The 144,179-nt window shown below is 32.7% G+C and overlaps 2 protein-coding genes and 1 long non-coding RNA gene across 4 annotated transcripts; 2 read left to right on the top strand and 1 right to left on the bottom strand.

Annotated features, from left to right (window-relative positions):
* Window positions 1-1,728: 1,728 nt before the first annotated feature.
* LOC128997866 (uncharacterized) lies at window positions 1,729-7,586 on the bottom strand. Its single transcript, XR_008491160.1, has 3 exons — window positions 7,422-7,586; window positions 4,600-4,702; window positions 1,729-1,835 (listed from the first exon to the last, which is right to left on the bottom strand). It is a non-coding gene; the product is annotated as an uncharacterized LOC128997866 (long non-coding RNA).
* Window positions 7,587-10,099: 2,513 nt separating this feature from the next.
* On the top strand, window positions 10,100-43,273 carry LOC128999173 (glycerol-3-phosphate dehydrogenase [NAD(+)], cytoplasmic). 2 transcript variants are annotated; one of them, XM_054425569.1, is made up of 9 exons: window positions 10,100-10,297; window positions 13,061-13,238; window positions 23,019-23,159; window positions 24,867-25,008; window positions 28,264-28,376; window positions 28,755-28,985; window positions 32,205-32,311; window positions 34,762-34,854; window positions 43,088-43,273. In XM_054425569.1, exons 1-9 carry the CDS (start codon window positions 10,254-10,256, stop codon window positions 43,101-43,103), a joined length of 1,065 nt encoding a protein of 354 aa, XP_054281544.1. In that variant the 5' UTR covers window positions 10,100-10,253; the 3' UTR covers window positions 43,104-43,273. The 2 variants fall into 2 exon arrangements, with proteins under 2 accessions (XP_054281544.1, XP_054281543.1); XM_054425568.1 differs by lacking the exon at window positions 43,088-43,273 and adding an exon at window positions 39,587-41,149.
* Window positions 43,274-47,796: 4,523 nt separating this feature from the next.
* On the top strand, window positions 47,797-56,919 carry LOC128998572 (uncharacterized). The gene is made up of 4 exons (XM_054424766.1): window positions 47,797-47,922; window positions 51,424-51,645; window positions 53,117-53,266; window positions 55,756-56,919. Exons 1-4 carry the CDS (start codon window positions 47,808-47,810, stop codon window positions 56,832-56,834), a joined length of 1,566 nt encoding a protein of 521 aa, XP_054280741.1. The 5' UTR covers window positions 47,797-47,807; the 3' UTR covers window positions 56,835-56,919.
* Window positions 56,920-144,179: the final 87,260 nt, after the last annotated feature.

Consider the following 144,179-nt stretch of genomic DNA (forward strand, 5'->3'; position numbering starts at 1 on the left):
CAATTCTTTAAGGAACAAGAAATTTGTTGTCAAAATATATTTTTTAAATGTGTGGGAAATATATTTTACCCAGCTCGGTTGAATTAAATTACCAAAATATATTTTTAAAACTAAAAAACAGGCTATTTATAAAATATTTCTATAATATTCTTTATAAAGGGTGTTAAAAAGTGTTTTTAAAAATATTTTACAGTTACAATTCTATAAAAATATTTTTAAAAGCTATTTTTTATGGTAAATAAAATATTTAAAAAATATCTTTTACATAAAAACTAAATTATTTTGTCTTAATATATTAAAAATAATTTGGAAATATATTCAACCGAAAAATAGAATATATTTACAAAATATATTTTTAAGACCATTAAAAAATCGTTTTAAAATATTTTAAATTTATTATGTTAAAATATTATTCAAAAAAAAAAATATATTTTAAAAATAATATTAAAATATATAAAATATTTTTAAGATGGATATATATTTTAAAAATATTTATAAAATATCCTTGTGCTGTCTGGGTAGGCCTACCTATAAGTACTTACTTAAGTAAGTACCTTTTTAAGATTTACTTGAAAACAACTGGGTAGTTCAAGTTATTGGATTGAATAAATTAACTCTAGAGCTGATCAACATAGTGAACAAGCAGTTTCACTCAGAAATTTTAAACTGTAAACAATATTATTTTAAATAAGTGTTTAAATGTATTCAGTGATTTGTTGGTAGACCAACTGGATTTATTATTTATCAATTCTGGACCTCCATCCCAGATAGCAAAAAATACTTGATTAAAGCTTGAAACAAGTTTGATTTGTCAAATCTGCAAACTTGAATCAAGTTTGCTCGGATGGGTCCGTAAACTTGATTCAAGTTAATATCATGCGTCGAAGTTCCCGCTCTTCCAGTTTGAATAAAACTTGAAACATCTAATTTGAATAAAACTTGAAATTTCTAATTTAAAGAAAAATTGAAACATCTAATTTGAATAACACTTGAACTATCTAATCTAAATATAAATTGAAAAAATACTTGATTCAAGCTTGAAATAAGTTTAGTTTGTCAAATCTGCAAACTTGAAGGATCGGATTTGTAAACTTGATTCAAGTTCAAATCATGCGTCAAAGTTCCCGCTCTTCCAGTTTGAATAAAACTTGAAAGATCCAATTTTAATAAAACTTGAAATATCTAATTTGAATAAAAATTGAAACATCCTATTTGAATATTAATTGAAGAATACAAGAAATAATTCTTTTTTAGCCACTTACAAGCTCTTTTTTTATTTCTGAAAATTTAATTCATATGCTTTTACCAGGATTCACACATTCTTACATGTAATAAAAATTTCATATTTTTTAGGTTGAGATGCATAGCACAATATAATCTTCCAATATTTCAGATAATTTTTCACAATCACAACATAATCTAATAACTTCAATGCCTCTAGTTGTTACATGCTAAGACACTTCTCTAAATAAAAAAGCGAGATACCATCTAAAAACTTGTTTTTATAAAAGAGCAAGAAAACATGAGTTGTTATAGTTTTCAACCCTACAATTTTACATATTATTACTATTCAATATGTAGAATTCAGAATTCTTTGAAATTAAAAATAAAACACAAGAGATAATTTGTCTAAATAGATTTATATTGAAGATTTACATAACACATTCACATTTGAAAATGCCTTGTATCTTTAACTTTCAACAAACAGTTCCTTAAAAAAATCCTCATTTTACGATTACTTAAATAATACAGAGTAAGTTATCTATTCAACAAGATCTTCATCCCCATTGAGTGGAACTTCTTCCCCACTGTCCACAGTGGCAGGTTTTTTCCCTCTGAAAAGTCAAAACAAATAGAATCAATATTAAATTTAAGGATAATCAACCAAAATGATTAATTTTGTATCTGGTATAAAAAAATAGGCAAGTAAGCAACATTTTAAACTAACGCAGTTTAACTCACAACCAGTGTAGGCCTGTTTAGTGAAAATTAATTTATTCCTACAATGATATACAAATACAATATATGATCTTCCCAATAATATTAGTATTAATTATTAATATGTATAAAACACAATTACATTTTGATTGTCAAAAAATACTAAACAAAAGCCCAGGATTGTTTTCACATTACTTCAGGCAAAACCTAGGCGTTGCGGCATTATCACTTCGATAAAATAATTAAGTGAATCTGCGGGATTTTGTATTTTACGGTTTAAGTATAAAACTAGTTGAGGGAAGCTCACTTTCCCTCACTTTGTAACTTCTTTGTAAGAGCATCAGAATGTAATGGCTTGACCAATTGATATGAAATTTGGCCAACAGCTAAAGAATACTGAGCACAATGTTTAGGTAAAAAATATTTGCAAATTTCCTTCTGGATTTTATTTTACGCGTCACGCAATTTCGCTTGTTATTTTAATATAAGTTGAAAGAAAAATTATATTGGGTCTATGACATATGGGTTTATCTCTTTTCATTTAATTAAGATAAACATATGGTTATTGTTTGTAACTGTTTTGTTTACTTTCATCCTAGGTTAAAGTTGGAATGTAACAGTTTATCAATGTAAGTAACAGTTTTGCTATATTTGTTTTGAGCATGCCTCAAAGGCGACGTCGTAATATTGGTCGACGCACCAATAACGCAAATATTGTAAGAGAGTGGCGTCGTGAACAAGAAGAACCAGATGAAGCAGTGGCGGAAGAAGCTGATAATGATAGGCAGTTAGCTAATCAATTCCAACATGAATTAGATGCATTAAAATTTTAAATTTGCACTAACTGTCATCGCCAACAACTAACAGCTTCAAGCAATTTTTTGGTGTTCAAACCAATCACCGATTTGTTCGCGTTGTCGTTCAAATGCAACTAAATTCACGGCGTTAAATAATATGGATGTGTCAAGTGTCCCGAACGAATGAACTGACCTGACGATTGTAGAACAAATGTTGATTGCACGAGTACATCCCGCTATGCGCATTTACAAAGTACAAGCAAATGGTCAGGCTTTTATCAATTCTTATCTAAATAAATTAACTATCAGATAAATTTGTCATTCTTTAGAACCTAAATAATATCGGGCAAACAAACGGTGAATCTGTTGAAAGGGAACATATTGTAGGTTGTTAGCTGCTTTAGCCATTAATCTTCAAATAATGCTTCACTCATTTATGCGTCTAAAGTGTAACGGCAGACCACCCTAGTGATAGTTCTTTGGTTGGTTATCCTAAATATAGCCAAGATATTTGTTACAAATCTTGCTCATACTTTACAAATATATATAAGCTTTAATTTACTGTATAAATTAATCCAGGTAAGCCCAGCATTGCTATGAAACATGAAAACCCCTCTACAAGAATAAAAATACTAGCATTTTTCTTTTGGCGAATTTCCCTATAGGAAAAAATCTATTACCGTAGGTGGCATGGTAAGACCTAGGCCCGGAACCGATTAACTTTTTTTCATTTTGATGTCCCCAGAGCCCAATAACACCATTTGTTCACATTTTTATATATGTATATATAGATTATATGTCCGTGAACACGATAACTTGTGTAGGCTAAGTTAATTTTTGTCAGATTTTGATGAAATTTGGTTTGAAGGTGTAAGGCGGGATAAACTTGAATAAGTTTGCGAACCAGCATGATCGGGTTTTTCTAATTTTTGACCCTTTAATCACAAAATTTCCCAATTTCTCTCCAAACCTTTTTAAAGAGCTTAAAAAAACAAATGATTTAGTATATCAAAGTGTTTTTGTACAATTATTGGTTACGGAGAAAAAAAAATATAGGGCCTATATATTTTAAAATTCACATGTTATTCTCATGGAGAATATTGTAAAATGTCGTAGTTTGCTTGTTTTTGACCAAACTTGGTAAATTTATTTATTTGATACTAAGTAATTAATATTTTACTAAAAAACACACTTTTTTACCCTCCTTGTAGCAGCAAGCCTATGTACTCATTAAAGCTAATGTTAATTAAATACATTTAATTGAAAATCAATTCAGGCAAATGGAAATTCACTTAGTCGGCAGGTTTGCTGCGGCGGGGGTATTTTTTAGCTTATACAGTACTTGAGTAATCAATCATAATGATAAACAATAAAAAAAATTTTTATGAAAAACCATTATGCAGTAGACTCCTTTTTACCCGAACACCTAGTAACCAGACTGCACTCAGCAGATATAATTCTTAAACCAGACACTTTTTATCAGTACGGTTTACCCACCCTGGATCGGCAGGAAGTGAGCGGTGCTGAAACAACTTGTCTTGTAGGATAGATTTAAGACCATTCATCACATGTCTAAAGATTAAAATATTTAAAAGGTATAAAGTCTTGGCATCTTGTCTTTTGTTTACAGTAATTATCCCAAAGTGTCTATAGTTTGGCTATTTTTACAGAATTAACATTATTGGCTTAAATATATTTTGCATTAGACTTTAATCATGTAACAAGTATGAGGGCACGTCAGTTTCAACTTCAAGTGTCTCCTTCCCTGTATAATTGAGTCCACTGTACAGTATTATTAGGCTACCAATGGAATTCTATTAATGATGAGTTGAATAGTTAGTTAGTGACAATTTTTTATCCTTACCTTCTTTCACATCTGGTTTTGGCTTGTTGAAGCCACTTAGCAACAACGCTTGTAACTTTGGCTTCCGTGACTTCACTTATGCCCAACATTTTCTGTGCAGCAGCTAAAAAAAAAAAAAATACTTAAAATGAACTTAATACAGAATAGTAGCCTACATTTAACCCCTAAGACCTAAAGTTTGTCTTCCCATTTCAAACATGGGGTTAAGTTTAATTTCTGAAGTTCAAGATTTTACTTTCATATTAGGTATCCTTAATATTTTAATAAACCAATTGTTTAACAAGTTCGCTACTGATCGGTACATGCGCCGGTAGGGCGATCAAAATAGACCGATCCTAATATTCAACGTCACTGGACTAAAGGTAGTAAATTATTCAGTAGCGATTAGTAATAGCGATTATCAGTAGCGATTATCAGCAAGTTTGGTTAGTAAGGTTAGGTTATGACAGTTTAATTTTTATATTACACAAATTATAAATTTTTTATTTTTTTACTCTCATTTTGTCCGTATTAAAATTCCGCAGGTGAAATAAAAATTGTGCCACCCCTACAGTGCCTATCTTAACCGCTTCTGGTTAAAAATAATCCAGCTGTAGGCCGATGTGTATAACTTTATTTAGAAGATCTTTATTACATAACCTGTGAAACTTAAGCATAGACCTAAGTTATTTTAGTTATAAAATATTTATATTATTTATGGTAAAACACCCAGGTACAGTTCTGCAATAAACCTACAAAAGGCCTATTTTATATCATCAGATGCAACTTTTAACTTAGGTAACCTTAAAATATTAACTTAAGTTAAGTTAGGATTATGTTATTTTCCCATAAAATACTTAAGTAAAGTTATAACTTTAAATGTTTGACTCAGATTAAAATGTTTCATTCGATGTAAATTATTAAGTTTGACTTAGGTCAGAGTTTCTCAAGGTGTGGTCCGCAAGCATTTTTTGTAGGGTCCACGAAAGACATTTTAATCAAATTTATTTTTATATGTATTGTATACTAGCAGAGTACCCGTCCTATGTACGGGGTTGGCGTGTAAGTATAAAATGCTTATTGCAGTTACTTAATACCAGTAGTTACTTAATGCGTGATTGAATTTCAAACAAACAAACAAACACACAAACTTTCACATTTATAATATTAGTAAGATTATATTATACTAGCCTATTTTGCTATAGGCTAAAGGATTAAGATTAAGAAATATGCAAAAAAACTTAAACCTAAATAAATAACCTAGCCTACTTATTTATTTAGGTTTAGGTTCCTTTGCATTTTTCTTAATTTTGATTTTAATCAGTACACGTAGCTTAAACTAGCCTACAGTTTTCTATTTATATCCTAAATAATGACATCTAGTGACACGTATCCGTTCCAAACCCTATCACTCACTCCTATCCTATCCTATCACTATGTATTTTCTATCGATCGTCTATTGATACTTCCCCTAGGGTCAAGTAGGGCCTCGTCTTCTAACTCCTCCCTGAGGAGATAGTATAAAAAGTTACAACACGCACTCATGACCTCACCATTGTGAGTGCTGATGAAAAATCGTACGACGACCGTAAATCAATCGCTCTAAGCAAAACGGTCGCCGTAACAGCGATAGTAACTGAGCGATAATCGCTGTGCGACTATCGCTACAGTCGCTCCAAGCAAAATAGGCCTTAAGTTAAGTGAACTAAATCAAAGTAAGTTAACCTAACTTAATGCCAATTTTAGTTTAATGGAGAAGAAATTTTGTAGCCTACCTATATCAGAAACTATTCGCCTGAAAGCTGACCAGACTCTTACTGCGATTAAACGTAGGTTACTGCATTTTATCTGACAGTGTCACTAACAAAGTAGCTGCTTAAATACTTTATCGAGTAGGCTACTGAAGTAATTTAGCTTTAAGTCCCTAGCCCTAAGTTATAAGTTACCTACACATTAAAATATCAGGGTATAAAATATGGCATTAAGTTAAGTCTAAAGCCGGGTTTTCCTAGACGCGGAAGAGGAGCGCGGAGAGCGGAAAATCGATTAACATGGCATTCCGCTCTGCTTCCTAGGAAAACAGTACCGGTAACATTAAACTATTTAAGACAAGAAGAGTTCACTCTCCACGCTACTCTCTCCCCGCCTAGAAAAACCCAGCTTTATAGAATAGTCTACAACGTAACTTAGGCCCATTATGGCTAATCTCGGCTATAACGTACCATAGTCTATACTATGAACAGTGAAGACAATGCCTAGGCCTAAGTTAGACCATACCAGTACCACAATACCTAAGTATCTTACATGGAGAACTTGATATCCAAGCTGGTAAAAAAAATGTGTTTTTATGCATACAAACAACTCAAAGTTAGGCCGATAAGTTGACAACATTTATTTTTTAGGCTAGGCTACTCATTGCACGTAGGCTTACCAACTCAAAAGTGGCTGGCTTTAAACGTACTACTATAACCCAGAATGCCAACCGCACGTTAAAAAGCATTAAGCGGTTTGAGAGAGCTTTGCCTGTCAATCCGTAGGCAGCGCCACAAGTGTTGCCATGCAATAGCATAGCAACGCTGGTGGCGCTACCTACGGATTGACAGGCAAAGCTCTCTCAAACCGCTTAATGCTTTTTACCATGCGGTTGGAATTCTGGGTTATAGTACAGTAGTACGTTTTCTGTGCTTTAGGCTATAACTTACTTGGCTCTTTCAAAATTTTCACTGATTTTGAGCTAGTTTACTTAATTTTTTCCCAGGCTATTCTTGTAATTAACTTAAGACGATTTGATTTTGTTAGTCACAATCCTTGAGTTTACTTAGTTTGTGCTAATAAGAACTTACCTTGATGGATAAGAAGAAATAGGCCTAGATGAAACTTAATAAAAAATCAGCTTTAACAATATAATATAATAACTTGAACAACTCAGCACCACAATATCGATATTCTCAACTCGATGAGAGAGATTGAGAATGAATCACTCACAAATACACAATAAACAAAACAAAGCAATATGGCCGATGGCGTCTTCAAGTGTCGGTCCCACCGTTAGCGTCGTTCCCACTCGGAATTATGGGTAACTTACACTCGATTCCAATTCGAATCCAACGTGATACTTAAAAGCTGTAATTTCAAACCAACGTAAGCGTAATGGAAGTGCATTGTGGGTAATATTACACTCGACTCGGATTCGAATCTCATGTGATAATTCAAAGCTGTTAATACAAGCAAATGCAAGCGTAATAGTAGTGTGATGTGTATACTCGAATCCAGTTTGAATCTAATGTGACATTTCAAAGCTGTTAATTCAATCCACTGTAAGCGTAATTCAAGTGTGTTACACGAAGTTGACATTTGACTCGAGTTTGAATCTAAAGTGACAAATCAAAGCTGTCATTTCAAGTAAAAGCAAGCGTAATTCAAGGCTTGAATCAAGCTTACGTGCTATCTGGGATATTTATTTATTTATATTTCCTAAAAGCTATTTTCATTTACAGGAAAGGTACAGTACGGTACGATGCAAATGCAATGCAAAGCTGCTATAACTTATTCGATAACAACAAACTAAAACTATCGAGCACCAACTAACCACATCGAAAGACTAGCTTAGCTATCGATCGTATGAACAATGACGTCATCATACCTGCTCTGCTCTGTATGATATTTCGCTCACCCTAGAGGTACGCCGTGCGGCCTTGGGCTGCCTCAACTTAGGGTGGCGAGGACTATAATGGCAATAGCAGTCTAAAACCTTAATTCTTAGTGCCGGGGGTCGCCGGAATTTTATCCCCCTGGGCAAAACGGACGTCACTATGACGTAGTAACCTGAGGCCAAAGGTTTGTTCGCGGCCAGAATGTTACCCCCGCGGATTTGGAAGTCTAATGAAAATAGCCAGATCGTAATTAATTAGATTAGCGAAAAAACCCAGAATTTTACCCCCTGTCCATATAACTAGCGCTTAGACAACTAAAGATGTACGTGCCAGAATATTTATCCCCGGATTTTTACTCCCGGAATTTTACCCCCGGATTTTTACCCCCGGAATTTTACCTCCGATTTTTACCCCCGGATTTTTACCCCCCGGAATTTTATCCCCCGGAATTGAACCCCCTGGAAGATTTTAGAAATTGAATGATTGATTTTCTTATTTCTGTTTTTAATTAATTGTAAACATTTTCATTATTTAGTAGCCTACCTATCTTCTTTATTTATTTATTTTGTAAAGAAATGTTCGAAACAATTATCAGTCAGTTGATTGTTTATACGTCATATTAACCAACTGTTGGCTTTAAAGATCGAATCCTAATAGGGGCCTACTAGAATCTCAAAATTAAAATTAAAAACCTGTTCGATTAGATAATGTTTCCAATAAATTAATATAATGCTACTTAATAATAAAATTAAAAAATTAAACGAAAACGGAATGAAGATAATTAATCATTCTCACTAATTTATATATCTGGCCAGGGGGTAAAATTCCGGGGGTAAAAATCCGGGGGGTAAAATTCCGGGGGTAAAAATCCGGACCGTACACTCTCTTGAGAATATTACGAATATATTGAGAATGTTACGAAATATTATAAATTGTTTTTCATAAATACTAACTTATCTACCTCTTTTCAAGCTATGATTTATGGTGAAAATAGTCAAGTTTCCCGGTTTTGGAGATATTGGTTTAGTCTTAGGTTTAGCCCTATGGCATTTGATTAAGAAAGACCATCGGTTTATGATCTAGTTAAAATGGGTTGCTCATAAAATAAATAAATAAACTTATATTGCAACCATAATGTTGACATATTTTTGTTTACTATCAACAAAACAACAGGATGACGTCATTTTGATCTTGCCTCTAATTTGACAAGTCCCACCAACCGATCACCTGGCCAACCTAACAACACAAAACTCTGAAACAAAATTAGCAAAAACAGTGGTACGTTTTTAAAACACAGAGTGGTTACTCCAGTTATTATTATCACAGTGTCATAATACCAAGGGTTTATAAGAGTAGACAACTGTTTTCTTTGTAAAATTTGTTTGCCGAGAAGAAAAATAAATAAATAAACGCAATCCATAAACAACGCTATCCATTAGTATTTTATTTTAATTATTTGGTGACTAACTAAAGGTATATAATTTATAACTCTTGCATAAAATAATAGTCAGTATCGGTAACTTTTATTGGTGAATTTTTACTGTTTCGTTCTCCAAACCTTTTTTTATGTTGAAGAGTTTTGCCGTTTATTATTTGGCACTGAGGTGTTTGCGTATAGTTTATTTATAGGAATTAATTAACCAGACGTAATTTAGATGTTTAGCGATGACTGATTTACCAAAATTTGGCTTTTAACGGATTTATAGTAGAAATTATGGATCTTAACAGAGTGCATTTTTACACGTACTCATTGATATATTATAGGGTATTTTCTACATTTACTCTACTTAACTATCTATTTGCTTTTGTTGTTTTTGTAGTTGGCTAAACTGTAGAGTCGTCTGCCCAATGTCATAATAAAACCGCGTTCTGTTACTCTTTCTGTTTCTCTTTAAAGATTAACTAGCCTTGGCATATTAGCATTTTCAATTGATACGTTTAGACAGTTTTCGGATTGTTTTTCGTGTTGTATTTGCTCAACTTCATCTTTGCACTGTTTTTGTAACTGCATATCCATAAAATATGTCTGAGAAAAAGAAGGTTTGTATTGTGGGATCTGGCAACTGGTAAGTCCTATGCCTAGTCTAGGTTATAGTTGTATTCTACAACTTAAGTGAATTATTACTTTAAGCGAAGTAATAATCTGATGTTGGGTTCATTCATATTATTTATGGAAATTTCATACATTGTAGGAAAAATAAGAATATTGCCTGATTTCAACTTTAACATCTAGGCTAAATAACTTAAGTTAGGTTAACTTAATTTAATCTCAGTTCTTAGTGTTAAGAGGCCTAGGATGGTAAATTGTTATGGGGTTAAATTGTTGACACTAATTAGACCTAACTGACAATATTTGTTTTGGTTCATAATCTATCATTTAGTGTTTTTACTTTTTGAGCCTCAGAGGTTTTTCATTGGTTTATTTACATGTGTAATTTTAATTTTCCCCCTAATCTCATGGACACATAATCTAGGCCTACTATCTAAATTATTTTTAAACGAAAAAGGCACATCAGATAACGTACAAGATATTTAACTTTAGAAAATTTATTTGAAATGCAACTCAAAAATAAAGCATCCACGCTCAACTTCCGTCTCTGTCGTCCTTTTACTAATGTCTGCTTCAGAGAGGAAACTCCTCATGAGGTACGCAAAGACCTTAATTAGCCTGGATACAAACCTTTAATCTATAATGCTCTTTCTTGGCTGGGAGACTGGTTAACAAAGAGCCCAAGCATAGAAGTGTTTATAAACCCGTTTACTCTCAGGGTAAAACTTGCATAACTTAGATTTTGTAAGTCGTATATAGGTCACTTTATTGTTGGCATATAAGTTATCTGCCTTTGGGGTCTCAAAAGGTTAATCGTAAGCTATTGATATTATTTATTTAAATGATGGTTTTACGTGAGCTCTACCTAAGCCAACATTTGGGTTATAATGGAAACCAAACGAAATCAGTTAGGCCTAAATGAAACCAATTCTCAAACCGGATTACCTACTTAAAAGTAAGATAAAAATAAATTAATTCATCTAGCCTACCTAAGTGGGATGAAAAGTATCAAATTAATCAAGGGGGCCCTGACTAGCTACTGGATTAATATGGTTTTTTGAATTACGTTTAAATTTACAAAGGTTTCAATTTTTATAACGAGTAGGCTACGGTAAGTTAAATAGCCAGTAAACCCAAAATAATAGGCCTACTCACTCACCCACTGCAGACTTAAGCTATTAACACTATTTGTGCTGTCGACATGTTTGAACATAAAAGTTGCATTTATTTCAATGTTAAGCAATTGCGGGAATTCCCGTCATCAGCACCCAACGTGTTAACCTTTCCCAGAAGACCTATAAGTAACTTAGTAACTTATGTAGACCTAGGTCTAATACAGACAGCAAAATTATTTTATTTAAATAAACTTATAATAAATAAACTAATACCCCCGCCACAGCAAACCTGTATACAAAGCACATTTCCATTTGCCTGATTGGATTTAGGGTACACTAAAATGTCTCCTTAAAAATATCACATTTATTCCTTATTTAAATATAATTAGTTTAATGAGTACATAGGATTGCTGAAACAGAGAGGGTAAAAGTGTTTTTCATAAAATGTTAATAGTTTAGTAAAAAAAAATGCATGATCCAAATTTGACCAAAATACGTTCTCATAAACAAGCAAACTACAACAGTTAAAATTTATTCTCTTGCCCTATTAAAGGACCTATTAATTAAAATTGCCCTCTAAGGACATCAAAACGAAAAAGAAAATCTGTCCCGGGTCCAGGTCTTACCATGAGTACATATATATATATTTATATATATATGTTCGTTAGCTCGATAACTCGAGCAAAAATCATCTGATTTTGATGAAATTTGGTACAAACGTGTAAACCTAAGTTTATTCAAACGAGTTTGCGAACCAGCATGATCGGGATTTTTACGTCAAGTTACGAGATAGACGTACTAGATATTCGTACCTTGAACAGAGAAGTTCCAAAAAACTATTATGTTATCTTATATCTCATAATTGATTTCATTTGCTATAGATGTGTATTCACACTGCAACCTACCCCTATGTACAAATTAAATTAGTTATTAATTATTATCAATTACGAGATAGACGTACTAGATATTCGTACCTTGAACAGAGAAGTTCCAAAAAACTATTATGTTATCTTATATCTCATAATTGATTTCATTTGCTATAGATGTGTATTCACACTTCAACCTACCCCTATGTACAAATTAAATTAGTTATTAATTATTATCAATTATATTAGTTTCTGAAGCTAAATAAAATTAGATTTAATGTAGCGTTAAGTATGATAACAAAATTAATCATCCTTAATATAGAATACCAGTATTTAAAAATTTTAACAGAAAAATTAATCTTTGAACAAAAGCTCCTCCTGTTTGTAAGATATTCTTACAGAGTAGTGAGGTCTCCCTATAATTGGAAAAATTATAGCCTAGTGTTTTTTCCAATTACACTGTGACATGCTAACTTAAACATAGAATGGTTAGCCTATAAAACCTACCAAGAACCGTGTTAATTTTTTGTGTTTTATGACTTTTTATTCAGATTTTAAGCTTAAACAAAAAAAATATGTTCTGAATAATCTTGAATAAAAAAAAATATTTTCCGCAGTGATCGTGGTTTTAGTAATGTAGGCATATTCACTAAGTTATGTAAATAAATTCATACTAAGTTAAATTATGAGAACAGAGAGATTGATTTGCAACATAAAATTTTTTTCTCTGGAGAGACTATTTCCTTTTCTCCTTTTTTGCTAGGCTTAACTGAATGACAATTGAAACATTGTTTACAGGGGCTCTGCTATTGCTAAAATAGTCGGTGCCAATGCAGCAAGATTGGACTCATTCAGTGATGAAGTGACAATGTATGTTTATGAAGAAATGATTGACGGGAAAAAACTTACAGAAATAATAAACACCACTCATGAAAATGTCAAATATCTCCCCGGCCATAAGCTGCCACCAAATGTGGTAAGTGTCTACATGACTTATCATCATGTTTCCTTCTTTGACGTTTGATGGCTGACCAATTTGACCTAATTACTCTTGCACCTATTTCAGAATACTAAAAAGACTCAAAGATTCCTAATTACCAAATATTTGTAATTTATACACTTGGTTACGTATTCGAGAGTGAAATTTATTTTGACAAGGTAGCCTATAGGCCTACTTATTCACACCGTTACCTAAAATTTTGTAAAAGTTCAAATTCCAGGATTTGTAGTCGGATACTCATCATCCTCACATTTATTTAACTAAATACAAGCTTTAAAGATAAACTTTTTCTATAAACAGACTAAGCATAGCTAAATTTCAATTTGCTCAAAACCCTGTATTTTGAAATATTGGTTTGCTTGGGTTTCATACATCAATGTGAGATTTTAAGATGCACCGTTGATTCAACACTAGGTAGGTTACTGTCATTCATTTTGTTTGATGTCAGTTGAGTGGTGCTGTACAAGGCTATCAGGAACTGTTGGCACTGAACCTTTGTTGGATGACCCTGAGCTGATAACTTATCTGAAAGCTACTCACTTCCCCTGACTAAATGACCAAGTTTGTAGCTTCAAACACAGGCTATAGCCTTTTTCTATTTTATAAAGACTCATATTTATAGTAACTCTGATATTTAATTTCTGAAACGATTCTTGACACTTTGTGTCACCCAATTTTAGACATCTTATATTTGTTGATTGTGTTAATTTATTAGTAGACCAAAATTACTTTCCAGTTATGGTTGTATAAGTTAAAAAGTGGTGTTTTAGCGTGCTTATGACTTGTTTCAAAAGAGAACCATTTTAACAGTAGTACAAGCAACAATTAGGTAATTAATGTATAGGCCTACGATAGAAATCCCAAGAACAAAACAACCTGCGCAGAAACGAAAAGATCACGTGGTTTGCGCCGGTAGGTACCCTTCAAACCTGCGCAGCTCGAGATGGCCCAGGGTTCTTTTGTTTCTGGGATGTCTATAGTTTACCTGTTGCTCGAATTCGAGCAATTGTGAAGGTACAACATGCGTTATTTTAACACCAATAACAGTCATAATTTCCGATTACTTTAAAAAAGTCGACTCAAAGATTGTGGAAATACTCACGATGTACATAACAGTTAGATATAATCAACATTTCTTGTAAATATCTTATCATTTTTCAAAAGCTGATCTTGTTTTTTAGTGTTTTCTACAAATGTTTCCTACTTATAGCCGCATTAGGTTGTCCGAATAACGATTTTAAATTACAAAATGTCATTGTTTCTATTTTCTTCTAACTTACTTAGTGGTGTTCTATGACTTTCCTATATTTCTATAGTTTGCAAATTGGCTCTTTCAATGATTGCTCAAGAAATGCAGCCAAGTGTTAATTCAGTTTTCTTTTTAGTAAGTATATCAAATTGTCCAGGCTTTCTCACTTTTTTCCATTGTAATATTTACGCCAACCCAAATTCAAATAGTAAACATTTCATTTCAACCAAGTCAGTAAATGTTTGTAGCACATGTTTCCTTAAAATTGCAACTAAAATATTAACAGCAATTAAATTATGCAGCTGATTATAATTTAAACAAATATGCTCTTCATAATGATAACATGGGAACTTTAAAAGCCACTGGGGCAGAGCCCAAGGGACTTTAAAAACAATGCAAGGTCAGTTTGCAAGTCTACACACCTAGACTAACGTTTTGGGTATATAATATTTGGGGTTGGATCTTAAAACAAAAAAGCCTTATTGTACACAAAGTTTCATGTAGTTTATTAATAATATATAGATCCTAGGTAATTTGCTTGTTGTGGTTAAAATAAAACTGGCAAAGTTATTGTTCGACTAAAATTCAACATCTCAGTTGACTTACCGTAATAAAATGAAGAATTACTTTACAAAGGATAAACAAATTGTATGTCAGTTTTGTTGTTTGGCTCAGTCCATAAGCAACAAAAAATAGAATGGAAACAATCACTCTTATGTTAAGGGCCTATTCTAAATCACGATTTCCTGTAAAAATCTTAAAATCTAAGAAGGTTTAGAGCAGCGTGCAAATTTTAGAGATGAGAAGCAATTTTTTTCATATTTTTATGTATTTGAGAATGTGTTACTGAAATTTCGAATCAAGACACACGTTAATGGGCCTGAACTAAAAAGGTAATTAATTTAAAAATTGTTATTACCATAATTTAGTACTAATCCATTCCCAAACTGTAGTTCCGTAAACCTCTTTTTACAGTACCTTTTGTCTACTATTAGAATCCGATACACCACCAATCAATGTTCCCAAAAAAGGCGAAATTGAGTAAATAAAGAAAATAAAAAGTCACTTTTTTTTGTTAATCAATGTTTTGGTTTTGTCATTAATGTCATGGTTTCAAAGTTTGTTGCGCTAACTTTTACTGATTCACTTAATTCTATTGTTGGTAGTAAAAATATTGTCCCATGTCAAGAAGAGTATTCTGTCTGATTGACTATTAGTCAAGCTGACATATTTCTATAAAATGTCAAACAGACAACAAAATAACAAAGCACAATTACTGGCACCAATTGTATTAAAAAGTATGGTCATTCTACAGCTAGCGATAATTTACAATAATTAATCATTGTTTTAATGAATTTGGTTTTAAATAGTATTTAAAAAAGGTATGAAATAGTCAGATAATCTAATAGACTTGGCCTACATATGAAATAATTTGCAGTCAGACATACATATTATTGAAATGTTTCTCTATTACACTTAAGGTCTCGATAATAAAATCTAATTTGTTAAATATTTTCATTTTTCTGCTTAAAATTCTGCCTTTTCTTGTTTTTTTTTACAGGAGTTTAGTGGTGTTTTTTTTGTAACCTATCAGTAAATATAACTAAATGCACTGGTAGGTTTAATGTAACCACTTTCTTATTTAATATTTTGTATTTTTATCTTTGCTTCTTTTCCACACATATTCTTGACAAAATTGATAATATTTTGATGCAATTACTAGCTACTGAAACGTTATAAATATTCATAATAAATAAACATATAAAGTGTTAAACAATGTTTTACTGAGATGTGATAACCCCACCCCAAACCCACTCTTCCTTGAGTTCAATTCTGGAAATGTGTTAAATTTTCCATAACTTTTGTCATCATGTATTGGATTTAGTTGTGACTTTTGAGTGGAAATACCTTATACACTAGCTTCAGGGTAAATTGTTTTAATTTAATGTTGCAGTATAGAAGTCAAATCAAAATGTACCGGTATAGACTACTACACCGCAAACCAAGTTTTTTTCTAAGCTGTAAGAAATTAGGATTATGAAAACTAGTATTTAACATTATACTTAAGTCTAAATCCTCCCGCTGGATTTTGAGATAAATACAAACCCACAAACAAACATTCAAACAAACATAGCTCATATTAGGGTATAGGTTACATAGGTAGGTACATCAATAATTCTCTTAAAAATAATTTAAAACTCTTATGCACTATTTGGCCATTGGACACATTTTACATTAACAAGATTGTGTAAATACTCAGTTGAGTATGCAGGATTAATTGAGGTGATTATATATTGGCTTTAATTGTGCCATAAAAAGATGTTTTGGCTTTGTTAGTTCTTATCTGAAGTGTCTACTTATCTTGAAAGCTGAAGCTGTTCAGTTGGTTCCTGTAATATACTTGATAAATGTGTTGTCCTCAACTCGATGAGTATAATGATGACATTGAATCTTACCTTTATATTCAAAATATTATCTGAAACGTGTTTTATCAAGTGGCCTTTAAAAAAAAAAAACATTTCTATCCTATTTTGATATCTGCATAGGGTTGAATGTTTACAGCCGTTGCATTTGATGTAAACATAATTAGTTAACATCTTAAATAGATTGACTTCTGTTGTCACTTCACTAGGGATTTTGGAGCAAATTAACAAATGAAAATTTGCATTACTCATATGCACAACTTCTCCACAGTTCAAAACCAAAACATTTTCAAGCATCACCTCGTTTGCCTATTGCAAGCTATTAAATCAGGGCAAATAACTAATATATATCAACAAATATATACTTCTATAGATATATAGGTGGTAGGAATTGTTGTTTATAAAATGTTGTAGGGTAGATTGGTTAAAGTACAATCTAGTTTCTAGTGGGGGAGTTGTTTACAATTCCAATATGAAATGTGTAATCTTTTTTGTCTGTAGACTCTGCCTAAAGGCTTTCATCAGTAACCAATTACTGTGTTTGTTTACTGGAAATTTCCACTGATATGCTACAGAACATTCCACTTGGTTTATTTCTATAAGATTCTCAAATCTCTGTTATCTATTAGTAGACTTTAAATATTTGTGTAGATAACTAAAACAACAACTTTAGGGTATGGTCCATTTCGGTTTTTAGACTATCAATAACAACATACAACAATGAGTTTCATCTCATGTACTCATCATTAGAGATGTTTTGTTAGCCTGTTGCTAAATTGGACATTTTTAAGAAACTCTAGGTTGATTTTATAGGTGTCCAACAACCTTTGATCAAATTTGACTTCATCCTAACTAAGAAAAAAATAAATGTTAAATCCTTTTACATAGTTTTTTTTCAATTGGTGGTACCTACTATACTCTCTGTTAAAAAAAACGACAATAAAATGTAGACTTATTTACTACACTTGTATAATAAAGTTGAATGATTAGGAAACATCCAAGCATGATATTTGACACCCAAGCTGCCAAGTAAATGAATGAATGAATGAATTATTTATTCCATTATTCCATTAAATTTGTTACATAGTATAAATGTTTAAAACTTTAACTATAACTATTAATTTTTACAAACATAAAGTAATCAAGAAAACAGAAAAAATTAACAACTTGTGAACTTAATGTTGAATGATATAGACAAGAACTAACAAAACGAACATAATCACTTAATAGTTTTGTAGCTAGTCATCATTTGTAATTGTTGGTCTGTGGAATCAGCAGACTTAGACAAACTCTGACTCTGCGTCTGCTGGGTTGCCATAGTCTTTTAAATCACCTAAATTTGTTAATATAGGAATTTAAACAGAGATGGAATCAAACATGGAAAAAATTATTGTTTGTATTTTACTTGAGGATGAATGATAATGCAATTGACATTAAATGAGTGATAGATGTATAACGATCATTTCTGTGGGAGCAATTTTAACCATTCAGTTTAAACCCATGAACTATTAAAGGCAGATAATTACTCCCCTTGAATGGCAATTGTCTCTAATTGGTAGTTAAAGTGAAGTAAGGTTTATTTGAAATTATTGCCAATTAAAAGTAGTTGTGCTGTAAACAAAAAATCTGGGACATCTGTAAATATTATTAAGACATTTTCAGTATTTTTTAGTCAACCTTGCTATAGCCCCTTGGCTGTTATGCAATAAACAAAAAAAGATTATTTGTGTTATCTTCATGCTAGTATTTAGTGACTTGTTGTGAAATAATTAATGTTTGCTGATTGGTTTAATTTGATAACAGACACTTTTGACAAAACACAATTAATTCTATTCCACTGAGTAGCAGAAATGATTAACGGTTTAATTGCTTCCCACATGGTAGGCTAAAATAATTTTGTATTTTCCATTGAAAATTCTGAATGAGTTGAGAAATTGTGTGCCAATAGTTTTAGAAAATGCTGAAATGCAGAAGTTTTTTACACCAGTATAAGACTTTTTATCTCTAGGCTATCTCTGACACCTAATAATGTTCATAATTTACACTTTGAAGTTTGTTATAACCTGGTAAATATAATAAATATTAATAGTAGACAATGATAAGTGACCAAAGAGGTTTACGTAGGGTAAGTTGGTACATGAAATTGTGTCACAATAGTTTTCTTATAAATATGCTAAATAAGTGTACTTTTATATAGCCTAAATCAATTTCCGTCAAATTGATTTGCTCTAGACAATAGACCCAGCTAATGCATGTCAATGCAAACTAAAATAAAAGAAACCTAGAACACAAAATGGAGATAATGTTTTTTGTCTTCAAGCGATTTTCACATACAACAAAATTCTTGAATGGAGTTTAGTTGGTTGAATTAAAAAACTTTTTAATGTTTTAAAATACATATTTAGATTTTCTCTAATTTTAACATTTCTGAAAGGTGGTGTAAACATTTGTTTCTAAATAGGTAGGGCTTTCTTAAAAAAATTCCAAATTGTGGTGCTCTAGCAATCTGTATGATCTTTTATTATATTTATGTACATTGTTACATATGGCATTTTTATCAGTGATCAAAACCAATTTAATTGATTTAATTGATCTTAAATTCGACATTACTCTCAATGCCCTTTTCTGCTGAAGCAAAACTATGTCCATGTTTTTTTGTGTTGGATCCATAGAAATAAATGCCATAGGTAATAGGTGAATGAATTAATGCATAATACTGTATATCACTTTTGACGTTTCATTATTACATGACCGAGCCTTTTTTTCAACTTGCAAATGCTTCTGGATGTTATTAGAATAAGGATATCAATATGATTAGCCCGTGCTAAATTACGTAATATGATTAAACCTAGAAAATATTTTATTTTCTAATTTGTTCAATACTTGATTATCAACAAATATTGTAGGCTTTAATTCGTTCCTAGTTTGTTTTGTTGAAAAAAAAAACAAAATTGGACTTGTCTGAATTTAGAGGGAGATTTCTGCTAGCCTATCTAAAAAAATTCTTTTATGAAAAGTCTTTGATAAGCCGTTATTCTTCAATTTAAATTTTTTAATGTATACCTTATGAAGTGTAATCAATACTATTTATAGCTTAATTCAAAAGTTACATATAGCTTTTGAATAGTTTAAAATTAAAAATACAATGCCTTATAACATTCATTACCTTAATGTCTAGTATTCTTGAGGAAGGTAGACAATTCTTTGATGAAATAAATGACCATTTTTATTAAGAAATATATTAATTTGTTGTTCACATTATTTCAGGAATAAGCACGGTCGGTGACAAATATAAGGTTATTTTCATGTATAAAAATATACATTGATGACAAAATTTTGGGACCAAAACTAGTCAGCAGTCAGTGTAATTAGTGCATGAGAAATAATGTAAAGTAAGGCGATAAAATGATTCCAATAAGAATGGCAGTAGAATGGTTCTGACTAAATGATTGAGTAGATGATTCGTTTTGAGTGTTTAAAAGCTAAAAATAAATGCTTGTAGCAGAGACGTAACATGAGGCACAGGTACAGCTTGGTAAGTAGCCAAGTAGACCTTGGCCTTGGTAAACCCACCATCCTCTTGTGCTTTAACTTACTCTGTGATAAATGTATCATCCTTACCCTCAGGAAAGAGACAAATGAATGATGATAAAATAATCAAGCTATTTGTTAAGATTTTCCCTTCTACAAATTTTTCTTTAATACATTTAGGACGTCAAGAGGGACATATGTAATGACTTACTTAGTTAATATAACAATATTTTAGCAACCATTGAAATCATAATAAGTGTGTCTAATGCTTTGTCGTTTTGACCACTCAGCAGCCTTTATTGGAAATTAAAGAGAATCTGCGATAACCAACAATCTTTTGTTTGGTTTGAGTTAAAAGCATTAACAAAATAATTTTAGTAGGTCTAAAATAGATTTAGTATGCGGCCATGTAACATGAAAACACTATGGCCTAATGAGGATCCAAAATACCCTTAAACCCAAGTGACCCAAAATAAGATTTATAAAAGGATTCATAAAAAACATCTTTAAATACAGCGATACCAATTAAATTTTAAAATAACTCAGTTACTCCATAAAACATTCTTGTCTAAGTTATAAGTTACATTGTTTTACTGTCACAATTTTTATCTTATCATACATTTAAGGTTAAAATAAAAAGCCACATTAAAAACTTTTGATCAGAACAGAGTCTCAGTCATAAACATACACTTAAGTTAAACATTTTGATTCAGATTTAAAAACAAAATTTTCTTTGAAACCTTGAACTACTTGAACATAAACACACATAGCTATCTCATAGATTCTTTGGCAATGGCTGGACATTGATTGGCGTGGTGTCTTGGACTAGAGTGAATTAGGTGTTGAATTTTGGCATTAGGCAGAGACAGATATAGCTGCAAGGTCACCAACTACTCAGTTATGAAAGGTTTGAATTGATGAGACAGATGTTTGGACTTCTACATAATGTTTTGGAGATAGCACAATTTATAGTTTGTGTTAAGTGAGACAACTTACTAAATTAACCATTGATGAAAGTAATGATTGGGTAAGGAAAAAACCTTTCCTGTTTGCCTTTTTTTAAACCACGGTTATTGATATGAACTCTTCTGATCATATTGGAAAAGTATTATGAAAATTCAATAACTAAATATTTATACTTTGTAGTTTATTTTCTTAGTCACATTTGTTAAGCTGATTATCAGTGTCTTTGCACATTAGCCAAGCAGCAGCGGAATAAGCCATCAATGAGAGGAGCTGTTTTATGTTGAAAGAACATTCAACTGTTTATATACTGGGTAGTCCACAAAGAAGTGTAAATGTTTCATGTTATTTTACTTGCCCAATTCCACCTTGAGGATTTTATAATTTTACACAATCTATAATAGTTATTTGTGTAACTAGTGTGCGATGTGGCACTTTGTTGCACATGAGAGTAATTTTTAAACACTCGAGCCGCAGGAGAGTGTGGAAAGTTTCTCGAGTGCAGCACTCGTGTTACACATTACAGTAGAACCTCGATAACAAGACTCTCATGGAAATTATTAAATAATACTCGTTATAAAGGTTGACTTCTTATCAAGGTTTGCAATAAAATGTGATTAGGTGTAAAATAAATTCTAGGGGATTTGAAAATGACACTTGTGATAATGGGTGATTTGTTATGGAGGGATACATGACATGTTTTTAGGTTTGGTTAAATCCAAGGGTTGAATAAAATGGGAAACGCTGGACCAACTGATCGTAGTCGTAATATGGTATTACGTACCTAATAAAAGCACACTGTTTCGTGTTGTATGGTTGGAATACTGGAGTGCGGTAAAAAAAAATGAGTGTGGTAAAAATAAAATGAGTGTGACAAAAGTAAGTAATTGCAGCAATAGCTACTTTGCATGTTAAAATCAGTGCAAGGAAGCCCGCTTTGTCTGGTAACTGTCGGAAAAACATGTTGAATGGCTTCTGGGGACCTAAAACGATAAGTATAGTTATCCTGCATGGAGGCCTTACCGTGAACACTATGGTACTAGATTCTTTCCCTTTACGGAAAGTCTCAAAAAGGAAAAGCAAGGACAGTGTAAATGAGGATTAGTTTCATAAATGGAGAGAAAGGAAGGTATTTAACTGGTTTTTCATGGATAACCAATACAAAATGGGATTGTAGCTTCTATTTGTTAGGTTTTATTTCTCTTATTTACAACTCCCTGTATTTAGCCTATGTATTCAACCTAAGAAATTGTTATGTAATAAGTTCTAGCTAGAAATTATATAAATAACAAAAAAATATTTCATAAAGATATGTTTATAAAATCGCTCATCATCCATAATATATATGAGTAAAACATGCTGTTTATCTTTGTTTGCAATTTCTATTTTAATATTTTTGGGTCTCAAATTACCTATATTTATGGCACATTAGTCAATGCTTGTACTTTGTCCCTTGATTGATTTTTTACTTATTTTAATTAGGCCCTATGGCTCTAGCACAGTAAGTATTTTAGGAGATATTGTCTTATAATTTTATCGTATTTCCTTGATGACTATATAGATTTATCTTAATGGTCTGTTATTGTACAGGTTGCAGTTCCTGACGTTGTAGATGCAGCTAAGGATGCAGACATTCTTATTTTCGTTGTGCCTCACCAGTTCATCAGAACACTGTGTTCCAACCTACTTGGCAAAATCAAATCCACTGCTGTCGGCCTTTCATTGATCAAGGTAAAGCCAAAACTTTGAGGCATGGGTTAGAACTTAGAAGTCACCATACTATCCGGGACTAGGCTCTAAATTCTCAATTTTATACTAAAGGCTGTTAGCCAATATCATCCTCTTCATCTGGATCATCTGGGTTTCCTTATCTTCCACCAACATCCTGCGTACTCGTTCATCAAAATCTGGATCATCCACTGTCGTTGATGTACTACAAGATTTACTTGTAGTAGGTCGGTTCATTTTAAGTAAAAATATACAGTACACAGAACCTTAACCAAACAAATAAGAACCTCAAACAAATAACTATTTGCAAAGAATATTGTGTTTGTATGCTGATAAGACAACTCGAAAAATGTAACTATATCACCACAAAAGATGAATAAACTTTCAATACAGTCTACGTTATAGATCATACTTTAACCAACAGCAGGGTAACGGTATAGAACACACCTGGTAAATCTGACCGACCAGGGAAACAAAAAACGTCCACCCTAGACACTCCTCTGGGTAAAACTTATCAATATTCTCCTGGTGGGTCAAGGAGGGATAGGGAGGAATGTATTGTGAGTGGTTAGTGCAAAAACTTATCAGTGTTGTCAATATCAAAGCATAAAAATTCCAGATTGACCGATGTGTACTTGTAAGTGTTAAGTTCAAAATGTAAGATCTCCCTAGAAACCTAACTCCTGACTAGTAAAGAAGATTTGTATGACTCAAAATCTTATCAGCAAAGAAAACTTACTAAGGTTTACTGGCACTTAAACATTTCTGTAAAAGTTGGAATATAAAAAAAAACAGCATTATTAGAGTTTCCAAACTATTCGGTCACTTTGGAAACTATTAAAAATCTCTAGTCAAAACTAGCGATGGTAATAAAAAAGAAATTTAATTAAGAACCATTTTGCTTTTTGGGATATTTCACTTGAATGGTAAATTCCGGGTGGCAAGATTTTGGAGTTGTACGTCTAAGGTTTTCTGTAAAGTTAGCTATGATTGCAAGGGGATAAGATTCCGACTCTCATACCTGATTAATACTATCCATGAGTAACCCTTATCAATGGATCTAGAATCCCGACTGCAAACATACTTCAGATCTCTTAGGTTACTATGGCACAGTGATAAGTTATAATACTCATTAGTGCCTGACGGTAAAATTTCAGGGAGGTAGAATTTCGCTACCCCACTATGGAACCCTCCCTGACTGATTTAAGTAAGCGTGTCCTTGTAATATCTAACCATTACCAATCCTCTTTTACATTTCTGCTGGCATTCCACTGTGCAAGCCTAGAGATGTCTTTAAAGTGTAACAGTGGAGAGATGTGTCCCTTAGCATTCTTGAAATTTGTCTATGTTAATACCTCATAATGTAGAAAAAAATAAATTGATTTTAAAATCACTTAAGAGTTATTTTATAGCATACTATAGAACTACGGTCACTCATTTATGTTCCATTGATATCCACCCACCAAATAACAGTCCAACAAATTCATTATTACCATTTAAAAGCACAATTTGAATGTGGCCTTTACAAAATGTGCATGCATTTTGTAAAGGCCATGTGCATGGTTTTTGTTGAAGTACTGCTGTAAACAATATGAGTAATCTAATTTGTAGTAATTGTAATACCTAACTAAAAAAACTGGTTTTTGGTACAATTGTTTAGCAAAAGATTCAATAGACCAAGTGTTGCAATTGACTTTACCTTTGGTCTAGGGATTTGACAAAGCTGAAGGAGGTGGTATTGACCTTATCTCTCACATCATCACTCGACATCTCAAGATCCAGATGACTGTGCTGATGGGAGCAAACCTTGCTGGTGAAGTTGCTGAAGAGAAATTCTGTGAAACTACAATCGGTAAATTCCTTTTTGTTTAATCTTGAATTACCTCTAGATGTTAAATGTGTTTCTGTATACATTCTTTGTAATGTCTATACAGTTCAATTTTGTTTTTACCAAAATACAAGATAAATTGATAATTGGGTTTGACAAAATGATTAAGCATGTAGAAGCAGTCTAGGTCAATTGGAGGGCTAAGATACTTCTGAGAAAGGATATTAACACGTTGGGTGCTGATGACGGGAATTCCCGCAATTGCTTAACATTGAAATAAATGCAACTTTTATGTTCAAACATGTCGACAGCACGAATAGTGTTAAGGAGGAGATATTACTGTAATGTCTAAAACATTGCTGGTGTGAGACCAGCCACTTGCACTGGCACTGGCTCAAAATCAATTAACTATAACACAGCTCATTGCACAATATTATTTGAATATGTGCATAAGTAATGAGAAGTTAGTGGATTGACGATAATGTTTTAAATGCAATGCCTGAGAATGAGCTATTCCACTTTACCATATAGAATTTTATGAAACTGTCCAGTAGGCTGCAAACTGTTTGATTCTATCGGCAATCTATTGCTCTCTAAATTGAACAAATATTTTGAAATTTACACAATAGCATGTTTGCTGAAAAGATCCTTATCTGACTTTGTAAAACAAATTTGGAACCAGCCAAGAACTATCATTTACAATTTGTTTGCCAGGTACAAATATTTTTACCATGTTGGTTCTGGTTCAATGCAAAGTTTAAGAATACAACTTTGAACTTTGTACGGTACATAAATTCTTAGTTTGTAAACTTAAACTTTGAACTTAAACTTTGTTTGCTGTAGTATCAGCAACCACCATATTCAAAACATGGCCCATAGGCCTACACTGTTTATAGATAAGGTTATTGTTGTATTATATTGATGAGCTTGCAGGCCATAGTAAGGTACTTTCTTGTGTTAGCTCTAACAAATGAGCACAAAAATTACAACCTCAAATATAGTTATATCCTCTAGAATCGTCACCTTTGCTCAATAATGGCAAAAAGGTTCTCAAATATATGAGTTCATGAATTACATAACAAACACTTATCACTAACTGATCCGATTATTTGTGCTATTCACCATCAATCTAATTATTATGCCATTTAGAAGGTCCTTTAAAATCTGTTTTGGATTAAAATAAAAATGACATTCAACCCTCCATCCAGTATATCAGAGAGCTCTGCCTGCACTTTAAACAATTTAGTTGAAAAAAATTAAAAGTGTCCATTCAACAATCTGGTCTAAAATGTACTCTATGTAGTTCTTTTGAGGAACTGCATTACATTTGTTTTTTGGCAGATATGTTACAGTAGAACCCTGGTTAACCGAATTCGGGTTAACCGAAACAGTTCCATAAAATAATACAGGACTAAAATATAAGTAATACGTAATGTAAAAAGCTTTAGCATGTGACGGGTTGACAAAAAAAATAGTTATCTGAAACGTTTCTCCCCCCTTTATTTCTGTTAACCGTGGTTCTATTGTATTGAAGCGGGGGTTTATTTTTGTCAAGGTGCTGAGGTAGCTTCCATGGAGCGCTCAATGGGTCTAGCGTGAAGTGGTTTTCAGTGCCGAATGTGTCATTACTGAACATGTTTATGTAGTCTTTTATTAACTAAGTTGTACAATTTTAAATCACAATCTTAAGTTTTAGTGCGCTGTCAATTGTCTCAGAAATATTATTTTATGCTTACAAACAAATATAAATGATTCCTTTTACACAATGACTTATGATGATTGAGCATTGTATGTGTTATATGCGTTCTGTTCTGAGTGATCACTGCTTTTAACAATTCTGCATATATCTGGGAATATAATAGCATGAGATGGGGAGGAGAACAGGTGACTGTTCCGTATGAACAAGCTAATCAAATTATTTTCAGTGCCGCCACCTGACCACAGTCCACTCAGCACGAGGCGTGCTCGCAATATTGCACGGCTCATTATCAAATATTTGTTTGATTTTTTAAATGAATAATGTATATGCGAAACTGTGTATATCAAGGCCGCTTTGGATGTGAACTGCCTGTAAAACATAACCCATTATTAAGATAATTATTTATTTATATTTGCTATGTTATTGATTGTATTCGTAAATTAAAATTGACATATTTTAAACAATTTGAATCCCAACAAATGATTTTCTCTTTGTGATTGCTGTACACCAACATATTAATAGTAATAGTTAAAACCAGAAATTTTTAATCTTGAAACAGAAAGTAATAAATGAATCCCAAATCTCTAAACCTAAACGTGAATCTTTTTAAGTTATCTGATTATGGTCACATACAAATACAGGTACCTAGAGATAAAATGTTTATTCTATAATCAAAAATGAAAGAAACTTGAATCCTGACCCTGAAGTAATAACATGAATATGAGATCAATAAGCTATAACCGTAGGTCTCATGGTAAGACCTAGACCCGGGACCGATTTACTTTTTCATTTTGAGGTCACCAGAGGCCAAAAACACCCTCCGTTCAAATTCATATAGATATGTGTGTATGTGTCCGTTAGCGCGATAACTCAAGCAAAAATGATCCGATTTTGATTAAATTTGGGACAAATGTGTAAACCTACGTTTATTCGAACGAGTTCCCGAACCACTATAATGGGACTATGGAAACGGGGGTTTTTGGGGGGTTTTATGGGGTATAAATTGGTTTTTCCCATTTTTGACTCTAAAACCATAAAATTTCACAATTTCTTTCCAGACCATTTTGTAGAGCTTAAAAAAATAAATAATTTGGTATTGAAGCGTTGTTGTATGCCTAACAGTTACAGAGGTACCTAATTTAAAAAAAAAAACTTTAAATTTAAAATTCCCATGTTATTTTTATGGACTTATGGAGAATTAATAAACTGTTGTAGTTCGCTTGTTTATGGACATATTTGAATCAAATTTGGCAATTTTGTTTATTCCATACTAAGCTATCAACATTTAAATCAAAAACTCACCTCAATACCTTCCCTGTAGCAACAAACCTAGGTAATTATTAAAAATAATGTTATTTAATAAGGAAATAAATCTGACATTTTTCAGGGAATATTTTAGTAGAAATGCAGCCAGGTAAATGGAAATTAGTTAAGTCTGCAGGTTTGCTGTGGCGGGGGTATTTTTCTTTTCCATCAATATTAGTTTATGTTACAACTGTTTGAGGATTATTAGTTTGTTTCAATTTAAGCTTTGTAACACCTCAGGCATTTCAGTCTTCAAACGTACTCTTTTTAAACAGGGTGTAAGGACAAACAGCTTGGTTCTGTTTTACGTGATCTCTTCCAGACAGAAAACTTCCGTGTCGTGGTTGTCGATGATGTGGATACTGTTGAAGTTTGTGGTGCTCTAAAGGTAAATTATAAATATTCATTCTGAAATTTGTTTATCACATTAAGACTAAGTAACTATTATTTGTCTCATCGATTTTAGTAACAAGTTTTAAAATCTAAAACTAATATCCTAGAATGAAATTTACTATGTTCTACTGGTTCACGAAGAAGTGTCGCTGCATATAATACCAAAATACAATATTCCAGTGAATGTCTGTATTTGGCAGTTGAAGCACTGAACCAAGAAAGTTGGACCAAGTTGAAGTTGGTTAGCCTTTTTTTAACGATAGGATTGAAATATTCAATCATAGTCATAACCAGCAGCTTATTTTTTAAAATTTTGTTTTGGTTTGGATCCATGTGTTTCTCCTCATGTGATCGTATGATATTCTTTGTTTAGAACATTGTGGCCTGTGGTGCTGGATTTGTAGATGGCCTAGGTCTAGGGGACAACACCAAGGCTGCAGTTATCAGGCTTGGTCTCATGGAAATGATCAAGTTTGTGGATGTATTCTACCCTGGCTCCAAACTCTCTACTTTTTTCGAGAGTTGTGGTGTTGCTGATCTCATCACCACTTGCTACGGAGGCCGCAATCGTAAAATCTCAGAGGCCTTTGTCAAAACTGGAAAGGTAAGAACAATCATAAAAATTAACTATAGCTTTAGTTGGTGGAGATACGTTGTTAAATAGAAGATCTGGTTTGCAAAAGAAAATTATTCATTTAGTTATTGTAATGATTTTTAAGTATTAAAACATTAAAAACACTATCTATTTAATACCAGGTGTTTAGAAAATAGAGGTGTAAAACTAAACAGGTATATTTTCCTGTTGGCCTTGACTTTCTTTTTTTGTTTTGGGGGGAGGTTAAAATGCTTTTACGCACAATGAAATGCTCAATGTCCTCTCAGTAGTGCCGGACTCCTGCGGGCTCGATGTTCCCAGACTACCGGCTAACAAAACCCCTCATCTCCTAGGACACCACATTACTTTAGGCTAGGCCTTTTTAGCTACGTACTAGGACTTTCCTTCTTAGTTTCTCCCTACGGTTTAGGCCGGTCGTGATCATTCTTCTCGGCCTAAAGTATGGCCTCGGCAAACTGCTTGACACAGTTTCAGGTGCCCTCTCCCTGGAGCATAGCTACAACAATATTATCTAGAGTGATGTCGACACCGATCTCAGAAATCAAAGAGCCTCGGCGGATATGTCACCTGCCACAGAATAAGAAGGTGTGCTCGGTAGTGTCTGCATTGCCGGGACAGTATAAACAGTCCGAGCTGGCGGCCCTCTCTTTTCTGTGCTAAAAGGCCTAGAAGTACCCGTGACCTGGCAAAAACTGGGTAATGAAATCAGAAATACCCGACCTCACCATGCTCCCGTTCCACCCATGGTCTAATGCTGGGAATGAACCTGGTGGTCCAACATCCCCAAGCTCAGCCTCTCATTCGCGCTGCCAGCGGTCGCACTCTTCTCTGGCAGCAGTCTCTCTGCCAACTTCAGGTCTCATGCGGTAGATCGCCTGTCGCTCCCTCCCGAGATGAAGCCAGCTGGACGACAATCACCATTACTGCAGGCTCAGAGACGGTGCGGTAGGCAGAAGCTCATTGACACTGAATACAAGAAAGCCGGTCATGGAAGACGTGGCTTTCCAGAACATGGGCCCAGACCTCAGCACGGTACAAAAGCACTGTTTGGACAGCAGACATTAGTAGGTGGCGTCTACAGGAGTGGGCACCGCCGATATTTGGCATAAGCCTATTAGGGGCAGCGACTCCCTTGGTGGCTTTGTCAATTCAATTCAATAATTCAAAGACAATTTATTTATTAATTCATAAAATATACAATTGTATACCTGAATGGCTTAAGACTTAATCATACGTTATAATATAATAACAAGATAGTAAACTGATACCACACACACACACACACACACACATATATATATAATAATGTTATCGAGACGAGATTTTTTATTTCTCATACAATTTCGAGAAGGGATTTCCCTTCTCATACACAACGGGAAATGCACGTTCGACATTATTACCTGATTTTGTAACATTTTTAGATGACTGTTTGAATACAAAAATAATAATAATAAGAAGAATATTTAAAATCTTTTATAAACACATCAACATAAAAAAAATTATATTTATTACGCCTAACTTATTAAAAATGCTTACGATTAGGAAACATGGTGATATCAGTTAGGATAGAGTAACTTATCCTAAAATAAATTAAATTATAAAATAAAAGCAATACTAATTTCTATAAAATAGTTACTTGTTTTGGCTTTGTTTACAGTAGTCAAACATGCCTCACGCTGCTTACACTTAACAAAACTTCTCAAATGATAAATTAATTAAAGCAATATTAGCATGTAAAGAATTAATTTAATAAGAACGTCTTCGAAAAGGAAACGCAACTACAACCCGCTCCTGTATTGCGGGTATCGCATTGACTTTCTGCAGGCGTTTTTAATATATATATATTTTTTTTAATTCTTGTCTCGAAAAAAATCTCGATCAAAAAGAAATCTTGTCTCGTATAACAAGATTTAAAATTTTCCAGAATTTTGAGACTTGACCATCAATATATATATTGTTCTTGAGGATTTCTTGAGACAATTATTAAAAATAAAACATGAAACAGTGCGAATTTTTGTTTGATACAAACGTTTACAAGCAGAGAATTAATGAAATGTAAAAATGAACAAAACAAATAAATAAATATGAACAGTCAACAAACAGTTGAATTTTGAGAACATATGATTGAGTACAGATCAAAGAAAAATAAAATCAGCCTCAAAGAAAATTAAAATTCAGCAGAGTTCAATCACTTTTTTATTATCTTCAATTTAAACCAGAGGGGAACTTTGTTTTATATACAAAATGAGTTTTAAATTAGTCCCCCCCCTAATTTTTTCTACATTTCTTAAGATATCAACTCCGGACCACGTCAGAGTATATATATATATATATATATATATATAAATCTATATTTATTTAAATGAATTTTAAATCCAAAAAAATCCTCAAAACTATATAGTGCTTTGGTCTCAATAAATATTTTTAATTTCTTTTAAACACATTTAAAACTGTTTTGATATTTTATTATTTCAGGAAGGTAGTTATAATATTTTATTCCAGTAATCATTGGATTTTTGTTTGAAATTGCTTTTTTAGAATTATTAATTTGAACATTTTTAAGATTTCTTGTATATTTGTATATTATGTGTGAATGTTTCGTTGTCTTGGCAAAGTCTCTTAAATATTTGTTTTGTCAACGGTTCGCTTTATCTGCTCATTGAAAGACATCTTGCTGTCAATTATAACCCTAAGGTATTTGGCATACGGCTTGGTCTCCAGTTGGACATGGCTCACTTGCATGGGAAGGACAGTAGGTATTCCCTTCTTGGTTAAGACCATGATCTTGGTCTTTCCAACCGCCAGCAACAAGCCATAGTCCTGCATCCACATCACTACACCAAGTTTTAGCTCTGCTTTTCAACATTTCTGCTTGCAATCAGAGCAGTGATTTCGTCAACGTAGCCAACGAGGCGGGTCTCATCGGGCATTTCAAGTCTTAGCAAACTGTCGTAGGACACGTTCCAGAGATTTGGCAAGCTGGAAAAAGAAAACGGGAAATTTATTGGCAATAGAATACCTCGTGCCACGCTACGACCATGTACAAATTAATTGGCAATAGAATACCTCATGTAACTTACCAAAAACAAAAACACAGCTGGGACTAAAATGTTTTTAATCTTATCTTACGTAGTAATACAGCCTCTTAAATTATGTCTTTGATAAAGCTGTACATACTGTTCTATGTAATGAACCTTTTTATTTCAGTCAATTAAAGAGTTGGAAGATGAAATGCTGAATGGACAGAAACTACAAGGACCATACACTGCCGATGAAGTCAATTACATGCTGAGAAACAAGGGAATGGAGGACAAGTATGTTTATCCTTATATGCATTTTTGTGTTAAATTATTTCTTGACTTCTTATTGTATAAATTATCTTGTCTTTGTCTTAGATCATGATAGTATTGAAAAGAGAATGAAATTGTAAAAAAAGTTAAAATTTCAATTTGGACGTTGAGTTCAGCTGGGAAATTGCCATGCCTGAACTGTAGGTTAGATCATGACTTTGTCAGATAAGTTAAGTTTTACAGATAATGTCCCATTGTCTGAATCGTTAAAATGAGTAGTTCATATAAAATAAACAGTATCAGCAATGTGACACATACTTTCTTCTGTTAGCTTGTCAACAACCCGTATCACGGCACATGGATAAGCAGTGAGAGTAACATTTTTATAGTTTACTGGGAACATCACAAAAGTTGCAATAACTGTTAAACCGTAATTTATTTACAGCAATAGGGTATGTATTTATTTGAGTAGGGATGGACGAGATTGGATTTTAGTTCGAGACGAGACAGGATTTTTTATTTCTCATGAAATTTTGAGACGAGATCGAGACTGGATTTCCCTTCTCATTCATAACGGGAAATGCAGGTTCGACATTTTAACCTGATTTTGTAACATTGTCAAATACCTTCTGATTTATGGCAGATGACGAGTTAAATACAAAAATAATAATAAAGAATGTTTAAATTCTTATCTTTTATAAAAAAGCATCAATAAAAACATCGTATAAAAAATACAAATATTAATTAGTCATTCCTTATTAAAAATAACTCTTACGCAAGGAAACATGGTGATAACAGTAAGGATATAGTTCAACTTTGAAAAATACCAAATTTATCAGTCAAAAACATCAGTCTTACTAGTTAAGTATCAAGTAAAAATTTGTCTAGTGTTATTTTTTGAATGATTTTGAAGTGACTTGATTTGGCTATGTTTAGGCCTACTGTAGTAAAATATGTCTCACACTGCTTACTCTTAACAAAACTTCTCATCATTTGTGATGACGATACAAAAATTTATAAAACAATTAAAGCAATATTTACATGTAAAGAATTAATTAAAGAACACCTTTGCAAAGAAAAGGCAACAGCAACACGCTCCTGTATTGTGGTTATTGCAATGACTTTCTCCAGGAGTTTTTAAGTTTTTTTTTTATCTCGTCTGGAAAAAATCTTGATCAAAATAACATCTTGTCTTGTAGAACAAGATTTAAAATTTTCCGAAAATTTCTCAAAAATTCGAGACCTGTCCATCCCTAGTTTAGAGTTAAAGGACTATAACATACACACAATTTGAATACAAATTGGTCAAGTCTGTTTTTTTAAATCTGATTTGTTAGTGATTTTTGTGTGGTTTTTATAGAGAGAAAGAGGTTCAGAGTCAAGAGGAGTACTACTACATACTTAATTTCAACCAAAATCGTTCGTGCCCATTTTGAGAAAACTTGATATTTTTGCGATTTTATGAAAAAGTTAGGTACCATAAAAAATCTAAATAAATTCTGGAGATACCACGGATTGGTACTTTTCCTACATACCAAATTTCATCAAAAGCGGACCACAGGTGTTGTTTGTAGCTCTGTACACCTCCACACATATACAGACACCACTTCAAAAGGCACTTTTTATGGGGTTCAGGGGGACTCAAAACAGATATATCCACCCAAAACTCAAACTCAAAAGTTTTGACGAAAACAATACGTTCTCCATATACTATTGTGTAGAGAGAGAAAGTAAAAATTACTGTATTAATAAGATATTAAGACTTAGGTGCTTGTTCCAAACATGATTTTGTGTTGATAATGTTGATATGGATAACAATGGTGAAATGGATAGTTGAAGTGCATAATGATTTCTTAAATACGTTAAATTGGATATTATAACGGGTATATTATAACGGGGTTTGTATGAGTATTTGTGCTCAGAGACAAATTATTGCAGTTTAGAGCCACTAAAATATATTGCTGTTTGTGAAATTGATGTTTTATTATTTAATTTGGATTTTGATTTTTGAACATTTAAAAAAAATGTTGTAGCTTTGTTTGTTTTTACAAATGTATTAACAACAGACATTAAAACGATTTATAGAAAAGTAAATAACAATTCTTTTTTTGAAGTAAACTTTTGGTAATGGTGAGTTTATGATTAAGTTATTTCCCATAATATAATGGTTATTTTCTTAAGCCTGCCATTTGTAGGCCTATTGTTTTTTTTTTTTTTTTTTTTTTTTTTTTTTTTTTTTTTTTTGGTAATGGTTTTTATTTTATGATTTTCTAGCTTCATGGGTTTGTGTACTAACCTTGATACATTTTGAGGACTTTCTAACCTGAAGACGAGATCAGATTCCAGATCCGTAAACATTGTGAAATATTCTTTTTTTACTAAATGAGTAAATGTAATGAAAATTGTCAGCAATAGTCCCTTAAACAACACTTACTTAGTAAATGTTTCAATGTTTTGATGGTTTTTGTTTACAGATTCCCGTTGTTTACTGCCGTCCACAAAATTTGTGTCGGTGAACTAAAACCACAAGCTTTCATCGACTGCATCCGTAACCATCCTGAGCACATGTAAGTGGAAGTCAAACGTAAACTACATTTGAACAAACGTAAAAACATGGTCCAACTTGCACTACAGAGAGCAATGTTACAATAAACTTGGCTGGTACATGAACAAATATTATTTTATTCATTTACTAATTGCAATATTAATAAAATTTAAAATTGGATTTTAACCCCTTTAACCTCAGTTTTCAATATATCAGTAGTTCAACATGACATTGGGCCTGACATGGCCTGCAACCTAATAAGACACTACGCACAGGTGAAGACAGCTAGGTTTGATTGATAATTAAGATGTCTATAGGCTTCCTGACCGAGAGACAGCTCTGTAAATTCATTAAGGCTCAAATTTTGTCTTAGTCTGGTTTGAAGGTTTCATTGATAACATACAATAAATTCATATATCTGGGGTAGCTTGGTTGGAGAATCCCACATAAAATAAACAATGGTGCTGGTGTAGGTTCACTGGGACTGGATGGATGAATGCTATGTGAGTTACTCTCTGATCATGCACTTAGCGACTTGTTAACTTCCTTTACTGTGTATATGTCCAATAGAAGCTTATTTTTAAGAAATTGAACTTTTTTATTCATGAGATGGGAAAAAGTTATAAAAACAGGCATGGTTAAAAGGGTTAAAAGTGTCTGTTATTTCAAAATATTTTTTCTTTTGGCTATTTTGAAATGTGTTGTTTCAAATGTAATCTTACTGTTTAGATTAAAGGGTCCCAAATTTTGATCAAATCAGTCCAAATCATCAAGCTCTATTTCAAGAGGCTTTGTAACATTACTCTCTGCATGATCGAAAAAAGTGCATAATCAAAATGAATTTATAAAGCTACACCTTACCTGAGATTATTAGAGGTGTGATCTTTTCGAATTTAAACAATATTTCATTCAGTTATGCAGTGTCAATAAGAGTTTTGAAATCAGGCTCTATGATAACGATTTAAATTGTGCATTAATTTAATTGTTTGCTATACCAAAACGTATTTTAGAGCTATCTTAGTTCAAAAATTTTATTTCATTAATGTTTACTACACATTATGCAAAGCAATTATTTTAGATAAATTATTTCAGTATAAAAGTAGTTTAATGCGATGTAATATTTATTTACAATTTTAGTCATTAGATGTTTGTTAGGAAAACCATTTTTTAAATTGTTATTTCTATTGCGGTCCAACATTTTATACTGATTTGTGTGCAGTTTCACCAATCTTGTCAAAATGACATTTATACCGAATCTATTATTTTATTAAAATATATAATATTTATACCATCAAATTTTAATCTTGTTTTGTTGTTATAGTAAAGATTTATTATTGTTATTTTAAATGAGCATGTAGTAGCTTATTAGTTTTATGCATTTGTCAATACTTTATTGGCTGTAAATATTGTTACTAAGAATTTGTTATGCAAATATTATATGACTGTTGTTGATGGTGAAAGTTAGATTTTTTCTTCTACATCTTTATTCCAAACATCCTAAAATCCTGCTAAAAAGTAAAATTCTATAATATAATCTTATTTGTGAGTGATTGTGCCTTGTGAGTTTACTTCATAAACCTTTCTTAACACAGTTTAAAATGGTTTCATTCGTAGATTTTTTGTTGCTAGATTTGTAGAACATCTTTTTTCCTTCATAAATTTGTATTCATATATCAAGTGTTTGTTGTTTTAACACATTAACTTTTCTAATAATATGCCACAGTATACATTTTATATACCAACTTTTGATGTTTTGGTCAACATGTAGGCCTATTATTATTACTTTTATTTGTTATTTTGCCTCTGCATTCTGTCTGCTATGAAATAGCTTAACCCTGGAATCTGCTTTTGCTTTAAGTACATTACAATTGTATTCACTCTTTCCTGCTGTTATACTATTATAAAACAATACATGGCTGGGTAGCTGAGTGGTTATAGTGCTCGCCTACTAATCAAAAGGTCGCCAGTTCGATCCTGAGAAAAGTCAGTAGCTTTTTGATGGTTCGAAACAGGACCCAGCTGTTCCTGATCATTGGGCTTTAAATAAATGATCCTGGCTAATGAAACAACTGATCTTAGTCAGTAACAAAGCTACACAGATCATCTCACACCATTCTACACTCATCCTTCACTCATATTTGGGTTAAAATACGCACCTAAGTGGCGTCCCCATCTTAATGATTGATGATTGATGATAATGATCTTTTTCTTTATTCTTCAAAAATGGTATAGTTTCAATCTTCTCTCTTTCTAAATGTCTTGTCCTGTTTAATAATGAGAAATGTCTTTAATTGAAAATGGTGTGATTTGTTGCTTGATTTTTCTGATTTTTGTTTGTAAAGAAGAGTTTTGTGCTAACAAGCTGTCCAACAAAAATATTAAAACGATGGGGTATTTGAATTAAATTAATTTAAATCACTGATTTACGAGTACAATAATAAAATATCAAATTTGCAATCCTAATAATTAATCTGGCTAATAAAAAGGCTCTGGTGGTGGTAAATAAATACAAATCCTCGGAACAAATATCTGTGGTAAAATCCTACGTCATCTTACAACTAAGGCATTTACTTTGAGTTCTGATGTAAAATTTAGCCAGTGACATTTTTAAGCTAGACAAAAATGTAAACAATATTGTTTGGTGCAAACTCTTGATCTCAATCTAGCTCTTAACTACATCTGTTATTTGAAACATTTGATTGGTACATCTGTTATTTGAAACGTTTGATTGGTTCTGGTTCTGGGAGGACAAAGTTCAACAGTTAAAGTAGGCATTTCTGGACATTCAGACAAACTGTGTTGCTGGCAAGAAAATAGATTTGTATGTCCTTTCATGGTGCACTAAGTTTACTTTTACTTGAAATGCCCTAAGAGTAAACCTGCACTTTACCCATAGTTGGCATAGTTTTAAAATGGTTGCAATTTTGTATTGGGTTAAAATGGAGACGTAAAATTTGGTTTGGGGACACAACAAATAATATTGACGTCGTCTACAGAAATACGTGTAAGTAATGTCTTAACCAAAATTATCCGTACCTTAAAATTTGTCCAGATAGATTTGCCTACAATGAGATAGTCCAGGATTCTAAAGTGTTCGTAATTTAATTATCGTTTTGAGTTTATTGGCTCAGACTCAGATTATAATTACAACAATACTAATAACTATATTAGCTTACTTTCAACAAGTGATCATCACAGCCACTCGAAATATGTGTTGAAATCGATTTTAGAATTAAAATACCACGCGAATAAGAATATAATGGAATGATTGTTACGAGGCTTATAAAACGTGAATAGTTTGTTGTACTTGATTAACACCAAAGTAAAATGTGTCCTAATATTAGCTCGGTCAATCACCAGAGTCGTTTGTAATTAATTGCCGTTCAAACTTTGAATTAGTATGGTTGTCGATTAACGCAATGTAGTGTCTACAACATTAATGAAATAATTAAAACGTTTATAATACTTGGTTGGTGTTGGTAGCCACCATAGCCTCGCGTAAGACAGAATCTACACTTTCTCGTGCGTGCAGAATCGTGCCTTGAACATGCGTGATCGGCGAAATATAACTTAAAATACATCAAACAAACGTAACATTTTATTAACCGGTAGTGAAATTGAGTGTTGTGTGTTGCTCTTCTCTTACCGGTGTTCAGATAGTTTTGTGATTTTCAATATAGGCTATTGCCAGATATTGTTTCGTTGTGGATCATGTAGCGTGTGTTCGGTGGCCGAAGAAAGACTGACTGCCTGGGGCACTTCTTGAGCGATTCTCTCCTACCGCCTCTGGCCTCAAGGTTGAAAACTTTTCGTGAAACAAATCAACGTATTCAGGATGACCGTGAAATATTACCTCACATTAATATATGACCCTTTACAGCTTTCACTAAAATATCCTATTATTGGGCTAAGTACAATGTTTGCTATGTCCTGCTATATATAGATAGTTCCTCGGTTTCCTGATATTGCCCATTCAAAAATCTTACTTTTATTTATGTGTTAAAGTGTGTGTAGGTGTAAATTCAAAATTAATTTGGCCCACAATCATCTAGCCTATGTCACTACCCAAATTAGAAATGGACCTCATTGTATACAATAAAATATTATTATCAAAATTACAATGCATTTTCATATTAAAAGTGTTCTAAAAACGAGAAAAAATTACTATTTTTATTTTGAGAAAAAACTGCAAACAAGTTTTTGAATTTGATTGGAACTTGGCGTTGTAGCATTCAGAGGTGCTTGTTGAGTTTTGTTTTGTCCCTGATTTTGTAGTTTAGCTTACAGTCTCAGGCTGTAAGTTTCTCTCCAAAAACTGCCTCACAGTGCCACTTATAGGCTTATTGGTTTAGACTTGAAAACAAAGGCAGTGATTTGTTAGCTAAATACTTAATTTTTCATTGAAATTATTACATTGGAAGTAGTCGACTATGAACTTTAGATATAAAAAATAAGTGGTAAACTCGAATGTACTACCGCTTCTCAAAAGCTAGAAATGGGCATTAATGATAATAACCGACAAATAAACACATAATTCAGCCAAATGAAACCCAACTCAAGAAATTGTTAGGTAAAAAAATAAGAATCATTCCTATGAGCATGAACATTTTGGTGATCAAAAAACACTTAAAACGCTCATGTTCCTTGAGCATGGTCTAAATGCAAGGTTTCTAATTAGCGGTGGCGGTTGTCTGATTCTTGCACTATTGGAAATAAACTGATGAATTTTCATTTCTCTACATGCGTTCTTTCAGGGACTTTGATGAAGAAACAGAAGCTGCCATGTTGAAAACAAAATTGTAACAAGCCATAGTACCTAACCCATACATGTTGTGCCATCCATTTTATATATCATATTAGAAGTATGACTGAATATGTAAATTTTGTTGGTGAATATAAGTTTTATTAATCTATATTAATCATTGTTAAAACTTTTTGATAAAAGTAGACTATATTACGTAAGATTATAAAAGCCCTATAATTTTATTTGAAAGTTGTGAGTGATTATTTTATTTGTATCACATCATATCTTATTTATTTTTAATATGAACTATTTTATAGATACTAATATTACCATTACTGTTACCGAATATTATTTTAAAACGTAAATGTCTAAAAAAAGTAGTTAAACACTTATTAGCTTACCATTAGTCTCAGAATCAGTCGTGGTTCTCTGTCATAAACTAAACATGCAAATACAAAGAACAAAATGCATCATGAAATTATCATCATAATATCTTAAAAAGTGAGAGTTTTACCCTTTGCACTAACTTTTTTACATTTGACTCTCTTGCATAGTGAAACTATACTGTTGCTTGGTGTCAGTTCATTTGCTGTTATAGTTTCATGGTGTTAAAAAAAGTTTCAAACTCAGAAAGTAAGTCTTGTCAATTTTAAATGTTTTACAGTCGCATACTTTAAATATATCTCATTTGAAACTTGCTAACAACCTCTTTTTGAATAACTGTTATTTGTTTTTAACTAAAATAATTTTATTTACTAACTCCATTTAACATTCATTTTCATATTAATTTTTTTTTTCTATCCATTAATAAACAACTCTGCATATGAATAATAATATTTAAATAAAATGTTTCCATTAACAGAAAATGATGGACGGAAATAAGATCAACATGAATAAATTTGATTATTCAATCTACTGAATTTTAGGGGTGCCAATTATTAAAAGATTTATCTTTGTTGTTGTTGTTGTTGTTGTTGTTGCCTGAGCTCTTGTAGGTAAGGTGTTTGTGTCACCATATGCATTCCTCCACCTTGTGTGGCATCTTCAGTAATCTCCTTATCACTAGCACTATAGAATATATTTACAAAAAATATTTATACACTTACGTTCACTAGTATCGCGGTCGGGTTTATTGGACAACACAACATCTTACCTACAAGACCTCAGGCAACAACAACAAAGATAAATCTAATATGATTCAAGTTCTTGAAACTCGGACGACAAAAAATATATAATTATCAAAAGGTTACATTCAATAAATTTTTGACCAGACTTGGTTTGGATCAATTTCATATTTTCTCCAGCGACCAATAATGTCCTCCTTTATTATGAAAGTAAAGCAATTCTTAATATTCATTTAGTATCCAATTAAGACAATTGACATAAATTAAGTGTCTTTAGTTTAACCGATTTATTTTAATTACAATCGCAGAATACATTTCTGTAATAAGATCAATAAGAACTGAATAACTCTTCAAATTGCAACCAGTGACAACATCCAAATCTTTTAGACTGTTTTTGTAATATTGCAACATTAAATAGTAGAAATTCCAATAAAAAAACTATTTTGTGACCAAGTGTGCTTTTATTTTAAGGTTAGTTGACACCCTTAGGTTTAATTGGGAAGTTGACATAAAAAAATTAAACAAATTCTATCCCATAAGGATTGATAACAATTAATACTATTTAAGTTAATTGCAATTGCATATTTAATTAATCTGTGACTATGGGACATGTGAATTGTTTAGGATTAAATTACTGTCATGTATTAGGAATGTCCACTGTGTTATTCATAAGTTGATAACTGTCTGTGTTTGTATTTAAAGTATGTAGTTTCTAGATAAAAGTGATTGTCTTTCTTTGTCTCGTTTTCTGGAGTCCTGTGATCATGTAAGTAACCATATCATCTTGTCTCAATTCATTATTAGTTATCATTAGTTGACTTACTTAAGCTTTTATTATTCTATGCTTTTGTGTTTATGCTTGGGCCACCTTCAAGGGTTAATATTATATGAGAACTCTCTTAGGTTTTCATTTATACAGGGTGAGTTTTCATTGTTCCCCTCCAACTTGTTTCTACATTTTTACAAATATCAATCCCAGACCACTTCCAAACATTGTTGGGTAGTAAGTAGGCTACTTCATTTTGACGAGGTGGTCATTTCCAGCCGCCATAGGCTATTGATCTACTTACTTCACCTTATTCCATTAACTCCCACTGGAGCATAGGGCTTCAACTAATATTCTCCACTGGTCCCTGTCAGTAGCGACTCTCTTCACCCCTTCCCAACTTGTTCCCTCTCTTTTAAGACAGCGGTTTACAAATACATGCAATGGCCATGACACTGTCCATATTTTCCATGTTTCACACCCATATAGTAAAACAGGGGTGACGTAAAAATTACGTCAACGATCGGTGGGGGGTACAGTTCCAAGTGGGTACGATTTCGGCGCCCCGTGAAAATAGGTCGACAATGACTGGTGGTGTATACTTATCTTTATCTAGCACTATTAATTTTGAGATCATGGTCTTAGTTTGTAAATGCAAAATGTTAAAATGGGCTAAAAATAAAATGGGTTACAACCCCACCTTTACATTTGAAAAAAATATTTTGAATCCAATAGCCTATAGCGAATCCAAGGTGGCGGCTGGAAATTACTACCTTGTCAAAATGGAGTACCGGTACTTACTACCCAACAATGTTTGGAAGTGGTCTGGGATTGATATTTTAAAAATGTAGAAAAAAGTTGGAAGGGGGGGGACAATTCAAACACAACCTGTATAGTATAGTAGCTTTTTTCCTGAGTCCTATTAATACAAATTGTAAACAGTAGACTCCCACCAGTACTGTAGGCGAGAGTTAAGAAGTCCTCTGAGCCAGAGTAATATGCAGCAGTGTTTGTATGTTGCCGCGCGGTATTTGCAGGTGCTCTTTTGGTTTTAACGCAGTGGATGTGAGCCCTGGCTGCCACGTGGAACATGAGTAACCCGCCGTGCCTAGCCATCGAGTAGTAAGCGCCTGCATTTTTAGAATAGGCCAGCGCTCAGAGGACTTAAGTCTCGCCTACAGTATGTGCAGACTGTGCCCCTGGCTAGACTAAATACCCCCGCCGCAGCAAACCTGCAGACTAAGTGAATTTACATTTGCCTGATTTGATTTGTAGTACTTGAAACTATTTAAATAATATTGGGTTTCACTAGTACCAACGTCTGCTGCTACAGAGAGAATAATAAAGTTTGTTTTTAGTAAAATATTGTCAGCTTGGTAAAAAATTTATAAATTGGCAACTATTGATCAAAATATATCCATAAATAAGCAATCTATAACAGTTTACTTATTCTCCATAAGAATAATAACCAATGTTTAATTCATGATAAAATTTTAAAATGTTTTTACTTTTTATCACTTGATCTTTTTAAGTGAGCTACCTTTCCAACAATTGTATTATTGATGTGTTGAACATATTGTTTGATATGCCACACTAATATTAGATCGGTTACTTTTTTCAGGGTGAAAATGGGTTGATTCTGAGATCTCAAACCACAGTCAACAGAAAATTATTGGTGTACTTCATAATAGTAACTCAACTCACAGGAGCTTTCTCCTCACTCGTGGCTCAAAACCAAGAACTGTGTTCAGCTTTAGTAGCCTCAATACATTGTATTTGTAAATAAACAGAATACTGATTAGAATAACATTTTATTTTGTCCAAAGAACCTTTTAATATGTGTGTCCTATATTAAACACGCAAACATGTATCTGCAGTGATAAATAATGCCAAACAGCTTACAAAATAGACTAAACAACAAAAGTTATGATTTGCCTGTGGTTGTTTTATGTACTTTGATACATAGATGTCTGTAGAAAGTAAATAAAGATATTACTTGAAAACATATATTTACACTAATACTGTTAACCCGCAACACACTGTGAACACAAGATGAATATAAATTGTGATCAAAATTTATTTCGTACATTTAATTTTGTATTATTCATTTCCACAGCAAATTAATTTAGGCAATACATTTATGAAATAGGATATGCCTAGCCCTATATTTTCATGAGATGTTTGAAGTAAGAAATATACTTTTGACCGCTTAACGGTTTCTCTTTGGCCTCAACAACTTTTTTCTATATGTAAATACTGTACATTAAAAAAGAAGAAGTGAAACATGAAAGGTCACATTACATTTATAATTAACAGTAACACTGTAACCCCTGTTCATTCAGATACAAATTCCAACAGTGATTAGCATTTATTTATTTGACTCTGTATCATACAAAAAAGAATTCAGCTGATCAAAAACCATGATTTCAAACAATTTTGATACTATAGGAATGATTGATATTGGGCGATAACCTTATGGAATGTCTTTTTTACCTTTTTTAAAAATGGGACAGACTCTGGTGACCTTTAATTCATCTGGAAAGACGCCTTCAAGGAGACAGAGATTAAAGCAGTAAGATAGAGGTTCAGCTAGATTACCAATTATCTGTTTAAGCAAACTATTAGACATAAGATACCATTACTGCTAGAGTTTTTTTGTGGCTTTTATTAGATCATTAGGTGGAAATTCCAGAAAAAAAGGCACAGGAGTAATGGAAGACTTATTAACTAAATCTTTTGAACTGTAAGCATTACTAACAATTTTCATTTTTATGTTTTCAATGGATTCAATAAAAAAGTATTGAAAATATCAGGAGATATTATGTTTTTTTTGTTTTGATTAAAGAATTACCACTGGTTTTAAGGACTTGCCAAGAAGTTTTATATTTGTTATTATTTTTCTATGAGATTTGTGTTATATATATTTTTGCCTTCTTAATTGAATGCTTATTTTGATTTCTTAACCCATTATATGCTTGTTTTGTTTCATTTGAAACACTTTGACTATTTTTTACTATTTTATCCAGAAAAATTAATCTTTCTTTCATAACTCTTAACTCACTAGTATACCAAGCATTACTTTTATTTTTTTTTAAGTTTCAGTCTGAATTTTCACTGCTTTAGAAAAATAAATATGTTATCTTTTAAAACTTTAAAAAACATTTAAAAAATATTTTCTGCTTTTGGATTTATACAATTAAGCACATTTGTCCAATCATAAGTACCAAGCTTATCCACTAACACACCCACCGGATCTTTTGGCAAAATTACTTTAGAAAAGGGGTTCAAAGCAGCATATTGATTAACACAATTTTTTTCCAAATTCAAAGTTATATTTAATAGAAGACCATTGTGGTGGGAGAAAGGAAAATTAAAAAACTTTACAGCTTATGTTTGCATTTTTATTACAGTTTGTTAATAAGTTGTCCAGACAATTGTTGCCTAGAGTGGGGTAGTGATTTTGGAAGTGAAAATTGTGCTAGCGGAGTATATTAAGAAATTATTTAGAGAGGTAGTTGTTCTGTGTCAAGTCAAAATTTTTATTAAAATCTCCTCCTATAATTGAAACATAATTAGTCCAACGAGAAAGATGAGTTAATAATTTATCAAAATTTTCAAGAAAAACCACAGGGTTGCTCGAATGCGAGTGGTAGACTGAAACAAAAATTAGTTTTTAAATCCTCGATAAAGACCGCTGCTGCTTCTAAACTAATTTCAGAACAAAACTGGTCCAAATCACACATTTTAACCTGTAAAAAGTTATTAGTTAAAATTAAAGAGCCCCCCCCCCCTTTATATGATCAGTTCTGCAGAAAGTACTACTACAACAGAAGCCATCAGGATATGCCAAGGCAACTTCTTCCTTCTGTTCTTAACCAATGTTCACTTAGACCGATAGCAGAAATATTTTTACTGAGTAAAAATGACTAAAATTTATATTTGATTTTTTAAGCCCTGGATAAATATCCACAAACAATAAATAGAAACAAGAAAGAAGTATCCACATTTACAATTGATGGGTTTTTTAGTAGTTTTAGCTTGGCAGTCTTATTAAGGCTAAACACTATAAATAGGCCTACTTGGATCTACAGAAACAAATGATGCATTGGTACTATGAGATAAGCACTACACATCTTGGAAATGACTATCAGTTAGCTTATCTAGATCTCTTATATTACTCACATCCTTGGCACAATTACTCTGCTTTAGCATTTCACTTGAGACACACTGGACACTTTCAGAGGCTTTTTCGCCTGTCACGTTGAACTGGAGTTGCTGCTGAGCCGGGTAAGATCCTTCACTGCCACTCTGCACTAGCGTGAATGGTCCAGACAACATCGAGATTGGAGTATGAATATTGGTCTCTGTAGTCTCCAGAGAGGCATTGGTAGGTGATGGTGTTGGAGCAATGGTGTCTGTAGCATGTCTTGTGAAACTCTTAGGTGTAGGCGTAACAGATGTGTTCCTTGGTGGTTCAATGGTATGTAGGGCTGGAGATTTTTCTTGTAGGGATTTATAGTGTCTACTATTGTTTGTGAGAAGTTCTGTTAGCTTTTTATGAATACCACCGCTTATCTTTTACATTCTTTTGGTTTCTTTTTCATCTAAAACTATGTAGACTGTGGCGCCAGTGACAGATTGAAAACTAATAATCTTATTAATAAAGTGCTCAGGCTGTATAGAGTCTATTCTCTAACGCACCCCATTGGGGAACAGATCAAAGTTTTTAAGCCTCTGTTTTGAAAGTCGATGATGAGTTGATCAAAAGCCTTGTCATAGTTTTCTTGTGTTGGTTTTTTGTGATATTTAGCTTTGGCAACAATACTATACACCAAAGCACCATTTTGTACCTGTTGGCATGTTAAATTACTGCAAATCAAATCAACGTTTTTAGGACTTCCAATGTTGTTCTTGACACCACTGCCACACTTGCTGACATGTGTTTAGAGTCTTCAAAGTCCGCAGATATTGAATGGGCTAGAGACTGCTTATTCCTCCACTTCTTGAGCATGGCGTCCATATTTCCCTCGACAATATTTATAGTCTGAAGGCAATCATTAAGTGTGATCTCTGATTTATTCTTAGCAGTATTACCCTTCAGTATCATCTGGTAACCAACCGTCTTAGCTATGGTGACTTTTCCTCTCTTGTTAAAATGCAGGCCATGTCTTGTAAACGGATGACATGGTAGCAAGTGCAAGGAGAGTAAAGTTATATCTTCCTGCTCTTTAACTATATCCTCGATTGCAGTATTTACTCTGGATATTTTATAGTCTAGGTTAGGATTGTCGTGCCTCATTGGTATGGTTGCATTAATTAGATTTGTGTGCTTTGAGTTTTTTAATAAGTTTTTTTACATCTTCAGTGAATCGTTTTATTCCGGTGGTTTCTATGTTGTTAGTTCCTGCTAGTACTAAAAGGTAATCCTCTTTACCCAAATCTTTGCTTAAACTTTTTATTTCGTCTGTGACTCTATCAAACTTTGCCCCAGGCCTTACATATGAACAAACATTGACATTTGTTCTTGGTTCTATTAAAGACCTTAAATTTTTCCCATGACTATCAGCAAAAATTACAAGCCTTTTCCTCGGAATGTTTGATTTAAGATTAGTTGAAGTTGGGTCTTGGTTTTTAGCTTCTTTTGAGATTTCTTCAGTGTAAACAGAATTGGATTCCTGGTATTTATTGCTTGTTAAGACTGTAGATGGTTGATGACAGTTATTTATTCTGTTAATTCTATTGGTTTGATCCTTTGTTACTCATTAGGTTTAATGAGTACCGAGTACCTAGATTTGCTGCTACAGGGAGGGTAATAAAGTGTGTTTTTTAATAAAATATTGATAGCTTAGTATAAAATAAATAAATTTGCCAAGTTTGATCAAAATATATCCAAAAACAACAAACTACAACAGTTTAATTATTCTCCTTAAGAATGACATAGAAATTTTTAATTTACAATATTTTTTTTAAATTTCTCCTCAACCAATAACCGTGCAAAAACACTTCAACATACTAAATTATTTGGGTTTTTGAGATCTTCAAAATGGTTTAGAGCGAAATAGGACAATTTTATGTTTTGAGGGTAAAAAATGAGAAAAACCAATTTTTACTCCATAATCTCATGGTTCCGATGGTTCATTCATTCACTGGAGAACAGATCTCAGCATACGTTAATTTTAAGATAGTTTAGGATAATATTGAAAAAAATCCTATTCATTCGTGCCTTTCCATTTAGATTTGAAATCCCACTTTTATGATGTTTTTTTTCGGTCAATATAGCATAAACAAACATAGGGTCATTATAACGGTCAATTATGGGACCTTCAGTGAATGACCTAGGAATGTGTTGGTTCAGCACTGCTGATTTAGCATCTATAAAACAGAGAAAGACAACAAACCCAGACAATGACAGTTTAATGGCCGAGAAAGCTGCTTTGGTTTTGCTCCTCATTTTAGGTAAGTTTAGTTTGATTTAAATATTCTTTAAACACTTTTTGCGATACAAATCCTTCACATTATTTTTTAGCTTTATAGACACTATTATTTTTAATATTTATATTCATATTTATATTGGCATAATTCACAATTTTTAGTCAATTCTGAACAGGATTCACACAGATAATTTACATTATAAACAAAACTTTCAAAAATAGTCAATAACTTGTGGATAGTAATAACTATACAGGGTGTATATAAAGTCCCGCACGGGCTTAATATTTTCTAAACGACAACAGATACATCAATAAGATTTGGTACATCAACACCACACCTAAAAATCTACTTTTTTAAGGAACTATGAATTTTCTGTCATATCATAGGGACGTCCCGCAAGGAGTCAGAAGGAAATGCTCTATAGAAATAAAGCTCAAATTATTACACAATGTTTAAGAAGATGAAAATTAATTTTTGTACAGTTAATAAAGTTCACAGCACTGATACAAGATCAAGATATGGATGGAAAAGACATTAGTATTATATAAAAAATGCTGAGGACAAGCCTTTTTTTATAAGGCTTAAGCAGCTTAGTATTGGATAATTATTGTATACCTGCTGTACCAGAGTTAATAAATATATAAATACATCTTTTTTACCGGGTGTAACCAATTTTAAACTCAAATAGATGTTAGTCCAATGAGGCGTCACAAAGTCAGTACGGTACTGTTCAGTTTATTTTTGTGTGTTACCATTAATATGATTGTACTGTAAATGCATGGGTATGGTATTGATCAGTAAAGTTTGGTCTTTCAGTTTGGCTTATTTGTCAGAAATCAGTGTAACCATGATTTAATTGTTTTATCCCTATAAAAAAAAACAAAAAAAAAACACGTCACTAAACATTTTGAATTGCAAGATACCAAATATCGCAACCACAAAAATACAAATTTTTCAACATTGCCCAAGTTTCAAGTAGGCTGCAATTTGTTTGTGATGCCAGACCCCCTCAACCTCAAGTGTGCGAATGGTAAATGAAATAAACTCACAAAACTAAAACTTCTAATAACAGTAACAGCATATTTGAACATCATACCATTGACTTCTGGATACTGAAGTAGACATCCAATCTATATAGACCAGCTGAGCCAATTTGTTACTAAACATAGAATAATGAGTTATTAAAATAGTATTTTTTTATTTGAAAATAGTTAAATAATTAACTCACAGAGTGTGCTACTGTCTGAAATTCTTTTTACAAATTTATATTGTGTGGCTTTAACAACTGATAACCTGCACAGTTTAATATGTTCTGAATGATAACAGATGAATCAATGAGATTTGGTACATCAAGACAAAGTCTAAAAATCTACTTTTTGAAGGAACTACCAGTGTTCTGTCATATCATGGAGACAAGGAAGTCAGAAGGAAATCTTAAATAGGAGCATAGGTTGATTACTAGTAGAATACAATGCCGTACATGCGAACTCAAACAGACAACCAAGTCAGGAATGGCAGCCGTTCACAGTTTTATTGTATATGCCATTTATTTGAATCTTTGAACTACTGTCATAAATTACTCGGTTGTCCGCTTGAGATCAAATTTGGGGCATTGTATTCTGCAAGTAAACGCCTTTAATTTGACGTACACATCAACTTATGCTCCTATTTAAGATTTCCTCCTGACTCCTTGCGAGGAGGTGCCCATGATATGACAGAAAACTGATAGTTCTTTCAAAAGGTAGATATTTAGGTGTCATGTTGATGCATCAAATATTATTTATTTATCTGTTATCGTTCAGAACATATTAAACCTGTGCGGGACTTTATTTACACCCTGTATATAAAATAAATTGTCCTTTCAGTTTTGATTGGTTTAGAAGTTTGCGTATTCAACAGTTTAACAGTGTTAAGTATTATTCAATGCACTCTGTTGGTGGTTCAATTTGACTAGGTTAATTTTTACGGTATGGTATAGAGGTCTATAATTTTATACATATGGTAAAAGATCACCCACACAACATTGTGTTCATGTAAAACAATTGATATCTTTAGCTAGAAAATGACCATGAGAACTCACTTGAAGGATATTAGGTATTTAAAAAGTGTGTATATACATATGAATAATATGATAGTAAAATCATATTTCTTACAGCTACATAAAATGGCAGGAGCGACTCTCGCTGACTTAAAATTGGGTATCATAAAAAAAGATACTGAACTGTTTTCTTGCTACATGTAACAATATTTCACCTACACTGACTATGAAATATTGTACACCCAGTTGAAATCTAAATTTATCTGCAACTATTTAATGACATCTGCAATTAAGGATTTGCCATACTTGTACTGATGTATAATAGTACATCCCTTTGTTCATTTGAGAATTTCATTCATTAAAATTAAAACGTGGAGGGGCGCAGCTTGTTGACTGTGATTAGAGTGCAAGACTTCTGTCTCAAGTTCAAATACATCCAATCACCAATAGCATTTACCAATTGGATCTGGTAACCTGGTATGTGATGTAACCTAATAGTTTTTGAATCCCATTTCAAGTTGTAGTTCACCTATCAAGAAAAAAAGAGGCCACAAACTTTCTTTATATTTCAAAATTTCCCCCATCCATATTTTAAAGCCACACAACAATTACAAAATTGCATACTAAAACAATTTTAACCTGTTGAAAAATTTTTAATATTTTAAGAATAATATTATTCAAAAAAGTTTTGTATGTTAAAACCTAAAAAATACAATATTCAGGATGTTTTTTTAAGGAAACCCAAATTTAAAAGCACTGTGAGACACTGTTTAGTGACAAAGCAAGTTTAAATGTTTGTATCCCTGTTTTCTTGACTTCATTGCCAAATATATGCATTGTTGCATAGTTATCTTCAAGGTTTAGTGTTATTGGAAATTTATTCTAAATAATACTCAACATATAATGGTGTTTTTACAAGTTCAAATAGAGTATGTATTGTAGGTGTTCGTTTTTATTTGTTTTCTAAAGATCCAGTATCCTTAAAATGTTTGGCAAGTCAATAAATAGTTGATCTGTTGCACTGGTATAACACGGGAAAACTTAACTATTAAAAACCTTCTAAGCATAAAATCAATGATTAATTATCTTCACTTATTTTTTACAATACCTACTCTTTAAGCTTATGAGAGGACACCATTTTGGGTTTTATTTACAATAGGTACAATAAATTCCCAAAATACATTAAACCCAATAGCTATGCAACAATGCATATCACCGGATCAGCAATGATGTAAGGAAAACAGGGTTACCAATATACATGTGGTTTTGTACTAAAACAGTAACTCACGGTGCTTGTAATTGGATTGTGTAAAAAAAAAGCACCTGGTATTAATTCATCTTCTGCTGCAACCATAGTCAATAAACGAAAAGCGCTTTGTTTACAAAATCCAGACCAAACTTTAACATTCTACGAAGTTAACTTGCCTAGGCGCTATAGTAATGCTGGCTACAATAATTGTAAGAACTGATAGTAATATTTTTTACAGCTGGAGGGCTTGCTATTGCTTCTAAGCAGCCTCAACAGGATGTTTCATTGAGCAGTGGTTCATTGTTACTTGACAAAATAAACAAGGTTTCCATAGCAGAACCTCAAATTACAAAGAGATCACAAAAACTAGCACCAGAAGATTTATTAAAGGCTCAAAACCAGAAGCTATGCAAAGTCTGCAGCCACACCAATAGCTCATGTGAATGTGAGGTTGAAAATGGTATGCTATTTTAGGATATTAAGATGTTTTTACTTAATATGTTTTTCACAATTTATTTACAATTTGTTGATTTAATAAATTTGAATATTTTTAAGGTTACCTTAAAAATTCTCTGTTTTTTACAAATAGATAAACAGTTAATAGTATATTTCATCCCTAGCTCAATTGTTTCACCACCGAGGCAAAGCTATGGGTGGAAAATGAGCGAGGGTTGAAAAGACACTTTTTACCCATCTGATGAACTACGAGTATTTTAATGAATAACCCCAATGCCACTGACAGCAATGCAACTAATCCAAGCACTAATTGCATTATTGCATTGCACCACTCATCAACAATTAAATTGGTCTAAACAGCTGATTAGTTGACGTTTGAAGTATACATTTTACTTCTTCTCTCTCAATCCTTGAACCGCATTGGTCCGTTACCCATGTTGTTATGAAAAACTATGCTGTTATAAAAGTAAACAATGCTGTTATGAGAAACTTTTCCATTCTAAGAACTGAACTAAAACGGCTACTTTATACGGTCGTAGGTAAAATAAGTTTGACTTTTACTTACATACACACTTATATATATACAAGGCTGCGGTCAAGTAAAATGGGCTTAGTTGTGAAAATGTTTGAGCTAAAAACATTGTTTTAATTTATTATTTAAGATGTAATTGCAAACATTTAAACTCTATAAACAGTCAACAGTTTCAACACCTTGAAATGACTGGTTAAAAAAATTAGTTTTTTGCAAATTCGTTAATAACATCATCAAAGTTCATTTTTAGGGTTACATCACTTTCTGTACACATAATCATTAGGTTCAAATGCGTTTCAATGACCGTGAAAACTACTTATTTTAGGAACCTTTTTGTAACACTGTTTTACTGTCCAACAGTTTTTTGCTGCCCTCTTTCTAAACTCTCTCCCCCTTGGTTTTTGCTCATTTCACAGATAAAGGATGTGATATTATACTACGTAAAATAACATTCGTCGATCCTCGATCGTAAATAAAATTGGTTTTATTTATAACATAACGTTTATGTTCTTTTAAATAAACCAATTTGTTAAAATGTGTTTAAGAATGTTTTATACTTAAACCCAACGAAGGCCCAACGATTCTTTCCTTTGTAGGGCCAACGAATACAAGTTTCCGTTTTGCCAACGTTGGCAAATCGTTAAAATTTCCGCCAACCATTTCCCAACCGTGCCGACCGATGTGTGCTACTTGGGTGTGCTACTAAGGAGACTTCCTCTCATCATCAAAGTGAAAAAAAAAATAAATAAATAAATAAATAAAATGTTAAGGGAGATGCTTTTAATCAGCAGGATGACAAATAATAGGCGATCAGACCAGTCCCACGCCAGAAAGCTTGTAATATCAATTTAAGTAGTATCCACCAGAACTCTAAAAAAGACTGTTGATTGAGATGTTGTTTTAGAATGTTCCTATTTCTTAAAGTTTTGTTTTTATTTTGAAGATGATGGTGAAGTTGAGGATATGGAAGGATTTAGGAATGAAAGATGTCTCCTGACAATGGCAAGATCTCGAGGTGTTCTTCAGGACACCTTGGGGCGAGACTTGAGAGTGATGACCACAGAAGAGAGACTTGCAGAGTTTAAAAAAAGAGGTAAAAAAATCTTATGTTTTAGTTTTGTAAGGCTATAATTACATGGAGTATGCCACCCCTTTAAAACGTCCAATTATTAATCTTCATATAAAAATGTTAAAATTATGGAGTGATAAAAACCCACAATTTTTCAAAACCACAAACAAAAAACGTTATATATTTCCCCTTCCTGAAACTCGAGGAATATCAACACAATACTGAAACTCGTTTCAAACTCTCAGTAGAAAGAGGGGAATTTTTAGTTTCAAAATTTGTGTTTAGCTTTGTAACAACTTTTCATACTTCAGGGAAGGTCACAATGTATGTTTATGGGCCACTGAGAATCCGATGGAAACATTTAACGTATTCTGTGGCATTTCAGCAAAATACCATTAAAGTAAAATGCTTTTTTACTACACTAGCAAATTTTAAAATTTACATTTATATTTCTTGAGGAAGTGAGATGCATTACCTGATGGTTATACAGTTATATAATACATCTGTTTAATTTGGGTGTTCCCTTTAATCTTATGGAATTGAGCTTAATTAACAAAATGGGTTGCCAGAATTGTACCCCCCATCGAGCAACACCGTCATTTTGACGTCACACATAGTACAATTCCTGCCCGACCACTTGGCTTATAACAAAATCTAATTCATTTAAAATAGGCAAGATACCAGTGACCTAGATGATTATCTTAGAAATTAAAAGAGAGATGTAGGCCTACAGCTTGGAATTGTACACACTGGTATTGTACCCTCCTGGAATTATACCCCTATATCAGCGCATCAGCCCTACTTCCCCTTCACACACCCCTATTTAACTTAGCCACCTGCTACATTACAAAAACAATATAACATTTCTAAAGTTTTCTAAATTAAAAGAAAATTACATAGTTAACTTTTAATACAAATTGTTAATTAGAAACATTAATTTTTTAATAGGTACACAATATTTTTGGAATGATGAAATAGTCTCGATATTTTGGTATTTTTCGAAATGATGAAATAGCCATGCTTAATAAAGAGAATTAGGGAGGGTCTCCTCACCCGAACCAGAAATGGTGTAATAGCCACAAACGGTTAAGTGCAAGATCAGGTAGCCGCTGAGGCATAAAAAAATAGCTATTTTCCTCCTATTTATACGTCTTCTCTGAGACTGCTGTCAATTATATCCCCTTCTGATAATGTTGTCACAACAATAATCTGCGATCAGGGCCCTATCTGGATTGCTATCGCAGAAAAAGTTTTAACTTTTCCATCGATTGAGGCCAAATTGAGACCATCTTTCACCCCCACAACTTTAAAGACATCATCATTGTCACCCGATATCAAATCAATATCTATGTTCCCCTGTGGTCGGAAAGACATCATCGTCCCCTACCATGAACGCGAGTATATCTCTACATCATCCCCCTCCCCACCCCGGTCGTGAAGACCTGATCAACTCTCATGATCGTGGCAATATGACATTCTCCCGCTGAGGCGAAGACATCATCGTCACCCTTTGTGGTCATGGCAATATCTCTACATTTCCCCATGGTTACGGAGACATTATAATCATATCCTGCGATCTTGAAAAGATTAGGAACATATCTTGCCGCAAAGACATCATGTTGTTACGGCAAACATTTGTTAATAATGAACAACCAAAACTTTGTTGCAAGTGTAAGAATGTAAGAATTTAACAAATTTTTGTCAGGGTTACTTACAAAAACCTTTATAAATAATGGCAATATGTAAATAAGTCCCACATAAAACTCCAGTACAGGTGCCATTTCGTAAATGCAACAGACTGAGCCCAGTGCTCCAAATTGTTTGGGTGCCAAATTTTCCAAAAAAGTATAAAACAACATGCATTTTAATCAGTCACCTCCGAATAGGATTTTAAGTCAGCTATTTAACATTTTTTTTATCCTGGGGGAGGGCCACAAAACTCAAAGGTGCTTGCAGCCCAGGGCGCTACTCACCCTAAAGTCGGGCCTGCACTAAAAAGGATTATAACACCAATAACCCTTTGCCTGAACCTAGTAAAAAAAATTATACTGCAATCTAAAATTTCAAAACATTCTATACAAACATGTATGAATATATCTGAATTAAAGATAAAGAAAAATAGAATACTTCTTTTAACAAATTTCCCATATGCGGAATACAGTATTAGTGAATTCGCTTTATAGGGAATAAGCTATTAAACTACTGTAAATCTCATGATAAGGCCTAGACTAGACCCAGGACCGATTTTTGTTTGTTCTGATATGATAACTCAAATAAAAATTATCCGATTACAATGAAATTTGGTAAAACCATACTTACTTCACTTTAGATTCAAATACATGTTCTATAATTGTTGTAACCTAAAACAAATTCAAAAAACATGTACATACCTATAGAGATTTTATATACACCGATTCTATACACCAATTTTAAAAATTCATATTTTTTGTATTTGTGTTACTTTTCTAATGCCTGCTAATGACACATGGGTATTGGTTTTTGTTTGTTTCCAGTGGATGCTCTTCGTAGAAGACCTTCTATTGAATCTGACCAGGCCAAAGAATTTGACAGAGATTCCAAAAATTCCTACCCCGATAGAGATTCAGCTCAGTTATTTGTCTTACCTGTTTCACCATATAGTGGTAGAAAGATTCAGAAAGAAGGAACAATTGTTAAAAATGAAAGTAGAGAAGACAATATATCAACAGTTACTGATGAAACTGAGTTCCCATCCGAAAATATTTCACCTTTTCATGGAACTTCAAAGGGACTTTTCATAAATAAGGGTGCTAAGGAGAAGGATACAATAGTTAATACTACTTTTAGGGGTGGAAGTGTCCAAGAAGCTTTTCATAAAGATGGGAAGCAGATCATAATAGAAGGTGGAGAAGAACAATTAGGAACAAGTGATGAAACAAAACCTCCTTCAAAAAATATTTCAACTCTGTTTGATAGAACTTCAGGAAAAGACTATTTGAATATAAATGATAAATTAAAGGATACATTAAATGTTGAAAAACAACATACAAGTAAAGTTATGGATGCTAAGCCATCATCTTTTTCAATAGTGAGACCGTTAAGACCTACATTGTCTCAAATAATATTACCCGGTTCTGAACCCCAACCAGTGCATGGTCCTTTAGATTCAGCAAAACCATCTGGGTATTCAGTAATAAAATTACCAGCACAATTCTTATCACTTACAAGACTAAGAGAACGCACAGTTGACATTGATACGTTACCTGATGATATTGATAAGAAAACTAATGCAGGAAAAGAAATATTGAAGAATCTCAGACCCAAAAATACTATTATCACTCCCTCAATTATAAAGATAGGGCCCCATGATTCATCCCAGTTACCTGAAATGGGCATCAGAACTATTGATAACTATTCTAGTGAAATCTCCCTAACAGACAAGATTGTAAAAACGAATTCACCTCTAAGTGGTTTAAAGTCATCAAATATTCAAGACCATAAAAGAAATCGTTTAGAGGTATTGGAATCAGGAAAGATCAATTCAAAAGATAAAAAAGTACAACCTATTTTAGAGGGAATTGTAGCCATACCGAAATATATAAACATAAATTAAACAATCTTATAGGGGTCTCCAACAATTTGTTGGTTTAAAAGATATGTTTAACTAATCATTAGTAACTACAAAATAAAAAATAGATTTTAAAAAAATTGAATGTAAGTGTTTTTGGTGTATTCAATGTGTTTTCAAGCTTCCGTTTATGTCCTTCTATTACTATCCTCTTTTGAGTCATTCAAGAAATTAATGATCATCATCATCACAGTAATTAAGGGGACCGCGTCTCGTACCGCCGTCTAGTTGTACCTCATAGACCTAGGGACAACTAGTCGTAGGTACAACTAGACGTAGGTACAAGTAGACGGTGGCATACCCGACAAGTTATACCTGCAGATTTTTAAGAGGTACAAGACGTAGGTACAACTAGACGTAGGTACAACTAGACGTAGGTACAACTAGACGTAGGTACAACTAGACGTAGGTACAACTAGACGTAGGTACAACTAGACGTAGGTACAACTAGACGTAGGTACAACTAGACGTTGGTACAACTAGACTTACCTGATTAACGTCAGACATGTATGCCCCCGACAAGTAGTGTCACCTAGCTTGTACGGATAGGACCGGTTGTACCTACGTCTAGTTGTCCCTACGTCTAGTTGTACCTACGCGTATAGTTGACCGAAGTCCCGCGCTCTAACCACTACACCAGCTCCCTCCCCATTACTACGGATAGGAGTACATAATAGGTATAGTGGACAAAAGGAAAACCAAATCGTTTGTTAATACAATAAGCTTTAATCAACATACATTTTGCTTAATAGCATGGAAGTTTTTAATGCTGGGTAAAGTACTCAATAATTAATTATCATATATAATTATTGGTCATATATTTTGAGCAATACCTAAAATTGCCATATTTTAAACATCTTCATACATTTAAAACACTTCTTTTTCAAAACAGGGGCAGTCTTTCAAAGTCGGATTTGCGGCATTAAATTATAATGAAATAATAAACTTTTAATTTGTTACGAAACTCGACATAAGCTTATGTTGAATACTATTGGCCAAATCCTCGTTGGGTCGTCACCCAAGCCTTAAAAATCTACGTTAACTACTTGAAACTGTCATAAATAATAACTTCAATATGTATGTACAGTTTTGTTTCTCTCTTTCTGTTTAAGTGATGGTTTAGCAGCTATTCCAATCCAGGAGGACATCTTCAAAATAAATAACATTCAACAATATATAGGATATTATAGAAGAATTGTCCTGAGATTGCCTACCACAGTAGACTCGAAATTTAAAGAAATAAGTAACATAAATGGAGGACTATGAAGCTACCGAGATATAGTAATAATGTAATAAGTGTCGTGTATAATATGTTGCTTTGTAGCGACTGATACCTGGCAGCAATAGTAAATTGTTCCCGAACACAAGAGTTTTCAAGCTAGACCATTGAGTATACACGAATTACAGACTTAACTTGCCAAAAAAAATCGAGCCACACACACTCCTCTCTTCTGCACTTCATGAAGTATTATCCATAAAATACCCAAAATGTCGGCAAAACTCCCAAACATCAGACCAATCACTTCTGGTAGGACTGATTCTGATGGTTGGGACCTTATACTGTGTATATCTAACAGAGTGTATTTATTCTTATGGTAATAAACAAAATTCTTGTGAGAACTAAACGACCATTTCGCTCATAACGAGAGAATGGTGTGAGCTTGAGTCTTCAAGTTAGGCCATGTCCCAAACCTTATATTATGAGGAAAACATTTAAAAATTGTCATCGTATCAAAATACAGGGTAATCCAAAAACCTATATTTTATGCACTTTATATTATTTTCCACTTCTGATAGGCATGTATTTATATAAATATACGTACTAATGATATACACAACATTATTCGTAACAATACTAAGTAAACATTGTGACAAAAACCAATCAATATTACTTCTGTTTTCATTTACGTTGTGATTTTTAACTTTTAAGTTAATATTAAATCCTGAGTTTTATTGTACGCCTATTTGATCATCATTTGTATTTTACCTTGGTAACAATTCTGACAAGTAAATGTCCAACAGTCTTAGTAAAGCTCAGTTTTTGTTCTAAGCTAGTGGACGGTTATTTATGTATCGGTAAGTTGCATTGTCAATTGTTTAAGCCTAAAGGTAGACGTTTCAGTGATGATGAGTAACAAAACAATAGTTACCTTTTGGAACTTAGAACATTATAGGATCTTGTGATATAATAAGACGTATTTCATACTCAATTTCAAAGGGGGTTTTAAACTGTGATTGATTAGACAATCCTCATTTAAAACGTAACATGCTAACTCCAAATTTATCTGATTTAATATACCCTACAGTATATGAATGTTCCAATGGGTTGTCATATGTTTGTTCTCTATTCTTACTTTATACACAGTAAGGTTAGGTAAAATATCCTTCACATATTCGTTGAATTATATATTAAATTACAAATACTGACCAAGATTGGGTACAATCAAAATACAAAAGACGTTTCTGTTTATAAAAACATCTGCTCATACGTGGGAAGATTCCATCAAAACATTCAAATATAACTGATCATCTTCGGAGAAAAATTTGACACTTAACTACTTCATGACAAACTCCAAGACATCAATTAACAACTTAAGTTTCACCCCTTGAACCCTTTATCAGTGTGTAAGACATACTGTTGGAAATGTTTAACTTTTTAACTTAGTCCCCTTTGGATTATTTTTTATCAACACTTTGAGAAACACATGTTATTAATTTGCATATGTCTAAATAATGTTATAATTGTTTTGTAGAAATATAATAAACAAAAAATGTAACTTTTTAAAACTGGTTTATTTTAATTTTTGTAGAAAATCAGTTTAATTTAAGAGTTTTGTTACATTTAATGGTGACCCTGAGCCAAGATAGTTTTGAGTTATTATTTTGAAGTATATATTCATCATTGTACAGGTAATATACTTTTGATTTATTATAAAAATGACTGAACTTCAAAGAAGAGCTTACAGGTCAGTCTTTACTAAAGAGGTAATTGCTATTGAAAACCTATTGAGCCAAAATGAAGATTTAAGAACTATTGTTGCCAGGTTTAATGTATTAAATACAACTTATGAAAAGCTTTGCTCTTTAAATGATGTAGTTTTGCAAAGTCTAATTAGTGAAGAGGAGGTAACAGAGGATGAAATTGAGTCAGAAATTATAGGGACTAATGAGTATGCAACTAAATACCATCAATTAAGCTTGAAAATTCAAGAACTGCAGTTAGTTGCTAACCCTGGTAGTGAATCAAATAAAACCTATTCCAATAAAAGGCGCCTTCCAAAAATAGAACTTAAAAGATTTGATGGTGAACTTAAAAATTGGATAGGATTCTGGTCTCAGTTCAGTAAAATCCATGATGATAATAGTTTAGGAGATGAGGATAAGTTTGATTACTTACTACAATCTGTGAAGCCAGGCTCCTCAGCTCAAAAACTAATTGAAGGTTTTCCTCCGTCAAAAGAAAACTATTTAAAAGCAGTTGAGCTCCTTAAATCTAGATATGGAAAAGAAGAATTCCTTATTGAATACTATGTCAGGGAACTTTTAGCTCTAGTTTTAAATAAGACTGATAACTTGTCAATCACATGCCTTTATGACAGGCTTGAAGTACAGCTAAGAGCTCTCGAATCATTGGGAGTAACCAAAGAGAAATATGCTGCCATGCTATTCCCTCTCGTTGAAACAGCCATACCTGAACCTATTTTTAAAATATGGGAAAGGTATCGTGTTAATAAGAATGCATCCACAACAGAGCCAGATAACTGTTTGAAAGAACTCCTTCAGTTTCTAAGAACCGAAGTTGAAGCTGAGGAGAGGCTCAAGTTGCGTGAAAACTGTTTTGGCGTGAAGTCTCGCGAGGTGGATCTTAAAAAATACTCAATCAAAACTCAGCGGTTTGGTAAACCTAAGGCTAGCACACCTTCAGCAGCAATACTTGTTTCTCAATCTGAAAATAGTGCAAAGGTAGGTACAGATTTAAATACCAACTTAAGAAGAAATCTTTGCATATTTTGTGGAAAAACAAACCATAACTCGCCTGATTGTTTTTCTATCTTCGATAAAACAGTACCAGAAAGAAATGAACTTGTAAAGAAAAAGGGTGCATGTATAAAGTGTTTGAAAAAGGGGCACTGGGCTCAGAAGTGTAAATTACAAGTGAAATGTCACATCTGCTTGGGTGGACACTTTGCAATCTTGTGTCCAAAAGTCCATGCGACTAATCGACTAATGAAGCTGAGCCGAGTGCTAAGGACAAGCCTATAACCCCTGTTAAAAATACAACAAATTCGTTTTCTACTGTAAACAATAAAAGCAAAACTACTTACTTACAGACTTTGAATGCTTTTATTGATTGTAATGGGAAATCAAAAAAGGTTAGAATCTTGTGCGACTCAGGTTCACAAAAGAGTTTTGTTTCTAGCCAATGTGTATCAGAATTAGGCCTCAAAAGCAATGATAGAGTTTTAATTCAACAAGAAGTTTTTGGAGGTAAGCAAACTGGACCTAAATACCATAAAACTTATGGCATCACTTTGAGTTCACTAAACTTGGATTTTAAAACAGATTTACAAGTTATAGAACAACAAGTTATTTGTAACCGGATTCCCAAGTTTTGTGACTACAGTTTGATAAAACGTTTGGAGCAAGATAACATCATTTTGAGCGATATATCGACCTCTGACGAAGAAGACTGTGCTAGTATTGATGTGTTATTGGGTGCTGATGTTTGGTCACAAATTATCACTTCGGAGTTTCACAAAGTAAATGACCAACTTGTGGCCATAAAAACACGATTGGGCTGGACGATTGTTGGTTCATCTGAATCATCTGGTAGAGATTAATCTTTTGTCTCATCTATGTTTATTGCTTTACAGTCCTCACAGAATGTTAAGCAGTTTTGGGAGCTTGAGACGATGGGAATCACAGACCCAAGTGTGAAACTGGAGAAGGGAGAAAAGGACGAGCAAGTGGTAGAGTTCTTTGAGGATACTGTGACAAGAGACTCGACTGGCCGCTACATCGTACAACTTCCTTGGGTTGAAGGACGACCCTCACTGGAGTCCAATATGTATGTAGCTGAGAAACGTCTACTCACAACTACAAGTAAGCTGAAAAATATGAATTTATATGCAGACTATGATGCTACTTTTAAAGAATGGGTTAACAAGGGAATAATTGAAAGGGTTGAAAAAAAAGAAACTTCTTTGGACCTAACTGTTAATTCTGTTCATTACCTTCCTCATCGAGCAGTCATTAAAGAAGGGAGCACTACTCGAATACGACCAGTGTTCAATGCCTCGTGTAAGGACAAAAATGGTTGTAGTTTAAATGATTGTCTTGAAGTAGGTCCAAATTTGATTGAGTTGGTTCCAAACGTACTAACTAATCTGAGGAAAAATAAATTTGGCTTGACTTCTGACATTGAAAAGGCATTTCTCCAAATTCTTGTGTCCCCTAAAGACAGAGACATGCTTAGGTTTTTATGGTGGGAGGAAGGAAAAGTTATGATTTATCGACATACTAGAGTCGTATTTGGACTAACATGCAGTCCTTTTTTGTTAGGAGCTGTAATCAATAATTTATTACGTAATGCACCAGATTGTTTGAAGTCTGTAGCTGACAAATTACAGAAATCATTTTATGTAGACAACTGTTTGACGGGTGTAGACAATGAGAATGATCGAGATTCTTTGGTAAGACAAGCACAAGACATTTTGAGGCTTGGAGAATTCAACCTAAAAGGGGATGGGCTGGAAACTTTGAGCCAACAACACAAAACGTTTTAGGGTTAAAGTGGGACTGTTCTTCAGACACTTTGTTTTGTAATGTTTCATTTTCAAACTTGGAACCTGAGGAATTAACTCGAAGATCATTACTATCCCACACACAAAAAATCTATGACCCCATAGGTTTTACTGCCCCTACGACACTCATCCCAAAAGTTATTATGCAAAAGACTTGGAGTTTAAAAATTGGATGGGATGATAAATTACCAGAACATCTCCAGTCTGAGTATCAAAAATGGTTTGAACAAACACCAATTATTGAGGAGTGTAAAATTCAACGTCGAATCATTATGAATAACTCAAGCACACTTCATGTGTTCTGTGACGCTAGCAAATCAGCTTTTGGAGCCTGTATATTTCTGAGGACTGAAGCTGATGATGCTGTACATGTTAGTTTAGTGCTAGCCAAATCTAGAGTTTCGCCAGTGAAACCAATTACGTTACCAAGGTTGGAACTGATGGCAGCACTCCTTGGTGCAAGACTTTGTACCTTGGCTCTTCAATGTCTAGGTAAACCTGACTTACCTTGTTTCTATTGGTCAGATTCTTCTGTTACACTAGCTTGGATTACCAATCAAGGGAAATGGTCTGTATTTGTAAACAATAGAGTCAAAGAAATAAATAAGTTTAGTAATCCATCGCAATGGAGATATGTTTCCAGTCATGCAAATCCCGCAGACCTAATTTCAAGAGGTTGCTTACCACAACAGTTACTCAATTCACAATGGTGGAATGGACCAACATGGTTGTATAGCAATGCTTGGCCAACTGAAAATCCTTTACCTGACAGAGAAACAGTTGAGAGTGAAAAGAAGAAGTCAGTGATTACCGCAAGCACCGTTGAGACCTTATCAATTGCTGTCATGTTAGGACAAAGATTTTCTAAATACTCTTCGATTGTAAGAACCATAGCTTGGATGTTACGGTTTAAAACCAAGAAGAAGAGTTCGGACATAACGTCAGAAGAATTTCAACAAGCAGAGAAATTACTGTTTAAACTTGTGCAAAGAGACAGTTTCAATGGAGAGAAGAAAAGTAAACATTTAAGTGGAGTTAAAACCATTATTGATGAAGATGGTCTTATAAGATTGAATACAAGATTACTGGATCAAGAATACAGCAAAGAATATACTCTCCCAGTTGTGTTACCATCTAATCACATTATAACAGAACGAATGATTGAACAACAACATATTAACAGTAAGCATGCTGGTGTTCAAGCACTATTAGTTATTTTGAGGGAAAAAGTTTGGATTTTGAAAGGGAGGAGGACTATTGGTCGAGTCACACATCAATGTATACCCTGTAAAAAGTTTTCAACCAAGCCATGTCAAGCTCCTGTGGCTCCTCTACCTGAAGACCGGACGAATTTGACTTCTTGCTTCCAAGTCACAGGCATTGATCTTGCAGGCCCACTCATAACAAGAGAGAAGAAGAAATGCTGGGTTGTAATATTTACATGTGCAGTTTATAGGGCTGTACACCTTGAATTGATTCCTTCATTGAGCACTGATGCCTTCATTTTAGCCTTAAGAAGATTTATTTCTCGTCGAAGAAGAGTAAATGTCATCTATACCGATAATGGGACCAATTTTGTTGGTTTGAGTAATCAACTTAAGAATCTTAACTGGAGTAAAATTCAAAATGAATTCAACTTAAAGAATATCGTTTGGAAATTCAATCCTCCTGCTGCCCCTTGGTGGGGAGGTTTCTGGGAACGTTTGGTGAGGATTCTGAAAGAGCTACTGAGACGAAACTTAGGAAGTGCTTCACTAAATCATGAAGAACTGAACACCTTGGTATGTGAGTGTGAAGGTATTATGAACAGTAGACCTCTCACATACATCTCAGAAGACACTGAAGATTTAAAACCCCTGACACCATCTATGTTCATCCAATCTATACAAGGTAATGATGTATCAGATTTAGATTTATTAGAGAAGACAAGTTTGAACAGTAGATGGAAGTATATACTAAGTATTCGAGAAGGACTAAGAACAAGATTTCAAAAGGAATACTTGGGTTTTCTAAATTCCTCAAAAAAGAACGTAAACAAAACTTGTGAAATCAATGTGGGAGACATTGTACTCGTCCATTCAGAAAATAAACGAAGAGTTTCTTGGCCTCTTGGAAAAGTGATCGAAATATTTCCTGGGAAAGACAAAGTAACAAGACTTGTAAAAGTAAGAACGAAAAATGGAATTTATTTACGACCTATTCAACGGCTTTATCCACTTGAAGTTCAATCTAAGGATGACCACATTCATAAAGCTCAAAATTATCAACCTGAACCTGAAACTCATTATAATACGACAAAAGGAAAAGAAGAGACAAATGTGAAGACTAATGAAACACAAGTTCAGACCCAAAGTGGGAGAAGAATAAAAAAGCCAACCAAATTGGACTTGTGAAAAAGTTTGAAGATTTTTTTTAAAAGGGGGGAGAATGTTGGAAATGTTTAACTTTTTAACTTAGTCCCCTTTGGATTATTTTTTATCAACACTTTGAGAAACACATGTTATTAATTTGCATATGTCTAAATAATGTCATAATTGTTTTGTAGAAATATAATAAACAAAAAATGTAACTTTTTAAAACTGGTTTATTTTAATTTTTGTAGAAAATCAGTTTAATTTAAGAGTTTTGTTACACATACCGTATGTGTAAGCTGCGTAAAATTAAAAAAGTTGCAACAGGAGCGTGATGAGATAACTTTGCTGGTTGTAATCAAGAAAAACTTCAGAGGGACATAGAGTTTGTTGAGATGTAAACTGATGTTTTCAAAGTACAAAAATCTTGCATGCACTGCTATCTTTCTATGACAACATTAAGGTCTAGCACGTTCACTACCGTTAAGTAGGCTACTAAATTTGTCTTTCACATGGACCAGAGACGCACATATGCGACGGTGTCCCAATGTTATTAAGCGTATATCTTCGAGGCCCTGAATTCTCTGCAGTGGTCTGTCATATTATGTGCGTCACTTGGTCAGTGGTTATGATGATTAGTGACGTCATATGATAGTTGGCAAAACTGGTTATTACTTTGCTGCATCATTGGCCCGTGGTCTGCGTGTACTATTAACCAAGTGCCAGCCGGGGATACCTCTGTCCGTGGCAATGGCCGTAGCGTCGCATATATGTGGCGATCGGTAGTGAACGTGCTAGAACCGGTATAGGGGGTTTTAACGATTATCGACGGTTGGTATGTTGATGCTGTAGAAAGTTGCAGTACTTTAAGGCTAAGTGTAAAATATGAAATTATCTAAAAGAATGGATACAAAAAACCCGTCGCAAAACAATTATTTTATTTATTTGATTTCTGATCGACAATTTGGGGACTAATGTATTTATTTAACTACCACAATATAATATTATTACATTACTACATACAGAGTATACTGGGACTGACAAAACATTCATTTTTATTTGGTGAGATTTATTCTAAAACCATTCAATTCCAATACAAAAGAAGCAAATCAAATCAAATAAAATCAGTTTTATTTCCACAATATACAGGGTGTTTGTGAACTCTCTCGAAAAAATTCACAGGATTATTCCTTGGGTTAATACATGAATATTTTACATTATAAACATGGGTCTCCGGAGCCTCGTTTTCCGTCTGTCTGTCTGTATGTGTTTTTTATAAATAACCTTATAACTCGAGTTTGAATCGAGGTAAAAACTTTAAATTTGACACACTTGTGTATTTTAACGTGATACATAAACATGCAAAATTTCATTTCGTTGACTATAGTCGTTTCAAAATGGCGGCCATCTAAAATCTTTGACCTCAAATTACATGAAAACCACTAGAGTTACAAAAAAAAAACACAAGAATAACAAAATGTAGGAAATTTTATGTCAAATCAAATGACACATAGATCTTAAAGATCGGACAACAAACAGCTGAGTTATTAGTTTTTTAAATAATTAATCATTTCTTTACTGGCTTTTAATTGTTATTGTTTATTCTTTAAAATCATCTGATACAGAGTACATTACGTAACCTTAAACAGATCTCAATAGTTAAGGTAAAAATAGGACACTAATTACATTTACCATCTAGTAAAAAAACTAAATGTTGTTGTTAGGGCAAACCAAATGTCTTACATTGTTGTAACAATTTATAAAGGATCAGATGATTTTAAAGAATAAACAATAACAATTAAAAGACAGTAAAGAAATTATTAATTATTTAAAAAAAATAATAACTCAGCTGTTTGTTGTCCGATCTTTAAGATCTATAAGTCATTTGATTTGGCATAAAATTTTCTACATTTTGTTATTCTTGTGTTTTTTTTGTAACTCTAGTGGTTTTCATGTAATTTGAGGTCAAAGATTTTAGATGGCCGCCATTTTGAAACGACTATAGTCAACGAAATGAAATTTTACATGTTTATGTACCACGTTAAAATACACAAGTGTGTCAAATTTAAAGTTTGTACCTCGATTCAAACTCGAGTTATAAGGTTATTTATAAAAAACACGTACAGACAGACAGACGGAAAACGAGGCTCCGGCGACCCATGTTTATAATGTAAAATATTCATGTATTAACCCAAGGAATAATCCTGTGAATTTTTTCGAGAGAGTTCACAAACACCCTGTATATCAAAAAACTTCTAAAGCAGGGAAGTCAACTACCACAAAATAGATATTTGGCTTCCCAAAATAAACAAACACACACGAGATATTTCTGGAACACAACTAAACGTTTCCCACATTTCAACAAATCATCAATCTTAGAAGCATCCAATAATTCAAAATGTAATATATTTTCACCATTAAGCCCTCAATACCAATACAACTTTCCAACAATTGAGGATTCGTTTCGTGTAAAACATAAAGTTAAAGTAACCCCAATAACTAAATCACTTCCTCCAAGAACCACAATAACATCAAGAAATATTCAACACACACAACTCGAGAACCAGACCAACATCATTCCTACAGCTACGGCTGAACCTAAGACGACCTTGCAGCCAGCTGATGGAGAAGATAACGCACCACAACAAACGCCCACGTCACAAGCGTCGACCCACTGCTGCCTAGGAAGGTAAAGCGACAACAGGACTGAATTTGACCTGGGCCAGCCAGAGCCCTCTGGGGCAGTCGTGCGGCATAATGCGAGGGTGCGACATTAGGACTGAATGGAATCTCCCCGTTCTCCCTGCCTTATTCCCATCACCCTACCCCCGGACACATAGTGAACTAGTGGGATAGTGAACGGATCGGCTCATGGAATCGTTCACTTGTTAGCATTCGTCTTTATTAATATAATTTAGCCGCTATTCCAGTGCCTCGCAACGAGATCAAAATTCAGAAGAGACAATTTTGGTTCCTTTAAAATGCCGTAAAATGGTTGTTTGATCACCCATTTTATTTAGATACGAAATTCAACCGTACCACTTGACTTGATTCAAAAGTCCGCTTTGTTAACTCAGATTGTAAACACTTATTTAGGCTACCTAGGATGGTGTAAAAGTGATGACGATGCACTCATTGAAATATTACATTGAGACCTTTATGATTTTATGTTTAAAAATACGCTTACTAAGAAGTGTATTTACTAAAACAAAGTGCTGTACGTCAATTGTTACAACGAATAAAATCAGCTGATCAGCTGATCAGCTGATTAGTTGACGTTCGAAACATTACAATTTTACTTCTTTTCTCTCAATCCTTGAATCTCATTGGTCCGTTACCCGTGTTGTTATGAGAAAAACTATGCTGTTATGAAATGAAATATGCTGTTATGAAAGTAAACAGCTGTTAAGTGAAACTTTTCAATTCTGAGAACTAAACTGAAATGGTTACTTTTAAAAAAACGGTCGTGGGTAAAATAATTAAAGGGCTTTAAGTGGACTGTAATTGTGTATATTTAAAAAAACAAAGAATATAACAGATGTTAGTTAAATCATTCCAAATATAAATGTCATAGAGGAAACAAGCAATTATGAGAATATGGCAAAGAGTTTCTAACACCCCCGGTGTTGCTAGTTAGTATAAGATTCGTTCAGATCCGTCATTTGTTTATGCTTATCATCCATAAGTTACCAAATTTTATGATAATTATTAGCCAGATTTATTTGTTTGGAAAAAGCTTTCGAACCCGCAATGGCACTTTTCAGATGAGTATTTAACATTATTTTTCATTACGATATCGAAAAACTTGTAAACAATACGAATACCTTTGTTTATTCAATATGGGGTCTGCACAGCAAAATCCCATACCGGTTACGTTCCGTGCACCACAAATGCACAGAAAGTTAACGTTATGTAATTTTGCTGCAGTAGCGGAAATAACCTACTGTATTTTCTTAGTTCATTTATATCAGTTCCGTCACAGTTCCACCACAGACCAGTCACAGTTCAGTCTCAGTTGAATCCAAAATTTCTCAGTCAAATTATATAAGTATAGAGTATAGGAACGAGTAATTTTACCATCGACTGTAACATAAATTAATGTGTTGTGGATTGTCAGGGTCATTCATTTGGTTTCAGTCGGACTTGCGTTACTATATTTACAGTGATGTTACAGTGAAAAATGGTAAATTAAAACTTAATATTCTATCAAAATCTCATCCTAAATCTTGTCCATTGTTACAAACAGTACTTAAAATACAAACTCGGTAATTTAAATGAAAACCCCCACTATTTTTCTAATCTCTAACACGTCCGACAGGAGGCCGAAAACCAAAAATGTCGGTAGAAAGAAATCTGGAATTGACTGACGGACGCCGAGAGAGCGACTGACGGATTTGCGCCGGATGAGTGTATATAAAGCAATAGAAAATCCATTAAAGAATATTTTGGCTAACTGTGACGTGACTGATATATCTGAACTGTGACGTGTCGTAACTGTTATGTGTGAATCGACCTCAAAAAGTGTAGGTACTTTCGTGTGTAGGGCAATGAAAATTACTATTACATTTCGGCAAGCGACACCATTTATTTATGTTTATTATCCATACAGTTTTTGTTTAAATATTTATGTATTACTAGCAGTTACCCGGTGCGCGCATCGATGTAGGCCTATAATACTCTACGGGTGCGCGTTGCAGCGCTAACAACTATTATTTTAAACTAGTGCTTCTGTTGCTCGTATTCGAGCATTGCAAAGTATTTCAGGCATTATTTCAAAACGAATAACAGTAATAATTTCCGATGACTTGAAAGAGTCAACTCAAAGATGATGTAATCAATCACTCCACTCAAGTTATCGAAATTGAAAACCATAAACGAATGAAAACGACAATTTATATCGGACCTCGCGTTGAAGCAGGAAACTACATGAAATTTAAAATTACAATATTTTAATTTGTTTGGAACGTATAATATCATAAATGTATCTTTTTATCTAAATATATACATGACAATCAAAAGTGTGTCACTGATGTAGCATGTAAATTCAAGTAGTATAAATATTTTTTTACTTAAGTTCTAGCAATGTGATGGACAGTATCCTCATCCTCTGTTTAGCAAGCACTGCTGGAGGATTGAAATATATTAGTGTCAGTAAAGAAATGTTTTATTTCTTAAACAACACTTCACCATGACAACATTTGGTACCGTTAATTATTGAGATTTTCTATTATTTACCAACATCCCGTTCACCTGATGCATAGTTAACAAAGAGAAATGTCTGCGTCGAGCTAGGAATTCCAGGAAGGGTCACACATTCCCTTTCCTCTGTTCATAGTTCCCAATGTTCTGTAATCTGGACCTTCCAGCTATTAGGTCGTATGTAATGGATTACTGAGAAATAATTTATGTACTACAACACCAATGCCAATGAACTTTCTGAAATATGTTCACAGAAAATAACAGATCAGTATCCGTCCACAACAAACCCTATGACATCAAATTTTAATTCTATGAGCTGCATTTGCCGCAATCCAGGGAGTTCGTGAGATGCGTTCCACAAACTAACAATACCACACTGTACTGAAACGAAAATCAGAGCGTTGTTGGTGTATGTCCACAGTAGTGAGTTCTATGCTTGAAAGTTGTACCAAATATTTAAAGTTGGCATTATTTAAATAAATAAACCCAGTTAATACGACTTAACGTCAACAACACCTTTACTCCTTATATCAATACAGTAGTACAATTTAACACTGTACTACAAAATTAACTAACAACCTAATAATTACTTTAGTTTAATTTTAGGTTTTACTTTCATATCTTTAACTATTTTTAAACGTATATATTGCCCATGACGAACATTAAATTTTCATAAATTTACTAATATGAAAAGCCTAAATTCACATAAGGTCTACATGCAAAATACCCCGGCTAAAAAGTGTAAAGTGAAAGTTTAAAGTGTCTTTGGGTAAACTGTATACCCTATTTAAATGTATTTGTTTGTTCAAACTGAGCTGGTTTTAATGCAAGTAACGATTTTATAAATAATAGTAAACTAGAGGACCCATGCTGCTCCGCAGCGTTAAGGTAGATATAATATCCGAGATATAATCAAATTTATGATTTTTGATTGAGTAACACAGTATCTTGAGCTTAACTGATTCAAACGATCAATAGCTCAAATTAAAGCCTATAATTTACTAATTATTTTTAGTTTTAAACATGTACAAAAACATGCACAATACTGGAGCTATTGATTTTAATCATAGAAAACCCTTTTGGAAAATAATATTTCTGTTGGTTGTTCACCTTACGTTTGCTTTAAACTCGTCCGATTTGAATAAATAATAGCTTAAATGAAAGGCGGTATTTCACTGGAGGTTCTTAGACTAAAATATATAGGATTGTATAGTAACTCGTGAAATACATCATAAATTGTAGTAAGAACTCAAAAATATATCAAATTATGTTTTTTGTCGAGTAATACAGTAGGTAAATATTTGTTAATTATTGGCGAGCATGCCTTCATTTTGAGACCTCAATCATGAAAATCGGTCGTGTAGAAGAGCCAAACGAACTCGGAAAAGAAAACCCTAAATTAAGTCCCATAAAAAATATAAGGGAAGCAATTTTGTTTACGTGTAGGCCGAGTGGGATAATAGATAATTATATGCCGATGCTTGATGGCAAATCTGTGCGTGCATTTCTTCAGTTTGATACCTCAATCATGAAAATCGGTCGGGTAGAAGAGCTAGAACTCAGCAAAGAGAACCCAAATTTTACTCCTATAAGAAATACATGGAGAGCAAATTTCGTTTACGTATAGACCGAGTGATACTATAGATAATTATATGCCAATGCTTGATGGCAAATCTGTGGGTGCATACCTTCAATTTGAGACCTCAATCATGAAAATCGGTCGGGTAGAAGAGCTAAACGAATTCGGAAAATAATAGCCAATTTTTTTTAAATATTTAAGACAGTGTACAACTAAACAGCTTTTTTTTAATTTACTCCTCGTTTTTCCATTCACTATACATTATGTAACTTACGAAATAATAGAGCCTATATTTTATTTATTATTTAATGGATATAACAACTGTTAGAGTGATTAAACATTTTGGTTTTGAACTGGAAAGAATATGCTGCACTGTCGAGTTCTCTCAAAAACACGACGCAGCAATTAGGTGAACGATTCCATGAGGTGATGCGTTCTCAGCGACCTAGTGAACGACTCCATTAGGTGATTAGTTCTCTTGCCTGTGTCTGTGAGGGTATGAAGAAGGGTGCTGGCCGCGGGAGAACGGGAAGAAACCGACGCGGTGAGGGAGATCTCCCTCAGTCCTAGTGTCGCACCCCTGAAATTATCCGCATGGCTGCGCCTGCGGACCCAGAACGGACCAGGTCAAATTCAGTCCTGTTGTCACACCACCGCCTAGGAACACCGACTCAGCAACTGACGTCACAGCACCGCACAGCTGATCAGCCCAAGACTCAAGATGTGGCACGTACATCTGTTAACTATTCACGACCTTCAACGTCGGATGACAACAACAGCTTCAGTACGAGTACATCACTTCCAGGAACCTCTACGGATAGACACGTGGATTCATCAACTGCAGGAGTTTGTTTAACAGCTAGCGAAGCAACAACCCTCCAGAATCAAATTGACAAAGAAGTTTTCCAACAAAGTTCTAAACACCTAAATTTGAGAACCCTAATTAAATGTGATAAAAGACAATCTAAATGCACACTATTGGATATTTATGACTTAATTTTTAATGTTAAGCAAACAAAAACATTCCCTACATTGACACTAAATATTGATATACCAGAAAATGGACAGACTTATTCAGCTACCTTAGATACTGGTTGCAGCTATTGCCTGATAAAATCATCAATTGTAAATAACCTATCATTTCAAACAGATAACTTACCCTTAATTGTAGCTGCTAACGATCAACCAGTCAAAGTATTAGGAAAACTTTTACTACCAATAACAATTGATGGCTCCGTGTATCCAACCGACTTTTACGTAATTGAAGATTTGGCAACTGACGTAACCTTGGGAAATTGGTTTTTATTCCAAAACTGCATGGAATTGGATTTTAAGAAACAGGAAATCAGACTAACGAATAAAGATAAAGTTCATTGCATCACAATGGACAAATCTTTGTTACTTAATTTAAAACCGTTTGTTCTAACAACTATAGCGGAGTCTAGTAATGACATGATTGAAATTAAAGTTCCTACGGACACAGTTATTGCTCCCCAACAACACTACAAATTAATGGAAATCTTGCCAGAACATCATCAATACGAACTTGATATAGATTTAAATTTCCGAGACAAAAAGAACCTCCACTTTTATATCTCATCAGAAAACGAAAATTCACAAAAGTTTATTTACGCTTACAATGCAAGTAAATCTCCAAAATGGTTAAAACAAAACGTAATATTAGGTTATTTAAAACCAAATGCCGAAGTAAAAACAAGAACATGCACACATCCACCTAAAATAAAACCACTTCATCCTTCTAAAACAATTGCACTTGACAGAAATGGCAACCCACTTGACATAAATCCAAAATTGACAGTCAATCAGCATAATAAGTTAGCAGAAATATTATTTAAATTTAGCCACATGTTTACTAACAAGACAGAAGATTTAGGTCCAGCTAAACTACCACCAGTTAAACTTAACCTAAAATCAGATGCTAAACCAGTATATCATCCTCCTTATAGGCAAAGCCTAAAAGAACGCAAAATCCTTCAAGAAGAAATCGAAAAACTAACAAAGGCAGGTATACTCGAAGAATCGCCCGAATACACAGAGTTCGCCAGCCCAATGTTCGTAATAACCAACTCTGACAGCTCATCGCGTGTAATATCTCATTTGAGATCAGTTAACAAATGTTTAGAACAACAAAATTTCCCCATAGTCTCAGTAGATTTGGTCTTGTCTTGTTTATCTGAAATGACTTATTTTACCCACTTAGATTTGAAAAACGCTTTCTTTCAGTTAGAGATAGCCCCAGAAGACAGAAAATATTTAACCGTTATCACACAAACGGGAAAGTATCAGTTTAGAAGAATGCCACAAGGGCTATCCATTGCTACAGTAGCTTTCCAAAGAGCCATAACTAGAATTTTATCAAAACATTTGTATAGCAGATGCATACCATTCATTGATGACATCACCGTGTTAGGAAAAACATTTGACGAACAGTTGGAAAACATAGAAATTATTTTACAAGAGCTAAACAACTTTAACCTAAAGCTAAACTCAAAAAAGTGTCAATTCATGTACGATAAAATAAACATACTTGGACATGAAGTAAGTTCTAAAGGCTGTTTGCCATTAAAAACAAATATAGAATCCATAATTAAATTTAAAACCCCAACTACCATTAAACAAGTAAGATCGTTTCTTGGGGCTGCAAATTACTTCCGTAGATTTGTTAAAAACTTTGCAAAAATAGCCACGCCCTTAACAACACTCATAAAGGAATTCAACGCAACGAAGAAGTTTCAATGGACAAACGACTGTGAGACTTCATTCCAGGAACTCAAGACGATTCTCACCTCACCGCCACTTCTCAGCCACTTCGTAGAACACAGAGAGACCAGAGTGTACACAGACGCATCAAATTATGCTATAGGAGCAGTAATGACCCAGTATGATCCAGAAACATCTACAGAACATCCTATTCAGTATTTAAGTAGAAAACTAAAACCAAATGAGGATAACTACAGTGTTTCAGAAAAATAATTCTTATCCTTAGTCTATGCATTGGTAAAATGGAGAGAATTTTTATTCGGAAGAAAAGTAAAGGTTTTCACTGATCATTCTGCATTGCAATATTATAAATCATTTAAAGGAGCTTCATCTAGACTCACCAGACTCTCGAATTTAATATGTGACTACGACCTGGAAATTACTCACAAGGCAGGTAAATCCTTAGTCTTGCCTGACTTCTTAAACAGAAATCCGGTTGACAAGACTATAGAAGAGGATTTCACTTTCAACCTTACTTCAGTAAGTGCCCTTCATCTCGTGGACTTGAAGAAATTGCAAGCTCAGGACGATGATCTAAAATGCATCTTACTTGCTTTGGAAAATCCTGATCTTGTGGAACAAAAGTACAGGAAAATGGCCACGTATTACAAGACGGAGAATGGTGTACTCTACCGAATGTACAACGATTCTGATCCTCACAGACATGTTATAGCAATACCACGAAAACTCGTCAACAACATCCTTCAGGAGTACCACAATTCACCGTTATCAGGAGGACATCTAAGTACATTCAAGACTCTCGGAAAAATCAAAGAAAGATATCATTGGATTGGTATGTCAACAGATGTCGAAAACTACGTGAAAACCTGCGAAAGTTGTCAGAAAAGAAAGAACTCTCCGAAGAAGAAGTATGGCTTCCTTAATCCTATCCCTCCCACTAACAAAATATTTGAACGAATCCAACTTGACATAATTGGTCCATTAAATCCTAGCAATAGATATAAATACATTTTAACAGTAACTGATGCCTGTAGTCGATTTGCATTTGCTTTCCCACTTGTAGTTGCAGATGGTAAATCAATTGTAAAATGTCTCTTAAAACTAATTTTTGTACTTATGGAACACCTTCTATTATACAATCAGATAGAGGTACTGAATTTAACAACAATTTGATTCGTGACTTAACCACAGCAATAGGTACATGCCAAATTCTAAGTAGTGCTTTCACACCACAAGTTAATGGACAAGTAGAAAACTTTAATAACACGTTGATAAATATGATTTCTCATTATGTAGCTGAAAAACCAAACGCATGGTCACAATACATTGACTATGTACTTTTTGCTTACAATAACAGTGAACACCAGACAACCAAGTACAAACCTTCGTACTTATTTTTAGGTTTTGAGCCAAGCTTTCCAAGTGATACTTTGTTTGTAAATCCAAATGTAGAAAAAGATCTGTTAGAAAACTTAAGAATTGTAAATGAAATCAGAGACACAATACCTTCTATCATAGCTAGTGAACAAAAGAAACAAAAAATGTATTACGATAGGAATAGGAGAGACTTAATCTTACACCCAGGAGACCAAGTTCTCATATAGTACCCTAAAAATTTGAGGGAAAATCAAACCAAATTTTCTTACCGCTACAAAGGTCCTTATACTGTATTAAAACAAGTTACACCAGTCTCATATCTAGTGGAAATCTTAAAAAATGGAAAACTTGTCAAAGAAGTAATTCATGTCTCCCGAATGAAAGTTTTTCAAACAAGACTTGTAAAATAAAAATATTTAGTTACGTTAGGTCAATAGATACTATGTTTATTTTATAAGATAATTTTGGTAACATACAATAATTCATAAATATATTTCACAAGTTAGCTATTTAACTGATTTTGATTTATTGCTACACAAAATAATTAACCACAATACATATATGATTCATATGCTTTGACCTTACCTAGTATTCACTTAGGTTTAGTTAGTCATACGTAAGCAATGTGTATTCTAAGAAGCAAATTGTATTTATATTCCCGAAGCACACGCACTCCCGCAAACTCGTGTAAATATTATGTGAATAATGTGTAGCTACACAAAACTCAAGTGTTAAGTCGACTTTTAATACAAAAATATCGCGTGGCCACGCAGACACACACAGACAATCGCAATCAAGTATAACATTGTGACTGTATTCTTAGTTCTTATAACAAGCAACTTACTTACATACTTAGACACATGTTAGTGAATTTACTAGTGCGCGTAAGAAGAATAATAGTTAGTGACATTCAGTGACAAACAAGCTGGATTGGTGTACAGCACAAGGACAAACTCCACTCAACGAGAAGTAATTAAGGATTGATCACCCTTAATTATTCACTCAAAAAAATTTTCTTTACAACTCTCTAGATTATTAAGGAAAGAAAGGACTTTCACGCAAGAATTCATAAATAATTAAAATAAAACATTTATGTTCAAAACTCCTATAACAAAGTGTCGTCATAAAGTAATTGTAAACCAAATACCATTTTGAACATAATGTGTCAAACAACATCAGGTATCATACAAGTGTCATATTTTAAGTTCCATGTAACATACATTTCAAACAACTAAATATTCTTTACAATAAGTAGATAGATAGTCTTATTAGGGAAAGCATATGAATCGATTAAAATTGTATGTTACCAAGTACCAACATTTGTGAATAAAACTATTACAACATGTAATAATTCCACTGTTAAGTAAGTTTCAGCAGTAAAAGAGTCCCTGAAGCCAACAGCAAGTACAAGGTCACCGCAACACGACATGACTTCATCTTCATCGCATAGTCAGCACTCGCCGTCCGTTCAACCCCGACGCCGTGATGCTGCCCATTTCACCGTCCCAGCTGTGCTCGCCACTATCCTTCTCATATGGCAACCTACTCTATCAGCTGGCGAGGAAATTCCAACGCATATCGTGACCAGAATAATTTAATGAAATCTCATAAATCGTAACTCAATATCATTCTGTCGCGCCACTAAAATAACCCAATCGATCCCTAACTCTCATCAAACATTTTATTGGTCTGGATAGTAATATTAACAATCTTACTCATTATTTCAGCATATTTCATCCACATACTCAATATTAAAATGAATCTAATTATAAAACCTCAATTACAAAACCCCTCAAAAAGATTATTAATATAACAAAGTGTTACCCAGAATAAATCATTTATAATTTCAACATCAAAAAATAATTTATAATAATAATTTAAAAAAATAAAAACGTCTTAACAAACAGCTAATATTTAAATAGTTCAAAATTAATGAAACAATCAATCAACTTAAGGAGACTCGATGGGGCGAAAGAAGACGTGAGCGACTATGAGCTATACACCACCAGCTCATTCTACCGCGTCGCTGGAAGGGTCGCGAAACAAGCAAATGCGCCGATCCTCAAGATCGCGTCGCGTCGCAGGAAGGGGGGAAGAAGAGTCGGAACGCACATCAAGATATCCGTTCGATTCCCACCTTCGCGATTGATGTTTCCGCGTATCTCCTTAAGTTGTTTTTCCTTTTTATTGTCAACCGGTGGTAGGTTGACGTTTTAACCAGGGGGGTGTAACAAAGGGGATTAACCCCGTACCCACGGTGCTCATCTATGCAGACACTCTGTTCACATTACACTTAGTCGACCAGTTGGTGTGAACAGAGTTGAACAGTAGCATGAGCATCGATTTACAAAATTCCTTTCCCAGCTGATGTGAGCTAGGCGATGACCGGTAGGGCTGACTTCCAAGAAACACCGTTAACCTATAAGCCACACACCCTATCGGTAATCAGCCAATGAGAAGGGCTAATGAAGAAGATGGAGGGGTCAAGACTCTTGGAGCTGGAGGATCTGAAGGAAAACATCGAGGAGATCACCACGGGCCACCGGAGAAAGAAGATCGGGAGATTTGGGAGTGCGTGTATCGGTGCGTGTGCTTCTGGGACAATTAACAGTATGTAAAAAGAATAAAATATATAACTAAAGTTTTGTCAAACATACAAGTCATGTAATTTGTCAGTAACTAATTCTTTTAAATTTTCAATTGATTTTCTTTTCTTGTAAATTTAACGTTGTAAATTAATTGTTCTTATTATTGTTGATTTTTGCCTTTTATAAGTTTTCTTTTGCTGTTGTAACACTTTGTTACTTTTGTTGTTTTTCTAAATTTAAATTTTTGTTCATTACACGTTGAGTAACACCCTTAAGCAGTCTTATGTCTCATTAACCTAACACCTCTTCACTAAGCTAAGCGAGTGTATCATTTTAGGAAACTTAAACTTAAAGTAGGGCATGGGGCATACATATATTTATTTATATATGTGTCCGTTAGCGCGATAACTCGAGCAAAATTGATCCGATTTTGATGAAATTTGGTACAAACGTGTAAACTTACATTTATTCGAACGAGTTCGCGAACCAGCATAATCGGACCATGGGATCAGGGGTTAATGGGGGGTTTTATGGGGTAAAAATGGGTTTTTCTCATATTTGACCCTAAAAACTTTAAATTTCTAAATTTCTCTCTAGACCATTTTGAAGAGCTTAAAAAAACAAATAATTTAGTATATTGAAGTGTTTTTGAATGTTCATTGACTACGGAGAAAATAAAAAAAAATTGTAAATTTAAAATTCCCATGTTATTCTTATGGAGAATAAATAAACTGTTCTAGTTTGCTTGTTTATGGATATATTTTAATCAAATTTTGGCAATTTGGTTTTTTTCATACTAAGCTATCAATATTTCAATTGAAAAAACACACCTCAACATCTTCCCCGTAGCAGCAAACCTAACTACTCACTAAAATTAATGTTATAGGAAATAAATCTGAAAATTTATAGGGAATATTTTAGTTGAAATCAAGCCGGGTAAATGGAAATTCGCTTAGTATGCAGGTTTGCTGCGACGGGGGTATTTATTCTCTCAGATTATCTGATAGTTAATATTACACACAATTACTATAGTCTACACGGTTGTCCTATTAGCTTAGTTTAAATATGTTTTGTGATCCCCAGTTTCAAGAATTTGAATTGTATTGGACTTACATTTTTTGTTTGTTGTACTAAAACTCAGGCAACAACAAAGCTAAGTATAGCTTAGTTTAATTAACTAGTTGGTGTATAGACACTAGACAGAATAAGAAAGTTAACGTCAGCATATTATGTTGGTGACGCAGTACTAATACGATATTTTGTATTTGTATTGTTAACCTGATCACAGATGTACAAGTGATTGAGATATACATAGTCAAAGCGAATTCCCCTGAAAATTGTTGACAGTGTGTATCTACGTTTGAAAAAAGGCTGGGATCAAAAACAAATATATGCATGATATTCTTAAATTTGCCGCAATTATGTACCAGTTTAAAGTAGATAACTGTAATATCCAATGTTATAATTCCTTAAAAGTAAGTTGAAAACGGGCAGTTACTGTGAGATTGCATACTTAACACCAAATTATATGTCAACAAAGAGGCTGCAACAGTTGAACTATTATACCATTTATAGTTAGAGCCCCTTTAAATTATCTTTAATAAACACCCAAATATAAGTAACAGTAACACCAGATTAAAAGATTTTAGACTCTATATCACAAAACTAGATTCCTGTGTCAAAGTTAAAATATCTAGTACTTGTTACCCTTTAATAGATGAAACATAGCTACCAAAAGGGCAATGTTTTTTGTTCTAATGCACTATATCTGATAAAGGTATTTATTAGAATTTTTATCACTTAAGAAATAATTTGTATCCGTCTAACAGGTGACTTTCTTTTGATTTACTGAACTATTTGCAATAATATTCATAAAATAACTGTGTTGCTTTTAAAGTTTTATGAATAGACACAAAAGCAAGATGAAGGCATAAAATTCCTACACAAACGAATACATTTGTTTAAAATAGAATATGATACAACTCTATGTGTGTAAATTAGGTAGATGGAGTTGACTACATCCCTCAAACAGATATTCAGTGACAGAGATAATATAATTTTAGCTTCGATAGTGTTTCGCCTTTGTGTTATCAATCTCCATAAACTCACAGCACTTAAGCCTATTATACCACGCTGTATTTGATACACATAGTATATTGATATCTCCTTGGGCTCACACTAGTAACAGCTTCTCGAGTAATTAATATTGAAATAGAATCAAGATGTGGACATACATTTTAACTTCAACAATTCTTCGCGAAAACCCTTAAATTCACAAAAGTGAGGGTGAGTTGCGCCTCTGGTGAGCGTTTCAAAATTCTGCACGAAAGACAGGCTCTATTCCATATATGCTCACAAAGATTCAGACGTTTAAACCGCTTGAAAATAAAAGGAAACTAATAAAAACTTTAGTTTAAATTTCACTGTCGTAGGCAAAAAAGGGGCCTGATTTTAAAGGAGTCTTTTTTATATTCGAATCATTATATTGTAAACGTTGCTGATAAATAAATAGAACATGTACAATGAAAATTTTTAAAAATCAATCAACAGAGGGATCTTCTTATATTAGTTTCTTGTTTCTGAATTTAGTAAACAATTACAGCTTAAGATAATCTAAAAACCACCAAGGCAGTATTTTCTTAGATCGATTTTTGTTATTGGCTGGATTTGAACCAGATTGAGTTTCTGATACTATCACTCTTCACTCCAATCAGTAAACAAGTCGTTTGCAGCTACAAAAAAGGATTGAAATATAATTATGAACAAAATGTTCTGATTTGATATTTTCGTTAAATTATTGGATAAAAACTTCCTTCAATATGGGAAAATAACAAGATTGACTAATATAGGATGGGTGCAGATAATGAGACCCCAATGCTTGAAATATTTATTAAATACTTACTAGTTTTACCCATCCTTTAAAATAAACCTATATTATCTTACTCTGTCTGTAAACCTGCCTTTGTACGTGCAATAAATAGTTGATAAACGGTTTAGTAATAATAGGCTTTACTACAGCTAAAGTAATGCAAATATTGCATGAAAATGTTAACTCGTTTCGAAAATGTCATTTTCTGCTACGCCCTCAAGTTTAATATGTGAAGAAAAGCCAAAAAAATCACTCTCTGAACAAGTTATGAACGATACTTTTCATCACGACCCAAAAATATTCACTTATGGAATACATTAGTAAAATTTGAATTATTATTATTTTTTGCATTATTTTACTTTGAAAATTAAAGAAAATTTCTAACAAAACCTACTTAACAACGTAAAAGTTAAAAGTAATGATTATTGTGCAATAAACTGCACTACAAACTAAAAACACAGCAACAATAGCTTATTCATGTTCAAACTTTTACTGTTAAACCGTAAATATAGGTGATATCAACTATAGAAATATATTGTAGATAAACACTAGTGTACGTAGAGACAAGTAAAGAACTGATTGAGAGCAAGGGAAAGAAAACTTAGAGCAAGAAAAAACAGCTGATAGTTTTTACCTTTGGTCTACATTAGAGCCTGGGAAACAATTACTTTCTTTTATATCAGCTGTTATCAAAAAAGCTATTTTATGTACGGAAGAATTATTAAACATTACCTTTATATCAAGTGTTTGACATTATTTATAGCACTAGAGCAATATTGACAAATATACAGAGTTCGGTAAACCTCGTTTTCCGGTAACCAATTAGCACAGAACCTCCCTTGAGCTTCATTCATTAATGGTTTACTAATGAATAAAAGAGAGGGAAATACTATACAAGTTTTCTAAGCAATAACTTACTGGGTAATTTTCAACTAAGTGTGTTTATTTTTACCTATCATTCTTCTCACTAAAAGGAATAAAAAATGTATAGGAACCCAGGTCTGTCCTTAAACGGTTAGCTGCTTTGGCGTTATTTGTGGCTTTTTTTAAATTACATGACTTAGTATTGTTAATTTTACATGAATATGTTTAAATTGAATTCGGCAATCCAAGCATTGAAAACATTCACAACAATTTGAGTTGTATAGATAAGTATAGGAGAATGTTGTTAGAACAAGACATGTCTTCGAAATATTATAAATTCTATCGTAGAAACACTCTGAACTAGGTAAAAGTAATCGTTAAAAACCTGTAGTGGATGAGTTTGTAAATACCAAGGATTTTGTACAGAGCATGCAATGTTTCACAGATATTTAGATCAACTCTATAAGATAATTTTGTGTATCGAAGGGCGAGTGTAGGAATATGGACGATTCTGGTACGAAAGACATTTTTATGGAAATAGTTTTTGGATGATATTCCAAAATAAAGCTATACACAACGAATATATATAGTAATTGAGACTAATATCACGCCTTATCACAACTAATAATAGAAACTGTTTGAATAAATCAATTTAATATAATTCATTATCTAAGTTTTCTATAACCTGAATTAGTGAGTGAGAAAGTAATGATGTTGGCAATTACAATTTTGTTGACCATACCAGTTTCGTGCTATATTGAAACAATTAAATTTTGATTTACATGGACCACAACATTGTACAAACAAATATATCAAAGCTGGTTGGAACAGTTGAACATTTTCTTTGGAAATCTGTTATGAATGTTCATAAAGAGTATTTTTTTAAAATTATAAGTGTTATTATTACACCGAAATACTATAATTTTCATATTATTATTTTTTAAGGGAATTACGGGTTCGATGATTCAATATTAGTAATCATTTATAGAATGCAGTGCCGTATTTGTAACGCCCTAAAATCTTCACTAACGGTGTTATCATTATCACTTACTTATATTAAAACGTATTTTTTTGTCCTTGTCAATAGCAAATATTGGCAGGCATAATGCGCCAACTGACCTGAGTCAGGTAGTCGAGTATTCCTGAATTGCGCCAACTACACCAGGGAGACACCCGATACGTTCCTTGTAATGTTCCTTAGCTACACCAAGTGCTAGGATTAAGTGCCGGAAGCAACCGTGCCAGATGCGACCCATTGTTTGATAATGGATTTTACAATGTTTTGTTCAAATCGGCGTTAATGGCTTATAAACAAATCATATTCTTGTTATAGTAATATGTACCACCTGGAAGAGCCCAATATTTGCCTAAATAGCTATTTTAGCATCTCTAGTTTCCAGCTGCTAGCATAGACTCAACTTATGTGTGGTAACTTAATCCAAAATTTTTCTTGAATTTTTATCATTTTATAAGAGCCATTATAATCAATTATTTTTTTTTCTCAATTTATCGTCTAAATATGTAAATATGAGATGGTGGATGTGTGTTTGTATACAACTTAATCGCACGGGAACAACTCAAAAAATCTAAATAAAACTTCACATGGAGGTAGTTTATATAAAAAAATCAAAATAATGTTTTTTTTTAGTATGCTAAGTAAAATACTATGTTACAATACTTTATCATTACAAATGTTATAGTTATGCCACAGTTATATAATAATATAAGTTTTTTGAAAACATTCCTTCTTTTGTTTCAGTTGTCTCCCAGTTCTTTTTATTTTAAAATAAACGACACTTCCATGCTAATCATTTTTCGTTTTTCCACCAGGAAAAAAATGTTAGGCGCTTTTCTTCCGACTGCGGCATTGAACTTTGAGTTCCACCCCTCTGCTGCATTGTTCGTCCGATGTCTCTGTCCGTGGACGTTCCACATACTTCATCTAATGGTATGGTTTTCTAGCCACTGCTCCACGAAGTAGTCCAAGAATTCAGCAATCTTTACGTTGTTGTCTGGAGCCGGAGCGTCATCCATAATGTTGAGCCAGGCATCGTCGATGTGTTCTAGTGGAATACGTGTCAACGCAGCACATCTTCTTAACGTGTTGGAAACCTCTCGGTTGTCTTTGAACTCCGACGTAAGACGTAATATGTCCCAAACGCTAAAGACGGCTTTCCTTTTCTAGTTGTGATAACATACGATTCTTCCATCGCACAAAACACTAAAACAAACTTACCACTGATCATCATCACGTATCATCATTAAATACTTATTATGAACTAGCTGCTGTACCCGTGCTTTTCAACGGGGAGTACAGAAAATAATATTTCTGCACTCTATTGTTATAGCTTGTAACCTTTGATGCTATTGCACATCATAGAACCCAACTTGTTGGTTTATTTGAAACAGCTGTCAATATTCTCGGAATGTTTTTAAATATTAATACCCATAAGGTAAACATGTGAGCCACACCACATGTGGCCACAGCCAGAGCCACATGGTGGTGTGTCCAGAGCCACTGGGGTGGAGCCCCAAGGAAGTTCAAGAAGGGTAATGGGTAGAAACCTTCCCGGGGTGTATACAACACCTTCCCAAAGTTTCATTTTGTTCAGGTGGCGGGTATGGTAACGTATAAAGGACAACAATACGACAAACGACATACGTTTTATTTTAAATACATAGATACAATAAAATAAAAACGTGGCTTTGATTTAACTTTCAGAACGTCAGCGTATAAAATGTAATATCCTTGACATTCATAAATTGGAATGTCAGTAATTTGACATGTAGCATCAGATACAAGAGAAATAATTATTTCCCTTATCATGTAACATGTCCACAGGCATACAATGTGGTGACAACTTTCATCATTCGTAGTATTTATTTTTAAAGTACAAAGGTATGCGAATAGAAGTGATTCCTCAGCATTATAGTTTCAGGGACGAATCAAAACCGTGCTTTGGTCTCATTGTAAGATAAGTAATTAACTCCGAAATACACGAACTCTATGAAATATGTGTATTGACAATGTCTTTGATATAAGTTTAAATTGCAAATACATTGTTACAATGCCAAACGATGCGTTTTCAATACGAGTGGTATATTTTATCTTGATAAGAGGCATACAAAGAAAACAATAATCAAACTAAGATTTTAATTACAAATTTTGATTTATATATTTTCTTGATACATGTATTTTTTTAATAATATATGTACTAGCAAAGCACTTGTTTATTATTGGCAGCTTTAGAAAATATGTATTTCCTTCTAAAATTTAATAATTTGAAAGTGAAATTACCTTTTTAACAAAAAGTTTTGTATGTGGAAAAGTTTTTCTGTTTATATTGTAAATTTGCCTTTGAGGAGGTAATGGCATGTTTTGTGGACCAATATGGTCCAAAGCTAAGAATCCGATCTTCAACGAAGTAAACTAATAAGATATTAATTTTAAAGTCTTTTTCGTGAAAATCAAATTGGTGATGTTATCAATTAGTCACCATGTTGTTTCTACAAATTTTAATGAGCTTAAGTTTTCACAATAAAAAAAAATCCAGTTGATAAATTAATTGTGTAGGTATGAAAGCTTTCTGTGCGTAAACGGCCAGGAAATTTCAAACGTCTAAGAACCTCCGTGGTACACCCTGCATTATGGTATGAAATGAAAATATTAACCTATTTTACATCTTAGTCATTATTATATAGGCCTAAACTTCTGATAATTAAGTCCTATACCAACCAATAAAATTTCACTCAGTTTATTACCAGATTGCTTAAATTTCCCTCGGTTGTTAGTTAACTATAAAGATGAGTATGGTGAATAAATTTACCTACGACAGTCTTTTTTTAAGTAGCCGTTTCAGTGAAGGTCTTAGAATTGAAAAGTTTCACATAACTGCATTGTTTACTTTCATAACAGCATAGTTTTACTCACAGCAACACGAGTAACGGACCAATGAGGTTCAACGATTGAGAGAGAAGAAACAAAACTGTAATACATCGAACTTTGTGTTAGTGGTTTTTGTAGGGGTTTTGTGGACTTTGGGACACCTGAGTCCAAGAAGAATACTAAAACAAACTCCCATTGTTTATATTAGTAAAATTCTTCCGGGAGATAATGGAGCAGTGTATTTATAAATGTGTTTTTATATATTCTTTTGTGTAAACCAATTGGATATATATATAGTTTATTTAAGGAAGAAATAGACTGTAATATTAAACATAAGAAGTAAGTAATATATAACGTTAAGAATGATACCATAACAGCTGTATATGACACGTCTTGAATCGCACAGGAGAAGGAAATGAAACTCGTTTGTCTTTGTCTTATTGTCATTCATCATGCATTCGTCTTTGTCTCATCATGTTTTATATTTGCGTTTTCTCTTTGAATGTTATCTGGAATAGCGTTATTGTAGTGTTATGATACTTAATATACAATTTAAAAATTTAGATTAATCCAAATTGACTGTCACAAAATCAGATTCAGATCCTAGTACAACCCATTTTCAAGCTATACATCGATTCGTAACTTTTCCGAGCAAATCTCCAATTCATTGGTGGTTATGTTATATTTGATAATATTAGTTTGGTAATACAACTGATCAATGTGTAATGTACTAATAACAATACCTACTAATTATTTTTCGGCCTTGATGATTTTACTTACTTAACTTGGTTAACGCAACACCTCCACAACGGTAAACTATAGACTCGTCTACTTACCAACAAATATGGTCTTTTTCAAACATGATCTATTTTCTCTCTAATTAATGAACTTCCCAAATAAAAATCCATACATCAGCAAGCTGTAAAAGTGAGTTTATGCCAAAGTAGTTAGTTGTAAAATATTAAGTGACGTTAACAATACGCCTCAATACCTTTGACATTGATATTCCTTTGTCTTTTATAATCAAGATCCTAATACCCATTCTGACTCAATGACTAGACTAAGTGATGAATATGAATGACCAAACAATAATTTACAAGTCAATCTGTGGTTGATTTAAGGCTTTGATGTAATTATTTACCAAATTTATAACCAAAATTATGATTAATAATAAGCTTCGGAAGATAAAGGGGTCCATCACAATTTAATTGTATTTTTTTTTTGTAACGGTTAGGTTACGAGTTTTCCACTAGAGTTATTTATTCATTTATGCATACCAAATATGACATGTATATAATGTAGCTTTAGTTTCAAACGTAATTTATTAATTATGTTCGAATTTAGAGTGATAAATGAGTGCGTTATTGTTGTTATTATTATCTATAACAGTGACATTTTGTAAGGAATATTCAGAAACACTTTTAAGGGAAAGTATTCTAATTTCCACAATTTTTTTGGATGAGAAGGGAATTGAACCCACCTTTCTTGCACCATCCATTAGGCTGGTAACACAACCAACAATACTCTTTCATATAAACATGCTCAAAACGTTCCTGATTATTATCTATTATTAATAGGCTATGGTACATCGTTCTAGTGATACGAAAAATACTGTAGTACATATGTTTTTTTGTTTTTTTTTCCTAGGACGCTAGGCGCTACCCCAGAATTGTTTTTCACTTTACTTCAGGCTAGACGTAGTGGTTACGGTATTATCACTAAAATCCATTTGTGATTTGGCAGGATTTGAACCCGGGACCCCAGGTACTGAGTCCCACGCTACCACCACTAAACAGCTCGCTTCCCTATAGTACATATGTTACCTTTTCAAAACATCAAAAATTGCTTTTAATCCAGTTAAAACTACACATATGATTTAACTTTAGCATTGAGCATTGAGTTAACTTTAATAAAAAAATATGCGTTAACTAAAAACATTGTTTGAAATAATCAAATACAGCTTTGTCACTATTTAAGCAGATAAATAAATTGTGGTTTGTTTAATCAAGCCGATTTTCCAATTCAACAACCACACTTCATTAAATTATCTCTGTCGTTTGGTTACTGTTTTATTCAATAATAAGCCATGCCTAATGTGATGGTGTTGAGCTATTTAAATATAGTAATACAAATGTGAGTAATTTAGATCTACCTTTTCTAATGTGAATTAATGACATGATCCTTTGTATTTTATTAATAATCAAGGCCTATTCTTAACTGTGTATTTCCATTTATTAAATACCTATAGCCATCAAAGTTTTTTTCATTAACAATATATAAAATTTGTAAAGAGTGTAATGGATTTAGAAGAAATATGATTTACAAAAGACCGGAATTAGAATATAAAACTTTTATATTAAAATATTATTACGACATTTGAAATAAACATACAGGAAGGTTATCCATTCATTATCTTCTTGCAAGGTCCAGCTGTAAAAAGGGTGGAGATTTATTCAATTATAATATTACAGTTTTCCATTGTTCTCTGAGAATTCTTACTAGGACATCCAAACTTGTAACAATAGGCCCTTGTGATTTCTGTTGGACAAAAGACAATTTTCCCAACGAAAAGTCCTGAGATCTTTTCAGTCATGATTTTTTCAAAGATTCTTAACATTATAATTGATTTTTCAGCTTTAAGAAAGCTAACACAATCTTGAAACTGTCTGGTGAGCTGGATGGAATTATATTTCGATGTTTTACACCATACTTGTTCTAATAATAAAAAGCCGTTCTTTAAATTCGTGATTGAATGAGTCGTTATTATCTAACATAATCAATACAATAAGCAAATAGTAGTTTTTTGTTAATCAAGTTCAAATTAAATGTTGAATTACTTTATACTAAATAATTTGTAACATTAAAAACTCATTAACACATTATTTTCATTTAAGTTACAAATTTAAATATCGATTGAACGTAAATTTAACATAAATGTGATTGAGTTATTCCATAGAAAGTGAAGTATATTGAAGTCAAACGTTGGTTTACCGATTGATGAGGAAGTAAAAAGAAATATTACAGAGTTATGAATACAATAATTGCTGTAGTCAACGATTTAAAATATATATTCGCTGTGTGTAATGAAAGATATATAAAAACATTTTGTGCAAAAATTAGTTAAATTTAAGAAGTACATGTTGAATGCAATGAAATGAAGGGAGACTGAAAAAATAATTGATGAAAAACAAGTCGTAATAACATGTGACCAAAGAAGTATATGATTACATTGGAACGAATCGTGTTTTTTTGCTTCTGGGGACCATGTCTTGTAGGGAAACAGCTGCTTCCTAATAGGAGAAATTGTATAAAAGCCATTTCTTTCTAGTTTTCTCTTAAATAGAAGCAACAGAAAGATAAACAAGTTTAATTTGATAAGATAGCAAACGGTAACGGAATATTGAATACAACAATACTAATTAAAGTAAACAAATATAATAACCAAAATATCACGATCATATTTAATCTGTAACATTTTGCAGAAAAAATAATGGTAGGGTAAAATTAAATGATATTAACAAATTCAAATTTGTCAAAAAGTACACTTTTATAAATGATTTTTTTATCTTATTAAAATATTAAATTTGATTTAAGTCAAAATAAAAAGAAACTGTTGTATGTGTGTAGGTCAAATGTGTTTTACTAAGTTTTTTGCTATAATACTAAGTATTGGAATTGTAAAAATTTTATGAATTTTATATTTTAAAATTTTGTCATTTGGTAAAGCAGTAAACTTATTAGTTTTGTCAAAACTTGATGTAAGCCTGCAACCACCGTGAGCTCTCTGATTGGCTATTCATAGTTCGATCCTATGTAAAGATAATCAGAGTGCCTACGTCACAACCGAGCTTATAAAAGTGGTCGACGTGGGACGTGGCCCGGTCTCATTTGGTCAGTGTAGTAATGTTGTATCATGTGAAATTGCTTAGTGCACATAGTCCCCTTTGTGGGTAAGTCCTAGCTATAATTTTTATAATTTTATTCTATTTATTTTCGTGAGTACGGAGGGTGGAGGCAGGCAGTGGTCTTTTTATTTAATCGTTTTTTTATCTTTATGTAAGAATTTACTTTGGCCCTTCAGGAAATTAAAAATATTTTTTGTTTTAGGGTTCAACTACCAGTGAGGAATCAATAAATGGGAATTAAAACGAAAAGATCTTATATTTATTTACAAGAACCAAAACCTTCTGTGTGAATATAGCTACCTATCTAAAAACACTATAAAATTTGTACCGGTTTGAAAAGACATTTTAAAGTAAAACGGTACAGAATATAATAAACCTGTTATCGCTTTTGAAGGATTCAGGAAGACTTTTACGAAATACTTAAATATAAAAATGGAATTTAAAAATTTCACCATATACCTCTTGCAACATGGGGAGGGGATAGAGCTGGTATGTTAGTAGAGTGCAGAGCTTCGGTCCTTGACGCCCCGGGTTCAAATCCTACCAGTCACCACGGGCCTTCGCTATGTTATTATGCCACGATATCGACCTATTTTGAAGTACCTATATTGTGTTGAACGGTTCTTGAAATGAAGTAAAATACTTTTTTATTGATGCGAACATTAGGACCACATGGTCCTTTCTTACAGTTAACCTCTTATGTACTAAATATAAACTAAACGATACATTTTTATAACACATTTTCAACTATAAACAAAATAATAAGTAAAAACTAAAGTACCTGTTCTTAGAGAAGAATTAAAAATGAAAGTTATCGTAGGGAGGAGAGCAAACAAAACCAGTTTTATTTAAGAAATTGGAATATTGTCACAACCAGTGGCATCAGACGTAATTCGTCTTATAGCTTTCAAGACAACAGATTGCAAAACTGTTGGGAAACGAAATTCAGGAAAAGCATTGTTTAAATTGCATTGCAGTTTTAAATCATTTAATTGGTCCTGAATAACTGTGCTATTTGAATTAGTAGAGGCTGATAAAACATAATCATCCGATACATTTAACGGGACGGATACAGTGTTCGACTGTTCTTGTTTTCCAATACCAAACTTCTTTAAATTACGCCATAGCACAGAAGAAGACTGTTTTCAATCTGAAAACAGCCTATGGAAGTATTGAAGGTGAGAGTTACGTAATTGTTGCTTAACTTGGTTTCTGAGCTGACGATATTGGACCATTAGCCCCACGTCTCTAGTTCTCCTGGCTCTGCGAAAGACTGAGTCCCATGAGGATCTCATTTGTGATCCAAGGGACGGGATGCTTCTTATTAACCCTACGGGTAATGATTGAAGCGTGCTTATCATATAACTGAAAAATCATTTAATTTAGGGAATTTACAATGTCATTAACAGTTATGTATCGAGTGCCAAGGTATCAAAAAAACATCAGCTAAAAAATTAGCTTCGTTGAAATTTCGAGTTTCTATAGGTAATGGTTAATTTTTTGTTCGGGTTTTGGTGCTCTTATTGAGAGGGCACAATAGGTTAAATCGTGGCGAGATATGGCCGGGACTGGAAGCTGTCCGTGGTGGACTGAAATTTCTGGATCATCTACAATAATGAGGTCTAATAGAGTTTCAGCTTCGGCAGTGTGATGCGTCAGCTCCAGTGGAAGTACAGTAAAATTGCAAGAGTCAAACATGTTTTTCAATTGTCTGCAGTCGTAGCGTTCAGGTTTCAATAAGTCACAGTTGAAGTCGTCGATGATTAAAATACGACCGTAGCTAGGCATGAGGCGCAAGAGGATGTTTTCAAAATCTGCCAGATGCCTCACGCCAGGAGGGTGGTAACATGCCCCCAAGAGAAGAGCATATGAGCCAGACAAACCAATTTCTAAAAACATGAACTCGGGTTTAGTCGAGTACTCACCCGGAGGGTTCTTAACTAGAGCCTACCATCTAGTCTGTCCATTTACCATGCAGGTGTAAACAAATTTTTCATGCTAGTGATCTTTGAAAAAAACTGATAAAACTGTTATATTTTATCTAAAACAGAATCCGTATCAAAAAGGGGAAATAAACTAGCTTTTTTCAGCAATGAGCGTTTTACCATCGTAATCAGTTCTGTGCTAATTTAAAAACGCACTCATCGTTGGTTCTGGAGACGATAGAAAGCATCTCAGGTAGGCGAAAACTATAACAATGTTTTCCCTTGTTTTAAACCAACAGAATAGGTAAGCTGTAACGAGGCACTTGCACAAACTGTCACGCCCTTTAATGTATAGGTTTTGGCGTAATCGGCTCATTGCTTTACAAATGGATTTGTCTCTAGAAAACAAAGAGAAGATGAGTTAACCTTATTATTTACGTACTATTATTAATGTGTTATCTTCTTATTATAAACGTACTTTCCCCAACCCCTAAACTATTCTCTGATTGAAGTATTATTAAAAACATAAATCACGGCATTTTCAAATTTTTACATATATGTAACATTTTTTTCATTTAAAACAAATACTAACCAAATGGACGAGGAAACTGATCATTCTGCAAAATAAAGTTTAAAAAGTCGTTGATTTCATTTTATAAAACTATTTTTTTTTTAAGAAAGGACTTAAGAATAAACTTTCCAATATAATGAGTTGACTGATTTTTTAAATCAGTGGCCATACCTTACGCATAAAAATAGTAATATGACTATCAGAAATAAAATAAGTTTGAGTTTTAAGAGTTTACAGTTTTTTTTACTGGACGAATACACGTTTTTTAAGGTTGGCCTCAAGTTCTTTTCACTTGACAGTACGCCTACACATCAAAATTCAAAAAGAAACCTCTAGATCTTTAACTTTTTTCCCTTCTAGAATTCTTGGGAACTTTCACCAAGTATTCATACGCAAATGAGATTCAAATTTGTTTCCGTAAACCCTTCCATTAGCGAGGACATAAATCAACGAAGTTTCGAAGCCTTTGACAAGCCAATGACCCTTGCGAAGAGTAAAGAAAAAACGTTGATAGTATATGCATTAAACTAATCTTATACGTGATCTTATCAGTAAGCTATCCTAACCACAAAATTGTGCCTAAACTCCCTATCTTATTTGAAGTAGAAAGACGGATGATTTACAAAATATAAAAACGAAATGTATACAATGTCACTCGGTATTGTTAATTTAAAAACATATTATTTAATCTAAACAAAATTGTAAAGTATACATTTCCTTCCCGACACAAAGACGGACGAGTACAAAATGGAAGCCATTGAAATATTTCTAGAAATTTCAATTTTGAATCGTTGAACGGCTCCCATTTTTGACTCAGGTATTTGGTATTGTATTCCACTAATAGGGATGTTTAATTTGATATGCATATTATGTTTACATTTCTGATCTGCTTGTGACTTCAAGCGGGTGCCCAAAAATTGCAACTTCCACAAGTCAGTTTCCATGATTTGCTTTTCTGTCTGTGTTTGGATTTGCGACATTGTATTTTACGAACAAAGACCTTTAAGTTGATGTGCCTATTAACCTTAAAGATTTTCTTCTGACTCTTAGTAGTCCCTTTGGAGGTTGGTTGTATCGGTTCTCCCAGTAATCCACCCTACTAGTACTCAAAGTTGATTAACTTACTATTAACTAACTTACTGTTAATTAACTAACAAGTTGAGTTAATAGTACTGCAATCCTTAATTGAAGCAGTATTTTACACATAAACAACCTAGTAGCATTGTAACAAGGTTTATTAGTTTTATCTTGCAAATTAATTACGTTTAATGCTGTAAAAGAATGTTTAAGTTTTTTGCCTCTATTATTTACACTTTGAGAATACGATCAAAACGTATTTGATTTTTTGCGACATACATTTGTGATACTTGTTAATACTAATCACGTAGGATTTAAATAGAACAGAATCATGTGTTTTGATGTAAGCAATTTATATTTCCTTAAATAATAGTTGATATGGTGTTATACATGTTAAGGTTATATTAACTGTACTAAAGTAAGGCGAGGAATCTATTATATCCTTTCTCTTTTTATTCATATCAAATATATATCGAAGCACTATTGCAAGCAGTAAACTATCGTCAGGATTTATTTAGCTGCTAGTTAGTTATATGTTGTTGTAATACAGAAGAGATAGTAAATATTTTAATTTTAATTGTCATGACTAATGAGAAAGTGCATCTTTATAGGATAGGTTAAAAATTAAATTGTCCGTGTTTGCCTTAAATTTCACAACCCGTCTTCTCAGAACTTAGAGGAACTTATTAAGCAAAGCAAGAGATGAACCAATGTAGTCCAAGAACGAACTGGGTTGAAATTTTAAGTCATGATACCGGGAAGCTCACCAAAGATATCACTGTATGGGTTTTTTAGTCTGATGGACCAATTTACCAAAATGTAACGATATTTTTAATGAGCAATAAATAAGGAATACTTTCCTGAAAGTGTATTGCTCACAAGAAAATATTAATGCCAGAAAAGATTACGATAAAAAAACTCCACAGGAAAAACTGCTTTATCCTTTACGGGGTAAAAAATATACAAAAAGTGTGCAACTTAAAATACAGATTTTGGAAAACATTTTAGTAAACTGTTGAACTGTAAATTATATATATTTGGTTTATTGTTTTAAAATGTCTTCCAATAAACCATTTATGATGTACTCGCATACAATATCATAGACAAATTAATCTATTTCTTCCTAACTCTAGTTTGATTGGATCGGAAATCTCAAATTGTCTTTCCCAAAGTTGGAGGTTTCGGGGGAAAAGTTCGGAAGATTTCGTGCATGTGTTCTTTACTGGAGATTATTAGAGAACGTTTTCTTGATACTAAATGTTTATTCTTCAACTTTCTAATACATTTTCGTTATGGATTTATCAGGTGTATTATTTCATTAACGATTGGATACAGAAAAGTTTAATTCCTAGAAACTAACAAATTACCGATCGAATCCATACAATTTATCATCGGTAATGATCCTTGGTGGTAAGTTTTAACTTTATTTTAAGTATTAAGTTATGTGATTTACATCTATTACATTAGAACAAATATTGAATTTGGTTATTTATTTATAAAACTCATAGACATATTATTTAAAATAGTTGACTCAAACCTGTTCTATTGTGTAATATATGTGTTTATTGCAACAATTCATTCCATGACACATACCAATAAAAGAGAGGAAATTAAGGTTCATTTCAAGATAAAAGTGTCGCTAACAAACCTTGACTCTCCCACATTGCATTAGTGACGGGGTTACGACTTCCACTTTGTACTTTCTAAACAGGATTGCTATGTAAGTATATCCGGTTAAGTTGTTCATTCTTAGCTTATTGTGATACAATAACAGACCAAAACCGGTTAACAATAAATGTTAACGTCTCAGAAATTACCACATAATTTTAAAATGTAACTGTTTAGTATAAATTAACATGTTAATAATGAATGAATTACGATTTTTGTTTTCATTAATTTTCTTTAAAGGATGTATTTAAGTAAAATAGTATACAACTATCAACCTGCATCACTTCGTGACTTCAAAATCCGTAATATCAAATAGTGAACTATATTATACCGAGGATCGTAATTCAAAGTTAAATTAGTTTGAAAAACAATTCGTAGCGAGTAATGTCATTTGCGTATCCTGAAAAAATTAAGAAGTTTAAATTATGAGGATAAATAAAATTACTAAGTCTAAATAATATAGTTTGTTAAGGTGAACTATTTCCGACCCTTTTCAGTTCACCTGGGAAATCATTGATTATGGCTCCAGATCGACGGTGGCTAAGGAAGACATTGGAAGAAAGAATTCAAATGCGAATTTTTAGTCGAAATAAATTGGATCTCGAGGCATATTATTCAAATTTTTTCTTAATCCTAAATGTAAGTGTACGTTAATATACATTAGTCTGTAATATACTGTAATATATTTTAATATATTACTGTAATAGTTTAACACTACATTTCTACCATGAAATCACTTAACACTAATATAGTAAATTATTATATAAAATGCATTTTTTACTGTTCCTTTTGATATATTGATGAGTTCGTAACTTCGTTTATCCTAGGGGTGGTTATTGTATTTCTTTTTTTTTCATCCCAAATATAATAGAATACAGTAGACTCTTGATAATTCGAAATTGGTGGGTCAAGCATATAAATTTGAATTATCAAGAGTTTTGAATTATCAAGAGTTCGATTTATTGGGAGAAAAATAAACCATTCGAATTACAGAGAGTTCAATGTTTAATACATACAAAGGTACAGCACGTTACAATAGAACATCATACCGTATTTTAGTACACTTTTAAACAATCAACGGCTTATTTTTCAGTTACTGTAGTTGAAAAGAAATCTGTTATTTAGCTCTATATATTTCACCAATAGCTGAACTATCAGCTGTTGACAACTACGTTTGTGCTCAGAGGATGTCGCGTAATCTAGAGATCGGATTGCCAACTTAGAAAAACAAGTCAGCGAACTAACTCAGACTACTGATCTAACTAAACAAACGTCAAAACGTCCAACACTAGCCTACCATGGGAACAGGATGTACTGTACTGTATAGTTTCCTGTTATAACAGCAAGAGATCACTTCGAATTATAGAGTGTTTTGCCGACTAAACTTCGAATTACTGCGTGACTTTGATTTGTAGAGTGTTTTTTCAACGAAACATCGAATTACAGCATGACTTCGAATTATAGAGTGTTAACCGACGAAACTTCGAATTACTGAGTTACTTCATTTCATTTCATTTTTATTTCATTTTTATTAAACGGCAAACACCATTTTACAAGTGGGTTTAACAAGATTACATTATACATTGTGCATTATACAGACATACCAACTACAGACAGAGCCATTTGAAAATGAGCGAAAAAAAGTTTCCAGCTTAAACACAAAATCAATAAGACAATCGATTAAAAAAATCAACAATAAATAACAATAAAAATAAATAACAATATAATACATAACAATATAAATAAATAACAATCCCGTTATATTACAAATTATTATATTACAAGATATTAATATTCGAGAAGATGATCAATCAACAATAGAAATAACACAAATAATTGAAAGGAATATATCATTAAAAACTATAAAAAACAACAACAAGGAGAAACAACAATTGATAAAGATTAAAAAAAAAAAATTTAACAGGGATTAAAATATTAAGAATGAAAACGATACAGTGATAAATCTCAGACAAAAAGAAAAACTTGAATTGACAGAAAAATATTGCTTGGCAGTTGGCACTTCCTCTCACTGATTGTGTGGCCCTTTAGAGGCACCACCAAAAACACACTCACTTCACTGCACATGTGGCACTTGAAGTGTGGCCCTCTAGAGGCACCACCAAAAGCACAAAGACTACAGCTGGATCTGGTCAGCAGCCCACTCAAACACTACTCTCCTAAAGAGTGGCAAGGAAGGCCCGAAGAACTCCAGTTGAGCTGCATTTCCCAGACGGAGTAAACGGGGAACTGTGCTATGGTAAGCGTAGGCAGTTGGCTGGTGATGCTTGGAGAAGGGATGAGATCTCCGGGTGGAGACTGGGACATGAAAGTTAATCAGTTCAAGAAGTTCAGGACTGTCCACCTGACCATTGATGATCTTGAAGAGTAGTAGAAGATCAAAAGCGGCTCTTCGTGATGTAAGTGAAAGCACACCGTGGTCTACTGCAATCAAGTGGACGTTCACGTCGAGGTAGTTAATGCCATCTCTTACACCAAGCAGCCGGAGAAAGCGCCTCTGGACCATGTTCAGGGAGTTACAGTGGCCAACCTGATAAGGAGACCACACAGGAGAAGCATACTCCAAGATGGGACGGACAAGAGAGTTGTACAAGACCTTCACTGATGCTGTAGATAGAGAACCTCTAGAAGACCGGGCTATCAACCAAAGAACAGAATTAGCTTTGGAACAGATTTTCGCAATGTGAAGTCCAGGATCCAAGCAAGGTGTGAGGTAAACTCCAAGATCCTTAATCGATAGGGTCCTATCCAGTTGCGCACCGTGAAGATAGTAGTTGAAGGACAGCAGCGTTTTGGTTCTTCCAAAAGTCATCACCTGACATTTTTTTGCATTCAGTTGCATGGAATTATCCAAACACCAATTTTCAATTTTCCTCAGATCTTGTTGAAGCTCAATTTGTTGTTGGGTGGATGTGACCTCGGTGAAAACTTTAACATCGTCAGCAAAAATCAGGAACTTGCATGCAAGAGGCTTCGCAATATCGTTAATAAATATACAGAACAAGAAAGGTCCTAATAAGGAACCCTGAGGCACACCCGATGTCACTTGTACCGTAGACCTAGAGCAATATGAAGCAAATGCAAAAGCATATGTTGACTTCGAATTTTAGAGTGTTTTTTCCGACGAAACTTCGAATTACTGCGTGTTACAAATTGACCTGCCCTCTATTTGGACTTTGAAATACCGAGTGTATCAAAATGCATGGTAAAAAATTGAAATATTGAGAGATTCTCTAGGGACTGAGCTTTCATTTTGAATTATCGAAAGTTTTGAATTATCAAGTGTTTGAATTACCAAGAGTGGACTGTAATATTTTATGGCATTTTTATTAATCACCATATTTTAGTAGGTCAAATGACTTTAATGATATATGTTATGATAAAACTTACTTTTACAACATGACACAAGCCAAAGGCCATATACAGGTTGTCCCACGATAAGGTTGCTAGTTTTGAATAAATATACGCTTCGAACACTAAAAACTTTAAATTCTACAAATTCAAATTACTTGGGGGTGTTTTTACATATTTGATGTAAAAACACACCCCAAGTGATTTCGACCAATCAGGAAATCATTTTGCTATACCAAAGTATTGGTGTGTTTTCTTTAAAGTAATTTTATCTACGAAACGACTTAAAACTATTATAAATGTTTATAAAATTTGCTTACGTAAACACAATGAAGGTAGTCAATGAGATAGGATGGTAATAAATCATAAATACATTTTATTCATAAACCTTTCTTTAAACCGATGTCTGTTAATGGCTATGTACTTTTAGCGAATTTCCCTATAGGGAAGTAGCTATTACCGTAGGTGGCACGGTAAGACCTAGACCCGGGACCGATTTACTTTTTCATTTTGATGTCCCCAGAGGCCAAAAACACCATTCGTTCAAATTTTTATATATGTATATATATATAGACTTATATATATATATATATATATAGATTTATATATATATATATATATATATATATACGTCCGTGAACGCGATAACTTGAGTAATTTGTGTCCGATTTTGATGAAATTTAGTTTAAAGGTGTAAAGCAGGATAAACTTGAATGAGTTCGCGAACCAGCACGATCGGACCATGGGAACGGGGCTTTACGAGGGGTTTTATGGGGTAAAAATTGGTTTTTCTCACTTTTGACCCTCAAAACACAAAATTTCCCGATTTCTCTTTAGACCTTTTTAAAGAGCTTAAAAAAACAAATAATTTAGTATGTAAAAGTATTTTTGTTCGATTGTTAGTAACGGAGAAAATTAGAAAAATTGTAAATTTAAAATTCCCATGTTATTCTTATGGAGAATATTGTCAAATGTTGTAGTTTGCTTGTTTATGGATATATTTTGATCAAACTTGGAAAATTTATTTATTTTGTACTAAGCTATCAATATTTTACTCAAAAACACACTTTATTAGTTTCCTTGTAGCAGCAAACCTAGGTACTCCTTAAACCTAATGTTATTAAAATATATTGAACTGAAAATCAATTCAGACAAATGGAAATTCGCTTAGTCGGCAGGTTTGCTGCGGCGGGGGTATTTTAATCATACTAGCGACCTTTTTTATAATTTTATCACTATTTTTTTGCCTCAAAAGTTTTTTTCCTGATTATTGGGAATCAAATGAGACTCGAGTATAAATTAAATTTTGTATCGGGTTTGATACGTCTGCTATATAAATAAAAAAAAAAAAAACAACTATCAGCAACTTCTTCGTTCTAACAACTCTAAACAGATAAAGAACGTTGTGAACTCTTTTGCTAATGATCAGCAGTCGAAAATAAAATACGAAAAAATAAATCCTATTAGATCGTTCATAGTGTGGTACCAACCACTACTGTTACTACGAAGTTCAATATCTCTAAATATGTTTTAATAGCTCTACGTATTCTACAGTCAGCATTTAGGCGAGGTGTATAGTAAAAAGTCATCATAACAGGTCAATTATAACATCAATCGGTGTATTTGTTACGATAGCATTATTCAGGATGAAAATTAAGTCTTAGGACGACTTTATAACTATAAAAAGAAAATATATATCACAAATAAATTTGCTGTATCATAACTGTAATGGTAAGATAATTAACAGTGTACATGGTTAGGAAAGCATTGGTTAATATGTCCATTTATTTAAAGGTCTTCTTGAACTTAAAACAATGCCGCAAACCGGACCTCAAATGGACAATTGAGTACAAAATGTCAAAATGGCAGGCATTTAAAGATTTCTTTAATCTGCCATTTTACATATTTAAACTGCTGCAATTTTTTACTCAGTTGTTCTTTCAAGCTCATTTTTTTGCATTGCATTCTACTAATTAAGACCTTTAATTTGATGTGCATATCGACCTATGGTAACGTTTGCGATTTTCTCCCGTCTTCTAGCGGACGCCCCCTGAAGAGCATTGCATTCAATGAATGTTTGAACAGCTGTCATTTTTGACTCGATTGTCTATTTGAGGTCTGGTTTGCTGCATTGTTTTTATATAAACAATACCTTTAATTTAATGTGCATATCAACCTATGCTTACCTTTTAAATATTTAATTTACTCCCTATAGGCCGTCCCCCATACGTAACATCTGATCACCACGAACACAGAAAAGTAGCTTACTATTACCAGTAATTATATGCCAAATTTGGTTGTTATATCTCTTATTGTTTTAAAGTTATAAAGTCGTCCTAAGACTTAATTGTCACCCAGTATATTGTTTAACAACCAAAAACAAACCGTGTGGTTTTCACATAAAACTTGGAACAGAAATCAGTATGTGACTTTTAAATAAGGAATATGCAGTCCAATATCTAGATATCTGAAATAATAAAACGGTTACTGCAATCTCATTCTGTAAATATAACAGTTTCTCTTATATTACTGCCGAAATTGGTTGCATGTCTCTAAAAATGCTCAACCCTATCCTTTTGCAAATTTGTTTTCAATTTTTGAAAACAATTTTTTTATTTTGCAAATCAAAATTTAATTTTAGGTTTACGACGGTGTACAGCTAGCTGACCAATTATTTAGAATAAGGCAATATCTATTTTATTAATACAACTTAAATACTGTATATGAAATAATTTCAGTTTCTATTGCGTGCAAATAGAACCTTTAACCCTTGTTAGTACACGATAGATGAAACTCCATTTTAAATTCTTTTAAAGCATTATATGTTTTTTTGTAAGCCCAGCAGTTTGTACAAATAGCTAAAATGTTCCAATTGCTGTAATTTTACAGATATCTTGCTCACCTTAATTTGATTCAACCTAAGACTCTTAGATCTCCTTGTAAACATGAAACACTGTGTAGGTACGATCAATGAAAGTCATTTATTGTTCATACTTACCTGGCGTTTTTTTTATATTTCTTTATTTAGTTATCGATCTTGAGGGTTGGTTAACAACACATATTTTATTAAATATGCATTAACGTTGCGTATCAAGTGTGTAGGAATTTCAAACGCCGGCGGGTAATTAATTAATATAAATAGTCAACCTGTTTTTATACGGTAGTTAAACATGTTGATTAAATAAATACACTATCGTCACTGTACAACACACATTTAATGGGTGGTAGCCATCGTGGACCAAATTGTTGTATTATACAAGCCTAAAATTACAATTTATTTATATCTAATCCTTAGGCGTAACAATTTAAGGATTTCTTATCCTGGACCTAATTTAGCTAAGATTACTGACAAACTCCGTTTAAATGGCCTTAATTATTAAAGTATGTAATACCAAAACTCCTAGTACGATTATATGCTTGCTAATACAACATGTGTATATTTATTGTCTATCCTCTTCACATGGGAACTCCAACAAAACGATTTAATTCAAACTGTGTCTCAAATTGAATCCTTGGTTGGATGCCAATCTACAGACTAGAAAGGACGAATTTATAACCAGTTCATTGTGACATCTGTAGACAAAGCACTTTGTGTGACGTAGTCACTTAGATTGGGTTTTGTTTAGGAGATTGATTTAATTTACATGTAAAAGTCCCAAATGACTTTTACTGTAACTTTTCATATGTAAATTATTTTAAACAAATTTTCAGAACAAAGTCTTTGTATAACACGTATATCATTTTTTAGAAGAGACGCTAAACACATTTACAGCACTTAAAAATATCTTTAAAGATAATTTAGGGGTAAAATATCGTAGCTAAGAGTCGTTAAACATTTTGAGATAGAAAATATATTGGTTCATTATTTTTAAAACCAACCTTCTACTAAAATGATTGTGAACTATATTATAATACAGTAGTAGTATATCAATTAACATAAAGTATAACAAAATGTATAAAAAAACATTCAAGAAATATGTTAGATATTTTAGAAAACGATGACACAGCATAATCTGTTATTTATTTAAAATTTTAGAATTATCAATCCAAGAGCACTATTTGCAATGACATAACCTCAAACACTTGCTATTAACTAGAATCTAATTACAGAATAACTGATAAAGATTAAAGTATTAAGCACGTTTGTCTCGTGTTCAACAAAGTACCGCAATAAGTTTCTTTTAACTAATTAGCACGTATCGATCACTACAGAGAGAGAAGCAAGGAAGCAGTAATTTAGTAGACCACACTTCATTTTGTAGTGCTTAAAATAAACTAAATTATGAGACAATAAACATAGCACTTTGAGGTGGGAAACTTATAATAAACTTATTGTCTCTTTGATATATTTAAATCATGCAGTAGAATGTACATGGGCTAAATTATGTAACAAAATATCTAATCGTTTTGGTTAGCGAAAATTGCTTAGAGACTAGTTAACAGTTAGGACAAGATAGAAACCTTTTAATTTTCATTCCTCTTTTTTCCAAACGTTATAAATCGTTATATATTTACCCTAAAATCTGGGAATCGTCTATAACTCAAATGTTTCATTCTCCCCCCACATCCCTTTACCACTCCGGATCATTTCCACTCTCTCTATTTGTGTCATTACCACTAAGCTCCGACCTCTTCGTCGGGCACGTTGTAAGTCATTTGCAAAAGTGGTCATGTCATTTAACTCTACTGAACATTAAGGTTGAAGTCAAAACTGGTCATAAATATCCTGCATCAGCAAACCTGCAGACTTAGCGAATTTTCATTTGCATGATTTTTAACCAAAATATTTCCTTATATGCCAGATCAAATCCCGAATAACATAAATAATGGTTAACGAGTACTTAGGAATCCGACAGTAGACATTCGGTATGTTTTATACAGCTTGCAGTTTAGTTTTCGTTTCGCAGTTTTTAAATTAGTGGTTTGTGAAGTGAACGTGAAGTCTGATAACGTCAGTTGAATGGTACAAGTAAAGTTTTACGTTAGGCCGATATTAATTTTTTTTTCCTGTTTTCATTTTTTCTTTATAACCATGTTCAAACGAATATCTATATGAAATAGGTAAACTTTATTTCAGGATTTCAATTCGTTTTTTTACTTCAATGTTTATAGGTCAGAATATTTGGATAACATTTATCAATTGACGGAAAATGTCCCATTTAGATTTAGGGTCATTTTGTAAAGTGCCTAGCATAGTAAGGCACATAAACTAAATCAAAATACGAATTTGTGTTTTCTAAATTATTCATTTTAATATGGTGTAAAAAACCACATTCTTCACGTCTAGGAGTTTTGGAGATTTTACAAAACCTGGGAAAAGTTCCTTTGGTTGTGGACAAGTCCAATCATCGGGTTTACGTCAGGCAAAACCCTTTGTCTGTTCACTATGACAAATGGGAGAATTATTCTGTCCTAAACTGTATCATGATCCGTTGAATTCAGATTGTATGGATTGAATTATATATATATCCATATGTAAGATTGTTTTCATAAGTCACTAGATTTTTTCATATTAGACATTCTCTTAAGTTAGTCATCATGGATATCAAAGAGTTTATTTTTTTTTTTTTATGTTTCAGTTAGTTTCAATCGGCCTAACTTATTTCACAGTCATCACAAAGTGATACGATATAGATCGGATGGCCACATGAAAATTTATATGGTGCTATTCCTGTAACGGTAAGCCAGGTTAATGGCTTTTCCGCCCTTCCATACAATGAAAATATAAAACTACAACTAGTTACACAAAATATACAGTATAATTTATTTTTAACTACATATTTAATAAGTAAATGGTATTCATGTACGGAGATACGTTTTACTTTGGTAACCATTTAATTTACGACCAGTTTATTAGTAATTGAACTTTTTTTCTGTTAAGGTATTTTTATTGTTTTTACATATATTTTTGATTAATATAGTGTTAAATATCTCTATATAATGATTAACCACAAATTAAACAATTTTCAATATGTAAAGTACATTTAGTTTTATTAAGGTTTATTTAATACGCATTTTTACTTGCACATACTTATATTTAACGCATTTTTTAAATATAATTTTAAAGCCAAAAATTATAAAATACCTATTATTGTAAAATACCTCTTTTAATTTTTGTTTCAATAATTTTTGAAGCTTTATTCATGCTGTCAAATTCAATCATAATTCAAATATATTAATATTAATATTTTTCCTCTGCATGCGTTAGTTTGTTACAAAACTTATATAAATAGCTTGGCTTATCTTTCAAGAAATTTGAGGTATACGACCATTTACCATTTCTCTGCTAGGAGAAATGGTTTGGCGAATAACGGTTGGGCTACTTTTCTAAGGGACAACGTATATATTAATTGAAAATTACACTAAGCATGATCCATAGGTATTGTAATTTTGTATAGTGTTTAGCATAGTAAGACAGATAAACTAAATCAGAAAAAAATTGGTTTTCTATTTCTTTACTATGGGCAACTACATTCTTCACGTCTGGGAGTTTTGAGATTGTACACAACCTTGGAAAAGTCCAATCATCCAGATATATCTTGGTTTGCGTCAGACAAAACCCTTTGACTGTGACAAAAGGGAGAATTATTCTGTTATAAACTGTATCACAATCAGTTGAATTCAGATTGTCGAGACAGGTATATTTTAATGCATTAAAATAGACAAACAGGACACACCCAATAACATCAGGTGTTTTATGTCATTTAAGTATGTTATAATGCTGCTTTAAAATTACGTTTACATAATTGGCTTGATTTCCATTAACACAAGGTATATTTTAAATTCTCATTTTATTTAATTCATTGGATTATTTTGGATTTATTTTTAATTTTAATTTTATTTTTATTTTTTGCATATTTACATTATTAAACTTGATTTGGTGAATTTATGGGAAATCAAATTTAAAACTAAAAACGCTAGTACAGTAAAACGTACTTTTATAATAAAAATAAGTTTCTAATCGGCTTGAGTATTAATTAGTTGAGCCTTTTATTTATTTATTTATAAATGGTTGCACCATTTTTACAAGAAATGCAATTGTCTTACAGAAAGAAGAAGCAGAGGAAAAACAAAAAATCACAGGCCAGTACAAAAGTAGTGAAAAAAAACTGAAAACAAGACTTCAATAACAAGACATAAAAGATAAATAACAACTATAAATACCAAACTATAAATAAAAAACTATGAATAACAAACTATAAGTAACAACTATAAATAACAAACTATCTGAACAAGTTGACAAAACAACTAATCTCCTTCTAACAACAACTAAACCTTTTTCTAATCTCCTGACGATATATTAGTTAGGTCAATTAATAGGATATTATAATATGTCAATAAATATTTGTGTATTATGTAAAATGATTTGATTATTAAGAGCGGCAATGACTGTTTGTGCTCGTAATACACACAAGATTTTTACTACCACCATAATTGACTTATAATAACAAACAGATAAACATTTTAGTTGTATATAAGATTTAATTTAGGTTATGTTTCCTTTTTTAACGTTAAGTTATTTGCTTACCAGTTTATAACTGACGTGCCGGATCCGCGGCTGTGGCTAATGTAGAAAAGCCAACTGTGTAATCAGCTGATTAGTGAGCAAAAATTCCCATTCCCGCTCTAGAGTGGCAATAATTTATTTCACGTACTGTTTACAGGTATGACATTGTGATCCATGCAGTGGCAGAAAAAATAAATTTTAAGGGAAATTTGGCTAACAATAAAACTAATTACCAGTAAAAAGCAATTAAAATTTGTTGCCAAACTAAAATTTATTATTCAATGTAATAATTTAAATTTTTCATTTATAAGACTATTATTTCTACGATGGGTAAAACCCCCCAAGTTAGTTAATTAGAGCAAGTAAAGCTAAGGCCATATATTATTGTAGAACAGTACGAGAATATTTCTCATATTCCTTCATTTGTTTTACTACATATTGACTATTAAAGTTTTTTTTGTAATAAAAATATTATACATGATTGCAAACGTTTAAATATTTTAAATTGGTTTACACAAAATAAAGGATTTTAAAAAAAGAATAATATCTCTGGTTTATTACACATTTTCCTTTTATTTTGAAGTACGTTAATATTTAATTGAAAATTATTTGAAAACTCTGAGAGATAAAATAAAGACAAATGGTTGGCAATAAAGTAGGGACGGGAGACTAAACGATACTTGTGACTTGGCAAGGTATGCGATGACTTTGTTTAACTTGTATTCTAATGAATATAAATTGCATACTTTATTGTGACTTCCTAACGAAATGCGAAAAATATGCTTGCATGAAATATTTTGCCCCGTAAGTTTTTTTTTTGTGCTTTGTTTCTTTGTTTGACATTAAATAGTCTAATCTAAAGTAAACTATTTCAAACTATCCTACCCTAACCATATACAAAATATTTCGTTATTATTAGGGACTTTTTTACACTGTTGTTTCCTTTTTTAGCCATCAGTAAACCTAACCTAAAATAAAATACATTTTTTTTTCAAGGAAGATAAGGGAAAACAATTTTACGCACACAAGTAGCATGCATGTAGAGTGAGACTCTTGAATTAATCAGACTGCTTAATAAAAACTCCGTCTACTATGTTGGACAAAGACCTGGAATAGTTTTTCACATTACTTAAAGTCAGACCAACATGTGATCTAAGAAGCTATCGGGGTTCGCACCGTTTCTGGAATTCTGATTCTTTATGACTTACCGGTACACCGTATTCCGGTTAAGGTCGAGCATTTTGGAGCGGAGAATACCCAGGATGAAATTTTGACACACAGGTCCGAATTGTCCTCACCTCCGTTATCATCAGAATGACCGCGTGTACCGACAGCAGTCCTATACACGGTTCAGCCTCCAGGCGGGGTCTTTCCCAACGCTGGCAGCGGAAGAAAGTATGTTCAACGGCATCGGAAATATCCGGGCAGTAGATGCAATTGGGTGACACGGCTTTGCCCATCCTGAATAGTACGGCCGGAAAAGGCCGTGATCCGTCAGAAATTGGGCAATGCAATAGCTCATCTCTCCAACCACCAAGGTTGGACTTGTTGTATCAGTCACCTGGTCCCCGAGTCTCCTGTTCCCAGCTCTCCTGCCACAGGTGGTAGGTGCGGGTGCGTTCCTCTGTTCGTGCTTGGTCCTCCCCACGCCACTGATAAACTACCTTCCTCTCCGACACCAAATGTTTGATGAGGATGACCCCAGCAACCACCAACACGGCGGGTCGGACACTATTCGGTAGGCAGCTGCTACCCTTAGTGCTGTCTGACGCTGCACTCGGGTGAGCCGCATAACGTATACCTCCATCACGTAAAACAATGCAAAAGTTATTTAAGTAACTAGTGTGCGAAGCGGCAATTTGCTGCACACGAGAGAAATGTTCATGCACAATCTGAACTCGAGAAACTTTCCACATTCGCCTAATGTGGAAAGTTTCTCGAGTGCAGCAAAGGCGATTTGCACTCGTGTCCCTTATTATATTTTCTACACTTTTACTATAAAGCATAGACAAATTGTCTTTCAAACAGTAAAAAACACGTCTTAGGTTAGGTTAAGTTCAAGTGTTGAACAAAATGGGAAACAACTGCTAGCTGATCGTAGTCGTAGCATCTTTAAGTGTTGCCAACCTATATCTAAGCGTACGCGGATTACGTGCATAATAAAAGCACGCTGTTTTATGTTGTTTGGTTGGAATACTGGTGTGCGGCTAAAGAATGTGGCAAAAAAGCGTGCGGTAAAAGTAAGTAAATGCAGCAGTTAGCAACTTTCTGTAATATAGTCAGTGCAAGGAAGCCCACTTTGTCAGGTGACTGTAGGAAAATATATTATGTGTTTTATATTTTGCCTCTAGGCATTATACACAATGCCTTGACAATTAATCCATTTAATTCTTTGGATAAAAGCTTTATTATTTCATCAGAAATATGAGAGTACAAATTATTACATATGAACTAAATATGAAATGTTTGTGCAGATTCAAGTTACTGCTAATACATACCTTTGATGTGTGTATGATACCTTAATTAAAGGTTTGACTCTCCTACAAACGTAAATATTACATCTAATTTTTACATTTATAATGTAAGCCAAAGTAAAATATAACATAACATACTTACAATATTCTTTTATACCTTTTTCCCATATATCGACATAATTTATATCACAACCAAGAAAATAACTTTGGGTTAACTATAAGTTGACTTGTTAATTCATAGTTTCATCATCCATCTCTATTGACATATAACAAACATCCAATCTTATAATTAATTAAGGATTATTTGACATCCATATAAACCATTAGATAAATACACAACCACTTTATCATAACGTGTGATGAGACAGTTTTAAATGTAGTATATAAGGCAACCAAGAGGGATTATCTTAACCTTTCTCTCGACCAAGAGAAGTTCTAAGGAATTTATGGTTATGAACTCCTGCTGGTGGATTATTCAACTCAACGTGAAACTACAAAGAATACTTAGACAGATCACATAGACCTTTCCTCACCAAAGTTAAAGGTTTGTGTGGATGTTTTATAAACAAAAAATATTTCTGTCTTAAAGAGGCATATTATCTTCATTATTGTTTACTGACTTCTTTACTTATTCTTTCTTTACTTATACGTTTTTTGAGGCCTACAAAAACTATTTTTATTTTTTCAAATTATGTTGTCTTAAAATTTAATTCTGAAAATGACTGGTTTCTAACCTATGATTCAGCTTAGCAATGTTTTCATGAATCAATTTCTCAAGTTTAAGACTGCATTTTTGGAAGATCAACTTTCATAATTAAATCTCATTCAATCTGACAATTAAATGAAACAAACTATACAAACCCGTGGGCTAGTACCATCCTTAACGATTGGCCCAATGTGATTAGGCCTATCTATTTAACATTCTAAATTGGTTGCGTTTTAAAGCTAATGTAAATTAGGAAATAATGTTCCTTAATACGTATCACACCTATGCCCTTGTATATCATAAAAAATATGTTGGGAATATTTATTCTAGTAATGTAGTATGCACGTCTTTTAAGTTGGTTCACTAACCTTGAATGCATTACTATAAAAATACTAGGTATTTGTAAAATACTGCTGCCCTTCTAAAGAATAGCACAAACAATTGAAATCAGTACCTTAAAAATAGATAAGTGTTTAGTCAACATCAACAGGCTAAAGCACTATTGGTCACAAATCACAGAATTAAAGCTCTTGATTTTTTCAATAGGAAGAGAACTCTAATTGCTATACCCAAAATCAATGCCCAATCCATGATATTGCAATCCGGTGATATTTTTACTTATAAACACTCTGTATATAGATATTTTAGTAATAGACAGCTGTGCAAAACGTTTTTCTACGAAAGTGAGAATGAAGAGATTATATATTAAATCAATAGTTTTCTCACCAAAGCAAATTGACAATATTCATCACATTAACAAATTACAACATACTAATACTAACTAATTATGAATTAACGTGTTTGTGATCGGTGATATAAAGATAAATTTTAACTAAGGTTAACCTTGTTCAATAAACTAAAAGTAATCTTATAAACTACTTTAGTTTATCAATAAAATAATTGTGATGTGCATTTATCATTCGATAACAACTAATATAAAAATACAAATGATTTAAAACAACCGTAGCGTATTAAACTATGCCTTAAAATACATTCATATTAGGTATCGTAAATTATATTTAGTTAACAAATATTTCTCACTTAATACTGTTTCCTTTTTCTCGTTTGACACATTTATAACAACCAAATCTCAATTAACATGTGAACTTTCCAAACCGGAAAAGCTTAATTTTTAAATTTACAAACGTATTCAGTTTCTTCATCGGGTCTAAGACCTAAATAAAATTTCCGATTTAAAGTTTTGCCTGTATTATGATACAAAACGTATTATATTAGTTTATAATTCTTCCTTTTTTGATTCTTATTTTAATTGTATAGTACTTATTTTATTATATTATTCGTAAAATTGTAAAACCCATCAATGGTTTTTTACAAGCACATCTAAAATATTATTATTATATTTTTTGTTAAACTTCGTTTCTGGATAGAATGAAGAAAATGCTTCTAAAATATGCTTCTAAAATCATATTTAAAACCGACCTAATAATTACAATTAGTATAGAGGAGTAGATTAGGCATTCTGTCAACTAATCTCAAATAAACTTGTGGGATACCCTTGAGCCCTTTGAGCCCTTTCTAAAAATATTTAAAATTACTCTATTGTATCGGTTACAGATTGTTGAAGATCAAAAACATCATCATCACAATTGTTTGTTTGTTGAAGATTAAATAATTGTTTATAACGTTTGAGAATCCCATATCAAGAACCAACAGCTATTTCTTGATTGGGAAAATAAAGGTTTATCTGATCATTCATTGATTGAATTCGTTGATAAGTAGAAAATTGTAAGTAGAGAAAATTGGCGTTTATTGTTATAAAACTGTAGAACTGGGAAACAGTATCGGGAAGCGGGTATAAGGACCTGTCCAAGGCTTGTCTTCTTTAGGTGTTGATGGAGAGGATTTCTGTCCATTGTTACAGTAGTTTTGCCCTCTGGAATGGAGCCCTCAAAATTCACCTTTCTTTGGTGGTTTTCGGACTTCATACTAAGTTCTCAATGAATACGATATTTACCAAGACTAACCGGAAAACTAATAGTATTTTGTCGTTAACCTCTAAATACAGTATACAGGAATTCCTGTCTGCCTGATTTTATTAACATGGTATTATAATTTAATTGTACACAACTTTTATGGAATAAATATGCTAATTGATCAATCATTTGTTTAAAGAAATTACTAGACTACTCTATGTACTGTATTTGACAACTCTGATGTACATTGTATTTGTACTTATTAATTCATAAACTATATCTATGTCCATTCTTTAGAATAAAGAATATCTATACTTTGGCAGTAACATCCTAACCTTTGCTTGAGATTTTACAGTTAACGCGATGAAGGACGTAGTTAGTGTTATCTCTAGTCAAACAACTTCAAGCCTAACAATACACCATGTCATATAGTCAAACAATCCAACTCAAATAAAAGATACAATGTCATCATCTGATCGTAATAATCTTTTATACATTGTCAAGTTGGATTGTGTTTCGCATTTAAATAAAAGAGGAATGTTTAGCTGACTAATTGCATCCGCTGGGTCCAGTTGAACCAATTAACATAACGACCTTCGGGAGCTAAGATTGAATCCAAGCTCCCTAAAAACAGTGAGGTGTATTAAGATCCGATCTAAAACGTCAAAATATAGTACACCGTTTTTGTCATGTACATCTTGATAAGTTAATTAACACAATGTTGATATGTGTATATAAAATATTCACAAGTTGATTTCTATACGTGACAAATAATTATTACCATGCGTGCTACATCATAATTCTGAATAAGTACTTTCAAAAACATGTTATAGTAAAACATAAACAAATAGTGTTTGTCAATAATTCTTCCATCTTGACAGAAAACATTTCTTTTTTATCGAATCAATTTATGTAGATTATGGGAAGAGACTTGGTCTTATTATCCATATTGGTTATGTCCAAGCAAAGTATCATTTAGCCTAATAAAATACTGTAATACGAACTATCAGATTGAAATCAAGGGGAAAACTACAGTATACTAATTTATTACTCGGTTACTTACATTTGAGCTGTTAAGATGTCTTCTTCTTCTTTGTTCTTTAGGTCACAAAAACAAAAAACAGAATTTTTGGTTTGGCAGAGATTTGATTTTTGGTTCAATGCATCATTCTATACTTAAATAACAATAGATGTAACACGTTTATGGACGTTCCATTAATTCTTTTTATAGAGGCAATCTTAAAATATAATGAAGGGGAATACAGAATTTTTTAATTTTGATCAAATGTATAGTTTTCTTCTTATAGATAAGACGTTGTGGCTGAGAGGATATACTTTTGACAGTTGAACCTTTATTAAAAAACAATCTCACGAAACACATTTCTGAAGAAGGAGCTGTATATGGAAACAATTTCTTAAAATGACTAGCCTACATTTATGAACATTAATTATAGTGTAAGCGTAGGCAGCCACGTTGCAAAACATAACACGTACGATTACATTTCACTTGAATTCAAGTAGTCTACTAAAAATCAATGTTGATCAGATGTATATAGTACGCAGACAGGACTGTTGTCAAAATTAAAACCAATATGGACAATATTAATCCATAACTCAACATTAAGTAAATGAGAGATCAAATATTAATGTAATAACTTGATTTAACAACTAATTTTTACTATTAAACTACAATAAAATAATTCCCACTCAATTAATAAACTATAGAAGTGAATAAAAGTAAGTATATATAAAGTATATATAAAAGTAATAAATAAAATATAAAACTTAACTATGTTTAGATTTAAATACTCTCAGAGAGGCAGATTATGATGTTGGTGCACAAAGTCAACTTTTCATTTTGGACTGAAAGTTAGTATGGTTTGATCATGTTGCAAAAACCTGTTCAAAACTATCAAGGGCATTTAACATGTTAAGATGCCTGAATAGTAAGCATCCGTTTAAGAATGTCTTTGTTTATGGTTTGTTGTATTGGGATAGTAGCTCTAAAGTTCATGATGTGATGCTGGTAAATGGCTATTGAGATATTATCAAACTCGGCTTCCTCAGAGCACTGTAAAACTCTGTTAAAATTTGCATAAAATCCCCCATCGTTGTAAATAGGCATGTTTTATTAATCTAGTCCATGTAAAACGTAGAAAAAGTTTAAAATTAAAGCTTAACAAAAGTTCTAATAGAAGAAGACAACAAGGTTGGACAAACATTAAACCATAAAAACAAACATATGAAAGTGGTAATAACTGAAGGATCAGCCCGGAAAGAGAATATTGAAGTGGATAATTTTCAGTTTGAACTGTGGATGAGTTTAAATACCTCGGGATAAGAATAACACACGATAACATAGAGGAAAAAGAAATCTAAAATAGAGTAGTAGCTTCAGCAACCTACTGGTCCCTAGGTCGGTGGTCTAATTTTACGAGAATTTTGCTTGGTAAAATTCGATTAATGGTCACTTTAGCATGACACGTCATGCTATATAGGATTATAGTATTATAGTATATAGGATTAAGATTATTTTTAATGCGACAATTTATATTACATGTATATGATCAATGACAATAGACGGATCCATAGGGTATTCTCTAAAGACTTTTAAAATTTGTATAGGTTTACTATACCAATTCGACCAATTTTTCATTATGTTATGCATGGACATACTATTTTATGAAAGTACTTGATCCAGAACACAAATCAATTTGACACATGGCTGGATATTGTCTCCGAGGTCATTTCACAAACCCACTTAGCTCAGAAGTTTGATATAACGGATGCAGGATAAACAAACCCAACATCCATATACTATTTCTGCGACTATAACCATTGGCTACACACCTCTAATAGAGGCGTAGGCCTATAGTCAATGATATAACTGAATGAAAGTGGCTCAACCATATACCTAAGCCCTGATGGCGCCTGCTTTTTTGGCAGAGCAGTGTTGTAAATGATTTGAATCACGTCTCTGTCTGATATGGTTTGCTTCTCGCAAGTATTTTGCTGTCTGGTAGACGACAGGCCTGGCTGTTCAAGCAAACAGTAAATGCCTCAGGTGGGTGTTATTATTTGTGTTTGATTATTTTTGAACTTACCTTAAATAAGGCATTTTACAATTTTTTGTGTTTTTACCGAAAAACTTGTACTAAACTAATTTTGTGTTTATGAGATAAAGGGAAAACATAACTAAAATATACTTAGACAAACCACTGAAAACCCACCGTGTTAAAATCTTTTATCACACTATTAGCTTGTTATAACATTTTACGTTATTAAATCGTCAATCAAACAATAAGAATCCTAGAATGTTCGTTTTCCTATTACTTTGAAACTGATAAGTCATAATTATTATCTTTAAAGTAGAAACTGTTAATAATATCGTTTATGACGACGCTTTATTCAAATATTTCGATCAATTTGTCGTCAATAACATTCTGGATGTACAAGCAAGTAATAAGAATTACGACTGTCGAGGATAAAGAGCCCTGAGGCAAGACATCTGAGACTGACTCCTATTGAAGTTATGTTTAAATGTTGCTGGTGCAAAGGGTTATATCAAGCTTCATCAAACCTGTTTTACTTAATAGGATAAAAGTTTAATAGGTACATACATTTTACTCACATATTTAAAAGATTAAGATCTTTTTTATCTTTTTTTGACATGGTTTGGCTTCTGGTCCCTCAGAGTTGGCGAATAGAGGTAAGGGTACTTCATTCTATATTCTTGTAAAACAAATACTGATGAACTCTACCATGAGGGATTTTTAATTACCATAGATATATATTGTAACATAATTATGTGCTCCATAACAGCTGTAGTTCAGTTATTCTATAGCGGGTCTTCCCGTCAACAAGAAAGGTAACCAGTATTTTTTATTTTGATCAAATGTTTGAAAAAAAATGTGGTTTTAAATCATTAAACGAGCAATAATACACTGTTCCATATTAATCATGCGAATTCATACGATTGATAGCACTTAATAGTATATTAAATTTCTAGTCCTGAATGCGAGACGAAGTCGAGTACCAAACAAGTCCGGTAAACACATTTTGGACGAGTTACGTAGTTTACGCCATACTACTAAATTAGTAAAAATCCATATATATTGCCACCGACTAAAGGACTAACAACGACTAGTCATAACCTCTAAGAGAGGTTATCTTTTTGTTTATAACCACTCATTGCCACCCAAAAACAGTATAATCAGCTGATTGGTGTCCGGTAAAACACATTACAGACTTACAGTAGAGTAGTATGCAATGAAATCCCATTTGAACTTTCGGCAAACAGCTGTATTCTGGACTAAATCCTTGCATGGAAAGTTCGTCAAAATAGTGTAGTGTGGCGTAAAACTATTTTTACATATCTAGACAATGAAGAGTAAACATAATTCTTAATACGAAGGGTGATAAGAGAATACTGGCGGGAATAAAGATCAATTAGCACTAGATATTCATGTAGAATTGATTATTTAATATATAATCTTTATATTTTGTAAATTCGCCTCTAAATTAAATCTTAATTGCCCTAACTATTTAAAATAGCTAAAATATGAAAATAAACTATCTATACCTTGTCTACCTAAACCCCCGTAGAATAGAATATTCTACGAATAGAATATTAAATAGAATATTAATATTCTAATAGAATATTCTATTTAGAATATAATACCAAATAGAATATTCTACGGGGGTTTAGGTAGACAAGGTATAGATAGTTTATTTTCATATTTTAGCTATTTTAAATAGTTAGGGCAATTAAGATTTTATTTAGAGGCGAATTTACAAAATATAAAGATTATATATTAAATAAGAAAATATATATTAACTTTATTGTCGTTAAAACAATAGGAAGAAACAAGAGTAAACTTTCAAAAATATATTGGCAAAGGTTTAACGTTTGATTAAGGTTTTATTTAATAGAATAATAGGTAGAAAATGCATTATTATATATTATACTATTACCTTTACAGTGATTAAATTCATTGGTTATCCATCTAAACACTGTACTAAATAGTTCAGAGGGAAAATTTTACAAATTACATTATCTACTACAAATGAAAAAATCACACAAATGTGAATCTTGAATAGAGTACATAAGTATTCAAAAAATACTCTAATATATTTACGAATATATTTTTTGTGGTCTCAATACCACTCAAAATACATAGTGCCTTGTTGTTTAATCATAATTTTTGAATATCGACAAACAAACAGTTACGAAGTTTTAAAAAAAGCATAAAAATCAAATGGTAAATGTTTAATTTAAGCTGCGTTTACGATGTATATAACGATTTATGAACTTGAGTTTGCATCGTGTCACGACTTTTAAAATACAGTTGGAGTTTTCCAATCAAATAAAACGTGACTAGAATCATACAGTAATGTGTCTAAACTTCATATAAAGTGGTCGATCGTGCTTCTGTAGACCTTCCAGCTATAAATATTAACTCATATAGCTCTAAAAACACCGATGCACATTTTTTTACATTTTAAAGATATTTTGTAATTTGCACTTCGATACAAAGGCCAATGAGTACATAACAAGTAATGAATGCCCAAATTATATGTCTAATAAAGTTAGTACTTTGCAAAAAGATTGTATTACTTCTCAAAAAACATTAATCCTACACGATATTGTACGTTATTTTTTGTAAATAGTAGGAAATACGTTTTACAATTTTAAAACCTTACTGGATGACCCATAACTTGACTTGTTTCCTGTTATTCCTCCGATGAACATAGGGCAGCAAAAGGCTTGCAATCTCCCGCTGCTCTTGGTATACCGTACGCCTCCAAGTCATTTTTGGTCTCCCCCTTCTCCTTTGACCTTGCGAATTCATTTCCAGAACTTTTCTCACTAGCTCGCTCTCTCCTTTTTTTTAGCGTATGACCAATCCATTTCCACTTTCTTTCTTTAATTTTCTTCTTGAGTGAGATTTGATTAGTTCTGGCCCATAACTCTTCGTTGGAAATGACCACAGACCATCTTATTCCTAAAATTGACCTGAGATATCTGTTGACGAAGACCTGAATGGCTCGGTCATTTCTCCTGGACTCTTTCCAGGTCTCACAGCCGTACAACAGAACTGAGTTGACATTTGTTTCCAGAAGTCTCAGTTTCACCCTCAAGCTTAGTTGGGAAGATCTCCAAATTGGAATAAGCTGGGCGAATGCTCCTTTAGCTTTTTTTCAACCGGCTTCTTACATCTTCATCTGTTCCTTCTTGGTTATAAACAATGCTTACTAAGTAGCAAAACTGTTCAACACGTTCAATTTCTTCTTCCCCAATACATACTCGTAGAGGTTCTTCTGACGCATTGTTGATCCTGAGGTCTTTAGTCTGGGAGATGTTTATATTCAGTCCAACTTCCCTAATTCTTCCTGCCATTTCCTTAAGGTCTTGGATTTTATCAGATGCATCTTTGTGTCTCTGGGAAAGTAGACATATATCGTCTGCGAAATCCAGGAGATACAAACGACCGTCAATGCCCCACTGCAGTCCTCTTTTTTTCCTTACTACTCTTCTCATGACATGGTCTATGACGATCGTGAAAAGGACAGGGGAGAGCAAGCACCCTTGCATCACACTAGTCTTCACTAATAAAGGGGATGAATGTTGTCCCATATCTTTCACAACACATTGAAAATCCCTGTACAATTCTTTCGTTATATTAATGATTTTTTCAGGTATACCGCTCTCTAGAGCAATTTTCCACATGACACTTCTCTCAACACTGTCAAGGGCTCTCTTAAAGTCAATGAATGTGGCATAAACTGGAGACTGAAACTCTAGCGACTGCTCTGTGATAATTTGGTTGACACAAGACCTGTTTAGTCTAAACCAAGCCTGTTATTTCCTTAACCTTTCATCAATATTCTCCTTTAATCTTAACAGTACAGTTCTAGTGAAGATTTTGCTGATTACTGGTAGAAGAGTAATACCTCTCAAGTTTTCACATTTACTTGGGTCTCCTTTTTTAGGAATTTTTACAGTGACGCCTTTTTCCAATTGTTTGGCATAGTTTCCTCTTCCCATATTCTTTGGAAAAAGGGTAAGAGTATCTTAACTGCAGTTTCTGGGTTATACTTAAATAGCTCTCCAGTCAAGCCATCGATTCCATATGCTTTTCTGTTTTTTTATATCTTTGACTGCCTTGTCAATCTCTGCATGGGTGGGAGGTTCAGTATTTATTCTTAATTGATCTTTATCTTGAAAGACATTTTCTTCTTCTCCTTCTTCAATACTTCTATTTAGTGCCCTTTCAAAATACTCCTTCCACCTAATTCACCCTCTTTTGTAATAAACCTTCCATTTTCGTCTTTTATCGGTTTGACTGGTTTAAATCCTTTTCTTGACAACTGTTTGGTTATTTTGTATAACATAGCACTGTTTCCTCTTTCTGCAGCCTGCTGTGCTTGGTCCGCTAAGTTATTGATCCAACGTCGTTTATCTGCTCTCAGATCTCATTTAACTTCTGCACTTTCTTCCACGTGTCCTTTGTTATCCAGCTTTTTTGAGATTTACTTTTAAAGCCAAGAACTTCATCAGCTGCCTTTTCAAATATATTATGAATTTTGTCACCCAACTCATCCACTGTTTCCTCACCACTTAGTTCCAAGCATTCAAATCTGTTTGTGACATCCAAATTAAACCTGTGCTTGTTTCTGTTTCTTGGAGCTGGTCTATATCAAACTTTTTCTTCCTGCTGGACATGATCTTTTGAGTTCTTGCTATTTTGATTCTTATCGTTCCAAGGACCAGATGGTGGTCGCTTCCAACGTCAGCTCCTCGCTTACTTCTTATACATCGAACAAATACTTTGTTCATTTCTTAATAATGGCTATATGGCCAATTTGATTTTTTGCGTGCCCATCATGTGACACCCAGGTTTCTTTGTGACATCTTCTGTGAGGGAACAATGAACCGACACTGACAAGTTCGTTGTTGCTACACAGGTCGGTGAAACGTGTGCCATTATCTGTTTCGGTTCCCAATCCATGTACTCCCATAACATGTTCTCTTTCCACATTGTCTGAGCCGATTTGTGCATTGAGATCTCCCATCAGTATTATTATATCTCTCTTTTTTATCGTCTTTAGCTCTCTATCCAATTGCTTAAAAACCGTCTTTAGTCTCATATTCTGCATCATTTTTTTGGGTCCATAGCACTGGATGATAGTAAAATTTCGCATTTTGCTTTTATATCTTGCTTTAATAATCTTCTCTGATATCGGGCTCCAATCCATCAAGCTTTGCCGTGCTTTTTTGCTCATCAGAAAGGCTACTCCATTTCTGTGAGCATCTTATTCATTTTCTCTACCAGGGTATAAAAGTGTGTCGCCTCTACGAGTTTTCACTTCTCCAAATCCATTCCATCTTGTTTCACTTAGGCCCAATATCTCAATCCCGTATTGTTCTCTTTCAGCACTAATTATTTCCAGTCGTCCATTTTCAAACATCTTTCTTACATCCCAACATCCAATTCTTGTCCTTGTACGTATGCCAAAAGTCACTTCCGCGTTGTTCATCGATCTGAGGTTTGTTGCTGATTCGGTTATAATTTGAGGTTCAGATGTGTAGGTTATAAGCCTTTAGCACCCTAGCTTGGTGGTGGGGCTGCCACCTATGCCTCCAAGCTTGCATTGAGTTGCTTCAGTTTCCAGATCTTGCGGCTTAGCTTACTTTCTGGGACGTGTTTTCTGCACCAGCCAGGTTGCAACTCCAAGGCCTTCCAATATGGAAAGCCCCCCTCACTTGGTTCAGTAGGTGGACCAACACCCAGTGGCAGGGGGCAGCTCTCCGCAGCTACAAGTGAGAGTTGATGCTAGGTGTGGACCAGTCTGCCGAACCAACCCCGCATGCAAGGTTTGGCCGGAACGGCCCGAAAGGTACTACCACTCCCTCAGCATCCATTTCCCAGGACCAAAGTCCTCCCCGGGTAAACTCCCAGAGCCCGATGACCCATAACCACTCCTAAATTTATTCTAAAAAAACAACGATATAATTTTTTATTTGAATAAATCCAATTGCTTGCTTTATTACTTTTGAAATTGTTGTCTTCTGTTATAAAATAGTGCCTATGTAAAATGTTTTACTATTGTTATTGTTTATAATATTTTAATGTAACTGTATTAACCATAAATCACTCTATAAGTTCATATTAATGTTAAATAATTAAATTTAGCCAATTTAAAGTATTAACAGCATTCTTATGAACCATTATACTCCCGTTAATATTTACATATACCTATTTTAGATTCAAAATTATTTGTTTTAGTATGTCTCATTTGCTCAATGCAAAATGTCATTGAGATTCCCGTTATAGAAATTGTAATCCACAATTTGCTAAAATAGAACAGCTAGTTTATCTAACTGACAAAAATGTTTTAATGTATAGCAAATTATAAAAATTGCCAACTTAAAAAGTTATACTGATATATACTTATTTATGAAATATATTACATGATTTTAGGCTAATGCAATGATTTATTAACCTAGACATCTGGGTTTTGTTTGCATTAAATTAGTAATGGCCTTTTCAGCTATAAATTAAACGTAGCATAGCATCAGTAAACAACGGTTCTTACAATTATTCTGATCCTCCTTGGATGTGGTATCTATTACTTTTGTAGAGTCTAATTGTTTTAGGTATCATAAATAAAACCATACAAGACCTGTCTTGTAGTTATAGTACTGAATAGCAAACAAAGATAACATTTTGAGTGATAACACCTGGTGAGTCTGCATGAATAAGAGAAGCGGGATCTCAAGAGGTTGGTTAGGGCGAAGAGGATGTAGAGGTTGAGTGAATCTGGATCGGAAAGTGATTCCGCCTAAAATGTAATATTATAATCACCCCCACCCCCTTAAATCTGCCCTTTTGGGTGCATTTTTGGGCTTAAAAATAATTTTGCTGAATTCCATGAGGTCAAAATAGGTTCCAGTTGCAATCAGGTTTCTATTTGCTTTCATTGTAGCTATAGAAGCCAGCCGGGTGGTCTGGGACACCCTGTATATTTTTTTAACAGGTATACATCTTTAAAATAGAGGGCTTTAGTCGTTTTCTATGAATCAATTTCCTTTTCAGAGGCTGCATGAATCATTTATACGTGTATTACTTTGAAAAACAGAAGAAGATTTATTGGTTTCTTAAAGAGACGCTATTAAATTGTTAGTGGCTCTCTGGAAATCACAGAGATGTGTAACATTCCAAGGGAAAATATCATTTATTTTAAATGAATTACCTCTATACAGAAACGAACTTAGGACCTCATGGATCCTTCTTGAAATTAACAGCAAAGAATCATATCAAACTAACCTGGAACTGCCTTTGTTATAATACCATACAAATACATAAATTCCGCTAAGCCAAATATTTCTCATAAAAAATACTGTTTAGGCCACACCTGAAGAAACAATGTTGTATGAATGGAAAATCGTAAAATACCTAACAATTAAAATGTCATGGCCTCCCTACAGCAACCAAAAATATGATAATCTTGATCGTATTCCCAAATACTAAAACGGTAACAAATGCTATGACTTGTTTAGCAAGTGCAGTTAGGTGTTGGTACATTAATTTCAACAAAGCAAACACGTTATCCACTTGGAAAAAATGTGTTCATAAATTGCCATCTAATATTCTGGAATGAATTTATAATTAGATTGTAAGGCTTGGTAGAATGTAGCAGCGTCGTATTTAAGGCTAAATGTACGCTTTGATGTTTAGAGTACCATCTCTGGTGTTGAAGCTGTTTGTGCCATGTTTCCAGTTCATTGATGTTTATGAAAAGGTCTTCTACTCTTGGTTTTACAAAATATGCCTACGTACATGTTATATATATATATATATATATTTAAAAAAATAAATTAGAGTTGTTTTAGCTTACGTTTTGGCTTTAGGCAGTCGAAAATAAATCAATTTTTATCTTTACGCACAAATGTCAGTCAAAGGTTTACAGTTTTGCATTTTTATATAACTGAAGTATAACAGAGAAAGTAGTGATTTATTAGGTTTTTGATTAATTAAGGTGCTATCACTCACATTTTACAGGGAGTTTCTCTCTAATCGTATTAGAACACAAAAACTTAACAACGGATACAAGGCTTAACTCTTCTCAAGAATAATAAATTTAGGCTACAGCTTGGGAGAGTTCAGTAACTATAGTTTTAAGCTCGAAGCCTCACGTGTTAAACCTACTTAGTAAGTTAATTTTTTAGTACAATTATTTAAGTTTTTCGTTTGCAGTATAGGCAAATATCTTACAAGAATTAGTAAAACATCTTAATCAAGATAAACAACTTTTTTAAGAAACCCGTATTAAAAAAAAACACATTTTTACCATATTTCCTCATATAAAAAAAATGCTTTTGTCTAAATCATTTAAGAATACGCTTGTTGACTTCTAAATATGATTTAACAGGTTTTTTCAACTTTAAAGACATCTGTGCCCTAGTATGAATACAACAAGTTTAACAAAGTAATATTTTGAATGTTTTAAGAATATGTTATTTCTTATGTTAATATCTTTATGTTAATATGTTAAGTCTTGAATTGTTAAAGCTGGATGTATATAACATCCATCCTATGACAACAATGTAAAGTGCATTCTTGTATTTAAGTGTTCACAGACGTTCCGACCTTTACGACCTACGACATAAAAGTTTATGTTGCTTTCCAAATGACAACTACAAACTTTAGAGTCTAGTCTCACATTTTTTTAGTTTTTCAACAAAATCTTTAAATCGTTATGCTGAATAGTAAATGTTTGCAACAAATTTATCCATCTTTAAAAATGTCAATGACACTTAGTTTTCTCTGTTGTGGTTATAATAAATATTGAAAAGGTTTAGGTGGACATAAAATGTCACATGATGATGTATATGATGTTAAAGCTTAAAATAAGGAAAATATTTTTAAAAGCTGCTGTTGCTAAAAGTAGGAGTGAGATATAACTATCCAGATTGTGTACTTTTATCACAATTTCCTTAACATAACTAATAATTTGCATAACAATAACTTAAAATATTTTACACTCGCTACCAAACACCCTGTATATCAATGTTGTAAAGATAAATTCACTGAGAAAAGGTCTAGATGGTGCCACACTATTCTTTAAAGTAAATTTAGTATTGCTATTGTTTAGTATAATAGGTGTAATTTTACTTTTAAAATATGTATGTTATTTAACAATATGTATTTCTTAATTTTAATCAAAAACAAGTTAGGGTGGCCCCAAGAAACCTTTGTATCTGAAAATTAGAATGGTTCATTACAAAGTGACCATTGCCACCATTGGCACTTACGAGTTCAAAGTGACATTTACACCGGTATTTTCTAATTATTTTCAGTGAATAAATACAACTTTTTTAACTGGAAATTTTATAAGCTGTTTAAAAAAGCTTAGAAACCAATACATTTTTAGTTTTGGTTTTAAATTGTTTATTTTATATCTATAACGTATAATAAGTAAATAAAAGAAACGTCTTACAACACTTAAAACATATATTTACGCTTATACTGTTACAGTACTCACAGACGGTAAATATAAAAAAAAAAATGGTAAGTGGTGATCGATTTCAATTGGACACTCCAATCATCATCAGACCCAATTGGCGAATGTTTAAATTCGTGTATAGATTCGCCTATTGGGTCTGATGATGATTGGAGTGTCCAATCGAAAACGATCACCACTTACTATCTTTTTTGTATATTTACCGTCTTGTGAGTAACAGTATAAGCGTAAATATATGTTCTAAGTGTTATAAGACGTTTCTTTTATTTACTTTCCGTACATTTAATAACACGTACAATGATGATCAAGAAGTTATTTATATCTATAACTCCACTACTACTACTTACGACCTAACTATTTATTAGTCTATTATTAATCGCAACAAATTGTACAAATTAACATAGAGTAACTAGTAAATTGTGTAAACGTTTCTGCTGATTTTTTAAATATGTTCCCACTACCGCTTTGTTTTTAATATTTCAGTTAATATATGTATTAAATATATAAACAGTTAATAATAAAAAGCACAATGGTTTTATTAACCATAAATGTATACATTTTTGTATCAAATTCTGAAGAAAACTTCAAAAACGTTGATTGCTTCTTGCCTATATATTATTTATTATATCTTATTTGCAACAAATATTTATTTTGGTTTCATTTCTAACCAATTAAAGCAAAAGTCTACTGTTCGAATTATTAATTTAACCGGTAAGTTTTATTAATTAAATAGTTAATTACGATTAAACTTGGTTAACTTCTACTCTTTTCTGTAGTAAGCGTAATGTAAGAATAAGTTTTATTTTAAGGTATACTTCAATGGCGTCGTTAAACATTACACTATAACATAATTCGTTAAATAAATAAGACACAATACATTGAATAGATTATATCCAGTAGGTTAACCATTATACCTTTTTTTCCTACCATAATATACACCAATTATATTTTCTGTAGTATTTGCGTTAAAAGTAGTTTCAGAAAGCATAACTAAGTATAAAACCCAATGAGACGAAGACGAATGCGTGAGATGGAAGACAATAGGACAATGACAAATGAGTTTCGTTTTCTTCTCTTGTGTAATGCAAGGCTTATTATAGAGACGGTTTTATGTTAAGATAACAATACTGTATATCAATAGTAATTGTTTTACTTATAACTATGTAAATCACATTTACATAATACTACACAGAAACAGGTACTTTTCCATCCGTATTGATAGACTGGAAAGTTGTCCTTTACCGTGCCTAAACACGGAAAATAACGCTATGTACTTTTACCGTGGACTTCGTCAGCTGATAAAATAAACAGCTAACTGCAACAGCATATTTTATTTTCTGTAACATAAAAATATAAAAATTTATGTTATGTCCTAAATAAATTGTGCTATGCGTTTAAAATGTACTGATTATCCTGTGTATTATTATGTAAAGTATCGTACGTTACTCGCCCGGTAATCTTTAACGTACTTGCACGAAAATCCCCCAAAACACAACTTACCAGGCTAGTAACGTAATATGCTATATAGAAAAACTTTCAGAATGCTGAGTTTCGAATATGACATGGTTGATCCCTGCACATTTGACAAAGTTTACTGACCAAAAATATTCTGAAATTTACAAAAAATATATACACACATTTTTCGGATAGGTGTTTTATCGTGGAAAATTACCCATCCTGGTTCAAACTTAAACCTAGTTTTGATCGAACTTATTTGCTGCATACATTTTTGTCTATTTCAGAAAAGTACTTGATTTCTGTGTGACAACTAACTAGTTCAGTACATAAGTAGTGGGAAAAACTGGAAACAACAAGATTTCGTTTTTTTTTTAAGTATTTGTAAATCTTGCCATCTTGTTTAGCAACTTTCCTTCTATAAAATAGTGGAACCGTTCATGGTAAACAAATAAAACTCGCACCCATGATAAACGTAAAGTAGATGATAGCGGAATTATAAACAACCACCGAAACATGTGTAGCAAGTCTCCATACTACATGTTGAGGATTGTCTGACGATGTAAGTTCAGCCATTATTTGTCATAAATGCAATGCAGTTCCAGGGACTATCAAAATGCATTATAAGGAAGCATAGGCTACAATAGTCAACGTTCATATAATAATATAATCAGACTGATCATCTAGGTTTATGGTGGTGCAATATTTAAATGTGTAGCATAAGGGTAGTTATTGCATTATTGCTGTAAAACAATAGGCAACTAACGATTTAACTATCTTAACCACATAGTTTTAAAGATTGTTAATACGTTCCATGCTCAAATTCCTCACTTACACTATCATAGTAAAATTAGTTGCAAGAATATTTAGTTACAATTTTAGAAGTTCAGGGTTATTTCGCATTACAACCTAAATCGGAAATTGTTCTTAATAGTTTTAATTTGTAATCAACCAATTACATAATTACAAAAACTAGTAAAATGCTCATATGGACAAAATTATGGGAAACAATTGTTCATATAAGAAAGTTATCCAGAACATTTTTTATTAAAATATTAAGCCATTTTTGTAATGAAATACGAAGGTTTGATAACAACTCAATTTCAAATATATATATATTGAACAATTTCCGATGTGAACACTAATATGAAAATTAATTAAAGACTAGCCTACATTTATCCGTCAGTTTACAAAACTATTGCTTTTTATTAGAGACTGTTAACAATAGGCAAAACTCGTACATAAATGGATTCAACCTAGTTAACATTTTCATTATTTAAGCTTATAAACATAACACACAGTTTATTTTATGATAATAATAATCAAAAACCCCAAATTATTTCAGACTGCCACAAAACAACGGAGTATGAGTCTAATCCTGCCGGCTTATTCCGGACAATTAATTTTTCAGGATTAAGTTTGAATCCTGACAGCGTAAAGCAGCAGGAATTAGAATTTTTTAAATATAAGGTTTTTGTTTTGACATTTGAATCCTCTTGCACTCACTTATTTAATTTACTTTCAGAAGTTTAGCTATTATTTGCATTATTGCTGCATGTATTTAACTATTAAAATACTTAGCGGTTATAAAATTTACATGCGATGTCTGACATTTTGAACTATTTACTAATTTTTCAATTTCTTGGTGATTAAAGATTTTTTGCGTATTTTAACATCTTGTATTGTAAGCTGGGTATTTGGATTATGGTAGAAACATAAGCAAATAAACATGAAAAGAATAGACAATTTTAATTATTTTTCTTTCATAATAGTATTTTCACTGATTGAAAAGTATGCAGTACACTTTAGAACATTTCGTGACTCGTGAGTTTCACCTCAAATTAGTGCCTCGATATTTTTTGGTATGTTTTCTTTATGTGTGTCCACTGGAACTCTTGTTACAATATTTTATATTTTTGTATTTATAAGAAAGGTAAGAAAAAACAAGTTGTAAACAGTAAGCTTTTTTATTATCCATGCATTTATAAGGCTAATAAATGTCAGTAAACGTCATTACGTAGTAGGTCTTATATATTCAAACTGGTTTTACCAGCAGAGTCATGATTATTTTACAAATTAACATTTAACAGATGTAGAGAGCATACCAACTGCCATCTCTCTACATGACTATTCACTTCAGCTACAAGTGTTGTTGTTGTCAGTCCAGTTTGTTGGACAGCAACATGCTTTTATCTGTTTAAATTTTGTTTTGAAGCTATTTTAAGTATATTAACTTACAGTAAGAATTTGATATTGATGTTTGGTAATTAAATTCATTTTGTCATTACATATAAAATATTAGTTTATCAATCTTTTGCAATCTTGTAATTTGAGACGTGGGATTTCACTGGCTGATATTTACTTTTCCTCGGTTGAAAATTGAAATTATATTATTGTGATGGCTTAATGTTCTAACATGTGGAAAAGCGAGCTGTCCTAGTGGTTAGAGCGCAGGACTTTGGTCCCTGAGGTCCAAAGTTCAAGTCCTGTCAAATCACCAATGGATTTTATGTAAGTGATAATGCCGCAATCCCTAGGTCTAGCCTGAAGTAATGTAAAATACAATCCCGAACTCATGCCTAACGTCCAAGGAAAAACAAAATTTCTAATATTGGTTGCTTAGTGAATAAAGAAAAGTTCTTAATAAAATTAGAGTGAGTTTTGTTTAAGCCAAGTCCTTTTTACATTCCAAAGAGTATAAAACGAATTTAACCTCACGTTAAGGATAAAACACGAAAACTGCTAAACTACTTAGTATTATAGTATGGAACTTTTATGTTCATCACATGACGTATAAAATAGTTTACTCACGCTGGGCACAGTAGGGGCTTATCTTTGACGTGATAAGAATAACAACTCCATCCAGTATTCTCTCAAACAACATACGATCTTGCTCTTCATCTAAACCTTCAAGGACAACATGAAAATGATTTGATTTTAAGTGTTATTTAACAATTTAACCATACGATTTTTTAAAAAGATTTATTGAGTGTAATCTCGTCTTCATATATTAAAAGGTTTGTTATAAAATCAATGAAATAGTACTACTGTATGTATTAACTTTTTTAATGGAGTTTATCAACTTTAGAACATTATTATGAGAAAAAGTCATTTTATTAATGGTGTAATGTATTTTAGTATTATTTTTACTTGTATCTGTTGAACTTTTCAACGTGTACTACTCTGACTTGCTTCTAGATTCCTTTTATTTCGTTAATCTACGGTAATCAAAACTCATAAACCCAACTAATCAAAATAAGAACGTTTATTACATACTAAACATACCAACTGTAAATTAACTTAGTGATACAAGTAGTGGCAATATGGCAATATGACCTCACTTTAAACGTTTTTCCAATAAGAATAACATGGGGATAATTCTTTAGCCAATAATTCCAAAAGTCCTGATCTTTGCATACATAACCCTATATAATTGCCAAACCTTATTTCTTACATATATAAAAAAACAAACAACTTGGTGTTTTATATATATATATATATATATATATATATATATATATATATATATTAAAAATCGAGCTAGAAAAGCTAATTATGTCATTTATCAACCCTTACAAGTGTAAATGTAGAGCCAATATAATGGGGATAAGTCACTTGGGGCGTTTTTTCCTATAAGAAAAACATGGTGGGTTTTTTAGCCACTTTTTAAAAAATCCTGCCCATGGCCTATACACCCCTATACAAATGTTCAATACTATTGTACAACTCCATTACCATTATAAATTCACATCAATTTAGTTTTTCACATCAACACAATTTTCACAAAATTTGTGTCATAATTTCACAAATTGTGTGAAAATTGATTAAAATTTATAAACATTTTGTGAAATGTGCGTGATAAAGTATACATGAATTCACATCACAGTCACAGTGAAATTCACAATTGCTATGACATTTGTGAAAAAAGTGGGAAATTTGTGTGATGTACACAAGTACACAAAAATTCACATCACAGTCACAGTCAGTTGTTGTATTTGATGACATGAATAGTCCAAATATTACACCATTTTTGGCAAAAGGTCGACATAAAAATATTGACTGTTTTTACTTGTGTAAATCTTGCAGCAAAGTACACAAACATTTACGTGATAATGTAAATTTCCTAATATTATCCAAACAAGACGATTTAAGTTTTAAAACATGTGTATAACAATCATGTTGGCAATGACGTTTCATTTAACCAATTTAGTGATCTTTTCCTCTAAAGTTGGGATAAAACTAAATATGGCTTTTTCATAATAAACATGGAAAGGCTAAATTATAATTTCAAATATAGATTTATGTTTAATCAGTTTTATAATGACTAAGAGCAAGAGTATTGATGTCATCTTCCAGAATAAGCATCTTATCATCGTCAAAAGATAGTACTTTCTTATTCATAGTTTTTTTATGTGCGTGCGTTTTATGTGGTGTGCGTGTTTGTGACATCGATATATAACTACTACACGTAGTAGTTATATATCGATGGTTTGTGCACACCTATAATTGTTTAAGTCCATAATATTGTTTTAAAGTGCTTATATCTCGAAAACGGCTTGAGATACGGCAAAACGGTTAAATTTCTTTGCACACTACTTGGGTATCAAATTTTGATTATAAACAATTATACAAAATAAAAATATCAAAAAATCTAAAAAAAATTTTACATAATTTTATATGGGTACAAATAACAGTTATCACGAAAATTTTCAAAGTCCAGACTTTTTGACATTTTTACACGCCTCGAAATTTTCTAAGTCCATAATATTATTTTAAAATACTTATATCTCAAAAAATACTTGAAAAATGATAAAATGGTTAAAAATCCGGCAATAAATACATCTTAACTTTAATAGATACATTTTCTAAAAAACCTATGCTGCTCCACTAAAGAATATAAGACAGGGTTGGTAGTTAAAGAAGCCATTAAGACCATTCTACCAAAGGGGGTTAAAAACATTCAATATGGCAATGGAAAAGAATTTTGTAATCAATATTTTATCACACTAAATATTAACCACTATCACACTTTTTCTACAACTAAGGCTGCAATTGTGGAGAGGTTCCAGAGAGAACTTTAAAGAATTGGTTATAAAGGGAGTTTAGTGCTTAGGGGAGTTACAAATGGTTGAATTTACTTCCATAGTTAATTAGAAAATATAATAATAAGGTGCATAGGTCTATAGGAATGAAACCTAACCAATTGAATGTTAAGAATAGTAAATATGTGCATGAATGGTTGACTTCTAAAGTGCAAGTTAAAAATCCAAGATTTAAGGTGGGTGATTGCGTGAGGATTTCCAAGTATAAACATATGTTTAGTAAAGGATATACCCCTAATTGGACAGAGGTTATATTATATAGGGTTATATATATAAGATTATTGTAAGTTAAGAATACAAAGCCTGTGACTTATATCTTGAAAGATGAAAATGGGAAAAAATCAGGGGAGGATTCTATACAGAGGAGTTGTTAAAGACCAAGTATAAAGATATGTATTTGGTAGAGAAGGTGATTAGAAGGAAGGGTGATTTGTTGTATGTCAAATGGCTTGGGTTCCCAAGTAGCCAGAACTCATGGATTTCCGCATCTGCCATTTCACCGCGTCATCACTGAAGACAAGAAGTGAGAAGCCCGACCCATGGTCGGGAGTGCGCCCGAGTTCGCCTGCAAACCTCGCACGATTTTGAAAATATACGTGCGAATGGATGTGGGTTTAAAATAGTAATGGAGTTGTACAATATTATTAAACATTTGTATAGGGGGGTATAGGCCATGAGATTTTCATATTAATTTAAAAATGAATAAACAATGGCATACACAAAGGGTTATTTTTTAATTTACCTAATTTGTATTTTTGATGTAAACCTTAACAAAGACTCTTCCAAGAAAAAATTTGCATTAAGTCAAATTATATATATTTTTGTAATAAAAATCTCTTCTACAATGTCTTAAAGCTGGTTTAAATTTGATTTTAGGCCAGTTAAGCTCAATAAATTCGTCATTAAACATATGTATTTTCCAAAAGTAATTTCGTTAGTCAATTATTTTATAAATTTAAGTTTGATGTTAAGACTTATTCAGCATTAAAGTTTTATTGACATAAATTCAATTTATTAGAGGTAAATAAAAAAAGAAAATAGACACTCTTCCTTTACTTCTTAAAGCTTCATTAGATTTTATTTCAACCCAATTAAGCTAATGATATACTTCATTAAAAATATGTCTTTGACTAAAGTGTTAAAAAAATAATTAAATTTATTCCGTTGGTAAATATTTTATAATTTTAAGTTTGTAGTACAAATATATATTGCAGGCATGCATATCTAGCTATACTTGTTGTATTCTGTATCATTAAATTAATTTTTAAAATATATTTTTTTTATAACTATCCGATAATTATAAATTTACATGAGTAGAAACATTTTACTTGACACAGTATTTCTCTTTTACGGCAAAGTAGAAACTGAAACACTGCCTCGTATAATAACGGCATAAAAGTGCTGAAATACGACTTTGACATTGAATCTGACGAGAGGCAAGTGCTCTCATCAAATCGTCCTCCCCTCATTTATAATCAAGAGGGTTTCAGTGCAAGGACCTTCACTAAAAGTTTAAAATATTTACTCTGCCTTTTCACATCACTGCACTATTGTCTCCAACTATTAAATAATTTGTGTTTGTTTTTAGAATGATGATTCTTGAAATATATATATTTTTTGCCATCTTTTGTTAGATGCTACGTTTTCCAACTTACGTAAATCAATTCAAATTATTGGTAAATATAGCAGGGTTACGATTAACAATTGGTTTAGCATTCAGGTATTTGGAAGATTCTGAGTGTTTCGTATTTTTGCTTATAGTTTCCCGACTATTAAATTTCATTAAAAATATTGTTTACGCATTTTCCACAGTGTTAGTAACAAAATATGTATACCATCATAACGGGTCATGGGTGGATAAAAGATATACAAACAAAATTTTTATGATTGAAAATAACAGTTACAATTTTAGAGACTGTGATACATTTATTATGCCTTTAGTAGTTACGGAATTATTAGGTAACTTTATTATTGTAATATTGCCTATTTTCCATTATTACTTGAAGAAGACCATTTTACTTTTACATTGTATTAAATATTTATACAGCTACTATACTAAATATATCAGGGCTACTTGTTCAGAACTGTGTGATAACATAAATTTTCCAACTATGGTAGATGGAATCCTAAGCTTTGTTCTCCAAACAATAAGTCGATTATACGAGCTGTAGATTTAACGAAGGTAACAGTTTGCTTTTGTGATCATGCATAGTAACAGTTGCTTTAACGTTAATACTTTCAACGCACAAAGGACCAATTCATGTGATTGGTTATGTAAGTAAAACCAATACAGTTGACTAAACTTCTGTTGATTACAAATGAATCCAAGTTTGTTAAGGTATGTTTACGTAACTCAAAGTATTGGAACTACTAAATAATTATATATATTTTGTTTATGTTTAATGACCAGTAGAGCTCACTAAAACTAAAACTTGCTTTCAAAAACGTCCATTGGATTATAAACATGATCTTAGTATATCAATAATCACTTTGTTTTAGTAATTTTGTTATTTAGTCTAAAACCATTTTGGGATAATTTAATTAAATAAACTAACTTTGTAAAAGAGTTTTGGAATTTTTTAACATAATATATTTATTTTAAGTTCCTTAGACTAAAGAGGTAAATATCATTTACAAACACGTTATAATATGTTATTTGCTATGCAAATGTTTAACTCTGCTTGAATGTTTGTCAATGACAAGTGCATTAATCAATATGAAGGCACAATCAGCTGTACCATGTCAATCACAACATAACCCACTCACTGAACAATAACTGGCTGACCTAACAATGACAGTTGATATAACGAACTACGTTAACATCAATCACATCATGAGACATATTCTTTATATGAATATTTAGTATCCTAGAAATCAAACCTGTGATTTACCATTCAAAATATTTGTTAGGACTGAACATTTCACAATATCTTGCATGTTGCAAGATAAATAAATCTTAATTGATACAAATTTTTAGCAAAGTTCCACAAACGTTACCAAATATTACTGTAACACTTATTCATAGATACTGGTAACAGAATTAAATGGTTTATTTACTTGCATTATAAATGCACCAATTAAAATATGATATAGTATGATGTGTAGGAAATAGTATAGTAGTATATACGTAGTATATAAAATATATACCATTGAACTTGTACGATGTATCCATAACGAAACCTAATTTAATCTAGAGTTACGAATTTAATTTAGTAAATTCTGGTGTCAAAATATGTTATTACAACTAACCTAATAGGTGATTAGTACTAGGAATATTTTATTCCGTCAAAGTTTCAAGTGCAAAGTTTGTCCTCGCATTGAACATAAGTTGGAAGTTCTTGATATTAAAACTCGATGACCTGGAACAACGGTGATTGGATCAATACAATACTGTTAGTCATTCCGACATCTTACTATTATCTAAGAAATGAAAGTGGATGAAATACAATATACAGGGTGGCTGAAAAGTAACTTGCACTCCCCCTTAACTTTTCAACCATTTGAGATATTTGAAATCTGTTTGTGGCCACCTTCTTAGCTATAAGGGGCTACTATAATTATGGCCCAAGTTGCCTCAAACTGATTTCAAATATCTCAAATAGTTAAAAAGTTAAAGGGGGTGCAAGTTAATTTTCAGCCTCCCTCATGGTTATTTGGATTTGAAATGTTTTAGGGGACCATTTTGTTATTAGTGGGCCGATTTTGGTTTTCTTTACGTCAATTTGTATGTTTTGTCAAGACCTGTAAAATGATACCAAACTCGACTATACTTGTCATTTGAAAATCTTGAGCTACTCTCTACCCATACTAACCCTAAGGGAAAAATTTTCAAAATTGACGATCATTATTGTAGCCCTTTAAAGCTAAGAAGGTTGCCACGAACAGATTTCTCAAATGGTTGAAAAGTTAAGGGGGGTGCAAGGTGCAAGTTACTTTTCAGCCACCCTGTATTTTTCAATATATTGGTATACTACTGTCATAATATTTACATAAACTAGAGGTCGTCCAGTGGTCGAAAACTTGACAAAAAATATCTAATGTACAGACTTCTCTATTTTCACCCTACGATGTAAATAAAACATGCGATTGGAATGTCTTCCATTTGTTTTAATTTTCTGTTTATAATGAGATTTGTTGTGCTTATTTTTGAGCCTATTTTAATTTATAAAGGTATTCTGCTCACCTACAAGAAAATATCTTTCTAACAGTATGCGTAGATTTTCCCTGCAATAAACAGGAGCTGAGAAAATGGTTTTAAAGAATTATGCTTGCCTTTTAATATATAGATTGTGTCAAATTATATATAGGAATTGCCGTGTTGCTTTGTGTTTTTACTTGATATTTTACTTCTCCGATGGATGAAAATTTTTTCTACATAATTATATTTTTAGTATACCGGGTGCGGCAAAAGTCAGCGTACCGCTGCAGCGTCAATATATACAACATTAACTCACTGATCAGGTATACAAAAGATTAGGCACTTCTAGAATAGCTAGGGAGCTGAGATTTTTTGTGGGAGTCCGTCTAGGTCCCAAACCACCAGGAAAATCCAAAAATCCCAGGAAAATTTTAAAATTTTCAAAATGCAACCCCCCAAAAAATTCCATTAAAACCCCCGATTTTTGGGAAAAAGACGTTTTTTTTAAACGGCTGTAGCTCGAAAACGGTAAGAGCTAGAAGGGATTTGAGGGAAAATCGTAGGTTCGGAATTAAATTTTCTACAAGACTCTACTTAGCGTTTTACGAAAATCTAACTCCTTCAACTTCAAAAAGTGGCCTACTTCCGAAAATTGTGAAAACATTTAAAAGAATTGATAACGGAACATTTTGATGTTTTATTCACACCACAACTATGCAACAAAATGTGTAAGTCAGTGTTGAAAAGGTGCTACAAGTGTATAGACAATGATGGTGGTCACATTGAGCAGCTTCTCTAACAGGTACATTAAAATTATACTTTTATAGTTATGTTTAATGCTAGCTACAGTTTAACTGCTTTTTCGGTATACTGACTTTTGCCGCACCCGGTATTAGCACGATTATGATATAATTTCTAACTAGTTTACACCTTGCTCGAAATCGAGCAATTGCAAAGAAGTAAAGTAGTTATTTAAAAACAAATAAAAGTCATCATAATTTCCGATGAGTTTAAAAGACTCAACTCATAGATTACGTACCTAACAGTTCCATATAATCAAAATTTCTTATAAATATTTTATCATTTTTCAGAAGCTGATCTGGTTTTTTAAATGTTTTCCACTTATAGCCGTATTAGGTTGTCCGTGTTGATCTTCGTCAATGATAATGTAGTCTGCATGGTACCACCCATTTTCGCCAGTACGTTTACAAATTTCAGTAAATTTTTTATAGCGACAACATTTTGTTTACATGACTAAGAAGTACGTGATTTTCTGCATACCTCTCTGTCGCAATTTTATTTCCATCAATTGGCATCCATTTGGCTAGTTTACTGTTATATCGTAATGCGAATAATGCGAATCCTTCAATGAAAGTTCTGTCAATGATTTCTCAAAAAATACAGTACTATATCAGTTTATTTTTCTTATTTGCTAAAACATATCAAATTGTCCAGGCTTACTAAATTTTTTACAATGTAATATGTACGAATGTAAATTAAAATAGTTAATATTTAATTTAAAAAAAAATCTGTAAATGTGCCCAATGCGTTTCATTGAATTGAAAAATAAATAATAGCAATTAAATTATACAGCTGATCAAAATGTAAACAATTATGTTCTTCATAAAGATAACATGGGAAATTTAAAAGCCACTGGGGCAGAGCCCAACGGCTTTTTTCAAAAATGTAAGGCCAGTTTGCAAATCTACGCGACACTCTCTTTCCAATGAGACGACAATAGATAAAATCAGTTAAGAAATGGCGGAGGAGTTCAACCGACAAAGTTTCAATTATTTATATTCATTAAATTATATAGATTTCTTATTTACTTTTTTCATTAGTTGCGGTTACCCTGTCATCATTTACACATATAATTAATTTCGTTGAATTTATTACTGGCCACTTGTATTGTGTCAATTATTTTATGTTTGACTTGTATTGTATATGTTTAAGCATGTTGACTGCATGCAATTATTGTCGTGTGGTGTAAAGTAATTGACAACAACTCATAAAATTACGCCAACAAAATTAATAATATCAGTTGGAAAAAACTATTTTAAAAAGGGTTATAATTGCAATAGTGCCCCTAAAAACCTAAAAAACCTAACCTAGATAACCTAAAAACTGCATATTTTAAACTCTTGAAGAAACAAGATCAAGTAGTTTGAGGTCTTGATGAATTGTTTATGAAAATATTTATCCCTACTTAAATCTTACTAAGTCGTTAAATGTTAATAGTTTTTAATAACTCTCAACCAGCGAGGGAAGTATTTTTATATGATCACATAAACGTGATGTAGGATCATAAAGCTCATACGGGCGGGAGTTGACAACAGAAGGATAGAAATGATGGCAATGTTGTTTCTATTTCTCCAAGGATAAATGAATTGTTTGCAGTCCAAACCCAGTGTTTAGGTAATTTATAGTTTACTTGCTTGTGCCACTGACGTACTTGAAGACATAAAGTCACATCTAGGTCCAGAGGTAATATTACTAATATTATGTCTTGTTTTGTTGCCTCTTATTCCAAACTCCTTATGTTACCGAGTGTGAACATTTTGGCTAATGTAAATATGAATAATATTAGATATTTAGTTATGAAGTACATTCGTACATACTGTGGTCAGATATGACCAAAATCATGAATAAATAATAATCTAGTAGTCCAAACTGTTTATACACATTTATCATCACAGCTAAATAAATTCGATTATCCTAATTAAAATGGTTTCCTATAGACAATACATAAACATTTTTAGGATTAGGAATACGAGAAACAACAAAAGTTACAATGGCGTACCTAAAGATTCGGTTAGTATAACTATTTAAGACAGATATTTCAGATATATCATTACTGATTGAGTAAATATCCATTGAATAGTAAGTTATTTACATCCCTTCACATTTCATTTAACTATAAATATACAATTTCTTTCCTAACGTTCTTGCAAAGTAGTTTATTACAATTATAGAAGAAGACTAAATAACATATGTTCATCTGAGATCTGATTGAGCTTTGAAATTCCGTAGCAAATTCCATCGTACCACACCTTAGTAATATTTGTTATGGTATAACGTGCCTTTTCAAATAAAACAACTAAACGACACATATATTACATGAAATATTCATTAATAACATTGGTATTTTTCATGATCTTGAAGACGCTTTTAATTCGTTAGTAACACTCCGGTAAACTTTGGCGTGGAACATGACAAGATAAGTTTACATTTGATATGACATGGAATTTCCCTTTACAGAAGCGGACTTTAAATATCGTGTTCCTTTCTAACACTACCTTTATAAAACCTTTAGTTGAATATTACGTCTAAATAACTTAATACTATTTTAAGATCATATTTTAATACAAATACATTAAATCTATCAAATAAACACAAACAGCATTGGAAAAACATTTTCCTACAGTCACCTGACAAAGTGGCCTTCCTTGTACTGATTATACTGTAGCATATAAAGTTGCTAATTGCTGCTTCTACTTACTTTTGCCGCACTCTTTTTTTGCCACACTCTAGTATTCCAACAAAAAACACAAAACAGCGTGCCTTTATTATATAGTCACGCAATCCGTGTACGCTTGGAAATTGGTTGGCAACACTTAAAAGATACTGCGACTACGATCAGCAGTCGCATGCGATAGTTGCATCATTTCCCATTTCGTTCAACGCTTGGATTTAACCTAACCTGAAACTTGTTGTTGACTGTTTGAAAGACTAATTATTTTTATGATTTATAGTAACTGTAGGGAAAATATCATGTGTTAAAATTCAGCAAAGTGCCACTTCGCACACTAGTTAGACAAATAACTAAACATATTATTCAGGTACGTAAACGTGGATAGTCTTTCTAGCTGATTCGGTCAATCTACAATAAACCGTATTTTATTTTGAATATTTAAATTATATTCAAATTGTGTTTCCGAATTCCTTTTTCATGCGTGTTTAAATGCAAATACATTTGTTTCAACAAATCAGTTTTCGATTAAGGAATGTATTTTTCAAAAATTTCTGCTATTAATTTATATTAAATCTGTATAGAAGTCTTCATAGAACGCAATGTAGCAACGTCATATTTAGTACTAAATGAGGTACGCTTTTATGTTTAGAGTAACATCTCTGGTGTTGAAGCTTTGTGAAATGTTTCCAGTTCATTGAAATTAATGAAAGGATCTTCTACGAATCGCCTAACAAAATTTGCCCATATACATATTTTATACGTTACAATTCATTTATTACAGTTAAAACTAAGTAATTATATAAAATAACCTCTTTCTTGATTTATGTTTAATCTTTCTTGATTTATGTTTAATTTGTTCCTTTAGAACCATTTTCCAGAGTTTGACATTTAACTTATGGGACGCCCTGGATATGCCAGCTGCTTTTGCTACATTATAAGGTAAGATTTCATTTTGGCTGTGTGCCTGGACTATATATATTTACAAGGAACGACTAATTCCAAAATATCAAGTAAAGGACTATGTTAACGGTAAAAGTGAAATTGCATTTAATTTATGTGGTAAAGTTTTCAAAGGTGACTCAATTTCGTAATTGATTGTTTTGCTGCATTGTGTATTAACATTCCTCTTGGAAACAATTAAAAGTGTTAAACTGCCTCTGCATTGGTCAATACGGAATTGAAATAAAACTGTTAAGTAAATAAGTTACAGTTTTGCTCTAAGCATTTATTTATTTACATAATACTAGCCGCTATAGCCGTGACTTGCAATGGGGTCAAGATGAAGAAGAGACAATTTTGGTTCCTCGAAAATATTGACAAGCTGCTTGAGAACGCTAAAGAAAAAACAATTATGTCCATTATATCTGCTGTATGAACAGTAGATAGAATGTTTTTAATTTACTATTAGTATTATCTGGCTACATAAACATAAATGCAATTGTTGACAACTACTAACCACAAGGGTTTATTCCGATATCGCAGGCTAGCCTATGGAATAACAAGTGCAGGCGCGCTTTTTCAGTCAACAAGGGACCATATACTAATGAATCTTAAAGGAATTGCTTGTTTTATTGATGACATTCTTATTTACGCTAAAGACATGTCAGAAATGAAATCTCGTGTTGATAACATCTTCAATATATTAATGCCTTGTTGTGTCAAAATCATTTAGTTTCGTTCAGTTTTTTCCGTTTCGTTCCGTTGCGAGCCGATCCCTTTCGTTTCAATCCGGTCTGTTACGGTCCGATCTGTTACAGTCCGACCTGATCCGGTCCATTCCGTTCCAGTCAGGTACGTTCCGTTCCGGTCTGGTCCGTTCCGATCCGGTCTGTTACGGTCTGATCTGTTACAGTCTGACCTGATCCGGTCCACTCCGTTCCGGTCAGGTACGTTCCGTTCCGGTCTGGACTTTTCCGTTCCGATCCGGTCAAGTACGTTCCGTTACGGTCTGGTACGTTCCGATCTGGTCTGGTCCGTTCCGATCCGGTCTGGTACGTTCCGATCTGGTCTGGTCCGTTCCGATCCGGTGTGGTACGTTCCGTTCCGGTCTAGTACGTTCCGTTCCGGTCTGGTCCGAACCGTTTAGGTATGTTACGGTCAGATCTGTTCCGATCCGATCAGTTTAAAAAACTAAATGCACGCCAGGACGTTTCGCATGAGATGTAATTTGGTATGGCACGAGGTTATGGCCAATGAACACGTGTAAACATTTGGCTGTGATAAAAAATAACGGATGAGAGGTTTGTGGTTTTTACATTTCTGATCGTCTAAGGGATAATTTAAATATTGGGTTATATAGTATTGTAAGAATAGTAACAATGAATTTAAGTTATATAGTACGTATGCCTGATTTCTAATGTGATGATGCACTATTTCAAGTTGAAGTTTAACACTAATACAATTTTTATCAAATTAATTAAGTATGGTAGTGCAACAAAATTTTGTTTTAAAGTCAATTTATGTTTTATATGGTTATATAAAAAACCCGAAAGATTTGCTATTTCTAATGATTTAATTTAGAAGGCATAAGGAGATGCTCACCAACAATGAATGAAGAACATTATTAGAGTTTGGATTCGAGTGACTTTTAAGATCGTTCCTGTAATTTTATAAGTTAATAAATTATCCATTAGTAATTTGTTTGGAATATTTCATGCTATAATAAATTCATCATTACACTTTTAGAAGTTTTTATTATGCTCACACTGTAGGAATGTTCAATACCCTATTTAAATAACATTGATTGATTTGTTAGATAATCGAGAAAGTCTCGTCAAAGTTTAACTTTAAATATAATTTTCTACAGTAGGCCTATGTTTTTAATTTTCACTACTTCATTTATTGAAAATAAAATTTTGTTATCCGTATTCTCTTTGCAATGTGTTTAGACATTAATGTTTAGAGCATGTGGTCTTTTCATTGTTAAGATAACATTTTGACTACTACTAAACTTAAATTCTTGAACTTAACTGGGCTATGAAAATAACCTTTTTTATGATTACTACATCATAAAGACCGGTTGAATTGGCAAACGTAAAATATATTGTGTAAAAAAATAAAAAAAACCTGTGAGAATAATAATCTAAACTAAGTTATTATATAAAATAGCCTCTTTCTTGATTTATGTTTAATTTGTTCCTTTAGAACCATTTTCCAGAGTTTGACATTTAACTTATGGGACGCCCTGGATACGCCAGCTACTTTTGCCACATTATAAGGTAAGATTTCATATATTCCTGGACTATTTACAAGGAACGACTAATTCCAAAATTTCAAGTAAAGGACTATGTTTACGGTTACAGTGGAATTGCATTTAATTTATGTGGTAAAGTTTTCAAAGGTGACTCAATTTCGTAATTGATTGTTTTGCTGCATTGTGTATGGAAATGATAAGCATTAATACTCCTCTTGGAAAAAATTAAAAGTGTTTAACTGCCTCTGCATTGGTCAATACGGAATTGAAATAAAACTGTTAAGTAAATAAGTTACAGTTTTGCTCTAAGCATTTATTTATTTACACAATACTAGCCGCTATAGCCGTGACTTGCAATGGGGTCAAGATGAAGAAGAGACAATTTTGGTTCCTCGAAAATATTGACAAGCAGCTTGAGAACGCTAATGCAAAAACTATTATGTCCCCTATATCTGCTGTATGTACTGTAGATAGAATGTTTAATTTACTATTAGTATTATCTGGCTAGACATAGACATAGACATAGACATGTTTTATTTATGAATTGGGTACAAATTATACAATGTACATCTCAATCGTCAAATACATTATATGGTCTAGTAGCATTTAAATCAAAACTAAAAATAATTAGTTAAATCTATTTCATTCTAAAGATTTAAACAAATAAGTTTAATAAAAATGCCATGTTGAATGAGATCAGGCAGACAGGAATTCTTCAGTACTGTAAAACTCACCTTCCACCAAATAATTTTTCAGTAGTTTCCCAAAACCATTAGAACCCAACCTTGAACTGCACTGCTTTACTTCTTCAGGAAGCCTATTAAAGAAAAATTAGCCCGAAAAATTTGCATTCCTTTCAGAAAGGGTCAGACGATGACATGGAGTACGAAGATCTCCTCCATGCCTAGTGGGGTATCTATGACATTGACCAACCGATGGAATATCCTTCAGATGATTTACTGCAGACATTATTGCTCTGTAGATGAATATAGAAGGCAAAGTTAAAATGTTGTTCTCCCGGAAGACTCCTCTGCATGAATGGAGTGGTGGTAAGCAATTGAGGATACGCACTGCCCTTTTTTGTACGGTAAAGACCTTATCACTATAGGAAGAACCACCCCAGACTTCCATACCATAAGTCATGACTGAGAAAAAACAACCATAGTAGACTGCAACTAACATTTCCCAGTCAAGAAGAGGTTGCAACGTCCTAAGTGCATGGCAGATGCGGTTCAACTTGCAACAAAGCTGTGATACATGATTGGACCATGACAACATTTTATCCACAGTTAGACCTAAAAATTTCACAACAGATCACTCTTCTATCTCGAACTTATTCAACGAGACGGCTTCATAAACATAACTGCAATTGTTGACAACTACTAACCACAAGGGTTTGTTCCGATATCGCAGGCTAGCCTATGGAATAACAAGTGCAGGCGCGCTTTTTCAGTCAACAAGGGACCATAATGAGTCTTAAAGGAATTGCTTGTTTTATTGATGACATTCTTATTTACGCTAAGGTCATGTCAGAAATGAAATCTCGTGTTGATGCCATCTTCAATAGGTTAATGCCTTGCTGTGTCAAAATCATTTAGTTTCGTTCAGTTTCTTTCCGTTTCGTTCCGTTGTGAGCCGATCCCTTTCGTTCCAATCCGGTCTGTTACGGTCCGATCTGTTACAGTCTGACCTGATCCGGTCCACTCCGTTCCGGTCAGGTACGTTCCGTTCCGGTCTGGTCTTTTCCGTTCCGATCCGGTCAAGTACGTTCCGTTACGGTCTGGTACGTTCCGATCTGGTCTGGTCCGTTCCGATCCGGTCTGGTACGTTCCGTTCCGGTCTAGTACGTTCCGTTCCGGTCTGGTCAGAACCGTTCCGGTCTGGTCAGAACCGTTTAGGTATGTTACGGTCAGATCTGTTCCGATCCGATCAGTTTAAAAAACTAAATGCACGCCAGGACGTTTCGCATGAGATGTAATTTGGTATGGCACGAGGTTATGGCCAATGAACACGTGTAAACATTTGGCTGTGATAAAAAATAACGGATGAGAGGTTTGTGGTTTTTACATTTCTGATCGTCTAAGGGATAATTTAAATATTGGGTTATATAGTACGTATGCCTGATTTCTAATGTAATGATGCACTATTTCAAGTTAAAGTTTAACACTAATAAAATTTTTATCAAATTAATTGAGTATGGTAGTGCAACTAAATTTTGTTTTAAAGTAAATTTATGTTTTAAATAGTTATACAAAAAACCCGAAAGATTTGTTATTTCTAATGATTTAATTTAGAAGGCATAAGGAGATGCTTACCAACAATGAATGAAGAACATTATTAGAGTTTGGATTCGAATGACTTTTAAGATCGTTCCTGTAATTTTATCAGTTAATAAATTATCCATTAGTAATTTGTTTGGAATATTTTATGCTATAATAAATTCATCATTACACTTTTAGAAATTTTTATTATGCTTACACTGTAGGAATGTTCAATACCCCATTTAAATAACATTAATTGATTTGTTAGATAATCGAGAAAGTCTCGTCAAAGTTTAACTTTAAATATAATTTTCTATAATAGGCCTATGATTATAATTTTCACTACTACATTTATTGAAAATAAAATTTGGTTATCCGTATTCTCTTTGCAATGTGTTTAGACATTAATGTTTAGAGCATGTGGTCTTTTCATTGTTAAGATAATATTTTGACTACTACTAAACTTAAATTCTTAAACTTAACTGGGCTATGAAAATAACCTTTTTTATGATTACTACATCATAAAGACCGGTTGAATTGGCAAACGTAAAATATATTGTGTAAAAAACTAAAAAAAAACTTGTGAGTTGTAGAAAAAATAATAAACTTAAGTTAATGTAGTCACTGTTTCAGCAGCATCTAGGTTGTATGCAGTTGAACGTAAAGCTGTTTTTATCTTTGTGTACAAATATCAGCCGAAATACTCTAAGTTTGCCGTAGTGGGGATTAAAGTAAGAATAATAAATGTATTTACCACTAATCAAGTACAACGTTTACAATAGGTAT

This window comes from Macrosteles quadrilineatus, unplaced genomic scaffold, assembly GCF_028750875.1.
Source record: "Macrosteles quadrilineatus isolate MER2022 unplaced genomic scaffold, UCM_ALF_1.0 Scaffold_7__1_contigs__length_78375512, whole genome shotgun sequence".
NCBI lineage: Eukaryota > Metazoa > Arthropoda > Insecta > Hemiptera > Cicadellidae > Macrosteles > Macrosteles quadrilineatus.

Coding starts and splice junctions, on each gene's coding strand:
- LOC128999173 (XM_054425568.1), top strand. CDS start 10,254: ATGTCTGAGAAAAAGAAGGTTTGTATTGTGGGATCTGGCAACTG. Junction 10,298..13,060: donor ATTGTGGGATCTGGCAACTG/GTAAGTCCTATG, acceptor CATTGTTTACAG/GGGCTCTGCTATTGCTAAAA. Junction 13,239..23,018: donor ATAAGCTGCCACCAAATGTG/GTAAGTGTCTAC, acceptor GTTATTGTACAG/GTTGCAGTTCCTGACGTTGT.
- LOC128998572 (XM_054424766.1), top strand. CDS start 47,808: ATGTGTTGGTTCAGCACTGCTGATTTAGCATCTATAAAACAGAGAAAG. Junction 51,646..53,116: donor TGAATGTGAGGTTGAAAATG/GTATGCTATTTT, acceptor TTTATTTTGAAG/ATGATGGTGAAGTTGAGGAT. Junction 53,267..55,755: donor TGCAGAGTTTAAAAAAAGAG/GTAAAAAAATCT, acceptor GTTTGTTTCCAG/TGGATGCTCTTCGTAGAAGA.